The 144179-nt window shown below is 41.0% G+C and overlaps 3 protein-coding genes across 8 annotated transcripts; 1 reads left to right on the top strand and 2 right to left on the bottom strand.

The window, feature by feature from the left end:
- Window positions 1-59651: 59651 nt before the first annotated feature.
- Window positions 59652-96951, bottom strand: GPBP1 (GC-rich promoter binding protein 1). Of its 3 annotated transcripts, none has more exons than XM_068667881.1 (13): window positions 96856-96951; window positions 90919-91953; window positions 90020-90087; window positions 76917-77036; window positions 71518-71641; window positions 70834-71057; window positions 70042-70108; window positions 68376-68560; window positions 67436-67576; window positions 66780-66944; window positions 64047-64231; window positions 60901-61003; window positions 59652-60139 (listed from the first exon to the last, which is right to left on the bottom strand). In XM_068667881.1, the coding sequence occupies exons 4-13, from the start codon at window positions 76977-76979 to the stop codon at window positions 59981-59983; spliced, it is 1416 nt and encodes a 471-aa protein (XP_068523982.1). In that variant the 5' UTR covers window positions 76980-77036; window positions 90020-90087; window positions 90919-91953; window positions 96856-96951; the 3' UTR covers window positions 59652-59980. The 3 variants fall into 3 exon arrangements, with proteins under 3 accessions (XP_068523982.1, XP_068523981.1, XP_068523983.1); XM_068667880.1 differs by lacking the exon at window positions 96856-96951 and adding an exon at window positions 92361-92511; XM_068667882.1 differs by lacking the exon at window positions 96856-96951 and adding an exon at window positions 92139-92157.
- Window positions 96952-106232: 9281 nt separating this feature from the next.
- On the top strand, window positions 106233-127494 carry MIER3 (MIER family member 3). 4 transcript variants are annotated; one of them, XM_068667879.1, is made up of 13 exons: window positions 106233-106336; window positions 107150-107174; window positions 109440-109585; window positions 111489-111623; window positions 113315-113435; window positions 115498-115583; window positions 115802-115874; window positions 119480-119631; window positions 120174-120255; window positions 121842-121936; window positions 123044-123171; window positions 123352-123497; window positions 123583-127494. In XM_068667879.1, exons 3-13 carry the CDS (start codon window positions 109487-109489, stop codon window positions 124038-124040), a joined length of 1575 nt encoding a protein of 524 aa, XP_068523980.1. In that variant the 5' UTR covers window positions 106233-106336; window positions 107150-107174; window positions 109440-109486; the 3' UTR covers window positions 124041-127494. The 4 variants fall into 4 exon arrangements, with proteins under 4 accessions (XP_068523980.1, XP_068523977.1, XP_068523976.1 ...); XM_068667876.1 differs by lacking the exon at window positions 106233-106336 and adding an exon at window positions 106540-106665 and having other exon boundaries at window positions 121845-121936; XM_068667875.1 differs by lacking the exon at window positions 106233-106336 and adding an exon at window positions 106540-106665.
- Window positions 127495-131478: 3984 nt separating this feature from the next.
- Window positions 131479-137623, bottom strand: SETD9 (SET domain containing 9). Its single transcript, XM_068667883.1, has 6 exons — window positions 137465-137623; window positions 137049-137380; window positions 135397-135520; window positions 134363-134478; window positions 133022-133127; window positions 131479-132002 (listed from the first exon to the last, which is right to left on the bottom strand). Exons 1-6 carry the CDS (start codon window positions 137548-137550, stop codon window positions 131915-131917), a joined length of 852 nt encoding a protein of 283 aa, XP_068523984.1. The 5' UTR covers window positions 137551-137623; the 3' UTR covers window positions 131479-131914.
- Between the last annotated feature and the right edge of the window lie 6556 nt (window positions 137624-144179).

Below are 144179 nucleotides of genomic sequence, written 5' to 3'. Positions count from 1 at the left end.
AAAAATATATATATATATATTCCTTGTGTATTGCTCAGACATTTTGAAATGAGCTTAATAATTATTATTATTATTATTATTTTAAAAAACACTTTAGTAAAATAAACCAAAACTCTTTGGAGAAGACAGCTTGTAATTCAAACAGCCCCAAATGCTTGATCCATCAGCAATGTTGTTTGAAACTTGTATCTTTGCAGAGAAGTAACGTTCTCTAGTGAGCTAAAATTTGTAAAATTTGCACAGCAATAAACTTTTCTTTTAAATCTTTTTTATGGATACAAAGACTGTTCGAATTTTTACAATTCTAACATGTCTCAGTCTTAATCCTGGTATTCCAGCAACGGAGAGCCTTTTCCTTGTCATATGAGGAGCTTTTTCTGTATGGAGGGTGATACTCTCTGTCTAACATCAGTAAATAACTCTAAGGCATGGGCAGTATCAAGATCTGAGTGTGGTTCTGTGTGGGTCAGGCCAGCACAATGTGCAACCCAGAATGTGGTTAAATCCTGTCCTTTATCATTTCAAAACCCACTTTTGCATTGCCATCAAGACAATTGCAAAATCGATGCAATCTAAGGTTTGGCACTATTGTCTTCCACATGGGAGGATGGTCCAGAAGTGGCCACAACAGTGGGCTTCTCTGCCAAATCGACAGAGGCTGGCTAGCTGTCCTTGGGTTGAATTCAACCAAGTCTGAGTGCATTATTGATGAAATACATCTAATTTTACCATGACTTCAGGAAGTTTCCAACAGCAATTCTCTTTGTCTTTTCCCTTGTCCAGGAATTTCACACAAGGAAGGAATTTCAGTTTTTCACCATGTTATGATGTACAGCAGTAAGAGCAACCATGCTTCAATGAATGTTATACCTCAGCACCACTGACTGTGTAGTTTTGCTGACAAGCTACAGCTGTATACAAGCTGGTTGCCCAGTTCATCCAGAAACTATCTGATCAGAGATAAAAGAAATTGGTTATTTCCATATAAAACAGGTTCAGTTAATCTATCACTTTTAACCAAATACACTTCTTCCTTGAATATATACATATATACATACATCAAAAAGCAATTATCACATTTGCAGGATTTTCCAGGACACCAAGAACAAAACACAGAAGCACTACAGTAAGGACAGAAACTTGCTGACATGGGAAAGGCAAACCAAAGATTAAGTGAAGAAATTTAATATAAAAAAGTGTAATCCATATTCTACTCTTCTATCTGTTGATTTATTCTACTGTTTACAAATGCACTGATCTGTGCAAGACTTTGCCTCAAGAATTCAATATCTGTGAGACACAAGTAAAGTTTTATAAATATAAATTTGGTGTAAGGAAAACTGAATTTGATCTCCTCTTCAATCCATTCCTGATTATAGGGTGGGCCCCTGTGCTTTCTTTTCACTGTATCTTGGAGCATTTATCTGAGGGTTTGCACGCCAAACCCAATAGCTGATGATCTAAAGTTAGGAAGCAGAGCAACAAAATGCTTATAAGCCCTAAGTTAGTATGTATCTATACCATAATAAAGAAATCATGCCAGATATGATCTTATAGCACTATTGGCAGTGGGTGAACAAAGCAGGCAATTCCTAAGACAGAAAATTGTCAGGCTGAAGGAAGAGAGCATTTTTCCCGTGCCAGAATGGTGGCCACCCCAGCCATGATCTAGAGGTCAAGTTAGGAGGAAACATGGTCCCATGTGAGGAGCAACATCTCATGCATCCCCACCCTAGCACCCCAACCCCAGCAGCACAACATAGGTCTGCAGAGCTTCTCCTTTCCTTGATGTATAGAGTTGGCCACTCTGCATACATTGGGACAGCAAAATCTAACTTTTCCTGATTTGCTCTGTGTTTAAGAAAGGGGAAATAGAAATGAATTGGAGATTTCAAGTGTCCCCAGAGAGACTTAAGAGCAGTGATAGAGCACAACCACCACAAAATGGTGTGGTGATAGCTATGACAACAGGTAGAGCTTTATTCTTGCTCTCCATGCCAAAAACAAGTCAGACGTATTGAGCCAGACCATCTTTGATACAGCAATTTCATTTTTCCAATAACAATTATTGTTTGTATCCTGCCATTTTAAACAAAGTTTTAAAGGATCTCTGATTTTAATTTTCTTTGTAATATTTCATTTTCAGATGTATTGCCAAAACCACCAGCACAAAACCAAAATAATATAAATAATGAATGTATGTGTTCTATCTTGAATTAAGAGTATACTTTTTCCATCTGTATTTGGAAACAAGTTGTTTTATATGTTATATTTATCTGAGAAAATATGTAAAACCTCTTGTCATTGCTAAACTAAACTAAACTATAATAATAATAATAATAATAATAATAATAATAATAATAATAATAATAATAATAATAATAATAATAATAATTTATGCTTAACATAAAAATCCTTGCTTCTGGACTGAACAGGCAAACCTTAATTCTATCAAGCTGCTATCTCAAGCTATTCCATAAGTGACTATCTTGACTGAATTATAGCTTTTCAGTTACTTTCCATCATTTATTTCAACAAAGATATCTCTAAAAAGAAAATCTTGTTTTAATCCAAATATCAGTCTGGCTGAAAAAAACTCCATAGTTTCCTCCTACTTCACTAAAAAATAAAAAATAAAAAATAAAAAAATAAAAAAAACATATATCTATAAAAAAAAAAAAAAACAAAACGGAAGCAGCTGCCCAACACAATAAAGATTAATCAAAGCACAATATTTTTTATCATTATGGTTTTTATTACCACCTCACCAAAGTCCTTCAGAGATTTGGATTCTGAGATCAGGACAGAGTGCAACACATACATTGCACAATAGGTGCAATACTTTGCAAAAGTATTCTTTCTTTATCTAGAAAAAGAACTTTCTGGGTGGAAGGTATTATAGAAAAATTAGTAATTATAGAAAATCTTCACAATCTATATTTTCATAAATGCTTGAAGAATTGGCTTGTCAGTCCTCAGTAGGTATAAATCTAGAGGCCAAATTTGACTATCATTTGCATGAGAGAAGTCTGGATTCATTCTACCAGTCCCAACCAGCAGTCTTCAGGATGGCATCTGTGCTGGGGGCACAAGCCAAGCAAGTGCACCTCAGTGCTGCAGCAAGGGACCACCCATGGTGTGAAAGCCAATCACTGCTGAAGCTTCTTTGATTCATGGACTCACTGATAAAATAAAGTCATTTATATGACTTTTTATATAAATAAAATTTATATATAAGTCATATAAATAAATAAAGTCATTGCACATCACTGATTCTTTTATTTCCATCCTGTAAGCAGAACCAAAATCTGACCTTGTTTCTATTTTGTTTTAAAGTGCTTCACAGACCATGATACATCACAAGTATGTGATTTCTGTCACAGGTAGTCCTTCTGAAACCTGGCAGGTAAGTAGGAGCCCTGTGCCTTCCAACAGAAATCAACATGGCAGGAATCAAGGCCTAAATATGAAGAAGCTGGGTCATATAAATCAGTTTGTCAAATTTTCAGCATGGGAAGAGATACAAAATTCCAACATAACAAAATAGTGAGGGTATCAGTATGAGAAAGCTGTTATGTAGCTTCACTGTCTCTTTATTGGTGAGCTACTGCCAGTTGTTGAAGGAGGAGATGGGTTGGCCAATCTCCACAACATAGTAGCACTACTCTCCTCTGCTCCCCAGGAAGAGACATGTTCTCCAGCATCCTAAACTACCTCTTGGGATGCACAACACAGTCAGTTGCAGTCAGCAGTTATACAGTTTTATGATTGTAATAAATTACTATTTATTTTCATATGCCTTTGATTTGGGACTTTCAAGACAGTGCTCAGAGAAAACCACTTAACAGAGTCATTCAAACCTAACCAGAAATTATTGGAAACATTAATTTATTCTTGCAATATTATCTAAGCTAATTTTAAGAAGTTCAGAGTAGATTTGGACTAACCCAAAATGCTGGCCGCTTCTCCAAAACAAATAAGAGAACAAAGTACTGCTTTTGCTAGGCACTAGTTACAACTACATGGGAAGAGATCATGCAATCCAAATGTTACATTGCTCATTCATCCCATATCAGAATGGTCTTTTAGAATATCAAGAGGCCACAAAGCTTTTTGCAGTCTGGAAGAGTTGGGGGAGGATCTCAAATCTGAACATGAAAATGTTAATCCACCCTTGGGAGATATATCAAGCTTGGCCAAAGGGATCAAAGCAATATTGATGTTTTTTTATGTGATTCCAGGCTGGCAACTTGAATGCCAAGTTTCAATATGATATTGTTTCAAACAGCTGAGATGATAACATACAGATCTTTGCAAACCAACTGGTTTAGTAGAAAGTACTGTAAAAATTACAGTGTAAAAGTAGGTCCTACAGATCCAAAGCAGCTGTATCACATATGAAATAGGTAGTAAGGTATGAATGAGACAGCTTTGCTTTGGTGCATGAAGATGTAAGATGTGGATGTGTCTTTTATGCTGTCTCCTCACTTGTGCTAAAGAAAAGCCAAATACTCAGCTAGCATAAGTGCAACTTCACTGCTTAAGTAAGAACTGTATATGCTTCTGGCAGCTTCAGCTAAAATCTGCAAGCAAAGGGGAGATAAAGCAACCACTACAAATGCATGTAAAAGAACAGCAAAGCACCACATTCTCAAATAGACAAAGATGGCAACAACAAAAAATGTTCATGGCAACTAAGTGCAATTTAAATGTTAGGACCTCTACTTTCAGAAGATGAGGATTACAGGTTTCTGTAACACTGATAGAGCAGTAGCATCTACACTCTCCACACTGCTCCACACTGATAATTGTGTAGCACAGGCATCAGTATGGTACAACCATAAGATTCACATCAGACTCATCCTAATGAGATAAAGTTATTTTTTTGCTATGTAGCACTGCCTATGAAGTCAGACTGGGAAATCTGACACATGACTCAGGACTGGAGGACCTACTCCAGAAAGCTCGCAGAAGCTTTTAAGCTTCACCACTTCTTTGACGTCCAGGGAGAGCTGCTTGGCTGGTCAAACTGATCAACACAGAGTTGTGTTTACTGCTTTCCAGGGTGAGACAGTGGCATTTTTAGCAATGTCAGTGTTCCAGGTTCCTGTAGGGCAGAGGAGGTCCTTTCTGCAGCATCAGGCTGGCATCTGCAGACAAGGTAGCAGGCCACCATACAACATATACACATTACGCTTGGTCATTGCATCTCCATTTCTCATCACATTAATCTGAAGTGAACGTCTACAAAGCTATGGGTGAAGGTTTGAGCCCAGGCCACCAGGAAAATTCACCCACCCAATTCACATCACCTCTTTCCAAAAAAACCCAAAGCCCTGCCCCTAGAACAACATCAGCTAACACATGCACTGTAATAAGGGTACATTTCCAACCCCATGACAGGCAGGAGAGCTCTGGGATTGGAAGCCACACCCATAGCCCCTCATGTAGCCCACTGTGTGTCATCAACAGGGGCAACAAGACAGTCAAGAGAGGCAGCAGAGAAATAGGGTTGGATCTTGCTGCTCTACACTTCACAGGGAATCACTGGATAAATAGTAAACAGAAAAATCAGTGTTTTACTCTTCTGCAAGTGTTTTCAGACTCAAAGCTTTTGCAAGACTGATTTGAATTAAACTGATTGACCCATGTCCCCCTCATCAAATCCAGATGTCATAACAACGTCTTGTGTTTATTCCCAATGCTTCAGTATACCAAGTTCATGACCAGGATCTGCGAAGTCTAGCAAGAGGGCACAACTAACATAAGCACACAATTAGCTATCATAAATAAACTAATGCTAGCAGATCTCATCATCATGCATCTTCTACTGCATCTGAGAGGAAGCTATTGTGACATCTTTCAGTACTCAGCTAATAACCATAATCATGAACAGAAAGGGGGAAGAAACAATTGTTGAATGTCTCCATCTTTAGGTTTTCAGCCACACTCAGTAACAGCATGTATTGCATAAGTTCTGCTCTGAAAAGAAACTGAACTAATTTCATTCCCAAATCTTCACTTCAAGCCATTAAATTGCTGAGAGGTAGGAAGCAGAAGTACTATTCAAGTATGTTCATTGCATGGGCTTAGGCATCTTCCACCACCTAAAATCAGCAAAGAAAAACCTTTCTCATTACTGAAGCATAGCTAGTGCATCCCAATTTTGGTGGTAATAATGAATAGCAATTAGATGGTTACTGGTGTGTGGGGGAGTTACAACAAAATCATTCCAAATGATGCTTAGCAAAGCCTCGTACTGCTCATTGCTGCATCAATTTAAAATCTAATTAATGGCCCATATAATAATCAAATTAACTTGCTATGGATTGTCATTATGTCCTATCCTCAGGAAATGCCTTAAATAAACACTTGGAGCTGAAGGAAGTATTCATTGCTAACCCTGTTAGCTCATGAGTAATAATAACATGCCAAGTTATAAATCACGGTTGATTCAGAAACAGCAATAGCCTTGAGATTTGCTATATAGGGGGACCTAATAAAAAAGCATTTCCATGACTGATGGGAAAACAAGTAGATAGGAAATGTGAGCAGTGTAACTATCTTTCAACAACCAGCAAGCTCCTAAGGAAAAAGAGTTTTGATGTGAATTAGTGTGTTAGTGTCCTACGAATGAATGAAGCTCCCAGCAGCAGTTTATGGAGAGAGGTGGAATACTCTAATGAAAGTCTGGGGCACTGCAGTGGTAGCAGCATTACCACAGGTGAATGAAAGCAAAGGAACCAGCAGTTCCTCTGTGAAACAAAGAAAATGAATGTTCACATTTTAAGGGATACGGACTTGTTTCCAGAAAACTGCAAGTGCACATAAACAGACTTTGAGTAATAAGTGAAGTTTAGCTTTGAGAAGCGATTAGATATTAATAAAACCTACCCATTCAACTGACTTTCTGCATGTACACACATTAAGTCCTGATTACATTATTGTCTAAAAATCATTGCTAACAATTTTTATTTGGAATAGCGTTATGAAACCAAATGCCTGGCAGAAACTATTGAAAATGGTGAGGTCAGTAAAGACCTAATTCTGTAGTTCAAGTATACATTAAGTGTTTCTGAGTTGTTTCAATGACTTCCAAGTATTGATGAGAGAAGATAGAATAAACTTTGCTGTTCACATTTTTGTCTTACAGATGGCAAAATGAGGTCAAGGAGCTGAAATATGTTGCTGTCAGCTGCAAAGAAAACTTGGTAATAGAGCCTAGAAGACAACTCGAATTTCTCACCATCATCCCCTGCATTTATTCGTGCCACATTACTTCAATTTTCTTTCCCAACTGCTTAACAATTCCCATAGTATAGTAGTTTCAAAACTCCTCTCAGGTCTATGACTTGAGGCTCATGTAGCAAAACAAGGAAAAAATGTTTAACCACCACCAAACAGAGCCAACATGAACAAAACCCAACACTGATGCAAAATTTGTCTTTGTGATCAGGAACCATTAAAGGCTGGTGAAACTCAATCTGGAAACCCATATGTAGGAATAAAAAAGCAGTCCAAATTGGTGCAACACATAAAGAGAGAGGGGAAGCCAACATATTCTTTTTTTCAATAAATGATAAAAAATCTATGAGCATTCATTTCTCCTTGGACTGTGAAAACAATAGCAGGCAGACCTCAGACCTCAGTCACTGAAAAAAAATATATAAACAAATCTGAATTTGCTTTTCAAAGGCTGCTAAGCTTTTGCCAAACCAGTCAAATGTACATTGGTTTGTGAAAAACTATATATATATAACAATAATAACCTACTGTTATACTGCAGTGACTAAAATACAAACAAAAGAGGCCTGCTAGATGTGGCATGACATTAGGACAATGGCCACCACAAGCACCCTAGTGCAACTGCTACCAAGAGAAGTAAGAATGTGGTTTTCACTCAACTACACTAAAAGCACAGAAAGGCTAGGAAGTGGAGATGGAGTCGATTCCTAGCAAGAAAAGAGGAGCTGTAATCAAATTTCATTCACTTGCAGTCTGAAGGTTTATAAAGTAAGGTTTCCTCCAAAAACAGAATTGAGAGTAGACAAGCTAACCCAAGCAAGGCATGGTTCCTGAGCTTATTGATGTCAGTTGAGTTGGAAAACAACCCTTTTCTCCCTGAGGCCACTCTCCAGAACAAGGGCCCAGAAGCTCTCCTTTGTGCTGTTTTAATGTAGAAGTATCTCATGAAGCTTAATATGTGGTGGAACTGTACAGAAATGTAGTGGATACTACTGGCTCCTCCTTTTACCTCAGCATATACATAGTGTACAAAGATGATGAATTACCTTTCCAGTACTTCATTTTTGCATGTGAAGGAGGAATTTAGTTCCTGCAAAGATGCTGGTTGTCCTCGAGAGCAACATGGATTCAGCCATGCTCAAGACCACCACTGTGCAAACACGACTATCTGTTCCCAAGGCCAGCTGAGTGCAGGAAGCAGACAAGGTCCCCTGGTGGAAATACAAGCCATGATCCTCACAGAACATCTTGTGGTACTCTGCAAACCCAACTTTTACTCCATTTCCATCACCAGAGATGCAGAGGAGTACAGTGCAGAGGCACACAGCAGCCTTTCAACATGGCTTATTAGTTATGAAGCAGGGCTGGTGCCTCCATGCTTCATCAGCTCCAGAAAAACACTGTGCTTTCCTGGCATCCCCCATCCCATGGCACACACAGTGCTGCATGAATGCTCAGCATCGCTCAGGTCCAGCACCACAGAGCACTGCACAGAGACACTGAGCATGGCTCACATTTGACCTGCTGAGTTTATCCATTGCAGATGAGCTTGTCCAGGACTGTCCTGTTCTGGTGTTGGAGGGGCGGGAGGGACACAACAATGACAGCAGTACTTAAACTACTTTTCCTTTTTTTATTTTCTTGTAAAATGTCTCAACGAGCTTATTACAAGATCATCTCATCTCATCGTGAGAAAGGTTAAGCTAAAGTCAGCTAGAAAGCAGCTAGTGTAAGTGCTAACAAGGTTGCACCCAGTTTCTGAGGTTTTCAGTTTGAAGTCTCTGTGAAACACTGTGAAGCTCCTAAGGGGAAACATTCTGCATTCACAAGACATGAAATAAGGCTTTCTATGGGAGCTGTTTATAGAATTAGCTGTCACTTACTATAAAGCTCCCAGAACCTTTCCAGGGTTTGAAAATAGCCACAGAAGTAAAATACTGCACTGTATGTGTGGTAGGTTTGTTTGTTTTCTGTTCAGGGTGACAGCAGTCCTGGGGAGGAACACCTTGTGGGGCATGTCTGCTTTTTTGCTCCATGTGTCCATAAGGAACCACTGAGAAGGTGCACAGGCAAAGCAGAGATGTGTGAAAAAAAGCTGGGCCAGCCTCTTCTGCATCCACAGAGCTTACTGGTGTGTTTCCATGCAGAGGTCCAAGTGCCTGGGGAGGGGAAGGTCTTGGTACTGGCTGGGTAACTCCACCACCACTGGTTCCCAAAACTGAGGCAAGGAGAGGCAGTGGAAACATTGTAATCCCTCTTAGATCAGTGACCAGAGTGCATTTGCTGTAACAGCATGCTCTTTTTCCCATGTTTTCCCTGAAGGCATCAATGGATGTTGTTGTATTGTATTAACAATAACAGAGGAAAACATTGGCATAACAGAGGTACCTGACATAGCTTTGCCCCTGTGATACCATTAACTTGGAAAAGCAGCTCCTGAACACCAGCAATGTTTTAAAACCCATGCTGACATACCAAACTTAGTTCCAATTTTTTACAAATTGCAGCCACACATCACAGTTTGAATCAGACAATCCCATGCTGCATGCCTGAGGACAGCAGTGAAGAATGGGACTTCTCCCTCCAGCAGTACCAGCATTTATCTAGCAAATGTACCTCTAATACACAGTAAAGACTGCTCTGTAACATTCATGTCTTGGAAGTATTTCAACACATGTGATTAGAAGGCAGTGTATTGTTCTTGGGGCAATTTTAGCCCTACTAAAGTAAGGAAGAGTCGTCAGGGCTTTGCACCAGTTTAAATCCTGAACCTGGAAAAAAAAAAAAAAAAAAAAAAAAATGGAGCAATCACCAGAGCCAAGTCTCACTGCTGTGGGAATTTATTCCCCAAAATAATGATACTCTTTTGAAGCCAGAGCAGAGAGCTTGTAAATTCCAGAACAGCAACCACCCTACTACAAAAGACTTCCAGATTGCTGGTGCTCTGCACATAGACACACCAAGGGCTGCATACCTGCCCCTGGGGCTGTCTGAGGTGCCTGTCCATGGTAGCATGGGGTAAGTAAAGGACTCAGCAAGATCCTACATCCTTTCTCTCTCTCTCTCTTTTTTTTTTTTTTTAATTTCATTATGTTTTAAAAATAATCATATATAGGCATATAGGAGAAGCATTTATATTCAAGACAAAATAAAAAACTGCTGTGTTTATTCTATGCTTTCAAAGAAATGCACATAATATTTTTCTAGACATGAAAGTTTAACAATGCTTTTATTGAAGCCAGCTGACTGCTGAACATGTGATTGTTTATCGTGAATTAACAACACATGATAATTCGTTTCTCCAAAAGTTCATCACTTTGAACATGCAAATGAACTGGATGTTTTCTGTTCATTCAGTGAATTAAATGCTTTAAAAATTTTAAAACCTGGGTGATTTAAATCAAAACAAATGGTACCCATTTTAAGTTAGCTGGGTTCAATCCTACCTTCCCACATAAAAACAGGCTCCCTTTCCCTTGATCTGAAACAGAATTGTGGCTGATGACAGCAAATCTGAATATGAAAAATATGGATGTACTACTGACTCCAGGGGAAAGAGTCTCTAATAGTTTATCGGATTTCCTGTGGCAGCTCTTTGATCAGGAAAAAAAATAATTAAGTGATTTTAAAAAATCTGTCATCAAGTGAACGGTGCTGTTGTGATATATTGTATTAAAATACAAATTTAAAAGGACTTGATAAGAGGAAGAAATGAAAACAGAAATACAGGAAACTACTCTGCAGCTTTTTATCATGTGGGAGTTATGTAGTAAGCAAAAATGAATCTAAGCTGTGCTATCTGAACATAACTGCTATCTTTCTGAATGTCTGGGGGTGTTATATCTTTGGGGGTGGTCTGTATTCACCATCTTGTGCTAAAGCTGATTTTAGTGTTACATTTCCTTTCTCTTTTGTTTGACAGATGAACAGGCTGACTCCTCTCCAACAGAAGACAAAAGAAGGAAATGTACACACACTTTTTGGGTAGTTCAGGGTATAAAAGGGGTTTATTCCCTTCTTAACAGGGAGAAATTTCTGTCCTTCAGCAACCACCTTTTGTATTGTTCACTATATATGGCTTGGTTACTCTGAGAAACATACTGAAAATGTAAATGTCCAGATGTTTGGTGTTTATTTGTTGGTGTGTTGTTTTTTTTTCAATAGTAAATAATAGTAAGCCAGTCTATTTCCACATATTTTATTTCCATGCTATACATTCTCCCAGCTGCACTTTAATGTACAGAATCACCTTATGAAAAGTGGAGTTACAGGACCCACCCCAGAATAAGGGTTGACCCATAACATACTCCATGTCACAGCCACCTCATTCTACACTGAAAAACTGCAGTAGCCTAATATGGTCAGTGAAAGCATGAAGTTTTAGCCATACAACTAATAGGTAGACAAGCCCTGCTGTGGACACTGTAGTATCAGCAAAGGCCAGGAGCCCAAACTATTCCCTGCTGCCAAAGAGCTGTACCACCACAGCTGCATTAGGGTTAGACAAGTTGTAACTTCCTTACAATTGACATGTGTTATGCAAGACCAGGTCTGCTCTACAGATTTATGCTGGCAGTTACACCTAGAGGGGAAAAGAAAAGTTGCATCTCGTATTGAAATGACTGTACTGCCATGCAGATGATACAAAGCCACAAAAGGTCTTCCCATACAGGAAGTGTCTAACCACCTCCAGCAAAACACCACCATAGGCAATATAAACTATCTGTTGTCAGCGACATTAATCTCCTCTGAAATAAGGACCAAAGGCCAGATACCTTGAAGTTCCTCTTTCAGTCCACTGTCTTGCATGGAAGCTGAAGCTTTTCAGCTCAAGCCTAGGCACGTGGCTGACCTCCAACAATGGGTGATGGGAATCCTACCTTTGGATAAATTGTATTTCAGGAGAAAAAAAAAGATCTTTGCTCAAGAGTGTGCCCAGCAATGCACATGTGTCAAGAAGAGAATTTTAACTACTGTTATGGCCAAAAGAAAAAAAAAAAAAAAAAAAAAAACAGACAGAGATGGTATGTGTAACATGTGCCCTCCTTATAAACAGCACATCAGCAGTATATGTGCATTTACATAGCTTCAGCATATATGCATACTCGTTATCAGTACAATGTTTTCAGATCTCAGACATTAATTATAGGAAAGCCAACCCTATTTGATGATAAAAGAAGCTGTTCTTATTCCCACTGTGACACAGTGACAAAATTCCTAATGACTTCAAAAGGAAGCAAGAATAAGTTAAGCAAGCAGGTGACCTTTCCCCGACCCCCTTACAGTTTTAGCTTCTTAGATCTAATATTTATGCATGAAGACCAGCATCATGAAATAATAATACCTTCAGCTTCTGACTAACCATGAATTTGGAGCAGTGAGAAGTGGCATAGCACAAAACTCCTGTGTTGGAGGTCAGATTGGAGGCAAGCCTTCTGCTCCGATACTGGGCTGAAGCCTGCAGATGCACATGTGGGAGCCTGGCATCTGAAGAAACCAAATAAAATTATTCCTTCTGCAAGCCTGATTATCCAGTCTTAATAAAGAAACTGTGTTCCCCATGTATTTCAGGATCCTTTTGTTCCTTTAAGGTTTTTATGTCAGTGGCAGTGTGTTTTTTTGTTTGTTTTAGGATGATAAGTTTGGCTTAGATTATGGGAAAAAGAAATGATGAAAAATATCATAAGAATTTCTGTCAAGCTGTCCAGAGAAAATGCAATTTTTAATAGTTCTGTGCCTATTTTTTTTCACAGAGATGAGCCTAATGTCGGGGGAGGGGGCAGGGCAGAATAGGAAGGGAGCTCAGTAAAATTAAATCGAAGCCAAAGCAGTCAAAACTGCATGCTTTCCTTTCAACACCACTGAAGACAGTGGCTCTGGTCTTGCGGGAAGCCTAAGATCCTTAAAATGCCGTATAAATGCAACCTGAGAAGTGGTGCTAGCAGGTTTTTAGGATGTGTGATAAACACCACGAGCCCTGAGGCAGTTGCAGATGGCTTTGGAGCCAGGCAGTGGCAGCATTGGAAGCACTGCCTGGGGTGCGTGCACAAAGCACAGCCTTGCAGCAGGAGGTGAGTGCATCCCCCACCCACCCTCCTAAAGGCACCATGCTGTCCCCACCGTGCTGTCCCCACTGAAGTCTCTGTGGGAGCAGCTCCTCACTCAGCACAGAGAGTTTCTTTACGACTGGTGGAAAGAACACACTCGGGAAAAGCACAGCTCTTCGTTTACAGACACAGGAAGTCTTACCAGCAAAGGAAAGAGAACAAGACCCTGGGTGTCTGGGATTGGGTTGCAGAGACCTCCAGCTCTTTGTGTGCAAGAAAGCAAAGACAAGACGTGACCATCCCCAAATCACAAAGAGTAGGTATAGACTGAAGAACATGCACTTTGCAAGTACAGATTTCTAATGAGTTATATCCTGCAAGGGACCGCAGAGAGACAAAGGGAAAATACAATGTGCAGTGTGGTATCTCCTCCTCTGAGATCTCAAAGGATCAATACCTCTTATATGTACCGTATGCACCTATATGTAATCTGTTTCCTCTTTAGTTCACAAATATGTTGGTGGTACCTTCCACTACACTGCAATTACGTCTAGAGACCAGCCCAACTCCCTGGCAGTTAAACTCACATTTAAGAAGTAAAGAATACTACCCTAGAAGTAGTCCAAATGCAGGCATCCATTTTCTTATTATTATTATTTATTTTAGAAATCATAGTTTGAAAACTGCCTCAAGTATCACTTCTCTTGCATCTTTATGCCAGAGACAAGCTTAGTGAAACCCCACTGACATCAAACGAATTGCATCAGGAACAAACATAGCCCATTAAAATGCTACTATTCCCATTCTTCCTTTTTAAGAAGGAAAAGCCTGCCCTTAGGCTAAAATGTTTATATAGCAGAAGTTAGTCCCAGACTTCAAATAGCTGAATGGGGATCTGCTGCAAGAAAGGATTATAATGGAAACAGCCTCAGAGCTCTTAATGTTGCAGGCTGGAGAGGAAAGGCTTCAAAGCCATATGCCGAACTGCTGTGCTCAAAACTACTATTAAACAAAACCCAGTTCTGAAAATATGACATTCTGTACAACCACACTTAAGAAAACAATATTTTAACAAATGTTTCCCCTAACCACTGTATGGCCTATTGGGACACGATTTCCCAAAGAGCCACATAAATGGCACAGACCAACCTTTACTCTTGGATTTGATATTCACAGCTGCTGGCACAAGCCAGTTCCTAACCCGCTATTACTCCTCGTATCCTTCAGGACTTTTCCTCATATATTATTTGAGATATCACCCACACAAAGTTTGTAACCCCACTGAGTTTACTACTCTTGAGTAGGGGCAGGAAGAGAGATGCCATCAGACTGACCAGACTACCCCTGCCCCAGGTTACAACCATGCCTGAATTTTGCATCAGCTGCCGGCTGGAGCAGAGGAACATATACATCCCTGCAACAGCATCTTGTGCTGGGGCAGGGAAGACAGCTGAGGACAATATGCTTTTAAGCCACTTCAACAGCAGACGCCTACGTGCAGGCCACAGGGTGTTTTCTGAATGCTCTAAGGGGATTGCTTTTGATGGGCCACCAGTGGAAACAGGATGCATGACTTCCAAAACCATGCAAAAATTCTTTTCCGATCACATTGGATGCCTGGCTCTGACCCAGCACTTGTACCTTCTTGTACATCCATATGTTTGCCATAATCAACTCTCCCACGTCAGCTAGGAGCAGAATGTCACAGCATAAAAGTTAATGCTGATGGGACACTATCTCCTACTGCAGTTGCCTTGGGCGACAGGGGAAAAAGAAAAATATATGAGCTAGCAATGTGCTTCTGCCTCTAATACCTATGAGTCCAACCAGAAAGGATAAACAGCCAGAATTTTCCACTAAAATAAACAGTACTGACATTTAAATATCATTGTTAAAGTTAGAGATGACTAACTAAAAGAGCAGAAAGATATTGGCTGTAAGTTTGTCAGTAGTACATCTAAACAAAATGTGCTCTAAGCCTCCTGGTCAGTAAGGAGAAATAACACCCAGCTTGGGCAAAATGCTGCAAACTGTGAGCAAGAGCAGCAGGCCTTTTACAAATTAACTACAATTAATTGCTATTGATTGAATGCCATATTAAAAAGTTTATTTTTTTTCTTAATGTATTTACTGCCCAAACACCAAGTAGCTGATACATTTATTCAGGAAAACATCCCTCTGTTCACCTCAGGATGAATGCCAGGCAACAGAAAGTCAGGGGCGAGGTAGCAGAGCTTCACCCCTGGGCCCTAGAGATGCGACACACAGGGCATCTGCTCTCAGCACAACACAATCCTTGCACAACTGTGCAGGCAAAACTGCCAAACCACTGCTAGAAAGAGAAGTTATTTTAAAAGAAGGTTACTTTCCTGATTCATGTTTCCAAACAAAAGGTGGATCAAGCAGAACCACCTCAAAAACAGCAGCCCTTTTCATTATGATTTTGCTAAATCAACATCAAAGTGCTAAGCTCATTTCTGGTATGAGGGGCAAACTCCTCCACTACAAAGGCCAGCACCTAAGGAGGGCAGTGGTCCCTTTTCAGACATATTTGGGAAAGCTTCCTGCTGACTTCAGGGGCAAAGGGATCAATAAAGCTTTTAACCACAAAAGCCAGATCATTCACCTGAAAATCTCAGGCATGTTGGCTTGTGGACTGTCAGCTCTTATTCTCACTGTCAGCAATTTGGCTTACAGCCACCTTCAAAATTCTAGTTTGAATATTTCATGTAGACTAACAACAAAATATCTGATGGTGTGGGAGCACAATACAGGATTTTAATGAACCAAATATGACATCTGAGATGGCACAGTGGAAATGATAGAAACTGAGTCACTGAGCATATGGTGCGTCATATTCCAAACAACGAACACCTCAGGATGAATCAATTTCTCTCTAAATAATAACACAACCTCCTGATTACGGGATCAGAGCTGTGGGCAACTCATCACCTCTGAATTTTGTCTGTTATCTCCAGGCTTATTACACTGCTGAGCAGAGATGGTGCAATAAGTTCCCAAGAAACTATATTATATTAGGAATAACCACATGGTAAGAGCTAACTGCAAGTGAGCAGGCTGCTTGCCAGCTTGAAGTCCAGTGCTTTCAGCCTACTGGCTCTTCCTTGTCTTAATGGAAAATAATTTCTAAATATTTATTTTCACATTCCTTGTTGGAGCACACATAAGCCTGTCCTAGACCTTTGTTTCAAAATCTCAACTGCTTTATGGTCATGGCCACACTGTGGGGGTTTTGTGCTTCTTCAGGCTGATGCCTTCACTCTGCTTGTCCCACACAACTCCTGGACAGACAGGTTTAGACAGACTCTGTACAAATGGCCACAGTGGCAAGGAAGGGAGTCCTCACAAAACTTTCCAAAGTTTAACCATCACTGCCAAAAGCCTCTGTGGTGGACAGGCCATCCCACAGCCTGCAAGCTGTCCTGGGGAGCAAGTTACAGCTGGCTGGGTGTCTCAAAGAAGTGCCATTATTTCCTGACCCCATGGCACTGTGTTCCCACAGTCCTCTGCTCAGGATGGTTAAAACCCTACTCCGTCCCCAGCTAGGTCTTTCCATTTCTGACTTTCCATCCTTCTCCTCACTCCTTGCTCAACTTCTCAACTCACTCTTGAAGTCTCCTCCAGCATCTTCCCATTTGCCCTCCTGCCTTCCACTTGGCTTGCACGAGCATCCTGCAGCCCCTCTTTGCACCCTGCTTTCACATTGAACCAAATCCTTATGCTGCCACCATGATCCTCCTTCAGTCAAACCTTTCTGCCCATTGCCCCCTGGCTGGAAGAACCTCATCTGGGGTTCTTGAGCTTTCAGAGCTGACTCCAAAGCTTTATCCAAAGCATTACCATAACAACCCAGACCCAACTACCTGTCAATTAGTTTTGTGAAGACAAATTCTTTCATCAAAGATCTTTACAGATTGTCATCATTCTTGTTTCTTCATTACAGGGATGAGAGAAAGAAAATGAGAAATTCAGACTATGTTCAGCCCTATTTTTTGGTATCTCAGATAAAACTGAAACTTCGCCATCTCTTTTTATATTACTATTATTTTTTATAAAACCCAGCTTTCTGGTTCAAATTGTATGTATCTTTGCCTTTACCCTGACTTTTTTTTTTTTTAATGACGGGCTATAGGCCAGATCAGATATTCATACCTTTATGACACATGGTAAATAAAAAACACAGTTTCTTTTCCCACCAGATTTTTGCCAGAAATAAAGCATTACACAGATACTTTGTGGGGAAAACATACACAAACACACACACACACACACACACAAAGAAAAAAAAAAAAAAACACCAGTTTAGCTGAAGCTCCACTAATGTATGATGGTAATGCACAACTAATCCTGGTTTTCACTTTTTAAACAGTAGAAATGAAAAATATTGTGTAGGCTCATTTCTCAGGACTTATTTTGTAAATAATAACTTCACAGTTTTCAAACATTTCCTACAACGTACTTGACATGACCTCCTTATCATCACTACCAAAACTGTTATAAAATGATACACAGCAGCCATCATTACACAATTGTTGCAAAGCAGTATACAACAGACTCATTACAAATTAAATCTTGGAAACAAGTGAATGGTTTCTAATGGCTCTTTATTCATCAGAGGTTCCCTCATGTCTGAAAGAAGCATGTTTAATTCATGAATTCCCTATTTATCCCCAAAAAGGAGAAATACAAAGCCAGCCTTGACCAACTCAACAAAAATCTATCTTTTCAACCAAAAATCTCTAAATGGAAATATTTAATCTAGACAGAATTACAAAATCTCATGTACAACCTAGTTTTCTGGTATCTCTAGAAGTCTGGGTCCTCCATCTCTACCCAACATTTAATTTGCAATGCACTTGCATTGCCCTAACAAGTATTGTTTGCATGGCAAAAAAAGATCATAGACTTGAACCATTTTGGAGGAAAATGCTGCTCCAACAGGAGAAGATGCAGCCTATCATTAGCCAAAATTGCTCAATACTAGGAGGAAACACAAGGCCATTGGGAAAAAATAAATGAATAAATAATTAAATAAATAAATAAAATAAAAACATAGAACACTCAATAGATGTTTCACTCATTTAATTAAACCTTTACCAACACAAATTTGACCACGATTCTTGGATCAAAAGCATTGCACTCCTCTCCCTAGTAGATCACCTGTCCTCTGACTTCTCAAAGACAGGTAAGAAATATTAACCTGAAGAGAAAATCAAGACTTAGATACAAAATGCACATGCTCAGAACTTCTAAGACTTATAAAAAAAGAATAAAAATTAATTTTTTTTTTGCTTACAGTATTCTTTGCAACAGGAGAAACATTCTTTGGAAGAAAGAGGAGAAGTGTTTATGAAGCATAAACAATTAGTGTCTACTAGCATGGAGTTCAAGAAGAACTACATCAGCTAGAAAGAAAAGTATGTGTGGATTCTTATCATCTTAAGATTTTTCAGGCATCTTTTGAGGTCCTGCTCATCTAAACTGTGAGGTAAGCTTGCCTGCAGGGTACATGGAAAAGAAACGATGATACCAGCTTTAGAGAATTGCGTCCAGAAGACTTAGGATCCATTTCTGATATCTCTCCTGACATTCTTTATAGCCTTGGGCAAGTTACATAATTTTTCAGTGTAATTTCTGATGAAGCATATAAAGTGGATTAGATACGTGTTTCACACACCTATTTCAATAACATCAGTATCCACGGAGAGATAATTTCCTCATTTGTTTGGATGGCAACATCATTAATCTTTATTTATTGTCTACAAAACATAGTTTTCCATGGTCCTAAGCATTTGCAACTCCTCCTGATCCCAGCCCAGCACTTCCAAAACAAACCTTACACACAGTTAGAAAAGTCTGACATCACACAAAAGGTTCAAAAGCAATGTGAAAGGATAATTAGTTCTTCAGAAGTCACTTCAAAGCTTGTGTGTCATAGAAAGCCAGGACAACAAAGGGCTGGGTTTCACCAAATTATGCTAAGGATTAGAAGCAAAACAGAATTGGCATAGCCAGAAAGGAAGAACGCAAATCCTGCTTTCATGGCCCAATCCTGCTTTCATTGTGCTGTGTAGTACCGAGCTGCAGCAAAAGTTAGTGGGAACAGAGCAACACTAGGTCAAACTAAAAATCCATCTATTTTAGTAACTTACTTTGAGCAATGTTAGTGATATACGTCTAAAAAAACAGGACAAAGAGAGAGTGATCTCTCTTGCTCTGGTCTAGCCTGAGATCTCTAAGCATGAGGAGATCTCTCTCAGGGTTCCTAACTTCCTGAACCACTTTTGCAACCCTGAATTTCATTCATGAAAAACTGAACTGATTCTGAAAATCTTAGTGTCTTTTGGCAGTCTTTGCAGCATGCATTTCCTAGATACTGTTAATGGGGGTACAAAAATGAGAAGCAAAGACATGTAAGTATTGTAAGAGCTGACACAGCTGGAGAACAGACCTGAAGAGTAACTAAGGCTTCTGAAAAGGCATGCATTCAGGGTGAGTTCCTAAAAAAATCATTAGACATACTGACAATTTTTCTGAGCTTTTTATATAAAACACTAGTGGGTTTTATTTCTCCCAAAACAAAGTATTCTCTTTCTCTCTCGCTTCCTCAATTTCTCTTTTGTCTGATGCTTAAAAATCCTCTCATTTTCCAAAATAAGACTTTTTTCTTCCCAGCAGTAAGTGATAGATGGGGAAAATTGCATGTAATTAAATCTTATTGCAAAGATAAAGACCTTTTCTCTTTAAAGGAAAATATGAGGTATATCAACTGAATTCAGTAAGAAAAAAAAAAAAAAACAGCATTACAAAAATTATCCTTTTTTTCAAAAATCTCATGGAAAACTTGATATTTACAATACAATAGTGGAAGACAAAAAAAAAAGATAGCGAACAGTGAAAAGATATGAAAATGGCTATCAGACAGTGTTCTCCAACACTGCCTGTGTTCTCATATGAAGGTACCTTTTAATAAGCACTTTGTATTTTTGATTTGCATGCAGAAAGCTCAAAAATGTTTTATGATTGTATGGATCACTTTTGAATAGAGTACAAGAGTCATAAGTTTATTTCTAAAGACAGCATGTCTGGGTACACTGGGTTCCACCCTGAGCTCTTGTATGCTGATTAAATTACTACATAATAATGTACGATTTTCTTCTTATCTGCAATCAGCAGCCAAAATGTTGTCCTTGTTTATACTTGTGTTTATGTTAAGCTTACAGCTATGTCACTTCCAGCATCACTTTGTTATATGTATACTACTTGTCCTCTAAGTCCAGTATCTTCCATTCTCTAAATATACAGCCTTTCTGATTAGAAGAATAAGCATTTTTAAATTCCAAATCTGTATTTTTTAAAATATAAAAAATATAGGGAAAAACTATAAATACCTTTTTTTTTTCTTTCTCTGAGATTTATTTACAACAGTTTAATAACTACATGTTTGTGTTGTTATTTACACAAACTCAGCTGGCACTGAGGCACTGGAGGTTCTCCAGAGGCCAAAACAGGGAAGGCTGCAACTTCTGTTATTCTGGAATAATCCATGTGTTTGAGGACAGACACACCACGTGACACATTAAGATAATCAAAACACACCACGTGACTCATTAAGATAATCAAACTCTCTGGTTTTGTTCTAGTCCCTTATGAGAAAGCCGGTCAGTTCTCTGAAGGGTGATTTAGGGGAAGAACATGAGAGGATAAAACAGGCAATGTTACCTTCATCCCCTGGAAAATAGGTACATTCCGGTCTGGACACAGACCAGGATTTGCCTTCACCCAATTACTTCTTACAAAGAAAAACGCAGATTTGCTTCACATGGAGTCTGTACGTGGAGACTTTTATCAAAACTACCACATAGACAGCCTGAGAGTGAGCAACTGTTGAAAAATATCTGTGCCTATGAAATAAGATCTTTTGTTCAAAGCACACTATTTCAACTTCTCAAAAATCTGCCACAAACCTTCTTGACCCTTTGCTTCTCACAGATGATGAAATACTATACAATTTAAGTGAGCACGTACCGATAATCTGCTTTGGAAATATGTGCTCTTACCCTGGGAATTCTGAGAGACATCTAGTTCTTTTAGTTCCTAAAATATTTAGGATAGATCACAAATTTTATTTCCTGGTAGTCAGATGAAATACATCAGCCATCATTCTGATTTCTTGAAATAGAAAACAGATGAAATCTCCCAGGTTCAAAATTGTATATTAAATCAATTTATCTGAAAACTACATATCTTACTGTGCAAAAGCATAAAAGGGAAAATGTGGAACAGTCCTAATTATCATAAATCAAATGGGACTGTCTTTTTATCTTTGCTGTAGTCTAAATACTGAAGAGATAGATAATTACAGCTGTAGAGCACTCTACATTATCATATCTATAGATATTATGTAAATAGGAAAAAATGAATTTCAATTATTATTTTCCATATATTATAAGAGATATAATAGGAGGCAATGTAGAAATGTAAGATATAAAGATTACTGTACATGAAACGTACTCCTTTCCTCTACAGAAAGCACAAAATAATAGGTACAAGTTAGTGTGTGTTTTTCAGCGATACGCAAAGAGCAGAATCATTCATTCTTCAAGTCACGCTCAACTGAGCAACACACAGTATGTGTGTTGTATCAGGGAGAGCTATGGACCAACTATGTTTTAGGTGACATTCATTTCACCCAAATTTGGTCATCTAGAAAAGCAGGTGTTCTGTTAAACAGGGTTACCTAGGTTACCTCCATAGTTATTGAAGAGTGATATGGACCCCCAAAGTACAGTTCAGTCTGTGTATCTTAAGAGGAACAAATTAACATTTAGAATTGGTTTTATCTGTGCACTGGCAACAAAGGGAACCGAAGGTGATCTACATTTGCTAAAATCCTAACTTTCAGTTGATCCCTGTTCTTTGTGCCTTCATCTCTGTAAATCCCTTGCCACTTGGCTTCCCCCAGAATCATGGGACACATACATCCTTCTGGCACACCCTGAAGCCCACCAGGCATCAGTTTATGCTTTGTTGCTATTTTCATGCATGCTGTGCAGACAAGAATGCTACATAAAGATCTCCCAGCTCTAATATACACGTAGAATGACCTTCAGATTCTTTGGACCCTATGCAACCCCCACTCCTGCAACAATGGAGAGACTCCCATTGGCACCATCTAGTGCAGAATGAGCCCAGATAAGAAAGAAAGCCTGAAAGTTATCCGACCCCCTAACCAAGAGGAATATCTGGTTTACAAAATTAATCATTTCATTTTTAAACCTATTTTGTCAAGTTTGCTTAAAGGTATTAAGATTATAAGAACACTTTAGAGAAAACAAAAAAAAAATAATCACCTGAAAAAAATTACAATCCTTCTGAGTATAATTACATCACATTCCAGGGTCTGGAGACATATGTAGGAGTTGGGGATGGCTGAAAGGTTGAAAAACACCCCTAAGAGCATCCTTTTCTTTTGCAGAAAAGCACTATAGAATGAAACATTAATGTGAGCCACCAGTGGTTTAAAAACTAAGTTCTGCTTTTGAAAGTTCAAAATGAGAAAGTGATTATCCAGACATCATCTTTAAATGAGAACTTAATGTATCCCAAAACAGATGGTTCACAGTTAATGTTTCTTGCATCTAAAATAATTTATTCAGTATCACAAAACAACAACTTTCAACAGCTGCTGAAAACAAACACTAATTATAGCAGGGGCATATAACCATTCATTGTGCCCCAAAATCATTAATAAATCAACATGCACATTCAGAGATGACAGCAACAGTCACAATAAATGGTATCCTGTTTTGTGTATGTGTGTTTTTAAACTAAACAGACTTCACCATCTGTGGTTAATTATTCTGGGATCATTGCCATTATTTTATTCAAGATTTGTTATCTGGTTTTAATAAATTAATAAGGTGTTAGAAGAATCCTTATTCAAATGGAAAAAATGCATCACTACTGTTTATACAGTGATCCTGATATTCTATCAGCTTCCATTCTTCCTTTCAGAAGACATCAGACATGACTCTTAACGTGCCATGTGCTTAATTACCTTGCTAACATTTGTCTAGAAAAGCATTTATGCTACTGCAACTAAACCCTTACACTTCCTATTTCAGCTTCCTCTGACAGACTTCTCTGGTTGAAGTCCTATTTGAGAAGGAATCCAAGAAGACAGAAGTCACTTAAAATCTGGGAATCCTTCTTAGAACACATCTAGGATCAGAGACAAATAAGAGATGGGCTAAAGGAAGGGAAGCTCACCTTTAGTCATCTAAAAAGCCTTTGCAATTCCTGTAAAAATCTGTCAAACTAGGGTAATTTGCCTATCAGGGTCTTGCTGCATAAGCTTAAGCTGCTCACAGCTCCAGCTGGTGTCCCAGTTGCACACGCTCCAGATGCAGCTGAGATCCTCTGCAGCCTTCAGCATCATGTCTTTGCCTGGGCTGGTCCATGAATTGGGCTCTTGGCTTTAGCAGGGACAGCACAAGGCAGGCACTGAGAGCCACGTGGGAGTCACCAATGGTCTATGACCACCCTGTTGATCCTTGTGTGGCATGGAAGTAGGGTTTGTGCTGGCCAGTAGGAAGGGTAAGAGCCTCAACTGTAAACAGCAAAGAGACAGCAAAGAGAACTGACTGGGACAGGTACTCTGCTCTGCTTCACAAGAACTCTTCCCTGGCTTGCTTCCTATGCACCTCCAAATACCACATAAATAAAGCTATTCTTATCAATAATAATAATAATAACAGGTTAACAGAAAAAAAAAAAAAAAAAAAAAAAAAAAAGCATCACCTGCTCTGCTCTTCAGCTTCAGAAGTCAAGCTGCTCAAAACATCTTTCTGGCATTCCTTAAGTTACATGTTCTTAACCTTGCAACCCTAATATTTCCTAGTACTTAATTTTTACGTAGTTGTTTTTTTGTGTGAGTGCACATCAGAAAAATAGTCAATGCATGAATATTTAAGTAGTAATGGATCAGGTCAGGGGCACTCCCTGGAGAATTAATGATGGGGAAGGAGAGATGAGGCCCAAGGAGAAGCTGAGGACTATTATCAGAGCATTAATTACCTGAGAAATGTCATGGGATGACGTTGTCATTTGTCTAGCAGGGATGCCTGTGTACATTAACTCTGGGGGGTTGAAATCTGTAAAGCATGCATAGAGGAGAATGTGTTCTGCTCCTAAGCTTGGCAGTACAAGAATACAGGCACCTTCACTGCTACGCAAAAGCAGAAGGGATTAGACCTTCCTGTCTGAAAGTCAGCAGATTGCCTCCGAGCAAAACTGAGCATCCCCTGCACTGAACTGAAGCAGCAGTTTGAAAACATTGACTCTGGCTGATTTAATTTGGTATAATCCCCTGAATCTATTAAATTAATACCAGCTGTCAGACATTTTTCTCTGTGTTCTGTTCTCTGCTTGCACTTTTTATGCCTTAGTCTGAACATTGTACCGGTTTGGCTATTGCTTACATCAGATAATTTTGTCTTGTATCTTAAATTAGCCTGGGGCAAGAGATCTCAAAGCAGTATCTTCTCTGATGTCATGCACAGATTTGTATAATCCAATGGGGGAAATAAAAATAATTACTTTATTTTATTTTATTTTATTTTATTTTATTTTATTTTATTTTATTTTATTTTATTTTATTTTATTTTATTTTATTTTATTTTATTTTATTTTTTAGTTTGTGACAGAGAGAAATTAACTCAAATTCTTGGACTTTCTTAATGATTCTATTTTAATACTAATAAATGTAACATATGTGTTGGATCTAGAAGGAAATACAGTATTGTATACAATGCTCAAAATGATCCCATCTGGAGCAATGTGCCACAACAACACTTCTGAGAATACCAGGAGTAGAAAGTTATTTATACTCACACATATACACACACACTATTTTTCATACATTGCTTGCCGAGTAAACAGATGTTATGCTAACATTTTTAGATTTCAAGAAGATCTATACACAGTCATGATTTAGAATAACATTCAATTAAGCAAACATCAAGAAAATCTTAAAAGGAAAGGCTTGGGAGGGTAGGAGGAAAGGGTATGCAATCCCCAGTGACCTTTGTGATGTAAACTTTGGGGTGAAGCCTGGATGCTGCTGATGTCAACAGGAACTTTACCTTTTGCATTTTGTTGGGCTCCAGGTAGCATTGGAGAGAGGTGGAGGTGACACACATCACTGGAGGTACTTAGCCCTAACCTATGCTCATAAACATAAACATAAACATAACATAAACATAAAGCATGAACATAAAGCCCAAATTACTGGGGAAGAAAATAACAATAAAAATAATAATAATAATAATAAATAAAAAATAATAAAAAATAATAAATAAGTAAAAAGCACCACACATAGTTAAGCAGATCTATTCTGTGTTTAAAAACAATAATAATATCTCTTAAGTCTTGAATAAGTGAAAGTACAGCAATCTTTTCTCAATCCATGGCAGTGCTTATCTCAGAGACTGCCATGCAATGTTATGACACCTGTGTAGCTCTGAGACCAGGGCTTTCTGCAGCAGACACCAACTGTGCTTTGCTTGTGTACAGCTGCAAGGAAGGGTTGCAACCTTGCCTGGCTCCTGTCATCACAGAGAAGATAACACTGCTCAAAATTAAAACTTTACTTGAGCCCCCACACTCACAGCAGGCAGCATGCTGAGTCTCTGGACTGCTTTTGTTTTATCCAAGCAGCAGAAAGAGCATTCCCATAGCAAACTGTTGCTCTCTCCACATGTTAATCAGCAGCAAAAACAGAAAGGAAGCTCAGTGATGAGTTGTTTTCTGCTACTGAAGCACCAGGTAACACTGCCAGCCAAGTGCACACAGACATTCCTGTAAGCCTGCTCATATCAGATGAAAAGAACAAGGAGAAATTTTATCTTGGTTCCTTTAAGACCTATGCAAAATCTAAGTCATCTTAGAGGAAAGCGCAAAAACACGTCTTCTGTGTAATTTCATCATCTTCCAGAACTACTTATAGAGTTACACTGAAGGTAAATATTTACGTACTCCAAAGTCTGAGTAAGTTACTCAGATTACTCAAGGCTGAACATCTATAAATTAGCCAGATGCATGACCAAATACAAAATTATTACTGGACCAAATTAACGCATATTAGATTACTGAATGGGAGTCAGCATGTGTCCAAACAGACACTTGCACGTACAAAATAATGAGATATGTATCAATAATTCCAGTCAAAGAAGCTGGCAAGAAAGAGAAATGAAGACTTAAGAGGAAGCAATATGCACAGCGATGATGTGAAAACTTTGGGGATTAAGATGAGTGTGACTCTGTAACAAAAATTAAAAAATTGGCAACGTGAAGCTACATAAATCAGAATGCTACTAGTACCTCAAGGATAGATAGACAGGAACTAAAACTAATTGAAATCACAAGTATTCATTAAAGAAGATGTTAATACAGGAGACAATGAGAGGTTGGCAGCAAGGGTATAAAAAATAAAAACTATCTCAAATAAAGTGGAAGAAACACTGCAAAATTTCATGCATTTTTGATTAAAGCAGCCAGGCAAACTCCATCTCAAAATTTCTAAGGTTCTCCTCTAAGAAATCTCAGCTTTGGTAATAAACATTTTCCATAAACCTCTCTAATTAATGGAAGCACAATATGAGTGAATAATAAGAAATTAATATCCATATTCAAAGAACAGAGAGATAAAATGAACTAGACAAGATGATACATATTAGCCAAACCTCAGTGGCATTTAAGGTTTTAGAATGAATTAAAAAAGGCAGCCTAATGAAAGACAGAATGAAACAGAAACTGGAGAACACAATACAAGCATATCAAAGGCAAAGCCAGGCCAAATCTATTATCATTCCTTAGGAGAAAAGCTAGCTTCCTAAAAAGCAAGCAAAGGAAACAAACATTGATGAATACCAGCTAACATCTTGTGGAAGATTATTTGTTTAATCAGAGAAAGGACTGCTGTTAAGGCCTTCTTATTGCTGTTAAGAAGGCCTGCAAGAAGCTACAGGAGAGTTGACCACAAGCTGTGCTGTAAGGAGATGTGTCACTGCAGGGAGAGTTCCCTCACATTTGTCTTAGAGCAACCATGTTATTAAATATTCTCATTAATGATCTTGGGATATAGGAGTCCACTGAGTAAATCTATCTGTGCAGACCTGAGGAGCAGGAAGGGAAAAGCTGCAGAATGCTCTTCATGAAGCAGGAGGCCTCAGAATCTGATTAATGAAAGCACTGAGCCCTCCAGGTCAGTGCTTCCTTATCCCCACAGTGATAGGCACACCTTCCTCTTTTGTGAAGAAGGAAAATATCACAAAGAAGGATCCCATGCCCCTTGGCAAAAAGGATTAGGACACCAGTATTGTTGCTGGCTTTACAGAAACACAGATGCATGGGAAGACTCCACATTCTGGGTTAGAGCAGGACTGTGCCTTATACCTTGACCTTGAGCAACTCAGATGATGGAAGCAGTCAGAACAGAGCATCAAGTTCAGTAGTTTAAAGTATAAGGCAGTGTGCTCTTGTGCTGGAAGCCAAAGAGATGGAGTCAAGAGGAATGTGGGTACACTAGCTGAACATGGGAAGAGAGGCCTCCTGGGAGAGTGTCAGCACAGTTTTGTGAAGGAAGGCAAGTCTTCCCTTGCAAACCCGCTTGAGTTCTCTGGATGGATCAGTAAATGTGTGAATGAGGGTGTCTGGCTGATACATAGTCTGTCTGGATTTCTAGTGCTTTCAGCAAGGTTGTAAAACAAGCACTTCTAAGGAAACTTCGTGACCACAACATCAGAGGCAAATGCTCAGGTTATGCCAGAATGAGGTGACAAGCAGTGTTCAGTACAGGTCTGCCCTGGGACTTGGGCAGTTCAACCAATTCAAAGTGACCTGGAAAAAGCAATGCAGTGACAAAGTTTGCTGATACTTATTTATTCAGAGTAGTTGAAAAGGCCAATCCTCAACAATCTCAGGAGGACCTCATGAAACTGAATGACTGGATAATAAAACACAGATTAAATTCAGGGCAAACAAACATAAAGTCAGCCCCACAGAAAAAAAAAAAAAAACAATAATAATAAAAATAAAATCCTAATTTCAGATGTCAGTTGATGGTTTCCAGGCTGACCGTTACCATTCAAGAGCAAATTTTTGAGGTTATGATAAATTGTTACATAAATATATCAGCTTAGTGCTTGATAGCAGGATAGCAGACAAAAGAGCAACCTATTAAGATTTATTGGAAAAGGAACAGAGAATGAAACCAAGAGCATCATTATACCTCTGTACAAATCCAGGGTTTATCCACAAGTTGAATACTGTGTACAGTTACACTACTCTCATCTTCAAAAGGACATAATAGAATTGGGAAGGGTTCAAAGAACAGACAACAATGATGCTCAAAGTTATGGATTGTTTCCCACTAGGAAATAAAAAAGTCAAAATTCCTCAATCTGAAAAAGAGACAGCCAGAGAAGGGTACGGTATTGGTCTAAAAATTCATGAGTGCCAAGAAAAAGCAAGCAGGCACATATTATTCACTGCTTCTTCCAACTCAAAAATTAGAGATGTCAAATGAAACATAAGGTTATGGCCAGAGCAAAGGGAGTTGTTTCATCCTGCACTGTGATTGACTGTGAGAAAGCTTTGCAAGGTATGTTGCAGCTATCAGAAGTCTACTGTCTTCAAGGGGAAAATGGATACATTAATGAAAAAGAAATTTGCTGATGGTTATCAAGCACATAGAAATATCATTTGGAAGTCTCTGAGATGCAAACGGCTGAAAAGATAAAGCATTAAGTGTCAAGCATTAAGCATAAAGCATTAAGCATTAAAGCATCAGCTTGTCCTTATAGCCATTTCTGGACACATATTTAACTAGCAAGAGACACACTGTGGTCAAAAAGATATTTCTCCTGGCTAAATCTTATTGCCCAGGTATGCCAAACCACACACTTAGCCACAGCTGGAGACAAGGTCCTGCTATCATCCTGCTATCCTGCTATCATCCATTTCCATCTGTGAGCTACCTACACAATGTAGCTGTGAAAAGACAAATGCAGGTTTAAGATGCATTAGAACTATTTCCAGCAGTTACTGAAATACTTGTCATCATATACAGAAGAGAGAATTCTAAGTTTTAAATAAAGGCTTTTTCAAGGCTTCATGTAGAGGCATTTTATCTCCCAAGTGGTAGTGCAAAGCTTTTCAGTGTGTATAAAGCTCAAACACAGACTGGCTTCTAGGATGAAGAAGACAATGGAGAAAGTATCCTACACTAAAGGAATTCTGTTTCATATGGGAAGCACAGATAGAGATGGTATGTTGTTCCCTATGAGGATATGTTTTCTTTGAACACATTAGGAGAGCAGATACTGTGGAGGGAAAAGAGAAGTGTAGATAACAATCATCAGTTAATACAGACTGCAGAGAGAACAAAAATTCTAATCTGCTCATGAGTAGGATTATATGACGTAATTCCTATGACATTAGAAAACACCTATAAATCTTAACATCCTACAAGTCTTGCACTCCTAGGGTGCAGCTTACTCATCTAGCAGATTGGGTTTTCCTGTTTTTCCCTTTATTTACGCAGTGTTTACTGCAGCAAAGCTCTTCTCAACACCAATGTTCTCTGAGGCTAGAGCAATGCAAGCACGCAGCAGTGAGTGTCACTGTGGTGGTTTTATCCTGCTGGGAGGCTGAATTCCACCACAACCGCCCTCTCACTTCCCTTCTCAAAGGGGGAGAAAATCATAGAATCGTAGAATCATTATGGTTGGAAAAGATTTCCAAGATCATCTGGTCCAACCATCCCCCTACTACCAATGTTGCCACTAAACCATATTCCTCAGCACCATGTCCAACCTTTCCTTGAACACCCCCAAGCGATGGTGACTGCACCACCTCCCTGGGCAACCCGTTCCAGTGTCTGACTGCTCTTTCTGAGAAGAAATGTCTCCTAGTCTCCTAGTTCCTGCCGCAACTTGAGGCCATTCCCTCTTGTCCTATCACTAATTATCTGCTAGTAAAATAAGATGGAAAGGGCTTAACGGTTGAAATAAGGACAGGGAGATCACTCAACAGTTAGCGTCATGGGCAAAACAGACTCAGCATAGCGAGATTAATTTAATTTATTCCCTATGACTAGTGAGTAGAACAGTGAGAAACTAAAAGCAAATCAAAAACACCTACCCCCAACAACCCTTTCCTACCTCCTCCCCTCCAAGCAGCACAGGGGAACAGGGAATGAGGGCCACAGTCAGCCCCTGATGCTTCATCTCCGCTGCTCCCTCACGGTCCCTCTCTGCCCCTGCTCCCCATGGGGTCCCTCCCATGGATGCCGTCCTTCCCAAACTGAGCCTGCGGGGGCTGCCCACAGGCAGCAGCTCTTCAAGCACTGCTCCCACACGGCTCCGTCCTACGGGGTCCATCCATCCCCCAGGAACAAACTGCTCCAGCACGGGTCCCCCACGGCTGGGCAGCAGCTCCCCCCAGACCCCCTGCTCCTGCGTGGGCTCCTCTCCACGGGCTGCAGCTCCGGCCCGGGGCCTGCTCCTGCGGGGGCTCTCCATGGGCCGCAGCCTCCTCCAGGCCACATCCACCTGCTCCACCGGGGGCTCCTCCACCCATGGGGGGGCTGCAGTGTGGAGATCTGCTCCATGTGGGACCCATGGGCTGCAGGGGGACAGCCTGCTCCACCAGGGGCCTCTCCCTGCACAGCCCGCAGGGGAACTGCTGCTGCCTGCCTGGGGCACCTCCTGCCCTCCTGCTGCACTCACCTGGGGGCTGCACGGCTGCTTCTCAACCCTCTCTCCCAGCTGCTGTAGTTTAGCAGTTGTTTGTTTTTTTGTTTGTTTGTTTTTTCCCCTTTTCTTCATTCTTCCCTCCCTGAGGCCCAACCAGCGTCACTCCCTGGCTCATCTCTGGCCATCAGTGGGTCCCTTTTGGACCCATCTGTTGCTGGCTCTGATCTGACATGAGGCAGTTGCTGGGCTCTGCTTACAGAGGCCACACCAGGCATCTTGCTATCAAAAGGGAGAATTCAAAAGGAACACACTTGTGGAACGTACCCTCAGCTTGAATTAGGAGTCAACAGCATGTACATATCTGCCCTGAACAGAGGCAATTTAACTAGCAAAATTAATCTTCCTACACACACTTTTGTAAAAACCTCAGGCAACTGCCACCATATACCTTTCTAGGATTTATCAGTCAGGAGTAGCTGGGAAGTGCTGAGCAGCCCTACTAGGAGACCGGGCTAGGCAGCCTGCAAGGAGGGGAACAGACATGGCACCACTGAAGGCTGACTCGCTGCCTCCCAGTACAAGGTCCCCTACAAGGTCCCTACACTGTTTTGTTGCCTTGGGTCTGATGGCAAGAAACATAATACCACCAACCTGTCCACAATCAGACAGTTGCCTTGGGTAGCCAGTGTAGTTCACAAAATGCTCATGATTTCCTTCAGAAATAATATGGTGTTTTCCATTCTGTATGTTGTCCTGCAGATAAACCTTTGGTAGAAGCAGCATGGAGACCCCATGGGGCAGAGGCACACCATCTGGCAGACCACTCACAAAAGGCAGTGGCTGGGGGCTTGTTGTCCAGGAAGGGCACTGCAGTATCAATCACAGGTAGTATAATTTAGCCAACCAGGGTCTGCAGGGAGAGATAATGCCTCATTAAATCAAACAATGTAGCTAGGAAGAAGAGATGACAACGTTCTGGACATGCCAGTACTCCTTCAGGTTGTTTGGCACCTACCAGACTACATCTGGAGTGAAAATGTCTCTCTCAAGGCCTGTATTGAAATGTCATACTTTTCTAATTTCCTGATGACTTGCTTATGTTTTTGTACACAAAGCACAACAGCCAGTTGTCGTACCATCCTCACAGTGTCCATAAACTGGCTGAAGCCCAGAGGATTCAGCAGAGGTAGGTAGGCTCCTAGTAACGGGAGCACCAAGAAATATGTCTCTGCCTGCATGGCATCAGTTCTTTCAGACATAATCCTATCCCATGATCACAAGAATTTCTGGCTTTTTGGAGTGTTTAACATGTGGAAGTGCAGAAAGAAAATCACTGCAGTCCCTAACAGACAAAAACAAAAATATAAATACACCTTTGTAGTGTGGTTTATTCATTTGTTTGCTCTCAAAAAAGCAAAAAAGCCCTCTACTAAAACACTTACATACCTCATGTGTACACAAAAGCTAACCGTTCCCACGAGTTCTGGGTTCTCATCCAAAAATACAGACGCAGATATATACAAGCTGCGAACACGTTTCTCCTTCTAATTGAGACTCACTTCACTTTTAGCTACGTATCATGACTTCTTCCTAAGACACAACATACATATACAGAGACTCCCCCTGCACACCCTCCCCAGGTAAGTGGACCTGGAGCCCATACCTCAACACCTACTCCTACTCCTGAGGCACCTACATTAACACGAACACTGGTCAGTGCAGAAAACCTTTAGTCACTTCCCATTGAGACTCAGTTTACCACTTAAAGATTAAATTAAAAAAATATAAAATAAAATAAAAATAAAAATAAAAATAAAAATAAAAATAAAAATAAAAATAAAAATAAAAATAAAAATAAAAATAAAAATAAAAATAAAAAACACTTTTGACTGAAACAGAAATCCTTGATAATATAAAGATAACAGTATAGTTTTGTTGGTGGCAGTGGTGGTGTTTTTTGTTGGTGGTCTTTTTTTGTTTTGGTTTGTTTTTTTTGGTTCTGTTTTATGTGTGTATGTGTAAGCAAGACTTGTATATAAGTAATATTACTCACTGACTACAGCAATGTCTGTGCATCTATTCATGCCACTGTGTTACACAGTCTGATAAAGAAGCAACGTAGCCTGCCTGATCTGTAAGTGCTGTAGCTCTCATCTGAGCCATACACTGATGGTATCTTCTCTGATTTACAGCCCAGCACATTCAGTTCTTATTACATACAGTCTAGAAGCACTCTGCGTTTTCCTTTCTCTGCAGTCATCCAGTGAAACAAGAGCATTTTGTCTTACCATGTCTCCCACTGTCTCTCCAGGAAAATAAATAAATAAATAAATACATCTTTAAAATAACACAATGACAGAGTATCTCTTAAATGGAAGGCTACTGGGTAGGAGTCATTTGTTCTCATGCCTGTTATTCTGTTACCAAAAATTAAATAAATTTGCCACCTGTTACCTCAAAGACCTACAGAACATGTCACCGTAGTGCTCTGTCCTTGTTGGCAGTACCAGTGATCACCATGGAAGATTTTTTCAGACACAGCTTCAGAAAGACAAACAAATAAAAATAAAAATAATAATGAAAAAAAAAAACTCTTATAGAATTATTGGAGTTGTCAGAATGTGCACTGGGGACACAGTCATTAAGATGTTACAGAATTAATTTCAGTCTGGAAATTATCTGTGACTTAAATGGCTTTTATAGATTACCAATTCTAATGACTTCTTTCCTAATGGCACATTAAAAGCAGTTTTCCATCATTTTTAATTAATTGTTGAAAGCAAATAAACACCCAAACATCTGATATCATAGCCTCAATTCTGTAAACCAAAGTATGTGTTTAATTTTACTCACATGAGCAACTCTTTTAACTTCATAGATACAAAAACCCCAGGAAACCAACTGCATTTGTATGTGCTTGCAAAAATCAGAGCCAAGACTCATCACCAACCTTCTCTTCTCACAAAGAAAAATATGTCCTTTCTTTTTGTTCCAGAGTGCTTGTGGTGGAGACTAGATTCATCTCTTTGTTGTTAGGTCAGGATGGGGGAGATGGGGTTTGGAAGGAATGTGTGGAAAGAAGGCGAAAGAGTGAATTTAACATTTCACAACAATCTCCAACGAAAGCCTCCACGAGACATGCCAGCACTGCCAGATGGATTGGGTAAATATGAATTTCAACAGATTTTCTCAAAGATGTGGTCCTGGTTTGAAAAGTGACTCCGTAAATGTGATTGTTTATGGTTGTGGTTTATTGCTTCTCAGCAACTTCTGCCTAGATGTGCTCTGTTTAATAGAAAAACCGCAAAGCAAACAAAATCCCTTTCTTAACTAAAAATGACTTGCCAGGAGGCATTAGAATGACACAAGAAACAAATTTATCATATCCTGCCTGAGAAGTGTTTCTGAAGTTTTATTATTTTTCTTCCTTTCAGATACTTTAATTTTAGATTTAGTGTTACTTTAGGAGGTTAAGTACCCGCTGTGCACAATTACAGGCATGACTACTTATCAGCAAGGTGCTGTAATTTTTATGCGTATTATACACAAGTAGCTGTATGGCACTACCACAAGACTTATGTGAAACCAAGCAGGTAGAGTACACCATAGTCAAGCAGAAATCAATCGTTTTACATAACTAAGTCTGCTCAGGTTTTCCTGGGATTGGGCTTGTAGCCCAGCAGATGAAAGTATATAAACCAAAGTATTATCTGAGCCAGAATAAACCATAGCAAGTTTCTGAAAGCAAATATTTACTAGATACATCTAAAGATCTGACGTATCCTTACAACCTGCAAGCCTTTATTCTGTGTTCTTACCACTAATTAAATATGTCAAAACTAGGCCCTTTCAGGAGAACAAATATAAACACAGGCTTACAAAATAAGCCACAGACCTCTTTATTGCTTTAGACCTTATTAATGAAGGGTAACAATTTGGCAGCAAGGGAAGTTGTTTCTCAAAAATACCCAGCACAAAATGAACATCGGGCTGCACACAGTTACTGGCCTCTACTCAGCTGAAACTGGTCTAGTTACCAATTACTGCAGTACAGCAATGATGGCAACATTAAAGACCTCAGATAACCCTGCCTACAGCCTTCTGCCATCTGTCTCAGGCTGCAAGGGGTCTCACGTGTCCCTCTGACCTTTCCAGTTGTTGCTTTGCAGCCAAGCAGCTGTGTCAAGTCCTTTTTATCCACCACCTGCCCAAGACAAGAGGTTCCCATGCAGCATTTTCCATCTCTACTCCACATTTCCATCCTCTTTATCTCTTCTACAGACAGAAGAGATACACAGACCTTCACTGTGGGATGCTCATGGCAGCCAAGGCATGGCAAGGCACAGAAAAAAACAGCAAAACACAGAGGTCCCAGCAATTTCAGCACATAAATAATTACAGCCCCCAGACCTCCACATGAACACTTTAGGCTCACGCTCATGCACAAACAGCAGCAAAAGAGTAATATTAAGGCTGAAAAGCCAGTATGTGCGTGGTGAAGAACACCAGGATTAGAGCTGCATTTGCAATGTAGGTGGGAATTGAATGTTTTTTTTCTAACCAAAACAAGTCCGATGTTTTGGAACTGCTTCTCAGCTTGATTTCAGGTAACAGGCTGACATTCTGAAAATTACCACTGTGTTAATAATCATCTTTGATATTTTCAGAATGTTTTGTTCTGATTTTACCTTTTTCATTTCATGAATTCTTTCACACTGTAAAAATCTTTAGAGCAAAAAAATGTTATGCAGTAAACCCTAAATGTTAAGCAGTTTCTCCAAAGGAAAGGAATCAAGAGTTGGCAATTTTGGACAACTTTGAAGTTTTGTCTAAGTCTACCTGATTAGGTAATGCTATTAAACCAACCCTTTTCCTACAAATGTTTTTGCTTAAATTATTTCTGATTGTTCCTGGCTGGGGACATGTTCTTATGCTTTACGTATTGCCCACTATTCAAACTGCACTCAACATTACTATTACTCTCCCACTGAGATTTCCTGGGGCACACTTCACTGTAACCTGAGTGCAGCTGTGCATGGATGGATGTATTTACATGCTGCCCCTTCCCAATCTCCCCAGCAGAGAGGGCACTGGTAACCCAGACCCTTCTGCCCAATCTAGCCCAGGTGTGACACCTTCTTCTCCACCACACTCAACATGACCTTGTCACAGCTGTGTCTTTCCCTTTTGCACCATTAAATAGCCACTACTCCACTTCTCTTCTCATCCCAAGGGTAATTTTATTCCCCAGACTGAGCTAATTGATGCTCTCTGGGTTTGCCGTCCCCAGCCGCTCACAACTCTTCCAACCCAATAGCCCCTGCCTGAAACCCCCAGAAAGCGGTGGGCAAAACAATCCCCTTTAAAAATAAATAAATACACAAGTCAGCTCAAGGCAGACTCCCGGTACCCCTAATTACAAGCCCATGCAATTGAAGCCTGGCAATGTAATAACAAACTAAAAGGTCTTCTAATAAGAAGCACTAAGCAGCCTTAATAAATAATGTATTTTTTGCAGCCAAAGGAGATGGGTTTCCTACAACATGAACCTGGCCACACAGAGGTTGTTTTCCTGTGTTTTACCCTTTACTGCCTCTTTCCATTCCTTTAGTCTCTCCTGTCCCTTCCCACACTTAGGCAAATGCTGCATCTTATTAAAGAAGAGGCAGAAAAGGAAGTCATTGAGCCATTGCAAAAGTAAGGGCAGTTATTTGAGAAGCTGTGGCAGGTAAGTCAACAATTCTATTTATTATTGGATTTTACAGATGTAATTAACTTGTGCTTTACCCCAGCAATACAGAGATTTCCCTGTCACTTAAAACAAGGCCATAAAACAAATAAGAATTGTAGGGAGAGGTTAACGGTGGTATTGACTGGATAGATGCACTGTTTGATGTAATGGTTGTGGCAGGTCAAAGGCTTCATGTTCCAAATCCTACCTGGAAAATTCCAGCAGTTGGAAATCATATTGGGAACAGGACAAGCATCAGGTAGGACTGGACAGAGAGGCCATTTGCTCTCCACCAGCATTGATATATGCTGAATTGGCTTTGAACAAGGGAAAAGATATCAAAGGCAAAATAGATCAACCTCTTCTGGTGCATGATGCAGGCAAAAGAGTATTACTGTCTTCCCAGGGTGGCATAGTTTTTGTTTCAATGACAAACAAAAAGGAAGGGGAAGAACATAAATAAGATTATACATTTGCTACCAAGTCATCTAGTGCCTTGTCACTATGGTTAGGTGATTTTTAGTGTATGTTACTAATAGGAGCATGTCAGAAGTAGCAAGTGCTAGACCAAGGTGAATAAGAGCTGCTGCTCACATTGGAGGTTCCTGATTTCCCAGCTGATGCCACTGGAGCTACAGCAGTGTCTGAAGGGACTCTGAGGGTCCCCTCTGCTGAACACCAGAGGAGCAGAGACCGAGAGGGCTTCACTGACATTCTGCAGGCACAGGGTCTGGGCTGGAGAGGCAGAAAGCTGGTGAAGAGCTGTCAGACAGCAGCAGTCATGCAGCCTCGCTATTACAAGCAGCTCATGGAAGCAAAAGGCAGTGCTGGCAGCACACGAGTATCAGGAGGAATCTCTGCAACCTGGCAAGGGCTAAACCACACTCATTTGTCCTCCTCTGGGAATATAGCAGCACACACCTTTCAGCAGTCTGATCCAGCATTAGCTGTGAGGCAAGACTGCACCAGCAGCTTCAAAACTCACTGTTACGTTCATTAAAAGGTGTCCTTGGGGATGATAGACAAGAAAAATAACTATTCTGGGCTATTAGCTGTTATCTGATTTAATTAAAGAGCTGTGTGGTTGTATGCTGATAAATATGCAGACAATGCTGAGCACCCACAGAAGCTGCTCATTCCCACACCTCCTCCCCCTCCATCAGCAGGGTATTAGAAGTGTACTTGAACCAAACTGTTCACAGCTCCCAAGTGGAGAAGACCTACTTTGCTTCATGAACCAGGTCAATGATTGAGAAATAAAAGTGTGCCAAGGAAGAATGGGACATGAATAAATCCACCAAAATTAGAAAGAGTCTATTTTCTTTGAATTAGGCTTGAAAACAATTTTCAGTGTATAGTTGCGTAGTAAAGTTCATCTAGTAGTGGTGGAATGGTTATTGTTGTGAATGTAAGGGTTCATATACTGTATGATAAAAAGAAAATGTAACTAAGACTGCAGGATTATACCATTACAAAAAAAAAATAGTGTAGAATTGCAGCTTCTTTACATGCATCAAAACAATTTTTAGTGCACACTGACGTAAAAACAATGCAGATTTTTTGATAGGTAGTTTGTACTCTAAATAATTAAAATGCCTAACACATGACACACTGCTTTCCTTCAAACCAAGAGATCTGGGAACTGATACCAGTGGGACAAACACTTAGTAGTATTGTCATACAGCACTATCATGTGTCTCCTAAAGGATAAAGGATGGAACAGGTATGTAAGAGCTTCATACAGGGAAAAAGATGCCATTTATTGTGTTGTTCTGTAAGTATGTCCCTATCTGTGTAAGTAACTATTTAAACACTATATAGTAGTGATATACAGAAGCATTTGGAGAATGGACAAAAGGAGAGAAGCATGACTTTTACATCTAAACACATTGGGAACAGGGGAGGGAAGGGGTGGTGACTTGTTAACAGGAATTATTTCTCTGTCGTATGTTGATTTCAAAATGCCTAAATAAGTGGTAGCCCTGGGAACGGTTTGTTTTCAAGAACCTGAAGAAGATGTAACTTTGAAGTGATCGGTGGTACCTCCCAGCAAAATATAAGTGGATGCCAACCCAAGACCAGCCCTGTGGCACTCAGGAGGTTGGGCTGCTCCCCATGGATGAACTTTCCAGTGCCATGGTGGGCACTTTTAGGAAACATTGTTTTCAATGTTTCATTTTCACTGCTAACCCTGAGGACCTGCAGGACGATTTTCTCCTTTATGGAAGACCAGTCTCCAGGGTATCAAGGTTCAGGTTCCCTACCCAGAGAAGAACCTGTTGCCAGCACCAGCTCCTGAGAAGCTTCCACCATCCCACTCCCATCCCACCAAGCACAGCTCTGGGGTCAGTCCCAGGTGCTGGGAGGCTTAATCAGCAGCCAAAAGGGTTGAAACAAGCACTGGCACCCCAGAACAAGAGAATGAACTAGGCAACTGAGAAGGAAGAGAAATAAAATGAAAGGCTGAACAAAATTAACAAGCATGGAAGTTGTCCCAATCCATTTCCCTGGCCGAAGGCAAGCTCTCATACACATTTCCTCCCCCTTCTCAAACAACTGTTACAGTTAAGAAATTCCTCTTTGCTGTCTCCCACCTGTCCACCACATGCTTTTTACAATCATCCTATTTGCATGAGTTGCAAGGAGCTCTAACTGTTATAGAGGAAAGGCAGAGCGTATTAAAAGTTAAATTGTCTTTGTTCTGTTTAATATTTCTGCACTACTTCATTGCGTAATATTAAAAAGTCTGGGTTTGAACCCATTAGTTCAAAACATCAGAAAACAAACAGGCCACGAGCTTTGTCAGGATAAGATACACACTAAGGCCATTTCTTTTCCATCAGCCACGCAGTTTTCAAACAGCACGCAATTTGTATGCACTCAGCATGCTTCCTTTTGGATCAGCTGGTTTCAGATCACGTTGGTGATTTATGAGATGCTGCACTTACGGGTCATGCTAATGCGAATGCGTATGGAAGAATCTCAGCTGAAGATCTACACAAATATTTTTTTTTCCTAAAAAGAAGGGGAAAAAAAAAAGAAGTGCAACAGGGATTGCATCCAAGCAGATTGGTTCTGCCTGAAAACAAGGGTGACATTTTACAAGGCTAGGCAAGCAAACAGCTCACAGTCACTAGAAAATAAATGTCAACTTTGTTTTCAGGAATATATAATTATATGTGTATATATATATATATATATATATATATATACACATATATATATTATAAATAAATAAATAAATAAAAACTTTATTTCCACACTTTTTAAAGAGCTGAGGCAGCCCCGCTGAGAGGTCAGGAACATCTGAGCCAACTCAAGTGTGGTTGCAGGATGGAAGACCACAGAACCAGCAGGCATCCAGCCAGAAGTAAAGCCATTCCTCAGTAGCAATGACCTGGTAAATTGGCTCTGCCATTACTGTGAAACTTTGCAGCAGTTTGTTTCTTAAACCCAGGTTAGGAGATAAAGATGGGCAGTGAATGGATGAAAGAGAAGGGATTTTCTTCTTCCAGTCACTCTAGCTGGTCCAGGATGATTCTTGCTGCTGCTTGAAGCACCAGAAGTTACCAGTCAGAAGAATCAGAGTAAAACTAAGACTCCCCAGCAAGATTTGACACAGGTAACTGCAAATCTGATACGAAAAAGTAACAGCATACACCGACAGGTAATACACTTGCTGCCTCTCAGCAAAATATCACTTCTAAGAAAAAAATGTGAAGTAAAAAAACTAAATAGACAGTAAATTCTTGAAGGTGCTTGTGGTGTGTGTGCTTACTGGCATCAGATTGCAAATTCTTATGACCTTTGCTGTTTTCTGGTAAGAAAAAGTCTGAGGTAAAGCAACAGGTATCCCAATGGCACAAACTAGCATTGGATGTGCACCTCAGGACCTGATTGGGGAAACATTACATTATGAGTACTCAAACTGATGCAACAGAAAAAAGATCACTTTGTAACTGCAATTGAATTGATATTTGTAGTTGCATAAAATGAAACTCTCCTTCCCCAGTTCTAACAGCTGCAGAAATTCAGACTCACTGACCATGCTTTCAGAATGATGTAACATCAAACGTTTCAAATCCAAAACTAGAAAATTATTCTTTTATTGCTATATGAGAGTTGACCTTAGCTTTTTATGGTCCAGTTGTGCTTCCTAATTGAAAATTATAAGTCATTTCACGAGCCTTTTGGGGACGTTATTCTCTCACTCATGAATGACAAATGCATCACTTGCTAACAGCGTTCTACAGTGTGTATGTACATGAACATGTAAACTTTGAAAACTGTAATGTGGAAAGAAAAAAGCCCTAATTTGAGTGATTCAGTCTTCAGATTCTTGCTTGGCATACTGGAGATAGTAAACAAGGCTCAGAAAAACCCACCACCACCATCCCAGGAAGAAAATGCCCATGTGCCTGCCCCTGCTCCCACGTTTTCTGTCTCCTGAGCAAGTGACCACTCTATGGCCAGGACTTCTGGCTGTTTACATCCATCTCAGGACAGCTTTAGAGTCCAGATAGCTTTCAGTGTGTCTACTGAAAGAACCAAACTGAGGTCCATAACTAAACAAATACACACACGATCAGGCATGAGGGAGAAGGACTCATCAGCACGTGTAACTGGCTCACATGAGCTGACCTAATGTTGTGGTCCAAACCAGAATCATTTCAGGCTCCTGTATCCAGTTCCTTCTATTCTGTTTAACTCTATGTTTGTGTTGTAAATTATGGTCCTTTTCTACTGTAGATGTTTTTATTTCCAAGGAGGAAAGTCAAGAAACAAACTCGACCATCCAAAAGCACTATCCCCAGGATTATTCTCCTTTTATCCTGTTTTAGCTCTGGGTAGCATTGCTCCTTGGGCAGCAAAGGAGAATGGATGAAACCGTGGAGAGTGCTGCTCAGAAACTTCTGGACAACTGAGAACAGCTTTGCTGATGCTGCCTTGGATATCCCAACCCCTCCTTCACACCAGAGGAGGGAGTGAACTGGGAGCAAAAGGCACAGAGACTCACAGGAGTTACTACAGCTGAAACTGAGAATCCAGTTTTTGCAAACGTCGGTGTATCATTGCACTCTTTTACTCCTCATTCCCCAAAGCATCTCCATCCATGGACTCTCTACCTACTCTCCTGTTTCTCTTCACCCTGTATGACAGTTTTGCTATGTATTGATGCTGGTTTTCATATCAAACAAACAATCTTAATAACCTCAGACCTTGAAATAGTGGCAGGATGCCCAGACTATAAGACAGTGTCTCCTTTTAAAGTCCATTAATCCTAATCACAAGCACAATAAAGTTCACTGAGTACAGAAAAATGAAGCTGTTGCTATGAATCCAAGCTTCACTAGATCTCCCTGTAAGAATAATTTCAAGTTCAGACTAGATCTACAGGAGAGACAAGCCTCTCCCAAGCAGCCAGGCACAGAAGTGTGGGTACAAGAAGACTTGAAGCACAGTGATAGTTCCTCAGGGCATTGCTTCAGATTCCTAAATTTTGTACCTACAGAGGCAAAGGTTGTGTATTTGGTATATTTCCATTAGTTTGCCTAAGATCTTCCTGAACCATTTGGGTGAACTACAATACACTTTGCTTCAGTCCACCATCAGGTTTTCAGGTTGCTTTCCCATTGCTATCATGACTGTAGAAGACAGAGGACAAAGTTGGATTTCCATGGTTTCACCCACAACCAAGCAAGAAAAAACAGAAAGCACAGGGAAACATAGGGGAGACACAACCAACTTGCATGGCTGTGAACCAGACCAACATAGGTATATTGGCTCCCCAGTTTCATATTCTTTGAACCTTTAGGACTTACTTTGTCATCTTGCTGTCATTCTTTCATGTGGGTAAAAAACCTGGCAGGAGAAGAGAGAGACAACCACTCTCATTTTGCTGTGAGACTTGGTTGAGCTCTGTGGTTCCAGGTGAAACCTGAACAGAAGGAAGAGTCCCACATCACAGACTCTGTGCACTTCATACATTACTGCCAACTTTTATCCTAACCACTCTCAAAATAAGACTATTCAGACCTGGCAGAAGAGGTTGAAAACTCCTCCAGCTTCAGTGTGTGCTTGGAGAAAAGGGGTGGGGAAGGAGAGCAGCACCCCCTCCCACAACTCTGGCCCTGGATCCCTGTGTTGCTACAAACTGCTGTTGTCACCTAATTTAATATCGTTGCAGTTCAGCTGAGCACATGTTGGTAAACAAAGCTGCAATGGAAGGGCAGCATCCTGTTTACATTTCACTGCAGGATGATTCATTTATGGCTCTTCAGCAGTGCAGAGGCTGTAATCATGCAAAAGGTCAGCAGTTTCTGCTAGGGCTTTTGCATTTAGCCAGATACTGTTTAGGTTAAAAAAAATCCAGTGTTGATATAATCCTGCAGAGTAGTCTTCGTCTTTCCTGGAAATCAAGAGTTTGACGTAGATGGAATGTTAATTTAAGGTATGGAAAACTTTCTTTTGAAACCTGTGATTGTCTTTGAGCACAACAAATGTTCTCCTTCTGCAAAACTCTGATGGATGCCAGGAATACATCATCTTCCACATGTCCTCAGAAGACACAGCATTGCCAGACTTGCAAGGTGAAGGAAAAATAAATCATCACAAGATTTAATGGCCTCTGTTAAATGAGCCTGGGGGAGGCTCTGCCATTGTTTGGGTAAATAAGTGCAGATGAGAAAAGTAATCTAAACCATTTTCCCTTCTACCATAAGGTGGAAGTCCTGCAGGATCAGCCATTTAATTTCAGCATTAAGATACCAACCACGACATCTAGCACAAGAGGAGCTAATCTCTTTCTGATGAGGTACGAATTCTTCACAATTAGTGCTTGCCTGAAATCCCATCTTCCAAACTAAACACTGAGTTTTGCCTTTTACTTGCATTAATTACAGCTTCTTATGGTGTGATTTCTCTGCAAGTGAAGCCCTGAGTGACACCACACATGCAGGAGGAGCTTGTTCCATGTCTCCACAGGAGCATGCTTTATGAAATTGGTGCACGTGCTCCTAGATAAGCTATCAGTTTAGGAGCTGATGCCAACACCTAAATATAGCAAACCTTCCCAAGGTGTATCCTCTTCAAACACTAAACATAGCTCACGTATACCAGGATACACACGAGGAATAGCTTTTCCCAGCTGTTGGAAGTGCTGATTTTACAGTGCTGCATGATTTATATTACAATCAAATAAACATGCCCTCTGAAAAGGTTAGAGCTACTTACTGCTTTCCAAATACTCCCTCATATACGTACTTCCAAGCCAAAGATGTCCTTAAATCAGTAACTACTTCACATGCCCTCAAGGAACTGTAGTTATTACAGCACCAGCTCCTGATTAAGGACTTGTTTTTTGTTTTTTAAAGGGTTCATTAATTTGTATGCACATCTCATTGACTGTGATGGAAGGGAGCTGGCAGAGAGTTACACGGGGCACCAGTTCCCCTACGCAGATCTCATGGTATCAGACACATTTCCACTAGAAGAACTGCAGCCCACTTGTTTTCCATCTCTTCTAGACCACAATCTTAACCCTTAAAAACCCAGATCTCTCTTTTCTCACAGGCAAAATTAATACTAACAATTGCATGCAGTTCTACACAGATTGTAAAGATATTCCCGAAAAACTAAGTGATTCAGGAAATTCTGACCTCCAAAGAGTGCATGACAGGAGAGGAAGGCCAGCCTAGATCAGGAAATACCTTGCTGCCTGTTATCCACTCCATTGAACTACCACATGAAATAGATCCGTTTTATAGCATCATTTAAAGTAGCATTGTACAACTATTAACATTATATTAAGGGCTGCTGAATAAAACATGAAAATAGCTCAGTTCTGTGAGATGGTTTTTAACAAGTATAACGAATTAATCACAATTTTACTTGCCCTCTGAAGAGGGAGTTTATAAGCTTTGCAAGCCAGGAGGATACAATGGAGTCATCACAGGGCATTTGGCCAGAGTGATGGTTAAAAACAGGAGAAAGCCAGCTAAAACTGCAGCTCTGCCTATGACAGAGGCAATCAGAACAGGGCCGATAGGAATAATCAACATGTTACCGTACAGAGGCTGGCTTACCTGGCAACATTGCCCAGTACCACGAATGGAGTCACAAACCTGCAGCCAAGATGGAGCCCTGCCTGCAGAGAAGCCCGGGCACCAGCAGAAAAGCCTCTGTCTCCACCTCTGCCACCAGCTCCATCAGTTGTGGCTCAGGCTGCAGTTTCCAATGTTTGCCCACAAACCCATTTTGAAGGCCATATGGGACACCCTGAGGCTGATTAGTTTCAACGTAGCAATCTATGAAGAAAGGAAGAAATTGAAGTAGCTGTGTGGGGATGACAGGAAAATATATTTTTTCCATACCTTGACACAGCAAAAGACCAGAGCTAGTGTCTTTGTCCTCCAGGTTACTTTCACACTTCCTCCAGTTGTTTGCAGTTCCCAATGTTTTCAGGGCACACACTCGTGCTTTGGAACAAGCAGCACATCTTGCACACAAAATCCTTCATGTTCCTAAACCCAGGGAGACAAGACCTGAACAAATGTTTGCAAGCTCTTTGAGGGCACTAGCTGTACCTCTCTTTGAGGGCACTAGCTGTACTTCTCCACTCTTAGAGGTATTTTATACCACCAGGTCTTTAGGTACCACCACCACTCCAATGCGAAGATTAGGCCCACAACATAAACATTTCACTGTCTGCCAATTCCAGCTACTCACAAACTTTTTCCCAAACTGTGGTAATTTTGTTTTATTTGGGGGTTGGGCTTGGGGGAAAGAGGGTTGGTTTATTTTTGGATGTCCTTGTTCATCTTAGCAAAACCATCCCTGTGTCTACAGTCAAACTTTCAAGAACCTTAGAAGTAATCTAAAACATTCATCTTTTTTTTTCCACCATCTCAAGGTTATCACCTCCGCAGCTGGTATCACCCTTTGGGATGGGAGTAAGAATTTCCTTCCAAAAATCGTTTCTCAGTCCCCACCCCCCACAGGATGAGTTATCATACAGCTAACAACAGAGCACTATTGGATATCTAAACCCTGGAGAGAAGCTTCATCTGGAAAAGGACCACCTCTGAGGGGGACAAATGCCAGGCATTCAGGCCTTTTAAACATTTTTCCTACAAACTTTTCAGAGACAAAGAAAAGACTGTTCCTCTGCCTTTGTTTGCTTCCCCTGCTTTGTTCCGCAGCCCGGTGGTAAGCACGGAGGGGGGCTGGCAGCAGTGAACATGCAGCTCCCTGCTCTGGGTGTTTGTCCAGCACCTTGCAAGCACCAGTGGCTCAGCAGATACAAGCCAATATTAGGGCCAAACCATTCTCTGGCTCCACTTGTGGCAGAGCAACAGCCAAAAACAGACACCCCGTAACTGCCAGGGTGTCTTTTGCATATGCAGCAATAATTGGGGCACTCCAACTAAACTGCTGCAGTGAAGTCAACAGGAGTTTAAGCCTTTTGGAAAGATTTGGCTCCAGTCTTCTCTTCTCATCACAGATGGGATGCTGTTCTGTGCCACACTCAATGTACAACAGCACAGCACAGTGATGCAGGGCCATGCATGGCTCCATCACAGCCATGTAAATTGACTGCACCCACACCACAGTGACACACAGCCCCAAACTCATCTCCAGCTTCAGGTGCCTGGTACCACTGCAGAAGGAAGCCATGGATCATGGACCAGAAGATGGCACTCCTGGGAATGTGGGAGCCCAGGGACATATTAACTCAGCAGGCAAAAGTCATTGTGAAAAGTTCTAATCCATTGCTCACCTTTGGAGATCTCCCTCTTTGAGGACATTGAAAAGCTGTGCGGATGTGGTCCTGGGCATCCTGCTGTCCTGCTGGCCCTGCTACAGCAGGGGGCTTGAGCCAGATGGCCTCCAGTGGTCCCTGCCAACTTCATCCGTTCTGGGAGTCTGTGAAATCTGAAGGTCTGGGCCCAGTCAGTTCCTGTTGAAGACAATGGGATAACTTCAGTTCTGCTGTACTATAAAATTCAGAAAAATTAAAATGTGACCAGCTCTATCTACCCAATGTCACTGGTGAGGGGTGTAAAACCAGAATACAGTCAGAGATTTAAAACTCATAAAAAGTAAATCGTCATACTCAGATGAATACTGCCAGCTGGTGTCAGGTCCAAGAAAACCTTGTCTTTGTATGTAAATATGGTTTTAGTGAGAAAATATTTCCATTCATACTAGGTTCCTGAGAAGCAGGAAAGAAAAATGTTTTAGTCAAGCTGCCTGTGCATGGCTGAAGATCAAGTATTATTCTCATGCATGGGAACCATGCAGTTTATGTAACCTGCCTGTAGGAATACCAGAAAGACACAGGAAGACAAATTAAAATTGTTTAGGTCAATAGGAACACGAAAATGCTCAAAATCAATACGAAGCAAAGTGACTTATTTTCATTGCTCAATAAACAGGGAACAAAATGAGGCTTTAACACCTGCATGTAATGAGTTACAGCAAAACAAGCTAAAAAATGGTCTCATCTCCCCATCCTCCCACTCTTTTTTTTTTTTTTTTTTGTGTGTGTGTGTGTGTGTGTGTGTGATGGGTAGGAAAGAATACAATAATATCAACACAAACCTAAATATGACACAAATGTTTTTGCATTCCATTTAGTAAAAATCTAATGCATGAAGGCCAAGAGCTGCTGATTGCTACTTCTGCTCATGAACATAAACCCCCGTCCACTGTAACATCTATAAAGTCAACAAACAAACAGAATGAGTTCATTGAACTAAGCAGTCGCTTTAACCCCAGAATATATTAATCTGTATGTACAAATACTGCAAGAGGAGCTCTCCGTTTCTAAATTACACATTGTGGCTTTTACACGTATGGTAAATAACCTTTAGAAAGTCTGTTTCTGATTTCCCTGCGTAGTAAGCCAGCTCACTACTCAAACACAAATAGAAATCACATGCTTCAGGAAAAAGGAATTGGCTTTCTTGGGAAAAATCCTGAAAAGTGGAACTGCTTGTCATGCACTCAGTGCACGCACTGGGCAGCAGTGACTTCCAGCAGCAGCCTCATGCCCTACAATGCTTCCCAAGCTGGGGCAGAACATGGTGATGGGACAGACAGACCCTCCTCACTTTGCAAAGAATGGCTTGACATTTTCAGAAGTTTCTGTGTAACCTGATATCCTGGGAAAAAAAAAAAAAAAAAAAAAAAAAAAAAAAAAAAAAAAAGAAAAAAAGAAGATGATGACCATCACTAGAAGTATCTCCTGAAGAGAAGTTTGTAGAAAGATCTGTAGGTGTCACTTGTGGGCTATTAAACAGGTCCCACAACTGCCCCTAATCTGTTCTTCCAGGTCCTCGCTCAGACTTCTTCAGTCTTTTGCTTCACCAAGACACAGTTTTAACCACTAACAAGCATGCTCATCTCTGACTAGTTCTTATGTCTCGTCTGAGGTAGCCCCAGCATGGAGGAAGGATGGGTGTTTGTATCTGGATGTTCTGCCTACACGAGGTAGCACGTGCCACAGCTGGGCACTGCTCATGTTTCTTCACACCAGGTGCCTTCAGCAGAGGCTGAGGCTCTGCCAGCTCTTCAGCCTCCATAACTTCAGATACCCGTGTCTCAGTGACTGCAACGGCAGTTATAAAAATCTGAGCAATATGTTCTTTAACAGGGAATGCAGAAGCAAATGAAGCACCCCAAGGAAAATGAGACGGTTCAAGCAACTTAAGAACTGAAACAGGACCAGGTGTTGGAGTCTTCATAGAGCTTAAAAATATGTTCACATACACACATAAATGCACACAGTTGTGCATTGGTTTTAAGAGTTTTCCGTGGGGTTAAAAGCCAGCAAAACCACAGTGTATATTTTAGGTATTTTTTACATAGATTTCCATCTCCAATAGAAGGTTACAAAAGGTTTAACAAGAAAAAAAAAACCTCGTCTTCAGTAGAAGAAAGGTACGTTTCCTACTTCAAAACTCTCATCTGCAGAACATGCTGCATCCTACACCACATGTCACAGTGATAGTTATAGCATGATTGTTAAATTCTCCTGTGTTACACCTTGCTCTATTGTCCATTTTCTCTGGAAAAGAGAGAATTGGAAGCACGCCCAGCAGAAATGCCTTCACACAACCACCCTGGCAGCCTGACCCCTCACATTTTGTTCTGCTCTTCGTATTCTGCTTTTACCTGTAAAGTGAATGAGGCTATAAAATGTTCCTTTTGGAGGAAGGGAAAAATTATTTGGGCCTGTCTTAAAGTGTCTGAAAATAATTTTGTGGGAGCACTAGGACTTCCTTCAGGCACTGCTGCACAGCGATTCTGCCTGGTTACAACAGTGCATCATCCAAGCATGCATCATCCATCCAGTGTGGTACCCCTTGGGCAGCACCTCTGTAACAGCCAACGTGCAAAAGATGCAAGCTGCTCTGCCTCTGGCATAATCAGAAGAAATCCTTAGGTTCAAAACAGTGCATTATATCATTGCTGAAGCAAGGTGAGAACAGAAAAACCCAGGCTCTTCTTACAGGGGAAAGAAGCCATAGAATAAGTGATGGAGGATGAAGGCAGAGGGCTTGTTTTAAGTGACTATTCACAGGTGGGTTGTTGTGGGTTTTTTGTTTGTTTGTTTAGTGTTTAAAGAAGTGAACGTCAATGCTCTGATTTAAGTGGTGTATTTTAGATGAGCAACATGAAGGTTTTGCTTCAGACATCTGGCAAAAACTGTTGAGTCTCATCTATAACTCAAGTTAGAAGTGGGCAGATAGGGGAGTAACTCTTTCACCACAGTGGTAACAAGAATGGTACCTGGAGATTTATTTCTCCCCTCTTCCCAAGGAGCTGCAGACAGCAGCATGAAGATTTATTGCACTTGGACCCATCCCAGAACAAAACCCAGCCTCTCCTCTTTCAGTTGCAGGCTCCGCGAGTCCCCAGGTCTTACCATAAAATACCTTTGTACTGTGGAAGTGTACAACTTCCATTACACTTGTAGCCTTCAATTTTTATTTATGGTTGTGCTTACACAGCTTTCCAGCTCCACACGTCCCCACTCCCAACAGCAGGAGTGGCTCACAGCTGCAGACAAACATGAGCTGGGAATGTGAGGGCACTTAACCCAGGACAGAAACACCTGCAGCATCTCTTACCTAACTTGTGTGAAAACAGAAGTCCCATCCTCCTCCCCCCTCACCTCACGTCCTGGCCACAGGCTGGCATTTTAATGCATCTTACTCCTTAGTTCCCTTATGCCTGGGTAGTTAAAATAAACCACTTTGATTTAAAAGTCTAAAATGAAGTTGTGAAGTCTTGTTCTCAACAGTGCTAAGTATCTGTTACTCCTTGTGATTAGCGGGAACAGGGTCACTTTCTATCTTTGAAAACAGAGACAATTGTATGTCTAAATAAAGGTGCTTCATGCTAGCCACACAGATCTGAAAGTTTTGGCCAAAAGCCACAAAAGCTTGTTATAACTGTTGATGGCTCACTTCAACAAGCTTGCATTAGCATCAGAAGTGCTGTGTGAGAGAGATTAAAGGAAATAAAAAGTAAAAAAAAAAAAAAAAAAAAAATCCCTTAAGTGAGCTGCAAATTGCAGTTGTTGGCTGTAGAAAGCCATCTCATAATGACAAAATTTCTATCTGTAAATACACAAATAGGAGCATGTTTCACACTTCTTTGCTGTCCTCTAGTGTCAGCTTTTTGTGCAGAGCAGTTGGAATAAAAATCAAAATGAAAAACAGGTTTCTTTTTTATTTTTTATTTTTTTAAATGAAGAAATGCCTATTCTATTGTGAACTCTGTTAGAGACAACAAAACCTCTCTGAAAAGAGGCCAAGTTTGGATCAAAAAACACCAGCCTTCCCCCAGACTCGAGTGTGAAGTTTGGAACACTGCCGCCACGACACATGAATGTTACTGGCAATTTTTAAACAGTGGATGTACTGCAGGGGGGAATCATGGCAGAATAAAGAATACACGTTTTTTTTTTTTTTTAAATCATGTATGCGGAGAGTTTGTGTAGCTAGCAATATAACAGAACCCTGTTTCCCTCCTTGATTTACTACCATAAAAATCTCCTATGCATCCAGAGTGTTCTGCTTACAGCCAAACTCCATAATTAAACAAAAATAGAGCAGCTCTACGAACAGTACAGTTGTCTCTACCTAGTAAAGTGTTTAAAAAAAAAAAAAAAGTCTAGTTACACTAGTTTACAAAACAACATTAACCGAAATAGTAAGAGCTGCACAAAACCCGTGAGTGGGCGCGCCGCAAAGGTCGGAGCCAGCCGAAGATCTTCAGCACCCTCTCCTGGTGCCGGGAGGCCAGAGGCACCACGCCTGCTCCGTGCTCTGGGGACACCCGCAGGACCCGGCACCCAGACGCCAGAGCAGGCAGCGGCAGGGGAGTGTTGGGCACGGCACGTCCTGGTGTTGCTGCAGGTTTCCAAAAGAAATTTCAGCCATTGCAATATCGTTCTCATCAGTCTGAGCAGTGCTACTGCACTAGTTTGAAGCTGTGCGTCCAATCCAGGGAAATAACCTTAATATACCAGGCAATAAACACACGGACACAGGGAAGAACCGCTTTTACAGGAGAAGCAGGGATGGGAAAGCAGAGGGCATCAACGTGCAGTGGGGTCTGAGAGACAGGCAGAGATCAGAGCAGCCCGACTTGTCAAGGCTCCTCATTTTGCTTCATTTCCTTCTGGAAGGTTTGAGGAGAGATTGTCAGATAACATCTCTAGGACAGAAGATGATGTAATTTTGTTGACCTCCAGAGAAACAGCACAGAGGAAAGCATGAGGATGCCCTTTTCAAAGCTGAGTGCACAGATGACACAATCTGACATCACTGGCCAAAGGCAGATGCTATCCTCTCAAAGCCAAGTGAAAAGTGACACAGTGGATGGGAGTGTTGACATTGCAGGGGGCTTTAAAGCATGTTTAAAATAACCAGGGGATAAATGGAAGGAGAAAGAGAGGATCAAAACCAGGACAAGAACCTGTGCAGTGTAAGAGACCCAAGGTAAGTTAACAATTAGGAATAGAGACTGAGAAGTTAAATAGACAGAAGATGCTATTTAAAAGTAAGAAAATGGAAACCAGACCAATGGTTGGTAATGGTTGTTCTCTTGGCTAAGCAGTACCACATCTGCAGCATGTGGAGCCATTCACTTGTCTTCCCTTCACTCTGGTATTTCACATCCTTGGTGTCATTTGCTATGAGGTCTGGCCTACAAAACACTGAGCAACACCTTCCTCTTGGGGACCAGATACCCCAGGAACAAGCAGCAGCAGCTCACCTCTGCTCTCTTTGACCAACCCAGGCCCTTTTCTCTCTAAAGATCCTCCACAGCCATCACTCTGCAGAGCTAAGGTTCAGAAATGACACCATGCAGAGGTGCAGACCGAGCACCTGGTAGGAGAAGGTCACCAGCACAGCCCTCATTTGGCCAAGGACAGACTGACCTGACCCTAGGACTTTGCCAAAGTAAGCCAAAGATGAAATGAGTAGCCTGTCCCTGAGTGGTCAGGCATTCTTGCACAGACTAAAGTATCACCACGAGCACAACCATCAGCTCCACACCAATTGATACCTGATGTTGACAGCACTCAGCACATTGCTGCTGCTGGGCACTGCCAACTGTGGCAGCGCTTGCTCAAGTACCCTTCTTCGGTCCACTCCTGCTCCCCACGCAGCACTCCCTGTGTGCCCAGCAAGCCAAGGGCTCCTGACTACTGACCACCAGCTCACTGCTCAGCAAGAAATCAAAAACTATTTCACCACTTCCCCTACGTGTTTCTGCTTTGACCCTCTGAGAGCTTTAGTGTTGTTCAAGCCCCGTCAGACATGGACTCAGTTCCTGTCCTCCCCAGCTGGCAGGAGGCACACACAGCGTGGGTTTTCACTGCTCACGCCAAGTGGCTGTGCCACAAAAGCCTCCAGCTCCACCACCACTCCTCATCAGCTACTGACTCATTGCTTCTTTGCTTCTGCACCACAAAGTCTGCTGAAAATCCAAGTGTGAGACCATCCATGTACCTTTAGGAAGTTTAATAGCAGCAAAGCAGATGAAAACATTCCAGAGAAAAAATGCAGATTTAACCTAAACTGCTGCTGCCCAGTTTTGCCCAAGTGAATTAGGCCAAACTGTGCATATTCAGAAACCCAGCTCTATTTTTTAATTTGTTTTCAGTCTCAGTTTTCCTCTTTACACAACAGGAAACTAATTTATCTTCAGGATCAACCCTGTAAAGCAGAAAGAGAAAGGTATTCAGGGAAAATTAAGGTCAAGCACTTGCACAGTAAGAAATACAGAACCTGACCGAAGGCCAGACTTGAACACAAGACTGTGCAGCCTCCAAGCTCTTGCAAGCATGTTACTGGTTGGACTTAATAGCATGAGCACATACCACTCACCTGGTAGGACATCTGCCTTACTCAGCTTTTTGCTTTTACATACTTAACATATCGCCCAAGCCATGCACAAAACACAAAACTACTCCCCTCCTTGGAAGCGTGTCTCTGGTACCCTTCACCAACATTAATTTATTTTCATGCCCTTGAGGCTAGGCCACAGTATTATCCATTGTTATCAAGATTAATTCTAAAATATTCAGAAACTATTCAGAAGCAATCATTTAAATCAACACCCTTTTTGCCTTTTTTTTTTTTAAATACAACATTTGTAGAACTGGATTACAGCTGTCAATACAGAGTTGCTCCAAAAATGTCTCACAGTCAACAGTCAAATTGATTTGAGCAGAGCAGCTGCACACATCAATTCTCTTGCAAAGGCAAGGACAGAATCAATCCACATCTTCAGGAGAATTAAAGTGCACAGTACCTTTAATCCAAGAACTACCATCTTCACTCTCCTACAGGTTCATCTGTCTTGTTACAATAAAAAAAAAAGTGTTAAAATGTACATAGGTAATTTTAAAACTGACATGTCCTGATGGACAGCAACAAGATGTTCTCTTAACATAGAGCAAAAACATGTTTAAAAAAAAAAAAAAAAAAGGAAAAGAAAAAAAAAGAAATTAGAACCACACAAAGCCATTATTTGAGCCAACTGAGATTTTGATTTTCTTACAACACAACTTGAGATTATCACATAGAGCAAAAATTGGCTGTGATCTTCTAACACAAGATTAGCCATTAAAAGCAGCGAGGACACTTTAAGGGTACCACCAGAAAATAAGATTCTTGCTTGCAGCTACAAAATCTGGATGGAAACTTATTGCAGACCTTTTATTTCCCTAAGTGATCAGCTTGTGCCTGCTCTTGGTTGTCCCCGTTTATTCTTGCCAGACATTTCTTTTCCCTCTTTTGCCATCGAGCTCTTTCCAGCCCCAGCTGCCCTCAGCCTGACTGCTGGGCTCTGCCACCCTACAGCTGCGTCCCTGGTGACCTAGCCAGAGGGGAGCACTGCTCCCACAAGGCTGAGTATTTCACAGCTAAGTGAGTGAAAACAGACCCCTGCAGTAGGAGCACCAGGCAACCATAAACGCAGACAGTGTCACCAGTTCTGCCTGCAACAATGGGTTCATTTTTCATCATTTTCCTTGAACAAAAGACTGGAAATTATACTCATTTACAGCTTAACAGGAACACAGGTATATTTCCAAGTTGCAGTTTCAGAATAACTAATTCGTTAACCTCATCTAAGCAAACATTTTTCTTCTGTACAAAGATTACTTGTGCACATCCACCTTTTTTTCTTTTGATGGACAAAAAGGGGACAAAAAAATAAATTGAAACAAACAACAAAAAAAAAACACTCATGAGGACTCAGTAAAACAGAAAGAAAATGAAATTTCAACTCCTGTGCACCTTTCAGGTGCTTTTTTTCCACTTTTTTTTTTTTTTTTTGAGTGTGCTTTACATTCACACTCAAGCTTCTTTTTGGAATAGTTTCCAATGCAGACAGAAGTATTTCCCAGATATTTTGGTAATGAAGATTAGCATAAACAGCAGCTTGATTCAGTGGCTGCCTATAGTAAATGTCAATTCCTTGCAGTCCAGCTCATTTCAAACACTATCCATTCAAACAGTCCCTCTTTACCTAAGACAAAGTTACAGGATAATAAGCAAACCTTGTAAATGATGCTCTTCAGTGGAGACATAAGTATTGTATGTCCTGGGTGGGAAAGAAAACCAATGACATTAACACGTACAAACTATAATGATAGAAATTATTGTGAACAGTTCTAGTGTCCCTTTCTATTACGCTCAAACTGCATGCGTACATGCATATTTGTGCATATTTATGCCAGAGCATTCAATGCTAGGTCATTTTTCATCTGTACATAGGGCAAGACTATAACCCAGACATCTCCAGCTGTCTCCCCAAACACAGGATCCTAAATGAATGGCTAGCTGTAGACACTGAAGAACAGGAGAAAAAAGGTGGGAGGTGAACATTCATGCAGATGACACTTTTTAAAAAAAAAAAAAAAAATACGCTACTGTATAGCCACAGCTAGAGAAGCAATGCAGAGCCCTTCACACAAATAGCAGTTGAAGGGGTTCTCAGTCATGTGTTTGACTCTAAAAATTGCTCCAGTAGCATAGCATTTGGTGAAGGTGTAAATTAAGCTGGAGACAGTGATAGTGCAGACACTCATGCTCAGACAGGACACTCCACAGCTTGTGAAAGACAGCTCCGTTTCAGCAGCCTTGCAACACGAAGCAACATGAGATGGAAGGTGCAAAGATTAGGGTAGCATAGAGCTCACAGATACCAAGATGTGCATTAAACTTTAAGAACCAAAAGAAAGCCACTGTACCAAAGCTTCCACACCAGGATAAGCAGGATCAAAGATGCACATCATTCCTTGTTATTGGCTATGCTGAGTAACAGGCCTGAGGAAAAGCATACATGTACATCACCTCCCTTGACCCCAGCTGAAGCACACCAAAGCAATAAAGGAGGATACTGGCTGGCTTCAGAGCTGGTGTTCAGGAGGTGCCTTTTAGTACTGAAGCAAAAGGGTTCTCTGTAGACTCAGACTGTAACTCATGACAGCACATCAACAGCCCAGTAATCTAGTAAAATGCAATAGCTCAGGCAACCAGGGTGATCCAAGTCCATCTGTTAAGCATTTGGAACTTGTTCCATCAGTTCTCAAGTTTGCCTGCTTCCTGGAAGAGTGGACAGACTTCAGACTTCTTTACTTCCCGGGCTGAAGCTCTGCAGTCCTCGCTGACCACCAGCCAAACCATGTACCTCCCCGCACCTCCTAGGGTGCGCTCCAGCTCTTCCATGGAGCCAGGTTCCATCAGCCTGACATGGAGATGCTTCTCCAGACACCAGTGGTCACACTAGTTACTGAAAAATATTCCTCTCCACTTCAAAGCTGTATCCTTGACAGGATAAAAGAGTTGATGCCCTGCAGGATGTGGAAGGAATGCCATTACTCTGTAACAGCCATGTCATTGCCAGGGCAGTAAGTCGCTATGCACAAAGAGGATGTCCAAGGGAGAAGCACACAGAAACAAGCAAGCATGCTCTCAGGTGTCTTTGAAGTGATTTTAGAAACACAACACTACAGGCCCTGTGAGATCTCAAATCTCCACCAAGCAATGGAAACAGACATTGGTAAGCACTGAACTAAGTAGCAGAAAAATACAATAGCAGAACAATACTGGCAAACTGTTTGAAGGTAGATGTTAGGTGTTTTTTTCCAGTCTTTGAAGGTGTTGCCTGGATGGCAACACGCTGAGAGACAGACCCCCAAAGTTGCTTTCAAATCTTTAAGCACAAACTTCCTGATAGCCGAAAGCTGTCAATACCCACCAATGTTTCTCACAGACAGACTGTCTCACAAATTGCTGCCAACACCTGCCTAGCAAATACATTGCTAGCTACCTCTGGGGAAGGCCAAACAACAAGATCCAGGGAACAAAAACATGACTCAAGCTGCAGTACAGCTCACCAGTGACTATGCACAATAGCACGAGGAAACTGACCAGCTAGTCAGCACAGTTACCATGCCAGTGAGCCAACATTTCTTGGTGCACAACAGCCATAATCCTTAATGAGACCAAAAGTTCCGTGCTGCTGAGTAAACCACCTCAGTCACTGCCTAGCAGCAAACAGTCCAGGAAAAACAGACAGCCTACACTAAACCTCCTTCCAGTTTCTAGTAGCCAGCAGTTTAAAAGTAATTGCTGAAGAACAGAGGGCATTCTTTAAGGAATCACTAAAGTCCCCATCATAAATAAGAGTTTTTTTTTCCCCCAGAGGTAATTGCACAGGAGCACAAAATTTGATTTCCTTCATACCTGGTAACAATATCCAAAGACTGGGAAGACAAGCAGCAAAAATCTACCCAGACTCTTGAATGGGTCCGATAGCCATCTATGGACTACTGCATTGTAATCAATGCTCTGTTCAGGAGTGGCAGCTTCTTTTACCGCCTGAGAGACAGAAAGGATCTGCACAAATAGGTGAAGAAGGCCCCCAGTCATTGCAGATGAGGTAAAGGAGCCCCAGCACCCTACTACAAAAGGTACCCTTCAGAGCAGCAGACACAGCAAACATCCATCACTAACAGGTCAGCAGAAGTGATTCAGTCTTCTCTCCTTTTAAAGAGGGATGGAAAGGCAGTGTCAAAAGGAAATGGTTTTCTGTCAATAAAGACAGGACTAGGAAGAGAAACAGAAGCAATTACTGCAAATCCTACAGCACTGCCATGACTGCATGAAGTACTCAGTGATTACATCCATTGAAATCAAGCTCTCCAGGACCAATACTATCAAATTATCTCCAGCAGACAGTCTTTAATACTCAAAGCTTGAGAGAATATGCTAAAGGAATGGACAAACTTAGCCCCAACAACTTTTTAAGCTGTTAGGGCAGACATCCTTGCTGGTGTTGAGCTGCTCAGGCATAAGAAACAAGAATGTATCCTGGGAATGGCACATGGTTCGGGTGCAACAGAAGAGAAGGGCTAACTACTAAAATTGCCCTGGGAAAGGAACAAAGGCAAAGAAGGAGGTTACATTGTTAGACATTAGAGAAACAGATTTCATTCTGCTTTACATCCTCATGCACAAAAGGGAGGGATGCAATGTAAACAAGTGCCTTCATGCATGTCATGAAACTAATACGTGAAAAACAAACTTTCTTTAGTAGGGAAGTGTCACTCAAAACAAAGTGCTTTTTATTAAGGGGAAAAAAAGAGGACCTAGGTGTTACTCAGCATTGCTGTAAGTAAACATACCGTAAAGCAATCCAATTCCTCAGCAGAAACATAAAACTTCCCCACTACCACCTCTTACAGCAGAGGCACAAACTAAGTGACAGAGCAGATTAATAACTATTTAAGATAAGAGCTATGCAGACCTTTGATGCCAGCTTCTGAGCCAGCATGCAAGGTCAAAACAACTTCTTCCCCAAAGGGTTAATTATAGAGATGACACTTATCATTAAACTGAAGACAGAAACAAGCTCATGTACCGTTGAGATATCAAGGCTTACTTAGTAGTAAAATTAGTGTATTTATATGCAATTAAGTAGCTAGGATAGGTAGAAGATACTGTTGAACAGATGCAACAACCAAAAATGAAAAAATGGTATAAAGGTGTGAAATCTTTAAAAAAAAAAAAAAAAAAAGCAGAAGGGAAAGAGAAAGGAAGTGTTTAAGGCATACAAGTAGGAATGACTTCATTATTGACACAGCACTTTTCCCTTCAAAAAAACATTTATCCCCTGAAATACAGAAAAGAAACCACCATAGTTCTAAACATTGTGCCAAAATTACCTAAAACATTTGCATCTGTTCAAAGGAAAAAATCTTGAATAGAAACCTTTATTTAAGCTAAACCAAAAAAAAAAAAGCTATGTCTTTGGCCCAAAATTTTTAGATGCCACATTATAAAAAGTCCTTTCCTAAAAAAAGATTAAACATGGACAAAACCTCATCTTCACAACTACTTATGCTTTAGAGTTTAAAATTGTGAGCTACTTACTATAAAATAGTGCAATTCAAAAATATCTTGAAAGAGGAACATCTACATATAGGCTGTGTTATAAATGTCTGTGACACCACGGAGTGCAGTTGTGCTTATGGATTAATGCTATGTAGTTTGTACAACCTTGCAGAACACATTTAAAGCACTAAGATGATCCAAATAAAACTGTATATAATACACTATTAGCTTTAAAATGTGTAAGGAGTTTGACACAAAGCAAGCGAAACAGGTGCTTATTGCATAGTTACACTTCTCCATTGCTGTGAAAGCAGGATCTGGTGATGGAAGTATTTTTACCTCACTCTGAAACGCAGTGACCGCTGCCAGAGTACACTTAACATGAATGCAAGCAAAATTTACTAGTTTATAAAACAATACCCTTGATGCTATGCACTGAGACAATACTCTGTAAATCAGTTTATTTTCCATGTAGTGGACAAATCCAGTCAGTGTAATTATTTTTCCGCATGTGAATGGTAAATTCAAAGTGCTTATTTTCCCACAAGAGTGGGTTCATTGTGAGAATACTGGGCCTTGCAATACTCTATAAAGCTCTCAATTTAAAGGTTAGTTGTAAAAATTTGGAACTGTAACATCAAGGTTCTTTTCCATTAATAACAATGACTACGCTACAATGGCTAAAGAGCAATTATGTGTGGAAGAAGTAGAACAGCACAACAGCTCAATTAAGGAAAAGAGTTTTAGTGCATTTTGCTCATTTTAGCCAACATGCTACATTGCCCTTTTTGCATACAAAGTGGACTCAAGGATTTCCATTGTAAGAAATAAATGACCTGGCAAGCAAAACACAGTGTCAAGCTGCCCTTTTTTCCCCCTTTTATATGTGGACATTTTAAGACAGAAGCTTTGCAAGACATTACACAATTCTTTTTGTTTTTATTATTAAATGAGAAAGTCTGATTTGTTACATTGTCACATTGCTAGTCAGAAATGCTGCAGTGATGAAGAAAGTCAATGCTGGGGCAACCCAAGTCCTCATTCTACAACATTCGTTAACAAAGAAATATAGTAATGTTCAACACACCCAACACAACATTCCTTGCTTTCTTCAGAGAGAAGTCCCATCACTCTTCTTCTAATCGGGTATGTTACTACATAACTTAAATTTTTTTTTTTTTTTTTTGATAATACATCCCCATATTCTCATGAAATCAAAAGAAGCTTCTACAGATGGTACAGAAATCTTCACACATCGTCATCATCTGATGTATCAGTGCTGCTCGTCTCAGAATCATCATTCTCCAGAGCAGGTTTGAAAGTGCTGTTTTTCCAGGGGCTAAATTTAAAATCACAGATGAGGCCATTTTTCAAAATGCCATTTTTCCGGAGGCCATTTTTCTGTAACTGAAACAAGAAAACATGATGCATTTAGAGAGAAAAAGCTAAGCACAATAATCTGCTGCATTTCAGCGTTCTCTACATCTTTGTCTATGGACTACGTTAGATCCACAGCACTACCTGTTACGTACATGCACAAAGGAAAATTCACCTGAGAGCCTTCAGTTTTGGACCTGAACCCAAAAGCCTGCAATCAGACCAAGCTAAGCTTCTGTACTGTGCAAGAGTTTACCCTCTTCCCATCTACCTCCTCAGATATTTTGCCCCAGTGATCTCCCCCCCACACACACTGTCTCTTCTGTTATGCAGTCCCTTTTTCCAGTCTGCTATAAAAAAAAAAATCAAGTCTAGATTGCCCATTCAGACTATATTACTAGTAAATTTTGTGTTCCTCAATTTATAGCAAAGGCAGACAAGGAAGCCATAATAAAATATTGAAAGAAAATTCCCTTTCCTCAGGCTGAGCTGAGGAACTGGAAAGCTTGTACAATTCTGCAACCAGCAATGCTGAAACTACTCAGAAGCCCTCCCTTCCCCTTTCCTTGATATTTTCAGCATAGGCGCTCTCTAAAATAAGCACTGCTCCCCATATCTTTTTTAAGCCACTGTTCTTCTGAAAGGGCAAGGGAGGAAAAAAGATAGAGGAAAAAAAATGGCACTCAAATGGCACCGACCCTAACCATCAAAATTACTGGAGATCCTACTCAAAGGTAGGTATTTAGGGCATCCATCTATAAATTCATCACAGAATATTAACTTAGCATTACCTGTTCACTGATGACTTGGAATTCCCTCATCTCATCCTCTGTTAGTGGAGCACACGTTTCATCATTTTCTGCATCTTCCTGCCAGCCCATCTCCTTTAACAGCCTTTAAAATAACGGGGACAACATTAAAGAATTTCTGCACACACTCAGACATTTCAAGCTCTGCCTATACAGATATGTAAAGAAGTGTAATAAATACATTAGCTCATAAATCTTTTTTAAACAGCCTTTTAACCCACTTTCATGTAAGAGTTTAAGAAAAGATATATAAAGCACAGAAATTCAGAAGTCGTAAGGTCCTTCACAGCTGACCCTGTTCTGACACATTTGATTTTAAAAGCTGCCAAAACTAAACAGTAATACTTAAATCTACAGAACACATAAGCAAACGTTCACTTCATGGCTTGTACGTATTAAGTATTACATTTCCTGCCATCAAGTTTCACATACAAAACAGACCCCTCCACCTCTGCCAATCCAGTGAACGTACCAACACAAATGCCAAACTTTCTATTATCTTACTCCAGCATCTTTATTAATCTACTGACAGTGTTCCCAGATATGGAGGCTCTTAGGATAATCTGCCCAATATCTGGAGTAAAGCCTTATGGAACGCAGCCTAGAAAAACCCTCACTTTCTCCTAGTCTGTCTCAATTGGATGGCTGCTGTCCAGAACTGCAGCAATAAAGCAAGCAGAAGAGAAAATAATTTGGACCATATGCAAGTTCAGCTTTTGATGCATGGAGATTCTCTTGAAAGCTTATCTGGTGTTGTCACACCACAGCCTTTCCAGCCCATTAAGCCGCATTGTCAGGTTATTTATCTAAGAAGTCATTCAAGGTAAATGAGTACAACAAAGAGACCTTGGCTACGCAGTGGCATCTGTCATATTCCTAAGGTTCAAGCTGCAAGAAAGCAGAATGTAAGTCAACTTTATTTTTAAGGCAAGAAATCTATTTAAGATGGAAAAGTAAGAATATATTTCCTTTGCATAAGTACTTCGGTGGAACCGTAGCATGCCTCCTCAAAAATGGTGTGGAAAGGCAAAGATGGACACTGAGGAAATGGGCAGTTTTTTTCCTGTATAACAGAGCAACCATGACAATGCTAGCACAACAGTCCCTCCACAGGAAACAAAAGAAGAAATGTTTTTTCATCTCAAACCCACAGGATCTTCTGCATCAAGTCACAGGGACAGTGCACCTAGGAGAAGCTGCTTCGCTGTTCAGTAACAGAGGCACGATTCAGAATGCAATGGCCTCCTAGAGTTTCTACTTTTCTAACATATGCTAGTGTCAGAGATAGACAGGATACCCTGTCTCACCTGACAGCAGATGTTGATATTACAACACAGACAGACCACAACTAAGAGTGAGTTTTAGGATACGGGGAGGGAAAGAAACAGACACATTCCTCTGGTGATTTAGCTTGAGATATCCAAAACTGCAATAATTGAAGTGTTTTGGCTGGTGCCAGAAGTGTGACGGCAGTATCTGCACATGCCAGTGGTTTTAGATGTGAAGACACCGTGGTACCATGGTTATCTAATGAAGACACTGTGGTATTTAATGAAGATGGTATGTTTTCTTGCTGCAAAGTTTTTGCCAAAAGGATTAGCATCTTCCCCTGGCAAACCATTTGCTTGTTGACCTGAAATCTTAAGGAAGTAAAAGCTATTTCACAACAAAAATATAGAGGCTCCTGAAAGTATATGCTAGAACTGGTGCAGGAAACTGACAGAGATGAAGAACACTGAATATATTAAAAGTTAGTTAGCACAGAAGTAGTTAGATGAACTCAAGGTGATGAAGCCTACCTGATACTTCATTTGGCCAGATGTCAGCAAAAAAAGCCCTTCAGTGGAACCCTCCCTTCAAAAAATTCTAGGTCCCAATACAAAAGGTTGTATTGCAACATCATCTGAAGTTAGCAGGACCGCTGTGTCTTTACAGCAGCATTAGTTTCTAGGACTGTTATGAGGGTGAACTATACTAAAAAAAAATTACACTTCAAATTAGGAAAGTCACCAACAGGACGAGTATATAATCACTGCACAGTGGAAACTCCCCTAGTGGAAGGAAACCCAAGAAGTATTCTGTGCAACATGTGCCAATTCAGTTATTACGCATACACAAGCATCCTGTGAGTTAAGCTGGTCACTTCAAGTCCATTTTTCTACTAAACACCTACCAAAAGCACTGTATGTACACTAGAGGTCAAAGCCAAAGGACTAGCATGGTAGAGACACACAATGTCTCCAGGATACCACAGAGAGAAGCTTGCCCAGAAACCCTATGAAGGCCATTGTCATTTGAGTTGACAAGTGACAGATTTGACTCCAACCTTACAGTCAGAAATCAGGGTCAGCAGCTACCAGCAGTCCAAGATTTCTGTCTCCACAGTCAATAGGGGGTGTGTAGGGGGCAGGGGAAATGAAAGAACAGGCCAGACTGCATTTCACTTCCGACATGCATACCAAAGAGATCAAGAAAGTCTCCTCTACAGGTAGTACAAAAGAAGTTGTCTAGTCCAATGTATACATACCGTCTATCACTGGAAAAAGATGCTGGGTTTCTTCAGTTACCAGAAACAGTAATAATTTATCAGAACTCAAACAAGCTCACACCTCCAGATGGAGTTATGATTTCTCAGCAGCACCATTCTCATCTCTACCAGCTGCTACTGCAGTTACTTCTTATGAGATAACAGAATTATGTTTCGAACCTTTTTGAAGTTACTTTCTCCCTTTCCATTGAATTGTCTTGCAATATCACTATGTCACATGGTCAGTTATAAAAATAATCCATTTATTTAACAACAAGAAAAAACTCAGAGTTGTACATAAGATGCATCATTTAAAGTATTGTTAATACTCATAGCAATTACATGCATTGTTCCTCCTAGATATGCAAATCAGTTTGCTTTATTTGTTTATACGGAAATATATCTAACATTTAATAAAGCAAGTTAAAGATGCCAGTACATGACTCAAACAGAAATTCTACGTTAGTACACGTCAATAAGTTAAACTTTCTATGGTACTATTAAGTATTTTGTGTTCTCAGTTTTCAGATTCTGAATAAGCTGGTAAAAATATGACACGCTCACTTACCATGAATAAGCATTTTGTGTAATAAGTACATACCTATGCTCTGCCTCAAGCGAGCTTGAAAGAACATCTGCCTGAGGTAAAGTTGAAGATCGAGTGATCTGTTGAGATGTAATTGAAGCATTGCCATTCTCTTGAGGAATTTCATTTTCAAAGTTTCGGTTTATATCTCTCTCATGATGAGGACTGTTGCTGTTACACAAGTTAAAGGAGTCATCATCCTGTAAAAATAATTACATATTACAGAGTTTACATGTAAATTCCACTCACAAGTAAAATGCTGCAATTCACTGATTGTTTAATTTAATTTTAAATGGAGATGTCCTATACTACAGAGGGTAATTCTTCTTTTTTTCAAGGGTTTACAATACATTGATGTTACAGAAATCTGAAGTTATACCACTGATTGAGTAAAGTAGAAAGCAACTCCCATGCTCTGCCTGAAAGTTGTAGAAAAATTTTTTAAATTATCTTAAAAATTCAACCTTATATAAGCTGTCTTTTATATTTTTACAAAGAGTAAATTATCTGTTGAACTTACAAAGAAGGTTCCTTATTAAATACCCTGTGTCAGGCAAAGTTTGAAAATGTGAGAACTCTTATGCTTAATTGGTTTAAGGAGCAGGTCACAGGCACCTATCTCAACCAGCAAATTCACCTGCCACAAGTTCAGAAAAACTCCTTACATTCAGACAACCCATTCAGCTTACCCTACACACAGGCACACACCACAGAATTTCACAAGCTGTTGTTTCAGCAATTGTAACTTACTAGCAATGATATTAGAACTAGAGAGAGAGAGTTTATTTAGAAAGCAGACTTTGCAGATTCACTCAAATATTAAAAGCTCTTTTATCCTATAAACCTGAGATGTTTCTTTTTATTCCACTTTTTCAGCAGCTTGCAATTCTTACTCAGTAATTAGCCAGACAGACTCAGAAGTCTTAGCAACTATAGATATAAAGAAGACCATGATCATTATCTAGCTAGAACATTTTTTTTTTTTAAAACAAAAGCCCTAGATTTGGCACACAATAGTATTATCCATAGTAGAAGTCAACCACTCAATCGGCCAGTTCTGCACTTTCAAGAAATCATCCATCACCATTTTTCTGCTCCCATTCAGAGTTCTCAGCTTCCAGAAATTTTAGAATGTTCACCAAAAATTTCTTTAAAAAAACGTATCCCAGTAAATCTATGTTCATCTGTTAAATCATTAACCTGGAGAAGGTATCTCAGACTATCAGAGAAGAATCATAAAAATATAAAAGGATTTTACCATATTAGGGTAAAACAGTTTCCTCAAAGCCTGTCTCAGCTGCTGATCACAATTTGCCTCATTATTTCAGAGGTGAAATCTGTCACTGCAGACCCTCTAACTCTATCATGTTACAGAACACTGGTGTGCACTTATCTACCTAATAACTCACTTGCACAGTACATTGCCTACTGATGATCATTTAAATGAACGTTGAAAGTAGACAACTATTACAGTTACACGCCTTGTTAAACTTTAACTTCTTTTCATACCTGTTAGTTAGTGAAACAAGGTGCATGCTATCACTAATAAATATTCCAAGCTACATGTTACATACACCTGTCCGAAGATATTATGGCTTCCACTTCTAAACACCTTTTTTTCCTCCCAAAATACACTGATTCAGAAAATGATCTGTGTACAGTGGTACAATCATATGCATTTGACATAAGCTCCATGAAGACAAAGAACTCAAGACAATTTCGTGAACAGGAAGTCCCATCATGTTCATATATTTTGAGAATTCTAAGCTCATGGCAAATGTTTCCCAAGACCTTTCAACCTTAACATTTCTTAAACAACATTGCACTCAACACCCATCTCAGGGTGCTTAGCAACAGAATGCCTACGAAAAAGATGAAGACCTTTCCTAACTGATACATACTTAAATTGTACAATCCCATTACAGCAAGTTTTACTTTGCCTGAAATAGAAACAGGGTCAGAAGAGTCAGTCTTACTTTTACAATCAATGCACAGTTGCACTTTTTTTTTCGTATCTCTGAATCTGCGTAATACTTCAAGACTTTTTTTTTTTTAATACTTTTACTACTCAGACGTGTAATCACCTCATCCTGAGGTAACACATCACTTGAACTACATGAGGTAATTATGCTTATGGCTTACTGGTGGCAGGTAGCACAAACATTAATGTTCTCAGGTGCTAGCCAGGCACTACATACACAGACTGTGAATGAAAGAAACTTGACACATTAACAATATATACAGTGTAGCAAGTTCTCAGTTTCAGCAGAAACAGGTTCTTTATATACACATAAATCAAAGTATTGTTCCTACAGTAAGGCCAAGAATAGAGATGTTCTTGGCATCTAAGACTCCAATTTAAATTCTGAAAACAATTGGAGAAACAGAACCAAGTTTTTCCATTAATTGCTTTGCAACGTAACTAACAGCTGAGGTGCAAAATGCTGCCCTCCAGAAAGATTACGTTGATGTACAAGGATTCTTTATTCTTTTTATTGTTGCTAAAGACAAGGTATGCATGAGTTACTGATATGCAGCAACATATCCTTCAGAAAGAAAAACTACATGCACTGGAGAAACAGTAGTATTTGGAGCAACTTTTTAAAATTAATCAAAAGGTAATTCCTTTCCTACATTCAAACATCCAAGACCACATCTTAAAAGCTGACTACAGATAAATGTGATGTATTTTACGTTCAGTCTGAAATGTGTTACTGTGGGACCTACAGCAGGTATGAAGAAAATTACCTTCTCTTGCCGAGCATGATTCCCATCTTCATGTTCTTCTTCTACTCGATCTCGTTTCAATGCTTTCAAAAATTCACTCTTCTTATCAGTTCGCATTCTTGTCAATTTTGTTAAACGAGGCTGACCAACTTTGTCAACAGGGGATGAAGAATTTGACCGATTACACTAATACAAGGGGTTAGAAAAAAAAATAAGACTATCAGAAGCTCATTCATTTAGGAAAGTTTGAAAAAAAAAAGACAGAGTTCCTCAGGAACTTGTAGTTTGGGGTTGTGCGCATAACTCAATCAAAAGCAGAGGGAAAAATATTTGTATTTTAATATACACGATTCTTGCATCTAAACAAAGACATACAGATTTATAGAGTACTGCTAACAAACAAACCTTCTGAGGTTTATTAGCAGTTTTAAAAGTTTAAATTTATCAAGGTTATGTACCCTAGTGCACCATTTTTACTACATATCAAACCTACAAAGCAAATTGTGCAGGACTTAATGGCTGGTGAGGTAGCTTCTGTTTCCCCCTCTCATATAAGCTTCCAAAATATAAGCTTATTACATATAATTCTGCATAAAATTTATTTATTCTCTTCAGTTATCTAATCAAGCAAATTAAAAAATTGATCTATTAAATTAAGAATACAAACACTGCTTTACCTCTTTGACTGAATTTTGTGATACAGGAAATGCCTTGGCAGTTGATTTGAAAGGAATGAAATTGCCAATACCATATGCAGATTCATGAGGAAACGCATTTCCAACTTTATTTTCTTTTGCTTGGCTTTTCCACTGTGAAGGCTAAACAAAAACGTAAAGAATCATTAACAAAATTATTTCCATCAATCTTCAGAAAAACAACTAAGCAAAATGAAATCATAACTACAACCATTTAGAGCAAACACCTGTTTTCTTGTAGGATAGAGACTGTTTATGAGCAACTCATCCTCTCACAAATACTGTTTACGCTTTCTATATAATGAGTTAAATGCAAAAACAATTATCACTCTCTTATTTTGGTTCTTAATACATCAGATTAGAGTCTTCAGCAGCTGCATGTGATGTTTTTAATGCAGTAAATTCTAGAGTTAAGAACAGCTCTGTCAGATGCTCTCAGTAGCACAGAAAAAATCTCCCCAAAAAGATTAACTTAGGAAGTTGCATATGGAAAGGGACCAGAACAGTTCTAGTGGGTTGCAACATTATCTGTATCAACAGTTGGGATAAATTCTGAAGGTATTTTTATGCCACCTGTAGTTCTCTGCTTGGTACTTTTTTTTTTTTGTTGTTAAAAAATAAACACAAAAAGCATTGCTATTTCCTAAGTTCAAAACATCCTTTTAATTTGGACATTTCTCACTTTTCTCAAAAATGGTAATGCAATAAATTGAGATTCAATTACAGTTGGTTTTTGTTGTTGTAGTTGTTTTTTTAAGTGAAAAAGTGTTTCCACTTCTGAAGTATGTGGCAATTGAAGTGTTCAAGACCTGAAAGCATACTCTGGAAACAGAATTCCCAAGGGTGAAATCAGCACATTTTGAATCAGAGCACGTTTCATTTTCCCAGCATGTCATTCATGCCATGAGTATCCAAAACTCACCTTTGTGGGTGGAGTGGCAGGTTTAGGGATTAATCCTTTATAAACACTTGTGCCAGTTCCATTTTTTACTGGCTGTGAATGAAGACTTCCTACTACAGGAAATCCAGATATCTGCAGTTCTTTTGTATTGCCCTTTTTAATGACCAGCATTCTGGGAGATCTAGATTTAGGGTTCAAAGGATATTCTGGAGAAAAAAAAAAGAAAAAGCATGCATGTGTATAAAGTCTTAAGTTTCTATTTTGTAAGGTACTGTATAGCCATGTGGTCTAGAACAAACAGGCATAAGGCAGGAGATTAGTCTGGTGGTATTTCCACAAATACCATGCTGTACAAATCTGGCTAAACAGAAGTTCTTTTCCATTTTCTACAACCATCATTTGTAAAATAATTCCACTTGGCAATGCAGGAGCTTTATTTTCAGAAAAGATATTCTTCAAAGAAATTAGTTGTACGGTTCTTGTTTGGAAATCTAAAACCAAATACTATCACTTGATACTAGAATAGTCAGTTTGAAGAGAACTCTAGTCCAACTGCTCAGGTACTTGGGGCTAACCAAATGATAAAACACTACTGAGGGCATTGTCCTAATATCTCTTGAACACAGACAAGCATGGGGCATGACCACCTCCCTGTGAAGCCTGTACCAGTGTTTGACCACCCTCACAAGAAATAATTTTTTCCTAATGTCCAGTCTGAACCTCCTCTGCTGCAGCTTTGCACCATTTCTGCACATCCTGTCCTCAGTTCCCACAGAGCGCAGACCAGCAGGTCCCTCTCTGCTTCCTCTCCTCAGAAAAATGTAGGAAGCAACGAGTTTACCTCTGAAACTTTTCTTTCCTAAACTGGACAACCCAGGTATCCTCAGCCTATCATCACAAGACACGCCTTCCAGCCCTGTTCCCAGCTTCATTGCCCCCCTCTGGATGCTTTCAAGGATCTTAACATCCTCTGCATTGTGGAGCCCAGAGCTGCACACCATATTTAAGGTGAGGCCACACCAACACTGAACGTAACAGGAGAATCACCTCTTTTAACCAGCTGTCTGTACTGTATTCAGTGCACCTCAAAATGCAATTTACCATCTTGGCTGCATCTTCAGAAGATAATATGCCTTTCATATTTCCCTTCTAGGTTACCAAAGAATTACTTGCATATTAAACACTCAATTTATAGCCAAATATAATTTATAGCCACACTGATGTCTTTATAAACATGAGAGAAGAGATGACTACTATTCCAGACCATGGCAATGACCATTTTATCTCCATGGCATGGTTTCTCTCCAAGCTCTCTAACAGCTGTAATCAGTCAGAAGCATTCTTTCACCAAGTCTTCAGCTAGCAATCACATCACTAGTTTAGGTGATCCACCTGCAGTACATTTCCTCTTGGGAGATAAATTCTTGACATCTTTCTAAAAAGATGTATGGTTGTTGGGGAACAAGAACCCTAGTTGTTGCTACATCTAAAGATCAACAGATTGACATCCAAACAGAAGTGTTACCTCTCTTACAAAAAGATACGTTGTAATGACACTGAAATTTCTACAATTTTCCCCTATCTCTATCTGTATCCTTACATTCTAAAAGAGATACTTATGTTCCTAATAAAACAACTTAAGATCTGCGCTGTATTTTTTCTACTTAAAAAGATCAGAAATACTCACCCCACACACCTGCAGCTAATGATTTATTCTGATTTGGTTCCCTCTCATATTCAGGATTCAATGATGGCTGAAAGGAAATTTTATCATTAAAAAGTTTAGAAGTCTTGAATTACAGAACTAATGAAATAAGAAATCATAAGAAGAATGATAATAAGAAATCATAAGAACTAATGAAATAAGAAACATAACAATATCAGAAGTATAACCTCTGCTGTCCAAGATTTTTAAATGAAGACAGACTAGAAACCTCCCCCTGCAACCCTAGTATATCAATGCTCACTTGTTTCTCTTCTCCAACAAAACATCTTAAGCACCAGTTAATACCATTGCATGAACTGTGCACAGAAAGGAAAAAAAAAAAAAACAGTAATGAATGGATCTTGGAAGAGTAAGCTCACCCTTCCTCTTACATCCTAAAACTCTAGGTTTAAACCTGGGACCTCAGATGGCTGGTAGCAGAAAAACCACTTTGTTAGTACTTCAGATTTCCAGTAAGATAACTGTGTAGAATTTAATACATACACGTCACAGTAAACTGTGGTAAAATACTATAAACCTAACTGTAGTTGCACTTAATCATTTAAGTGACAGTAAATAAAAATACAATGTTAAAAGTGGAGATTAAAAGAGAAACAGGTTAGTGGAGAAATGAATAACACCACCCTTAAGGTGAGGGTGATCCCTTATATGGTGATCTGTAACTGGTGAAATCTCATGAAGTAGCCTGTAATGGACAAAATGGCACTTGCAGAAACAATGAAACCCTGTTTATTATAATTACAATTAACTTACAAAATCCTCAGCCTCAAACTGTTTAGGTACTTCTTTGTCTTCCTTCTTCCCAGTTTCATTAACATGTACATTGTTTTCATGCAGTCCTTGGCCTTTTCCACAGTGGAAAGCGCCGGTACGAGCGCGGGAACCTCCGCCATGGTATCCCCCACGATGGTTTATATTTTCTGTACCACTTCTGCCTTGTGAACGCCAACCATTCTTCTCTTTTCTTCCAAAATGCCCTTAGATTTTTAAATATTAATTAAATGTAAATTGCAAGCGATATTGAAGGAACATTTTAGTTTTGCAAAATTGTTAGAAGAGTTAAGCAAGCAGCTCTATTCTCTGGGATATAATAGCACAGTGAACATAAGTTTTCATTCACATAAGCAGCAGGGAAGAATCTCAAAGAACTGTGAGAATCAGCTCCCTTTCCTGATTGCTCGTAAGTCATTGGCTAGAGAATTAACACAATATTCTTACCCTTCTTAAGAGAGACATACACCTGGAATCACTACTCTAACCAGCCCTTACTCACCACATCCTCTCCCAGAAGATCTGACTTTCCATTACGTATATTTTACAACAGAACACAACATTTAGCAAAGAACAGCTATTATGATAAGATTATTTTCCTAGTCAGAGGGCTACAGTGCAGTGATATAGATGTATTTAAAATATTTCATGAAAGGTAAGTTATACCTCCATTAGGCCGTCCAATGTTAGGATCAAATCCATCTGAAGAGTTATGTCTTCTGCGATTTGCTTCATAACGATTCTCTGTCCATGAAAAATTTTCAGAATGTTTCTCAAAGTTCAGTGATGACTGTAAAAGAACACAAGTAGTAGACCTGAGATACCTGATTAATAACAAAACTGATTTATCAGAACTGTAACACGTAGTATGGCAGACAATACAGCAATTGTCAAGTATGCATATGTTCAGAGTTATGTCAACCACCTTCATGCCAGTAGAACTGGAAGCTCTATATTCCACTCCAAGGACACTGAAACGATGCTGAGGACCATGCTTGTGACACAGGGCAAAAAAAGCCAAGTTTTTATTTTGTTGTGGCAGCAGGATGAAGACAAGTGGTATGTGTTGCAGCACAGGAAAAATAAAAAGTTAAGAAAGGACAATAAATCATAGTTTAGAAGACTGGAAGGCAAACAACACAACTTTTAACCTGGAGCCTAAGGACCTAAGAATAGATTGAGCATCACCTTAGAAGAGGTTTGGAAGGCTAGAGCTAAAGAGATAAAGGACATGTGGAGGAGGGGAAAAATAAAAAGATAGGCTAAGCATAATCTGCAAGGCTACAAAAAAGGCAAGAGGTTCTCACCATGATAAGCAACTTCCCAAACTCCATAGATTTTATCTTTAAACAAAGATACCCCAAGTTTGTCATATGCTAAATGCCAAGTGAAACTTAGTTTTAGAGACCTGATCATCTCAAAGGTGAGGCTCAGATGATAATCTATTGAAAGGTTTGAAATCTGCACAGCCCAGAACCAAGTACCATTAACACTGACACTGCAAAATTTAGATTAATAGCAACTACAGCTCTTCAATTTGGGGTTTGATTCTGGCCAGTTTATCAGTCAGAATGTTTTTTGGCATTGATATGTGTTCAGGTAGATACTTTACATGTATTTATTTGTTGTGTTTGTTGCTATTAACCCACAAATTTTCCCAAGCTAATGCACCATATAGAGATGGTATGTAACTTTAACTATTAATTTTTCAAACCTTGAAAACATCATTCTAATGTAAGCATGAATGATGCATGCCTGAAAATGAAAGCCCCAAGTTTAATTACAATGGTTATTATCCATTAACATCTTAACAAGCTATATTAACATTTGATTCCAATTAGAAAGAGTACAAAAAGAAAAGGTAAGTCATGGTAAGAGACTTAACTACTTTGGAAAATACATTGAAGAAAATCAGTCTTCCACCACCACCCCCATCAATAGGCAAGCACACAAAAAACAATCCCTAGGTTCTTATGACAATCTTAATAATAATCATAATAATGCCTTCAGCAGTGCTCAAGGTGCTGTTCAAAATCCACTGCTTTTGTGTAATTCGAGTAAGCAAGAGATGCTTTTTATTTTAAACACATACGATCAAATTGTACAGAATTCAAACGACAAGGGATTTCCCTCTCAGAGACCTGGGAAAAGAACTATTCCCTTGAGAACTTGGAGAGGATGGAAAAAACAGAAAGCTATAAGAAACTGTCAAAAGATTTGAAATTTAAATATTTGAGGTATCATTATAAGAAACCTCAGTATCAATTCCTTACAAACAGGCTTTGATTAAGCCACTAAAAATTTAAGAACGCTTCAGATTTGCTGATTATAGTTGTAATTTTAGAAGACAGCTTTGTGTGTTCATTTACATATGACAACCTTCTAATACTGCCTTTGGAGATTCATTTTTTGAGTAACTTTGAAGAACAATCACACTTCCACAAAATGGAAGTTGTACTTGATGTATCTGAAGTTACTAAGTCATTTTCAAGGATCATGCAGTTTGTTCTTTCCCCACATGATGGAGGTATCAGTCTATCAAGCCTCTCATGGCAAAGATGACAGTAAGCTTTGTAATCAACAGGAAATCTATTGGCAATTTCTAGAAGTTGAGAAGTTATCTGACTTTATTCAGCCAGCCAAGAAACAAACCAAAACAGATTTCTGAAGTATAAGAATCCTTATTGCATAACATGAAGTGACAGTAACCTTGCAAAAAACTATTGACTTTAGCATTGTCTGCAATTGCTCCATATACATTTTACAGAAATCCTTTTAGAAATCGTATGTCCATATCCCAAAACGGCTTCACATCTGCCCAATTACAGTACTGCACTGATGCAAATATATTAATTCCTGACCTGAACTAAGGCTGCTCAGCAGCAGCTACCCAGCTAAGTGGACTTTGCTATGTAAGTAACAGGGAGATGATATAAAAGCTTGTTCTTAAATGGAAATCAGCAGCAACAGATGAGGTGGATTTCAGTCAAGGTATCATCTAGTCAGTCACGTTAAGAAAGCTCATTCCTGCTCCACCAGGTTTTTCTAATGCTATCCTTTACTTGTGTGAGGGAAAGCCTCAGTTATCCAGCATGGAGAAGAAATCAAACTCCTGAAGATACAGTTCTTCAAAGTGCCTCCTCAGTGAAACAAGTTCAGTTTCTCCTCAGTTTTAAATGCTGTTCATAGCACAGCCTTATCCCAGCTTCATCCTGAATGAAACATGAGACTCCTTCCCTCCTTCATCCTATCCTTCCTCTTCATCTCCATCCCTCTTATCTGTTCTTCCCTTCAACTGCCTCATTCAGGTGATGTGAAGCAGAAACGAACACTTATTCTAGAAACTGCAGTGTGAGGAGGGAAGGCTAGGCAGGGGGCCACAATATTTGAGATCTTTCTTGTAGAGGAATGACAGAACAAGCCTTATGATGTAAGTTAAGAATTATTACCCATCAGTAGGGCCAAAAAGACTGTTCCAAATGTTTAATACCCAAATGGGCCGTGTATCACAAAGCGCTCATCACTGAAGGAAGAGGTAATGGAAGCAAATAAGCTGCAATACAGACAACAAAGCACACGGACTATAATAGCTACAATGTTCTTGGAAGAGATAGAAGAAAGCTTATCTAAACTCCTTCAGGCAAAAACTCATGGAAGAAAACAGAATCCACAACAGATGCTTGCAATGAAACTTCCTACTATTCAGGAAGGAGGTGACAAAAAACAACCCACACCTCAAATACATTTGAATACTGCTGGAACTTACTTTTATCCTGCTGTACTGACATTTTAAGTATGCAGGCAAATCTCTTCCAGCAGATTCTTGGAATATGTGGAGCAAAATTGTTTTGTAATTGTGACACTATATTAAACTAAGCTCCGATTATTATTCCTGTTGAAAACATTAAATTGGAAAGAGCAGGTCACAAAAAAAAATGCGTATTTCAGAAATCAAGCATAATAAAATCAAACATCTCAAGAGCTGTCTGGAATCAGATAAGGCTGTCTCTTAACAGCAACTGACAGTTGCTGATAGACTATCCTAAACAAAGAAGCTAGCTAGTTCAGCATAAAAGAAAGATAAAAAGGTCATAAGATGAATCAGGACATCAAATGAGCTCAATAAAAAATGCACGCATACATTTGTGTGTAGATACATAAGTAAAACAATGTAGACTACTCATACTGACTGCTGACTGCGCATTGAACAATCGCACAAGCCTATTTCCAAATTTTATAAAGGCTAAGTATTTTCCATGGACATGAAAGACAGCAAGAAGCTTAAGTACATGGAAGCAACGTCACTCTCATAGTTGTAGATAAGGACATTGCATTCAAAAATACTAGAACAAAGAAGGTAAACAGGTAAATTGGGAAATGATATGCATTTGAAATGTTTAGTGCTGCCTCTACATTTCTACATTCACATAAAGAAAGAATAGGAGAATATGACAGAAAAAGAAACATTTATAAGATAATCAAGTTCAAGAATCCCTAGAAATCACAATGTGTTCAACTGTCACTAGTGGTATTCCCCAGGGGTCACTGTTGGGGTCCATCCTCTCTAATATCTATATTAAGGATATGGATGAGGGAACTGAGTGCACCCTCATTAAGTCTGCATATGACACCAAGTAGGGAGGAAGTGTCAATCTGCTGGAAGGTAGGAAGGCCCTGCAGAGGGACCAGGACAGGATGGGTAAATAGGCAGAGGCGAGTGGGATGAAGTTCAACATGGCTAAGTGCCGGGTCCTGCACTTTAGTCACAACAACCCCATTGCAGCGCTACAGGCTTGGGGCAGGGTGGCTGGAAAGCTGTGCAGAGGAAAGGACCTGGGGGTGCTGATTGATGCTCGCCTGAACATGAGCCGGCAGTGTGCCCAGGTGGCCAAGAAGGCCAACAGCATCCTGGCTTGTGTCAGGAGCAGTGCAGCCAGCAGGAGCAGGGAGGTGATCATCCCCCTGTACTCTGATCTGGTGAGGCCGCACCTCAAGCACTGTGTTCAGCTTTGGGCCCCTCACTACAAGAAGGACATCGAGGCCCTGGAGTGTGTCCAGAGAAGGGCAACAGAGCTGGTGAGGGGCCTGGAGCACAAGTCCTATGGGGAGTGGCTGAGGGCACCGGGGTTGTTTAGTCTGGAGAAGGGGAGGCTCGGGGAGACCTTATTGCTCTGTACAGCTACCTGAACGGAAGGTGTGGGGAGCTGGGGGTCAGCCTCTTCTCGCAGGTAACTAGTGATAGGACAAGAGGGAAAGGCCTCAGGTTGTGCTAGGGGAAAAGTTCATGTTGGAAATGAGGAGATATTTCTTCTCAGAAAGAGCAGTCTGGCACTGGAATGGGTTGCTCAGGGATGCGGAAGAGTAACTGCCCCTGGGATGTTTAAGGAAAGTTTGGACGTGGTACTTAGGGACGTGGTTTAGTGGGTGATATTGGTGTTAGGGGGATGGTTGGACCAGATGGTCTTGAAGGTCTTTTCCAACCCTAATGATTCTATGATTCTGTGCTACTTCTTGTTCTTAAGCATACTATTACATTTCATAAACTGAGTATTTGCAGTCTCAATTGAACAGCCACAGTGAGGATGCACAACTATTTGAAAGCACCACACATTACCACCACCAACCAAGGAGACATTTCAGAAAGTCTATTTCACAAGCACGTTTTTTCTATCACTTGGATGATGCAGTAAGAAAAAGCATTCTCTAAAACGTATAGGACACAAAGCAAAATCAGAAGCAAGAACACCATCAAGCACACACCTCAGTCTCAGTTCCTTATTTTAAACTACCTATGAAGAAGTTTTAATCCAACAGCAGCTCTGACAATGTGTCCAGGTGCTTCCTTCCTTCAACCCAGCTTTTAAAGCAGAAACCTCTACTGAAGATATAAGCCTGAGAATCGAGGTTCAACTATTTACATTGTGACAGCAAGACTTGGCAGGTGTCTTGTTATCACCCTTCCCACATTCAAAAACATATGTGTATTTTTACTGTGATTGAGGGTATGACATTTAGACTTCTCTAATAATGAAACTGACTGACCAGAAGAAAAGCAAAGAACATACCTTTGTTGACGATGGCGGAGTAGGAAAATTAAGCCAGGCTGGAGCAAAGTCATGCTGCGCCATTTAGGTCCAGTCTCTCCGAATCAATGAAACAAGGCTTCAGCACCTCATGGCAAGTCCCTGCAATTAGAAAAATAAGAAATGAGTACTTTTCAGATGTTTAACTTACAAAAGTATTACACTTGTGGTGTTGTCATCATTACTTCCCTTCTGTTTTCTGGTACTGTCTTCTCAAACAGATCTGGTTTGAAATCTAACCAGCCTTATCTCATTACAGCATCACATTTGTCCTTTTATTACCAGTGTCACACTAGTCAAGTATTTCACAAGGATCATGAAAATAAAAGTGTAACATTAATTCCTCCATTTCCTTTTACAGATGGAATGAAGCATCTTGTGTAAGGTCTGATCAGAAAGCTGAGAATTATGGAGTTGAAATATTTTCTGATACTGTTCAGAATTGACTGCAGGAACCATTTCATTAGCTTCCTAAAAATTGATTTTTCAAATTAGCCCCTCAAAGTTAACCTCAGAGGCCATATCAGGGTTCCTCATGAAAAGACTGGATGGTTAGAGCCAGCAAAACTCCCTAATTTTCTCCAGATTGAACGTAAACAGAGCCAAAGCATCCATAACACTGCCAAAATCCAGTAAAATTTTCTAGTTTGAAAATGGGCAAGAGAACGTAAAGGCTTAAGGCAAAGCCCAAGAGTACTTTTTCTGCCCCCTGTTCTCCTCACAGGCAGGCAAACATCTCTCAGTAAGCAAGAGAATGCAAGATAATACAAGCTATATTACCTAAAGTAGAACTATAGCACTAAAAGGAAAGAAATGGATGAAACACTGAATGGCCTATAAGGTTATGTGAATCATGCTCTGCAGCTAGATACTGCAAAACTCTCAGTGATTCAAATATATTTTAAGCAGGATAATACGCATTATTAGAAATTCAGCTGGCAAAAAAATTAACATCCAAATGCATGTCACAGGGAAGCAAACACAAGTATTCCACATCTCCGAACAAGAGAATGCAGATTTGTTAGTCAGTGAGCACAGATGGGGGTCTCTAATCTACAAATGCTGTAATTTGAGTAAGTTTTAGTAAGAGCTGTGGAATCTGAACTTCATAACTAACAATTATTGTTGCATTCTGGCCCGAATTGGGGTATTGCAAACTTCCAGTGAAAGAAGAGAACGTTCCAACAACTAAAACAAAGCTTAGCAGATTTCTAAGTGTTGATCTGCACTACTTCATTGAGTTGCTGCTACTTTTTTATTCCAGGAGTTCACACAAACGGTTTTGTAGCTACCTATGATACCAGAGTTAAGTTATAAGGTAAGATGCACCTAATCAGATGGAATCCAATGAAGACAACTTTAGAAGTACGTGTCATCCAACTAATTTGCTGTAAGTTAGTGTGCTGACACCATCTAATGTGCTTTTCTGAATTAACCTCAACAGAAATTCCAGAAAAAAAAAAATCTAAAGAATCCAATTATGACAGCCTAGAATATAACAAAGGAAGTTCTAGAGTCACAGAACCACAACAAAAATAGATTATCTTAAAAAAAAAAAAAAAAAAAAAAGGAACCAAGTTAGGAACTTTTGCTGATTAATCATGCTCAGTATTGATAAACAGAAAATGGTGTTTTACTATATGAGCCACCAAGAGATGCCAAATTAAGTAACAGCAAGTTAAATGTGAACTAAGAAAGAAAGAAAAAAAAAAAAAAAAGATTCCCCTCCCTCTCTCAGATACAGTTCCCCACTCCACGATGGAGAATCATGAAATCTTTAGAAAGGAGCGGAAAGGTATCAATACTGGAAAATCAACACAACAACAAAATCTTCAGACCAAAGCACTTAGAGTCTAAAAACCAGACAGATTCAGTACAAACCTGATAAGAACATATGAGAGGATCCATGAAGTATTACCATTGTGCTTTAATTCACTAGCATTCCCAGCTTTTAGCTTTTGCACATCAATCACACAGGCTTGAGTTGAGACTTGGTGTTCACCAACTACCCCAGGACTGGAAAATATTTTTAAACCACAATGGTAGTATTGGAAAACTGTGGGCAAAGCTGTTTCTTCCCACAAAAAAATGTTCTGGAAGCAGATTCAAATCTTACCAATGTTCTCAGTTAAAGCTCTAAACAGCCTTTTGTTAGTGCCATTAAGTCAGGTGAGCCAATCCCTTTCTCCCAGAGTACAGCAAAATGATAGAAAAACAATTTACTCACAATTTTCCAATAGGCACAAATACCCTATCCATAACCAAACTGGCAAAACAAACAGCAGATCAGGAAAGGATAGATATTAATATATTTCCTTTAAATCACATTGGAGAGTGCACAGCCTGCCCATCTTTGAGTTGCCAATCCCCATGTTTAACCACATGTCATCAAATTCTTACAGTTGCTACCTTTCTAATGTTGCCAACAAACTTGTCCTAGAATGCATTTTAATACCAAAAAAAAAAAAAAAACCATCATTACAACTGTGAGCTCTGTTTTGATGATCTGGCAGATACACAACAGTTCTACAATACTCGTCATTCTCAGGAATATACTTTTGTTAAACTGAAAAGATCACAAAGGGAGAATGGAAGACTACTCTGTTGGCAGGCAGGATTGGTACACTTTAACCATTTATGCTCCATTTGATTGCTGAACGTGAGTTTGATTTTTGATTGCTTTCAAATCAAGTTACACCAACAACCAAGACTACTACTTTCTTCTGCAACTTGTCCCAGTTTTGTGCTGCTCTTGGATTATTTTTGAAAGGTCAGAATTTCTACAAGATTTGTCCTAAGGTATTTTTTCTTTCCCCTTCTATTCAAGCCCATTACTTCTTCAGCTATCCAGTGTTCAGAGCCATTTCTCCGTTCTGTATCTTCCAAAGCAATTGGAGCCTCTATTCAGTTTGTACTACCTTCAAATTTAATAGCCATATGCTCTATTTCATTATTGCCAATATTAATAAAAATATTGAAGACATCTATTTAGGAAGTCACTTGATATATCCCTCCAGCTTAACATACAACAAGATCTGCCTCTGCAGAGACTGAACAGCCTCTAAGGCAAATAGGTAGCACGTATAATCAACTCATTTTAGAATAATACTTCTGCCTTTCAGAAATACATGACTGTCCCAGTTTCAAGTGAGAATTCACATTAAGAATCTGAAGAGAATGAAAATAAACAGTAGGCACTCATACAAGAATTAACAAGAACCTGCTCTAATTGCACCAACAGACCATGAAGAACTCATTTGTCTGCTAGCAAGCCTTCTCTTATTACATACACATGACAACAGATCAACCACTGTTCATTAACACAGATAAAATAGCTTTGTACTCAACATTAAGACAGCTATCAGAAGTAAGTGTATTGAAGTAAGCTCCATGGATCTGAACACAGCGATTCCACTGCCTTCAGAAGCTCTCTTGGTAACAGGATGATTAGGCCCAAAATTCATCACAATGATGAATTCATCGTTCTGTCATAGCACAAACTCAAAACACACCTGCCATTAATAGAAGTATCATAAATGCTAACTTTGCTTGTGTTGTCTGTCACTGATACAGAGCTGTGCAATTCTAAAAAGGCTAGAAAAAGACAATGACATACTGCTATCTTCTTACTATTACTATTCAAATGCATTTAGGTTTCTTTAATCAGACTGCTCACAATACGCAGTCGCATGTCAGCAACACTTTTGATGTCTGGTTCAAGTAGTGAATAGTGACTTCAGGAAAAAAGCCTTCCTTTGTCAGCCCATAAATTTAGATATAAGTCTTCATAAGATTTGTTTTGCTGCGTAGCAGCAGAAAAAAAGTTCTTCTATTTTGCTTCTTGTGGATCCATCTGGGAAAAGTCTGTTTTAGGTAACATGCAACAATTATTCCAGTATTCAATTGCATCAAATTTAATTCTATTGTGTTGTGTTTTGTTTTTTTTCAGAAGTCTGATCACCAAAGATAAGGCAGTGAATTCAAAGCAATAATGAGCAGCTAGTCCAAAGAAGGTAGAGTGAATACAGTGAAGAGATTTGTCGTAAAGCTAACACAGTCACCCACTTTGAGCCACGTTAGCAGATGAAATGAGAAAAGTGTATATCAAGTGCAATCAACAAATTCTCAAAAGTTGTAGTGGACTTGATTTTGTTTGTTTGTGGTTTGTTTTTGTTTATTTACAGTTGAGTTGATAGGGTCCTTTGTGACAACCTATTTTACTCCAGTTTTAAAGGAGCTAGAAAAACTCATTTTTTAATACAAACTGGTTTGTCCTATCTCAGGAGTATTCAGGAAAGCTTCGTATATTGCCTCTGTTTTAGAAAAGAAGTTGCAGATTGAGAAAAGGGAAGCTAAAAGCAGCTGCATGAACCAGAAGTCAAGACTTCTGTGAAAAGGCTAAAAAAAATCATCAACTCCCAAAATTCTGTATTAGAAAAAAATTAAAAGATGGAACTAAAAGAGATATCATTACATGAGTTTCTGCTTACTGCATTAAATGGAAGAATCAAATCTTAACCAGTATAGTCAGCCTTCTCTGCACTATCATTTTTTTATTTTTTAAATCATCACAGAACAAGATGCAAGTAGGACTTCTTTTGGAATACCATCACAGGAATTCAAAACTTTACTGAGTACAAATCACTTCAGTATTCATGGACAAGTCTCTAAGAAAACTTCTTGACTTGCCTTGCCTCACAAAATGAGGACCTAAAACTGGTCATAACACTGGGTATATATAACTGAACAGTAAATTCCACTGAGAAAAAAAAAGGCATTTTAACCCCAAACACCATGAGAATACAAGATATCAGTCACGATAAACTGAAGCTGGAAAAAAAGTTCTGAAGGTCAGAAAAACAGGGTTCTGGAACATCTTTAAGACTTCAGACAAATAGACAAATATTTGAACCTGCCATTTCCCATTATGTTTACAAGTCAGAAACTGCTGTATGTTAAACTGTTTAATTACACAATGTGTGTACACAAATATAACACTGTAATAATTAAGCCATTTTTTTCCTCCTTAGGTGGTAACCACATGAGACTACAGATACCCCAGAAACATCTTTCCTCTTTCCCCTCTGAAAATTCTACTTTGAATCAATGGTGTTTAAGAAAAAACAAACTTTCTAAATGTGAAAACCACAGTGGGACCAATGTATGAAAAGAATCTGCATGTTTTTTTCCTGCAATAAAACAGAAGTCATCGTGGTACAAAATGAAAAGACAGCCTGTATTCATGAACTTTCAGATTAATATACAAAGTTCTTCAAGTTTCTTTCTATATTACAATTTTCACATTATATACAACCTTTAATTTATTGTTACTGGGAAAAATTATGCAATGTCCAAAACATCTAACTTTTAAGTTTTGTCTGTAATGCTTGTTAGTTAAAAACCTCCAGGCAATCAGCACATAAAACATGGACACAAAAGGTCTCCCTGAGAACAGTGACAGGACCCAAGGGAACGGCATGGAGCTGGGACAGGGCAGGGTCAGGCTGGGGGTTAGGGAAAGGGTCTGCACCCAGAGGGTGGTCGGGCACTGGGACAGGCTGCCCAGGGCAGCGGTCACAGCACTGGAGTTCAAGAAGTGCTTGGACAACACTCTCAGACATCTGGTCTGATTTTTGGGTGGTCCTATGTAGGCCATGAGTTGGACTCAATTATCCTTGTGGGTCTTCTCCAACTCCGGATATTCTATGATTATATGAAAATACACAGACCAAGGAGATCAGAATGAACAAACTACCCAAAACAGTGCTACGGAATATATCTCAGGTTTAACATTGATTCTCATGTTCTAAGGAAGTTTGCATAGTTTCTTGCAGTTCTTAAAAAAAAATACGTATCTCCCCCCCAGGCTTACCAGGAAATGGAAAAAAAAAAAATACTGGATGCTCACTCATTCTCAAACCATTTGTCCTAAATTAGAGACTCCTGCTAAGAGAGCTATGCTGGTTAGAGATTTTGCCCTCCTTTACTCCTGAAGGATTTCACTAAATGGGCAGGCAGACTGGCAATACGTGGCAGTTGCTTCTAACTGTGAAGCATAAGAATACTATAGGCTAAGCATGGTGCTCAGCCCTGGCAAATATCTGTTAGTCCAGCTCCCATCTCTGCACAGCGCGTCAAAAAAGGGCATACAGTGCAGACACATAGCTGACTCATTACGAAGTAACTGTAGTCACTACAGGCATAATCAGGTGAATTTACAGATAACTTAGCTGCAGGGATAAGCCAGGAAGCACTTGTGCTAACAAAAGCCATGGAGCAAAAGGGTCAGGCATGCAATCAGACCTAGTAAAGGCTAAAAGCAATTAAAAGTAACAAAACTTTAAAGTAAAAATACAAGTCTCCGAAACAAACACTCTAGTATTTGATTCCACAATTTACGATCTAGTCTGACTTCCTCCATGTATTAGAAAACCATACAAAAACATACAGCACTTCACCTGCTAATACAGTTGAGAGAGAGTTATTTTCTTTACAATCACCTCCAATCTGGCATTAAAAGTATCAGGAAAACAAAGGAAAACGGAGTCTGGAGTAAATTAATGGTTATAGTTAGATAAAAATTAAAGTGATCACTCCCACTCTAAAGATGATCTTTTATCCAGAATTTCTTCTAGCTTCACTTCCATCATCAGCTCTTTGTAGCAACAGAAATATTTCCTCCGTCTGTCTACTTATAACACACCCCAAACAGCATCTCTGAAGGCTTTGGAAAAGTGACTCCTGTGAAAACTCCTCTCAGGCAATCTGTACTGGCTGCTTATGTGGACGTGAGAGCTTGCAAACAGTGAGGCATGAGGACTGAGGGAGAAATGATCCTCTGGGACACTGCAGGCATGAAGAGCAGGGGAAGCAGTTGTAATCGAAGCATTCTTCGACTGCTTCAACTTACAAAGATACACCATGCTTCTATCTTTTTTTCTATGAACAGGCCAAAACAGAAAAAATAAGCATGATTTTTAAAGTACAAAATCCTGAAAAGCCAGTAGAAAATAACATAGTATCTACTCACTTCGCTGCTACTAGTTTTTGAAGCTATTTTCATTTTTTTTTAATGGTTTAAGTAGCTCATAAGAGAGCAAGACAAACTACATAGTAGCTCATTTTAAATGTACGTAACCATAACAGCTTTGTGACTCACTGGAACAAAGCTTTAAAACATGTAATGCTACCTTTTGTTTTCCCAGGTCCACACCCCTTATGCACTAGAGGTGTTCTAGCAATGAAAAGCAACTCTTCAGTTTATCAGACACAGGTACAAATTTCAAGCACCATCCTGTAATGAAACAGTGCTAAACAACCTTTTGAGGCTGTCTTAACACCTGTCTCAGCAGTCTCCAGTCTTTTCAGTAGCATTAACAAAGATAAAGTTTTCCTCCTTGTTTGCATCCTCACAAATTTTACATGGAAGAACAAAGAGTTTGATGGCTTACTAGTTGTGAATCTGGGAAGTATCTTCTGAAAAAGATAAAACATCATTCAGAGTTCTGAAGGACTGATCGAGTTGTATTTCCTTAGAATATCAAAATATCAAAAGTCCTGCAACTTCAGTTTACACACATCAAAAACAGAACCATGTCCAGTTAGGTTTTGAATATATCCACAGACTGGGTCTACGCTACCTCTCTGTATAACCTGTTCCAGTGTTTGACCACCCTCAAAGCTTTTTCTTCTGTTCAGACTGAATTCCAAGAAGTGTTTTACTTCTCCTTCTTGCCTTTTTTTCTGTCATAGTACAGCTGAGATGAACCTGGCTCCCCTTTCTTCATCCGCTCCCATCAGTTGTTACACACATGGATAAGATCCCCCCCGGAGCCTCTCTCCTCCAGGCCGAACTGTCCCAGCTCTGTCAGCATCTCCCCATACGGAAGATGCTGCAGTCCATTCATCATCCTTGTGGCACTTTGCTAGATTCCCTCCAGTAAGCACATGTCCTTCTTGTACCAGGGAGCCAAAAAGTGGACACAGTGCTCCACGTGTGGCCTCACCAGCTAGCACAGTGTCAAGGGAAACGATCACCTCCCTTGACTTGCTGGCAGTGCTCCTCCTAAAACAGCCCTGCACGCTGTTGGCCTTTGCTGTTGCAAGGACCCACTGATGGGTCAGCTTGCTGTGCACCACTGTCCACAAATCCTTCTCTACAAAACTTACCAACTCCCCAGCACATACCAGCGTGCATGGTTACTCCTCCCCACATGCAGCACTTTGCATTTTCCATTTGCTGTACTTCACCAGGATCCTCTCTCTCTCTCTCTCTCTCTCTCTCTCCAATTCTCCAGCTTGCCCAAACACCTAGTGCAACAGCCACTCCTCCCAGTTTTATATCATCTGCCAATTTGCTGAGGATAAACTCTGCCTCATCACCCACATCATTAGTAATGTTAAGTATTACTGGCTCCCTGGATCCTCTTTCTGATGAGAGAAATTAACATTTGATCTCTTCCAGGATCTCTCATGATCACAATGACTTTTCAAAGATCACTGAAGGGCCTTGTAATGACATCTGCCAGCTCCCTCAGCACTTGCAGGTGCACCTATTCAGGCCCCAAGCATTTCAGTGAATCTTGTTAAAATGTTCCCTAACCCAATCCTCCTCTACTGAGGGCGGAGAAAAAAAGCACAGCAGAACTTTAAAATGACAAGGACATGAGATCAGAGACTGTCCCCACCCATGCCCCATAAGAGCATGTTGTTTAACTTGTCTAACCAGTACTTAGCAGGCAGAGGAAAGACAGTCCCACTGGTGCTGCGGAGGTCCAGCTTGAGGGAGGTCTTTCCAGTCAATACGTGAAACATTTGCACCCATAACAACACTGTCTCAACTACCAGAACCAATAAAACCAGCTTTGCTTTTTCATCATGTCCTAGCAGGAAGAGACAGATAAAACCAGTGGTGTCACTACAGTAAGAAAAAAGCTGTTCAGAATGACAGCAAAATTGCTCAAACCCCAGAACCTAGAAATTTGACTTACTGGAAGATTTTAATATGATAAATCCTTGGTGGTTAACAGCATAAATGCGGCCTACTGAAATAGAGCCATCTAAAACTTTATAGGAAAAGAATTTGTTACAATAATGCTAAAAACTAGGAAAAAAACTGACAGATGAAACCATCTCACCAGAAACTAGATGCAAGGAGAAAACAGTTAAGTATTCTCAGCTTCTATACTTCTCATGCTACAAGGATAGCAAAAATTACTTTACCTAAAACAGTTTCTATGACACAGCGTATTGCAGAGATTGCTAGAAGATTATAACAAAACGAAATTATAAACTCAAATAAGTAAAAATGGTTCAAGCTTGTGAGAGGAATAATAAAGCCAGTAACAACAACAACAAAAAATTCAGCCATGAATTCCCAAAGTTAGATTATAAAGAAAGAAACAAGTTCAAGTTTCTTGATGCTCCCTGAAGACCAGTTTAGAATTTCAGTCTGCTGATTTGCATAGAGAAATCCACAAATAGAATAAATCTTAAGTGTGTGTATGTATATACACATATGTAGTTTTCAGAAAAATTTAAAATTAACAGGTACACATAACTAAGTAGCACGTGCCCTATGATCTTTTACCTCCTGCCTCACAAATTATTATTACCTTAAGTAGAGCATACCACAAACCATGTGTGGGAACGTTAACTCCACCCTTCTGCTATAAATTTATTTTACAATCCACTCTTATCTTGTCATAGTAATTTTAATATATTTATAAATGGGGTAGAAGAAGGTTGTAAGCCACCAGCACTAAAGTGTACTACAGCGTCATTATGACAGTGTAAAAAAAAGTGTTATTCACTGCCTCAGGTTTGTTGCTGCTGCTGCTGCCTTGCTTCCTTGGTAATGATCTACACCAAGTATATTAAATCTTTCTTACTAAGTGAAGAAGGCAAAATCAAGTGTATATGAGTTTCACAGGGGCTTAATAAGCAAGTCTGCATGACATCTTAGAAGAGACTGATCATCAACAGGAGGAGGGGAGAAGGAGGCACACTATTTTCAGTGATGGAATTAAAATAATGTTTGTACTATCTGCTGTGGTTTAACCCAACCAGCAGCACAACTATTTGAACAAAACATTATTTATTTTCCCCCATTTTCTCTCCATGCAGATGTATAGACACAGACAAAACAGGGTAAGCAAGGTTTGCTGTGTTGGGAATAGGATGAAATCCTCTGTCACACTTAAACACCTCCAGAAGTCTTAGGACACACCAGGGTATTAGAATTGTATGGCGTCAAACTGTATCAGACAATTTTTTTCATCATGTAAGCTAACACATTCTCTTGTAAAAATACAGCCCCCTAAGACCTAACATGACAGTGACTTAGCAAAAACAAACAAAACAAGAAAAACGTATCTTCACGTCGACTTAGGGCTCAAGTTCCTTATGTGAGAATGACTCAAGTGAAGAGCGCTTACTGCTCTTGTTTGGCATAAGGACCTAGAATGTTAGTAGACAGCAACTAGCAGATGTTCTGAAAATCCCAACTACTGCTCTGTATTGTCTTCCTTCTCTACGTAGATATGGTTTATGAGTAACAGGGCTTAGGCCGCTCCTGTGAATGAAGTATTAGCATCCCAGGATTCAAAATATTTTTTAGGAGATATTTTAGAAAGAGACAAAGTTTAGAAGAAAGTTTAGAAGAAAAGGTTAGAAGAAAGGTTATAATGTCTTGATCACTACTTCTAATCAAAAAAAAAAAAAAAAAAAAGGCTTTTCCTTCTCAGACTGTACCGAAACCTAAATCTAAAAACAAACAAACAAAAAAAATTATTTTGAAGCATAGAATAACTGCTTATTTGAAGGTAGACTACAAGGTTCTTTCTGCTCGAAATCCTACACCTGCAGTATCATTTAGTGGAACTCTAGATAGACGTTGACCTTCTTGCCCTCTGCAAGGTTCAAAGTCCAAAAGCTGAAGTGTCACTGCAGTAATGTTGCCCTTCAGTATACACTTATGCCCTTAGTATACACTATAACAAAATCACTGGGAATGTTTTCACACTTTGGAGTCTTCATGAGCAATCTGAAGAAAAAGCTGTTATAAAAGATGGCAGTTTTGAAATATCCCTAGCATATAAAGCAGAAAAAAGAAATCTATGTATTTCAGCTCTTTTGCAGAGTATGCTTACCTCAAAAAAAAAAAAAAAAAAGTGATCAGGGAAGAGTTGGTAGCACAATAAACAGCATTGTCTTCAGTCACTGTGTAACACTTCTGCTCAAAAACAGTTACAAAAGCCAAAACAGAAAGTGTGCCAAGTCTCATTCAAGTTTGTCTTTAATCAGTTCTGCATGTAGCTCTCCTTGCAGAAGAAATTTTACTCCCAGCACTAAAAGAAATATAAGCAACTTCCCCAGAAGTCCTCGATGAAGTATCACTGTCAAACGGCATTATCCACACATTTTAAACAGAGGAAATGCACTAGAAGGGAGGCAAAAATGAACCTAAAGTACATTACCTTGTGACGTACTAAGAAAGCTAAGTATCTGCAAAATTTCCCTATATTATTTTACATGTTTAACTGACTTCAGCGTTGCTGCAAGTTTAAACTCTGCTTACACTGAAAAGCTTCCACTAGTAGGTTTTTGGGTTATTTTTTGTTTTCCCACACAGAGCAACCTACTCCATCCACAACCATTTTTTAACACAAACTACCCATTTTAGGATTCCACCAGAAGAAATTTAACCATGGAAGAACCATGCTGCTGACAGTTATTCCAGTACAAAAGCTATGTTTACATCAACGCTTAACGTATAAGCTCTCTGGGGCAAGGACCTTATCTTCATACTTGTCTGCAAACCACTTACCAGACTGTCAGCACTGTAGAAATAAAAGCCCAAAGAAGGTATACATGTGGACCAACACACTAGGCATTTTATTCTCAGTGTGCCTCACTCAGCTATCAATTCTGCTCAGGATACAAGGGCATAGCCATAAAGCACACACACACAAATCTACACCAAATACATGTGCACACAAATCAGACAGGCAACTGCACTTACCAAGTGCAAACATTTTGAAAAGGAAAAAAAAAAATCCTACCAGCAGCAAGAAAGATGTAAGAAAGAGCTAATTTAATAAAGCTGGAAGGAAAATTTTTTTTTAAAACATCCAGAAGAGGGAGTAGAGATAAAGATGTGATTCCAAGAGTAGGTGGGGGGATGCAGCTCCTCAATTTCAGTGAGAGCTCCCCAACAAGAGGTAAGTTTCTCACTGAAAGTAAACAGCTTGAAAAATAACATAAGCATCTCTTTTTATATTATTTATGAAAAAGTTCTTGTATTACTACATTTGTGGGCACGTAACAGACAAAATTTAATGAAATGGCCACTTATGCATGAATTCTTTCCATTCACCAAACGGTTTTCAAGCAAAATACAGACTGCTCGACCTAAAAGAATGAAGATAACTCTTTTGTGTTGCTCTGGTTCCTTTAGATGTGGTTCAGTTCATTCACTCAGTCCCCAGCCACACTAAGCAGAAAAGCCCCAAGCCACAGCCACAGAAGATTACAGAAAGACTCCTATTCAACATCTACAGTTTCCATGTTTTCGTAACAGCAAAACTGAAAATAGAAGTTAAAATAACAAAACAGCAAGGCCATTCACAGACAGCAAAATAATGAAGCTAGATCAACCTTTAGATAACTGACAACACACAGAGTAGAACTATTTCAGTGATCATGAGAAGTCCTGTAAAAAATACTTATTTAGATGACAGTCTTCCATTTGTAACTTTCAATAGAAAGTTACAGGGGAAAAAATGCACTGTAGCAATTCTGAGATACAGTTTCCCAAAGCTCAAAATTACTTTTTACTAGGCTTTTTCCCAAATATCTTGGCAATGCTGTTACATAGACCAGTTTTCCTTATCAGCTCCCTGTTACTAACATTTCAATATTGCAGAAGCTTTGAAAAAATTTTGAAAAGGTGGTGGCCATGGTAAATGTATCCCCCTTACCACACACTCTGTTTATAATCTGCCCAATAATGTTTTAATTATTTAAAGCTTTACGAGTAACCCAAGGGAGGGGAGAGGATTGCATATAGTAAAATTACCACTGACTTTTGAATTAAGTTGTTCTGTCCATCTTGATTTTCTTTGAGGCAGTAGCAATTCAGCTGAAAGTACACCTGCAAACAAAATATTGTAAACATATATTAATTTCCAGATTTAAGCTTTATCTGCATTGAGAAACATTTACCTACTACAAGGGAAGAAGGCAGCAATGCATCCAAAAATGACATGTAAAATCGGTTAGCTGGCCAACATATTTTGGATTTGAACTTTTCCCTAGCACATTTCTTATTTCAATATAGTTTCAAACCAGTCTCATTCCCACTATAGAACATGTAATTACTCTGAACACAACTTTAAAATATCGACGCATTAAAACACCAGTTTGCATAGGCAGTAGATTGATTTTTGGTAGTAAGTAACTGACTTCTTTACATGACAAAGAAAGTGGAAAGAAACAAAAGAGCAAGGCTACACTCTCAGAACCCTCATGCTGCAAACACACCTAACAAAAAATGGAAAGACAAACCATCCAGCAGTCTTGTTCAAGAAGCATAACAGCTCATTGTTGAGTTTACAACATTAAAGCAAGGGGTAAGTTACTTATGGATTCAGTCTACAGATATGTTGGGTGTTTTTTTCTTTTGGGGGGGGGGGGGGGGGGGGTGGGGGGTGGGGGAGGGAGGAAGAGGGTTGTTTTTTTTATGTCTCCCAGAAAAACCACACTCCTGCTTAGAAATTGCTCTTTGTAGAACTGCATGCATTCTTCAAATCATTGTAGATATACTATTTATTATTTAAAGCAACAAATTAGTTGTTTTTAATTTAACAAAAAAGTTAGATTCTGCAAGCTCATTTCAACACTAAAAAAAAAAAAACTAATTTAAACATTCTACTGACAAAATGTTCAGGTGTAAATTGACTTACAAACACACTTCGATACTTACCTAATCCAAGAGGACTGCACAAGGTGTTAGCACTGCGTGATTTGTATTTTTCCAGTTTGTCTTCCTTGAGATAATATCCCAAGTTCTTGTTGATACTACATTCGTAGCTGTTTGACATAGATTTGACCTCACAGGAATCAGCTACCCATCCTTCTTGCTTACAGATTCTGCAAGGCTATTTCCAAAATTTTCCAAGTCTCTGACTTAAAAGTCTTGTTTTTTCTCTGAAAGATTCTTCTCTTGTCTATTCCATGTACATATCGATATTGAAATCATCAGCTCCAGGTGAAATAAATACACTGTTTATGCCACCAACTGTAAAGCTGAAAATCCGAATTTCACATCTGAGCTGAGGAACATTTCCTAGCTTCAGGTAGCAGAGGCATTTGTAAACAACAGCTATCTGGATACCGCCATATTGCTTATTGGCAACAACATTTTCCAACAAAAATATTAAATAAAATATAAAAGAAAAAATGATAAACAAACTTCTGTTAGACTCTTCATTTAGAAAATATGTCTCAATGTAAAATGACAAAAGGCTACGTCAGAAAACCTGAAAAATAAAATAAGGGTAAAAATATATGCCATGAAACTTTTCAGTAACGTCTACACAGTGACTCAGGCTACATTTAACCTGGAGCCAGTCCACAAAACCAGTTACGCCTGTGACTCAGACAGAACGTTGCTTGGAAGAAAAAAGGTAACTAAAAACCTAAAAGCGCTTTATTTGACAGCTGAAGCATTCCAAACTCGACGAATTCTGCCGCGTATCCATGCCGCGAGGACAAAAGCGTCCGAGGGCGAGGTGCTGTGCACTTCTAGAAAGCTCACGACTTCGAATTTCCGATTCACTTTCCCAGCTGCCTACTGATGGCTTCAGAAGCCCGTGCAGGAGGAAGCACTTGGACAAATAATCCCTGAGCGGCGTCCGGCGTCTCTCCGCTTTCACGGGAAGGTCGCCTTCCACCCTTCTTCCCCCCTACCAGCAGAAGGGCTGCGAAGATCCCGGGCTCTCGCTGCGATCCGGGTTGCCTGTGGGGGGGAAAAAAGAGAATCAGAGCCGGCGTGAGGCGGAGAGCTGGAGCCGAGCGCTGTGAAGCGAGCACGCCTGCAGCCAGCCGGGGCAGCGCTGACAGCGAGGGGCTGCCGAGCCCTGCGGGATGAGGCCGGTCACAGACCGCCTGCTGTCCCTGAGGGGGGCAGGAGCCCAAACAGACCCGCTCCGCGGCGCCGTTGCAGGCCGTGAGGCGGCGTTGGCGCCTCCTCCTCACCCTCCTCATCCTCCTCCGGACCCCCCCTGCCCTCCGCCCCTGAGCCGCGGGGGCCCGGCCGCCACCGCGGGGGCGCGCACACCTCCCCCCCCCCCCGTGCACACTCACTCCCTCCCTCACTCCCTCACTCGCTCGCTCGCTCCCTCAGGCGCGTGCACGCGCACTCACACTCGGGCACGCACACACGCACACCGCCCGCCTCGCTCCCAAAATGGCGCCGCTCCCAGCCGCGACAGCGCCGCGCGCGCAGGGTCTCGCGAGAGCTCCGCCGCGCCCGGGAGGGGCGGGGAGGGGAGGGGCGGGGAGGGGAGGGGAGGGGCTTCCCGCCGGTGGGGGGGGGGGGGAGGGGGAAAGGGGGGGAGGAGGGGAAGGAAGGCCCCGCCCCGCCGCCCAGGGGGAGCCCCCCTGCCGTGACGTCACGGGAACGATCCCGAAGGTTCCGCGCGCGGGGCGGTGGGGGGAATCCCCGGCGCGCGGCGCGGCGCGACACGCCCCCTCCCTCAAGCCACGCCCCCTCCCTCAAGCCACGCCCCCTCCCTCAAGCCACGCCCCCTCCCTCAAGCCACGCCCCCTCCCTCAAGCCACGCCCCCTCCCTCAAGCCACGCCCCCTCCCTCAAGCCACCTCCCCCCCCCCCCCTCCCTATAAACCAGGGCCCCCTCCCCCCGACACGGATGGTCACTTACAGGAAAGGAAACATATAAAATGAAGCAAACGAAGCCATGTATATTTTGGCTTTTCCAGCATTTTTTTTCCTGTTTTTTATGTAAAAGTATAAATCAGGATCCCAGGTCCTATTTCATCACGCTAGTAGCATTTTTGGCTACTTGGTTGCTCAGACTACACGTGAAGTCTGGATTCCCAACGGCTCACCACTTATACGTGAAAAATGTTCATCATAACTTAAAACTGTTCGATTTTAACTGCATTTGCTGAGATAAAAATGACATAGGTCTTAGGGCCTCGTATAAAACATACGAATTTGCAAATGCTTGAACATACTGGGAGATAAAATAAATCTGATGCCATCAGTACACAAACGTAACACTATGCCATGCTAACAAGCAGCTTGCCTCAAGCAATAAAGCTTTAATATCAGACACTAAAAGTTAAAGCATTAAAGTGGCCTAATTTTAACACAAGCAGCTTCTGGAAGGAGGTAAGCTGAGCAGAACAATTTTGACATGGAGAACTGAATATAAGGTACTTTCATACGAACGTTTCTCTTTGGTTAGGCAAACTTGGAAAGGTAGGCCTAGATTTTTGCCACAGATTCTCACCCATGTTTTTAACAGGCCTTTCGCTGAGCCATGATAAAAGCAATGAGTAACTCGTGGAATCTGGACAACAACTAATATTTAAGAACAAAGCTAAGAATAACTGGTTTGGAATGACTGAGGTACTTCCTGTAATTTGGTGAAGACGGGGAAAAAATTAGAACTTTAATCCAAACTTATTCTTCAGTATGTACTTTAAGGTTCAGTTTAGTGTAGATCAGACTACATACTCTCAGATAAGTGAAGAGAGATATTGTACAGGTGAAGCCATATTTAGGGGTTGTCTATCAGTATATGAGAGCATTCAATAAATACAATGAAACAAAAATCTACTGGAAATGCTGAGGTATAAGAAATAAAAACAGAAACATTTTAACTCCCACAAAATACTAGATATCCCTACTTAAATTCAAACCTTAGAGCTCATTTTAACATGAAAAAATTATATGTAATTAATTTCAAATTAAATCTTCTGTTCATAAAATTTGATGGTGGGATGAAGTACTAAACCTAAAGTTTAAAATGTTTTTTGGCAGGCACTGGAAATATCTTTGACTTTAATTTGTTGTAGAATAGAATACAAGGTACATATATAAGTATATTATAAGTATATTATAACTCAAAAAGTTAATACTGTAAATATTAAGGGAAAAAAAAAAATTTAACTTCTTCCTATTACACATTTATTGACACTCCAAAATGTACAAAATACTTAACCTTGTACTAAAAACCCAGTGTGCCAAATACACAATCAATCTGAACTAAAGAATCAAGCCAAAGGATAAAATCAAAATATTCGCTTAGAAGCTTTAGAACCTTGTTAATACAGATTTGATCCAGAAAGCTTCCGATGCCTTAAGACCAATATTTAAAAAGAGAAAGAAAATGGCCACCTAATTTGAATAGTAAAAACCAAGTTCTAATGTATGTTTTTCTCAATAGAGGAGTATTTGTACAATTAGATTCCAAATACAGAAAGAATTCATCATGATGAACACAGATCATGAACAGTCCTTGTTTCCAAGTTTTAAATATCTTTCTGCTGCACGGTCGCAGTATAAAATATTTTAAGGAACATAACCCAAGAAAAGTAAGTATTATACAAGTACACAGCAACATCCAGATATTATCATTTGCAGTAACACAATGACCACTAGTATAAAGAATTTATGCTTCTCTGTTCATATTTATTATCTCTTCTAGGAAAGGAAAGATGACTTTTGTAATTGTTTCAGGATTTTGGGGGGCACACTTACACAAATAAGAGAGTGGGATTTAACTATATTAAATGAACTTTATTACTTGCATCATAACATGTATACCCTTTAATTATTTGATTTTTTTGATTTGATTTGATATCTCAGTGTCCAGTGCACTTCAGTGCACTTTGAAAATGCTAAAAGTGTCTGAAAATTAGAACACAGGGTCTTGCCAAATCCTTCTTTTCTCAATTATTTTAATATATATATATATATATATAAAAAAAAAAAAAAGATTGATTTTGATAATAGATTGAATGTTGTTAAGAACAACATTCAGTCTGTGCAGACTTCAGTAAAGCTTCAGTAAAGACTGAATTCATATTTTGAGGTAATACTGAGGTATCACCAATGACACAAAAGTAAAAAATTTGTTCTATATTATTGAAATCAATTGATCATTTCGTCTTTCTAAAGGTAATGACTGTTTCGACTTGGAAGAATCAGTATTTTTATGACACTAGTAAAAAGCCAGGATAAGAAGTTTTTTTGTTTTGTTTTTAACTAATTGAAAAGTAAAATCTTTATTAAGAATCAAGCTTTTAGAAAAATAGTCTCACCATCTGTGTTCTTCACCCATGTTGTAATCAAAAGCAGCCTAGCCATTAACTTTTTCCCTTTTACCAGTAAAAGCATTCATCTGTAACACTGTTTCAAAAACACTAGGAAATACTATACCAAGGGTTACATGAAACTGTTTTTTTGTTGTTGTTCTTGTTTTCTACATTAAGCAGCAATGTTTCCTTGTACATTGTCCTGTAATGAATTGAAGTTAAAAGAGTACGACTAGTTCTTTAAATATGTTCTGAGTGAATACTACTACATGGTATTTGTTTCTGTCTAAGGATAAAGTCATGCTATAAACCTTCTCTAAGATAATAAGGAAGTAAATCATAAACATACTCAAATTATACGCTGCTTCTCCCAGGAAACTGAAATGACAGCAAATTAATACCCACTGTTCTAAATCTCACAAAGAACTCAAAATAGTAACTATTAATTGCAAGGGGCAATTTAGATGAAAAGAGAAGGAATTATAAACAACATACAATAGTATATAACTAATTTTTCATAAGCTACTTATCTTTTCCCTACCCTTTTCTCTCCAAAATTAAATTCCTATGTTTTCCCTAAAACACACCTAGCTAACTTATGAATTTACAGCATGTTGATTTTGAAATAAAAAGACCACATGGCCAGTATGGTGACAAGATCTGGCACATATTTGAATTAAATCAGATCTCATATTTTCATGCAGATTCATTTCACTGCAAAATCTATTTGCTTTATCCTTTTTTTTTTTTTTTTTTTTCTAAAATCTGTTCTAAAATTGACAACTTAATGTATTATTTCCTTCCTTTTTTAATGACTAAATTCATTTAGGAAATTTTCACGTATGAGTAAAGTGAACAAAACAGGTTTGGAAGGTTTTTTTTTTTGCAAGTTTTGCCCACCATTAACATACAAATTTTCAATTTTTTTACAAGTATGTGTAGTTACTACTGATGTTTTCTTTAGGAGACTGGACCAACACACCTATTATTTCTATACACAGATAACCTGATGAAGAAATCACATGTACAAAAGTCTGTCACTGTCTTCTCAGCTATACTAACTGAGATTAATTTAATATTGATTTAATATTAGTTATAAAATTATAGTTATAATACTATAACTAATATTAAATCTCCTACGCTTTCCCCTCCCCCCCAAAAATAAACAAATAAATAAAAAAGACACAGCTGTACTGCTTTTGGATCTGTTTGCTTGAAACCTAGATATTTTCTTATATACCAAACACTGTGGGAGATAACTCACACTTCAAAGATCTTCAGTGTTTTTTAATGTGATCCCCAAAACAAATGACTGCCAAGGCCGGTACAGTAGGTTCTGCTTCTGCAATTCCTTAACTTTACTACCAAATAGCCTTAGAAAGAAATAAAAATAAATAAATAAATGTATCACATATGACCCACCTAAGACTCATCTACAAGTATTTTCAAGAGAGACCAAAAACATTTCCCTGACTAGTGGAAAATTTCTTCCATGCTTAAACCAGGTTGAAATGCCACAGGGTGTTCAAATATTCGAATGCTAAATGCAAAAGGTTAAAAAGAGTGAAATCTACCTTTTGTTTCAGCTGCTCTTCTTTTTCTGTTTTTCCTTTCATGGGCAAAAACAGGCAGCAGAAGTTTCTCCTATCTCTTGCATGGTTCTCTCACCTTAAATGATGAAAAACAAAAAAAAAAAAAAAAAAAAAAAAAAAACAAGGAGTTGATGGAGTAAAATGCTGAGAACAGAGTCAACCACAACTGAAATTTTTTCTAAGACTTCTCTTCCTGGAGATATCTAATGTTCTTTTCCACATTCCACTGGCCCTCTTTTATTCCTTCAGAACTGATAAGTAAGAGATATGGTTCCTTCTCACTGGACACCCACCCAACATAAGCGATACTCATACTCTTATACAGTGTCATTTTTGCATGTTGCTAGTAGATACTCTTGCTATTTGTAAATAAGTGGAAAATTAGTCAAAATGTGAAATCACTGAAATGCTAGCTTCAGTCTACAAAGATGATGCAATTGCTTGAAATCAGCATTGTCTTGTTTTGATTTTCACTTCTGCCAGAGATTCCACATTAGGCTTTGGCTGAGTTTTTCAACTTTTCTGTGCTTTAATTTCCACATCTGCATAATATAATTGCTTATCTATCTTTGTGAACTTTTTTAAAGATAGTGATGATACTTTTTTATAATCTTGCTAACTATTATTACTTGGCTTAGAGGAAATGGGCAAAACACCCTCAACACACAAATACTGGGCTTCCTGTTTAGGAAACATTTCTCCTCATTCCTTCCAAAACAACAATATCATATTGCACTATACTAACTTTGCCAGAATGGCTAGTAGCATTACTTTACTAATAAAAGCAAGTTTCCTGCAAATATTGTTTAAATTATGATGGCTATTATGTCAATGTTTAAAATATTCTGGGAGACACTGGAAAACACGATGTTTTTTTCCTTCCTGTAAATTGACACATCTGCTGATGCTATGGAAAATAAATTGGCAAGTTGCAATACTGTTCTTACCAGATGATTTTTGTCATGCTCTTAATCGTTTACAGTTTAATCACACACCTACCCTTTCATTAAAAAACTCCTACACTCTTCCTTGCCCAACAGCAAGGCATACAGAAGAAGCAGTCATGCTTTTCTACGTGCAGTTGGCTAACAGTTGTTTTCAGTTAGATTGCAAGAGAAGTTACATCCCAGCACACAGACATTTTGTGCTGACCAGAAAATCAGAAAGCTGCTTTCTCGAAGCATGTTGCCTTTCCTGGGGAAAGCTGGGCCATCAAGGGTGCATGGGCCTCATCCCCTGCACTCATACCCTGCTACGGACTTGCCACCCAGGAAGTGAGGAGCCACATCACAGATGCCTGGAAAAAGAACACTCCAGAGTCTAAAAAGAGGGAGAAATAAAAAATATAGGAGCTCTGTAGGCAGCATGTGAAGGGCAAACTGAACAAGATATTGGCTAGCTACAAACCCCATGGCTGAAACTGAATGACAATTAAAAAAATAAATAAATAAAAAATAGCACAAACTTTTCCAACAGAGAATAATCATGAATAAAGAGTTCACTGAAAGCTGCTGCTTCTGGTAGAAGAGAGATGAGAGAGTGAACTGACCAGGAGAGCCAGGCTGCACAAGTTCCTACTATAGCCACTACCCTTTTGTTTCCAACCTTTCATGATTATATACAAAAGAAATCATTTCAATTCAGTAAAGAAACCATAAAATGTTCTCTAAATAGAAATAGTAATTATGCACATATTACACCATCTCTTACATACACCATCTCTGTACATACATGGGCTGTATCTGTCAGTCTGGGTAAAACATATCCTTGCTGTAAATCTGCTGCCTGGTGGTGAACCTTACCAAAACAAACAAACAAACAAACAAACAAACAAAAATCTGCTTTGCCTATAACTAAAATTAAACTAAATATTATTACTACCATGAAAAACAAATATGTTAAAAGTGTTTCTCCATGTTCTTAAGGGAGGAATTAAACTTTCTTTTTTATAAAAATGGCAGAACACTTACTGGCTTGAGGAGGAGGTAAGGGAAACTATTTTCTTTGAAAATTTGGCATGGGAGTAAGTCAGCAATTCTTAATGAAAAAGTCTAACTTCCTTACATTATATGCAAGTCTATTTGGTACTATAAAACATTGTATTACTTGGACTTAGGAAAATTAAAGCATAGGGAGATAGACACATCTAGGGGATTTAAAAATTCCTTTGTGTATCTATTCTTTATTGCAAATATTATCCTCAAAACCATGTGTTGTGGTTTAACCCAGAAAGCAGCTCAATACCACACAGCCATTTGCTCACTTCACCCCCCTCCCCACCCCTCCTCAGCAGGATGGGAGAGAGAATCAGGAAGGGAAAAATGTAAAATGTGTGCCTTGAGATAAAGACAGTTTAATAGGACAGAAAAGGAAGGAGAAGTAATGATAATAGTTATGATAAAGGAATATATAAAGCAAGTGATGTACAATGCAGCTGCTCACCACTCACTGACAGATGTCCAACTAGTCCCTGAGCAGTGGCCTGCCAACTTCCTCCTTTTCCCCTGCAGCCAAGTCCCCCAGTTTCTTGTTCAGCACAGCACCACACGGTGTGGGACACCCCTTTGACCAGCCTGGGCCAGCTGTCCTGGCTGTGTCCCCTCCCAGCTCCTGGTGCACCCCAGCCTCTTGATGCAGGGCAGTGTGAGAAGCTAAAATGTCCTTTGCTTAGTGTAAGCAGTGCTCTGCAACAGCTAAAACATCAGGGTGCTATCAGAGTTATTCTCATCCTGGAACTAAAACACAGCCCCATACCAGCTACTAGGGGGAAAATTAACTCTATCCCAGCCAAATCCAGGACAATGTCCACCCTTTATTTCATACCATCTATGTCATGCTCGGGTGTCACACTCTCTCATACATCCCGATTAATAAACACCACCTCTTCTGTCTTTTACTATACATACACACACAGATATAATTCCCTTGGTCTGTGGGCCATTCCTCTAAAATTTAGTCCACAAAGTCCATTTAGTCCACACTTTCAGGCCTAATCTGTCATACCAGTCCTTCAGGGCTGGAGAGGTGGTGTGTGGTGTTGGATTGTTGCATGCTGAAGCCAGTGCTGGTTCCATCACCGCTGCGCTTGTCTGTTTCTATCACTGCTGCACTTTGCTTGGTTCCATCAAAGTTCATTCATCATTAATCTGCGTGATTCTTACTGCAATACTGTGGATGTGATATATAGCAAACACAACGATAACATACAGTATTGTACAGCAATTAGTGTCATACAATTTAAATCATGGGCTGTTCTCACCCAGCATCAAATCCCCTTGAGGTGCACATCTGACTTCATTATTCTTCTGCATTACTCACCAAGTGCACCCAAGCCCATGAGCAAAAGCAACCCCATAGATGGGTTTGCCTTTGCCTGAGGGAGGAATAACACAGATTGTCCTCCCAAACATGTTTTTATGTGCACTTCCAGGGAATTTATCCCCCTCTACCATACATACATTTTTTTATTGGGCAGGGACAGCTCAATTGGCAGATTCCCTAGTGTTGACTAACACTAGGCCTTTGCTAGCTAGCTAGCTTTGGTAGCTAGCAAAGCATGGCCTTTGCTAGAAGTGTATCCCAATGTTGGAATGTCCTAGCACCTATTGCTCTCGGTGTAGTCCTCAACAGCTCATTGCACTGTTCGATTTTCCCAGAAGTTGGTGCATGATAGTGGATGTGATACACCCACTCAATGCCATGTCCTTTGGCCCAGGTGTCTATGAGGTTGTTTTGGAAGTGAGTCTCATTCTCTGAATCAATTCTTTCAGGGGTGCCATGTCAGCATAAGACTTGATTTTCATAGCTGAGAATAGCATTCTGGGCAGTGGCATGGGGCACAGGATATGTTTCCAGCCACCCAGTGGTTGGTTCCACCATTGTAGCACATGGCACATGCCCTGGTTGGGTTTGTGGGGGTGAGAAACAATCAATCCACCAGGCCTCCCCATATGTGCATTTCAGCTGTCATCCTCAGTACCAGAGAGGCCTTAACTCTTTGGCTTGTTTAACTGCAGCACCATGTTTCACGTTTATGGATAACCTGTGCAATAGTGTTCACAGTCAGGTCCACCCCTCAATCACAAGCCCATCTAAATGTTGTGTCTGCGCCTTGATGGCCTGAGGTGACATGGGGCCAATGCCCTTAATAAATAATTCAGCCTTATGTTTCCAGTCCAGATCCACCTGAGCCACTTCAGTCTTAGCAGCCTGATCCATCTGCTGGTTGTTTTGATGTTCTTCAGTGGATGGACTCTTACATGCGTGAGCATCTACATTTCATACTTTTACAAGCAGGTTCTCTATCTGAGCTGCAATATCTTGCCACAGTGCATCAGCCCAGATGAGTTTGTCTCTGTGTTGCCAGCTGCTCTACTTCCATTGCTTTATCCAACCCCACAGGGCATTTACCAGCATGGCTAATTCCCTCAGGTACTGGATAGCTCTCTTCCTTGTGGTCCTCTTGCCTGGGTGACATATAAAATCTTCCTTGAAGGCATATCCTTCCTTCACACCTGACAGGAGTCTCCTCCAGAGACTGAGGGCTTGTGCCTGTTTTCCAATCACTTTGTCAATGCCCCCTTCATAAAGAAGGATCCCAGCTGCTTGGCTTCCCTGTCCTCTCATTCCATGCCACTGGACCTGCATCAGAGCAGCCAGGTGGCAATATGCTCACCTGGATGACAGCTGAAAACTTTTCATATATCTCACAGCTCTCTCAGGGACAGGGATTGGGTTGTGACTGCCACATTTACGAGATACGCCTCTTCCTTCATCTGTTCTTGTGATGGCCATGCTTCAGACTAGCCTGCCTTGTCCTCTTCTTCCTCCTTCCTCTTCATGGTAGGAGTTTCTTCCCTTACTAAATGACCTTTCACACCCATTGTTTCATCTTGCATGTAGGGGTGACTGATTCCATCATGGGTTGGTTCTCTGGCCCAGCTGCAGGGCCTGTCTCAGGGGCTGGAGTAGTCACATTGCTTGTCACAGGGCTTGGAGAGGCTGCAGGGCCTGTCTCAGGGGTTGTAGTAGCCACATTGTTTGTCACAGTTTGGCTGCAGGGCCTGTCTCCGGTGCTGGAGTAGCCACATTGTTTGCCACAGGGGTTGGAGTGGCTGCAGGGCCTGTCTCAGGGGTTGTAGTCATGTTGATTGTGACTTGGTAGGCATGGGCCAGGCCCCAGCATGTTGCAGTCATCTGTGTCTGTTTGGAATTGGCAGGGTGGTGGCATGCCTTTTTCATTTTACCAGTTTTTCAGGATTCTGCATTCATTCAGGGGTAAAGTTCCAAAGTACCAGAGGTGTCCACTGTCCTAGGTGCCTGCCCATATCTACCCTCCCACACTCAATGGGTGATGTTCTTGAATAGTTGTTTGACATTAAACAAAGCCTGAAACACGTTCAGGAGACATAACATTAGAAATACACTGGTTTGAACATCTGAAGGATATTCAAAATTCTCAAGGGTTATTGTGGCTAGCTTGGAGGAGAAGGGGAAGAGGAAATGAGAAAGGGAAGGTGAAGGAGCAGAGGCAAAGCAACCCCCCTTGCCCGGTGCCCAGCCAGACCCTGATTAGCACCCCCAACTCCACCCTGACCAACTCTCCCAGTTTATTGTTCAGCACGACACCACATGGTGTGGGACACCCCTTTGGCCAGCCTCGGCCAGCTGTCCTGGCTGTGTCCCCCCACAGATGCTGGTGCACCCCCAGCCTCCTCACCAGCAGGGCAGCACAAGGAGCTGAAACGTCCTGGGCTCTCTGTAAGCACTGCTCTGCAATGACCAAAACATCAGCATGTTATCAGAGTTATTCTCATCCTAAATCCAAAACACGGTCACATACCAGATATCAGGGGGAAAATTAAGTCTATCCTAGCCAAAACCAGGACACCATGGTATCTGAACACTGAGCAATGTGTCTAGCAGTCATAAGTGATGTCAGTATGCCTATATGGGGTTCCTTCCTTCTTTCTTTCTCTAAGCTCAAAAATACAGAGTTGCAGAAGATGGTGACTTGTATTTTCATAACATCCTCTCTGCTATTTTTCCAGTAAATTAAACAACACTAGCACATGGTCATCCGTATCATCAACCTATTAGTGTAATCCCTGCATACTTTGTGCACTGCTGACACCAACCTGCATCTTCAGGACCCTTCAGGAGTAGTGTCCAATGGTCCATCTGCAAAAAGTGGTCTGGGAAGGAAACAGAGGTTTTACTAGCAGAGATGTGGGCAGTTCTGTGCTTGTTTTGGTGGTTTTAATGTTTAGGAAGCATTCCTTAGCATATTTAACTTTCTAGCAGAGATAAAGCTTAAGAGTCTAAGATCAGCTACCTTTCCTGAACAAGTAGGCTTCATTTTTGTTGTTGTTGTTATGAGGAGTCCTGTTTTGCCTACAGAAAATGGCTACTTGAGGCCATTAATCTAGGACTTTCAGGAATGGATTTGCTGGAGTAGTGTGTACAGATGTGAAAAAATATCACAACATTCACAACACCCAAAAACAGTTCAAGATTTCAACCGTGGTTATGGCATTCACTGAACACCATACATCTGACGAATGTATCCATGCTAGTGGATATGTACACTCTTATACCTAAGAGTGCAGAGAGGAGAAGTTTCTGCAAAATAGCAGGCATTTACGGCATGCTTAGTTTTTTCATTCTGTAAGAGTAAAGAATAAACAATGCTGCAGATCCCAAGTGATTTTCTTCTAGAGCTTATGTACTTTTTATCTTACCACTCCTCATCTATAACTGTTTGGTTTAATTGATTTTTTTTGATACTTCTTTATTTTTAAAGAATAGATTCCTTTGTGTTAATTCATGTCAGTTCTTTCAGTTTTTCTTAGGCAGATTTCTTCCCCCATCCTCTTAATTCTACCTGAAGAGAAAAGATGCCTCAAAATACAGAACTCCATGCATTCTTGTGTGCCCAACAGGTATGGAAAACTGCATTGACGTAACTATTTGACTCACTGTACATATGCATATGCATATTTTGTTCAGTGATCTCTAATTTGGAGTCCCTGTAAAATGCAAGGAACAATCTCACACTGCCCTACTGCTCCAGGAAGCCAGGTGACTCCTTGTTCATCCTTGTTTCTGGACAAAAATGCTAACTGAGAAAGTGGTGGTACAATTTCATCCTTTTTCATTTCCACCTTCCTCAAACAAGCTCACACCAGAAATTTCACTCTCCTCACTCTTAACCTTGATTTGCTCCCAGTGAAAACCACTGAGAGACAAAACATGCTGTAACAACATAGAACATAATTACACTATAGGTGTTGGTAGCAAAATTCAGCCCCTGCTTGGATACGGAATCATTTGTCCCTTTTCAAATGTTCAGAATTCAGATATTCATCAGATTTTAATTTTTTTAGATGCTGGAATCTGCAAATATTTGTGAGTTTCTCCCTCTTTCTCTCTCTCTCTGTCTCTCTCTCTCTCTTTTTTTTTTTTTTTTTTTTTTTGTAATAGATGTAATTTCTGATTGCAAAACTTGATAAAATCTCAGGAAAAGACCAGAATATAAAAAGTTATTTTTTCTCTTAGATACACTTTAGAATAATGTAAGCATTGCATTTTTTCCCTGTTTTGTAGACTCCTGTCCACTACAGTTCTGTGAATTTTCCAGAATCCTTTCTGCCTTCTATGAGAGCTCTGTAAAACACCTAATGACTTGCTGTGGTAGAGCTATGAGTTCATAATAGTTTATCAAATTGTTCCGAATTATAATTTAAAAAATCTTCCCTTTGATCTACATCTAATAAAATATTTTAACTGGCAAATTAGCAGAAGATTTGGTACAGGACTTTGCTTTTGACTGTGATAACATGTTTAGGAAATTGTTGTCAATTTCTGTGTTTCTGCAAAGTGTTGGGATTTTTATTTTGTTAACATCATACCACCAGGTACATCAAAGGTAGATGTATTTCTACATCGTAAGACGCTGTGTAGTTTGGAGGTACAATAATAGTTTATATATTGGAATTAGAGTGAAATCAGCAGTGCAGCAAGCATTTGAAAATTTCCTCTGTTTATCAGAGCAACAGGTGCAGCGGAATAAAACAAGCAGTACAGAGCTTGACTGCTTAAGTACCTAATCTAGCTGGGGATCACTACACCATCTGCAAACAGAACTCAGCCACATTTTACTGGGTTTACATTGCAAGGTTTTGGAAGCAGGGGGGCTGCAGGGGTGGCCTCTGTGAGCAGAGCCCAGCAGCTGCCCCATGTCAGATCAGAGCCAGCTCCAGCCACTCAAAAAGGGACCCACTGATGGCCAGAGACCAGCCAGGGAGCAGCATTAGTTGGGCCTCTGGGAGGGAAGATTGAAGAAAGGGGGGGAAAAAAAAACAACTGCTGCACAACAGCAGCTGGGAGAGAGAAGAGTGATAACCAGCCCTGCAGAGACCAAGGTCATTGCAGCAGGAGGGCAGGAGGTGCTCCAGGCAGGCAGCAGCAGTTCCCCTGCGGGCTGTGCAGGGAGAGGCCCCTGGTGGAGCAGGCTGTCCCCCTGCAGCCCATGGGTCCCACATGGAGCAGATCTCCACGCTGCAGCCCCCCCATGGGTGGAGGAGCCCCCGGTGGAGCAGGTGGATGTGGCCTGGAGGAGGCTGCGGCCCATGGAGAGCCCCCGCAGGAGCAGGCCCCGGGCCGGAGCTGCAGCCCGTGGAGAGGAGCCCACGCAGGAGCAGGGGGTCTGGGGGGAGCTGCCACCCACCCGTGGGGGACTCGTGCTGGAGCAGGTTGCTCCTGGGGGATGGATGGACCCCGTAGGACGGAGCCGTGTGGGAGCAGGTCTCAAAGAGCTGCTGCCTGTGGGCAGCCCCCGCAGGCTCAGTTGGGGAAGGAGACATCCATGGGAGGGACCCCACGGGGAGCAGGGGCAGAGAGGGACCGGGAAGGAGCAGCGGAGACTGAGACGAAGCATCAGGGACCGACCAGAGCCCCCTGTTCTCCTGCATGGCTCGGGGCAAGGAGAGGGTGGATGAAGTAAGGTGTTTTTGGTATGTTTCTCGTTTCTCACTATTCTGTTCCGGTAGTCATAGGGAATAAATTACATTAACCTCCCTATGCTGAGTCTGTTTTGCCCATGACTGTAACTGTTGAGTGATCTCCCTGTCTTCACCTCAACCCTTGAGCCCTTTCCGTGGTATTTTCTCTCCCATTATCCTTTGAGGAGGAGGGGGAGAGTGAGAGCGTTTGTGGTGGAGTTCATCTGCCCAGCGGGGTGAAACCCCCACCAAACGGGATTGTTACTTCGCGCATACACCGCACCCGCTTTTAAGCAGCACAAACGCGCCGGGCAGCGAATCCCCCGTTCTCTGCTCACGCCACGCCGCACAGCCAGGAGCAGCACGGCGCCTGGCGTTGGCTTTCCTGCCCCGGGACTGCGGGCAGCTGCAGAAGCGCTGCCGGCGACAGCAGCGGGACCAAACGCGGGGTTAGGGCGCAGGTGAGTGACAAGCACCGCTCCGCGGCGGGCTGCCCTGGGGACGGGGGGGGGGGGCTCCAACCTTTTTGGGGACGGGGCTGCGGGGAGCGCCCCTCCCTCAGCCCCAGCTGCTCGGCGGCGGCCGGGGGCTGCCCCGCGGGCTGTGTGCAGGCGGCGGAGGCGGGGTCCCGCTGCCGGCTCCTCCGCCCCATCCCGGTGCCGCCGTCCCCTCGGCGCCCTCCCCGGCCGGCTCCGGCTGGGGCTCGGCGGCTGCCATTGGCTCAGCGGCCCCATCCGGGCACTCGGCGCAGCGCCGCCGCTCGGCCCCGATCGTCCCCAATATGGCGGAGGTGAGCGGGGAAAGCGGGCCGGGGCGCCGGGGTCCGCCCGCCTCCCCCCTGCCCCCCGCCGCCTCCGCGCCCCCCGCGCCCGCCCGGCCGGCGCCGTGAGGAGCGCTGCGGGGCGGCCCGGCGGGGCGGCGGGGCCGGAGGGGCGGCGGGGAGGCCGGGCGAGCCGCCGGGGCAGCGGGAGCCTGCGCGAGTAGGCCGCGCGGCGGGGGCCGGTGCGCAGCCCGCGGGACGGGGCCCGGCCCCGCGGCAGGGCTGGGGGCGGCGGGAGGCGGCGGCCGGTGCCGGGGGGCTCCCGGGGGGTCCCGGCTCCCCTATCACGGCCCGCACAGGCCTGGGGGGGGGAGGGAGGGAGCGGGAGCGGCGGGCCCGGTGCGGGGCCTGCGGCGGGGCGGGTGGGATGGGTGGGTGGGTGGGTGGTGGGTGGAGGGGAGGTGGGGGAGCCACCTGCGGCGGGAGCTCACCGCGCTGTCTGCTCTCCCCACAGGCATCGTTTGGGAGTTCGAGCCCAGGTTCGTCCTCGCCAGCTTCTGCTGCCCGGCACCCTGCCTGCCCGCCGTGCTCTCCCTCCGGGTCCTCCCCGCGGCTCTCCTCTCTTGCCTCGTAGCTTTCCTAGCGCAGCGCCTTCACGTAACTAATAGTCGCCTGCGTGAATTTCCAGAGGAAGGGATGCGCGCTGAGGGCTCGTCCCCCGGCTCCCGGCGCAGTTAGTGATCGGCTGCTGGGAGCCCCAGACCAACACAAAGTTTTACAGTGCTTTTAAGTCAGCATCTCAGGAAAGCCATGTAGTCAGGGTAGAGAGAGGGAGACCGTTCCTCTTCTTGCTGATAACTACAGGCCCGTGTGAATTTCTGACTTCTTGATATTACCAGAAAGCACTTAGAAGCATAATTATATGCAGTCATTAAGGCCTGAACCACTGTAAAGGTTCTTTGGAATACCTTCCCTTTACACCAGCAAGCATATGTAACATCATCAGGGCTACTCATGAATAAGTATGTTGGGGAGTGCCTTTGCTTCTGTCCTACTTCTATTCTGCATTAGCTACTTTTCTTCATTTTAACTGCTCTTACTGAATTTAGCAAGCTTGTGTTACTTGAGTATGGGTTGGATATTGAGTGTTCAGAGATGCCGAGGGGGGCTTTTTTTTGCCTAAAATATATGAGTTGTGTACACCTTCCAATTCAGTTATTCAAATATAAAATTAGTTATAGCAGTGATTTGAAACAACAGTCTTGAGCATATGGGCATATATGCCTGTGTATATATGTAGACATATGTATATATGCTAAATCAAGATGGTTCTCAGTTCTTGAAAAGCTATGGGATCAGGATGTAATAGCTAACAGTGGAAAAATTCAACACATAATGTAATTATCGTAATTGGGGTAGTAGTATCAGCTATGCTGGGAGATCCATGAGACCACAATATGAACAGCATGTGAATAAAAAGCATTTTTGGCTTGAATGTTTCCTTCTGGTATGGCAGTTTGAACTTGCACAGTATTGTCTTAAGCATGCTAAATGGACAAAGTTTACTTTAATTACCTGCATGTAAGGAACAAACACTTAGTGTAATTGCTGAAAATTAATTGGATGCTCTAAGACTTAGCAGTGTTAGTATATACAAGTGTCTCTTTGAAGGCTAGAAGCAGTGCAGTGAGGGATACTGCTTTATTTTTTATTTTTTTTTTTGAAGAAGAAGATTGAAAATTTGTAGATATTTTCTTGATGTTCAAAAGAAGTTCTTCTGAGGACATAGTTCCTAATAAACCTTTTCTTTGCTTCTCATCAGCCAAGAATTGCAGATAGCGCTAGTATGTAAAAACTAGAAGGGGAAATCAGAAGTGAAAGAAATATCCCAATCTGCTTACTTTTCCCATCTGAAAGCCATAAGCAAGTCCACATTAAAGTATAAAACAACCCTGTATTTCTGTAGTTTTCTTTGACTTTGCAGTGCAAAATTATTTACATCTGTAAGACTTGTCAAATATAATGATAAGGTTTCTTAGAGTTGACAAAATGCACATAAAATAATAACAGTACTTTTGGGTGACTTGCCTCCTCGAGTAATGAAAACCTCTCTGTCGGACTACCACAGAGCTGTCACAATGGCTGGGTAACTAAATGCTATCCATTAGAAGCATTTTGTTATTTCCCATATATTTTCCTCTATTTCTTGAGACTCTGCAGATTTTGTTCTTTCTTTCTAGATCAAGTGCTAAGACCTCAGCTAAACTAAGCTGAAGTGAGTCTCACTGTGTATTTTGCTGTTAGGAGAAAGTTGGTTCTTAAGGTAAAGGTAGCCATTTACCAGTGAAAAGCTAGACTAGTTACCATATAAATCATTGTAAATAGAATCAGAGACTATAAATCACAGCCTCTGGATTTGCAAGGTACAATTGGCTTGCCTGCAGCACCTGATTTCTTGTGATATACATGCTTTATACTTCAATGGTGTTTTCAAGGATGGTTTGAATAGTCTTTTATCCATCAGAATACTCATTTGGGATTGTACTTTCTGAAACTGTTTCGGTAGTTCAGATAGCTCTTCCAAGTTCTGCAAGAAAGAAAAGTATACCTATTACTTAGAAGTATGAAAAGGGATGGCCAGCACAAACAGATGAATTTGTCAGGTAGCTAGGTGTTTGTTCCAGTTATTCCATTTAACATTTTGACCCTATATGTGAAAGAATACGTGTAACTTTTTTTGTGTGTGTGTGTGACTTCATGTGTTGATGTAGAAAAAATAACTCAGATTAGGGTTTTTTTGATAGTTGGCTCTTTATCATCTGAGGATCATGACTTTGACCCTTCTGCTGAAATGCTGGTACATGATTATGACGATGAACGCACTCTTGAAGAAGAGGAAATGATGGAAGAAAGCAAAAATTTCAGCTCTGAAATTGAAGATTTAGAAAAGGTAAGAGTGACTAACCCTCTTCTAAATGTCCATATATGTTGTGCCCTTTTTACTGTAAAGAACGCTCAACCTGTTCTTTAGTTTGCATTGTATAATGCAGTTTCCTAAAAAATGCCTTTGCAGCTCGTTTAAAAAGAGGAAAAGAAAATCAGGTTTAGTTAGGAGACAGCACTGCGTTCTCGCAAAAAGGCTGAATTTGGCTTTTCAAAGGAATTAGTGATAGATTAAAGTCAGACTCTTCTTCATTTAAGAGTGCTTTCACTTTGGAGGAGAAACCACTGTAGCTGACTTTAAAAGTCCTATTATCAAATATCACTTCTTATTACTCAGATCAGTTTTAGAAGTTGGAAATAGGTAGAAATTATATATTGTGCGTGCGTTGAAGTGACGACTAGCTGTATTTCATTCTGTTGGTCATTTCTTGCTTTTCCAATCTGGAAACAAACATTTATGTTTTAGACGTGATGGATCGCATTCATTTGCTGTGTAAATGGTAGTTTTCTGTCTCAGTTTTATCAGTTTGGCAGTTGGTGGGTGTACAGAATGACCAACGTGCTCCTTGGCTTTTCGTATTGTGTATTTTACACTGTTTAATTACATGCTTTTCCTGTTTACGCCTCTTGTTCATCCATGTCAGTGCATCACCCATTTCAAATGTCTGTTGAATGCTGAACACCCACAAATTGACGCTATTTGAATTACCATTCAGTGACCCACTTACATTGCTCAACATAACTGCAGATTTTGGTTGAGTTTCAGGAAAGCGTAGTTTCTGGCATCAAATATGAAGCTGTATCTGTGTAGCTCATATAAAAAAAATTAAATACTGAATTGACAGTGAATTCAATGAACTCCTGGTTTTTTGTCCTTCTACATGTACAATTACATTTTTGCTGATTATGAACTTGTAGTTACAATAACAAAGGAGCTTGCCAAGTCTAGTGGTTAAAATGGAGTTATTACTCCACAAAATGATCTTATTGCCTCTATAATAGAAGGAAATAGAACTGAGAGCCACTCATCTTAAACACTTTATTACTTTAGGTCCCGATCCTGGAAAGACTTGGACATGTGTTTACGTTTACCCATTGTGAAAAGTCTTTGCAGGACTAACACCTTAGCTGACTAAAGAAAACAAGTAATTTAATCAGTGTATGAGTTCAACAAGAAATTTTTAAAGGTAATAAAACTTTTAAAGGTATAAATATTGGAAAATATTTCTTATTCTTTGATGGCTTGAATCAGGTAAATTAATCTCCATGGTTTGTTGTTTTATTAATTGTCTTAGGTTGCAAATACGGTATTTAGTAGAATCATTTGATCAAAAACTGTCGGAAAAAATTATAAATCCAACCTTTCTCTCGATTATTTTTTTGCATTCTAAATCGTTAGCTGTCTTTCTCAGCCGCTCAGCAGTCACTACCAAATATGTTGTGCGGAAAATGGATATGAGGAATAAAGAGTTGCTATTTTGGTTTACTTTTGTGGGGTTTTGAATTTACACATGCAGCTGTAACTATGTAGGACTAAAATCAAGTTTTTCTGCAGTTCTCTCTTCTAGGGGGGTTGTATTCCTAGTGTATCTTCTCTTGAAGAAATACAGGCAAATCATCAGATAAGGATCAATGTTTAACAGTCAATTACTGTTTAGTTTCATCTAGTAAAGATTTTCCTTGAATAGTATGATTGGACTTCACTATATGACAATAGAGGTGGTGATGAATTATTTCAATCCTGTGCCTGAAAATATTTAAAATCTTGATTCAAGTTTTCTGCTTTCAATTAAGTATTTCTTTGTTTGTTCTTACTTTTGTTTTTCAAAATACGTCCTATCCTTTTAGGCCTGAACTGTTCACAAGTATTTGGCAATATGTTAAAGTGTTTGTAAATCCTCTTGTATTAGGAAGGAAACATGCCATTGGAAGATTTACTGGCATTCTATGGCTATGAACCCACAATTCCAGTTATAGCAGGTTCCAGTGCGGATAGCTCTCCAAGTGAACTTGCAGATGAACTTCCAGATATGACTCTAGATAAAGTAAGTTGGAGAGCCATCTTTACCGGTATTACAATTTAAAAGCAGAAATCCAAATGACCTCAAATTATGTTTGACTACCTCTTGATGTTACACAATGTGTATCTTTGTCAATTTCAATATGCAATTGATAATTACTGTATTATTTTGAATTTATTAATTTTCAAGGACATTGAAGATCTGGTTCTAGTTACACTTATTGCACTTACAAATGCATGGCAGCTTCAATGGCAATTTATAACAAAAAATGAGAAATGAATAAGTTCAATTATTCTAAAACACATCCAAAGAACTGTAGGATTTTCTTTGTTTTTAAAGAGAAGTGGGATTTTTCCCCAAAGTTCTATGTTTTATTTTAATGTATGCAACATCCGGAAATAATAATTCTGGATTCCAGTGTATGTGTTATGTATCAAAATTTATGTGGATGACTTGAAAATGCTCTCCTGGATGTTTGGAATGTTCCTTTCAGATATGTATCATTTGGGAAGGTCTCAACTTCAGGGAGAGCGAGAGAGAGAGACTGTATTTACCTACAGTGACTATATGCGTTGCATTACTGATGTAAAAAACATGAGCTTATGTGATTTGCAGGCTAACGTTGAATTCTGAGATTTTAAGCTCATTTTTGGTTGTAAGGAGTATTCAGGCAGTAATTTGGATTATAAAATCTATAGGTAGTAAGTATATGCTTTTTTAAAATACTTTCTGAAAGTATGATGTAATGGTAAACTCCACAGAAAATAGAGTATAATGATGGCTCTGCACATCTGATTCTCATTAGGATTCACGATTGTGTTGAGGCTACAAATATGTAGTCAGCTTGTTGTCTAATACCATTCTTTCCCTCCCTAACCTCCATTCAGAGGGGTTCAGACATGTCTGCTAGTGGAGGAAGTGAGCTTTTTCTTTCTTTTTTTCTTTCTTTCCATCTTCTTCCTTTTCTCTTGTTTAACCTATGAAAAATTCATTTTTTGTGTGTATTTTGGTAAGATACCAGGTTGTTCCTGGCAATTTTTTTTTTCCCAGAGTTTAAAGGGTAGCAGGTTCTTAAAGTTTCAATGTGTCTGTGATGTAAAGAATGGAAATTGCCTCAGAACTTTAAAATTTTGTCATTAGTGTTTTTCACTGGAAGCAGTTAGACAAATGTCTGAGATTGATGGTTGCAGAGTTTTTTCTTGTACCTTTACTTTATTAAAGGACAAAAGAGAAATGAACCCCTGTGTCAACTCTGAAATAAAGTTATATTTGTTCTTGGATTTAGGAAGAGCAAAGTAGCTTTTTAATGAATGGAGTACAATCTACTAAAATGATTTCTTTCTGAATATGGGAGGACATTTCTTTACTGTGAGGGTGACAGAGCACTGTAACAGGTTGCTCAGAGAGGCTGTGGAGTTCCCTCTGGAGATATGGAAAACCTGCCTGGATGTGATCCTGTGCAGTGTGTGCTAGGTGATCCTGCTTGAGCAGGGGCTTGGACCAGATGATCCCCAGAGGTCCCTTCCAGCCTCAGCTGTCCTGTGATTCTGTGATACTTAGGGTAAAATAATTAATTTTAATTAAATTGTCAAAATGTGGTAAATCTGATTCCTTACTGGTCTATACTTAATAAGCATTTTGAGTTTTTTTTTTAGTTGTTGTTACTGTTTTTTTTATTTACTGTTTTTTATTTTGTTATTATTTTAATGATACAGGAGGAAATAGCTAAAGACCTCTTGTCGGGTGATGATGAAGAAACACAGTCCTCTGCTGATGACTTGACACCATCGGTTACTTCACATGAGGCTACAGACTTCTTTCCTCGGCCATTAAGATGTAGGAAAACTAATTTTGTAACAGTATTCTAAAAAGTCATGGCATTATATACAGCTTCCTAGCTTAAACTGTCACATTTGCAGACTGCTAACTTTACTGGGAGATAAGAAATAATGCTTTGGGGGGTGTTGGACATGAACGTTCTTTGGTTGTTATTACTAATTACCTGGAAGACCTATACTTGGTGCCATGCTCAAAGAAATAAAATAAAAGTGATTAGTTTTGCTACAAATACAGTAACTTTTTGTAATCACTATTTAGTGTGGTGTCAAGGAACACTTTTATGGTTTTCAGCATTTTAGTGAATGACATGAATATGTAGCATATTCTTTTAAGTTAGTGTTTTTCTACTAAAACTTTGCTGCCATTTTTAAGCTAGTGACTCCTCCATTCAGCCTGAGGATATGAACATGGCTGTGATTTCTTTGTGATTTTTTCTTTCATACATACAGCACTTTTCTATGGGACTTCGTAGGGTGAGCCAAAGGATTTTATCATGGTTTCAGTTTGGCAAGTGTCTTAAGCTATTTCTGGGAGGAGTTCAGCCTTCTAGAGGTGAAGGATGATAAAGGTGCTGCCTCAGTCACCTGCAGTTGTTCTTCACATGTCGCTAAGGTGTAGTCTAAGAAATTCATATTGAAAGAGATATTCTAAACCTTATATCCTTAAACCGTATTCTTATATATTCTTATATCCTAAAACCCTATCCTGAAACCTTAAAAATTGCAGTGCACTTTTTAAATTAAGGAAACACCAAATTCAGTGGCACTTAAACGTTGCTCATGAACTGGTAACAAATATGACACTGAAAATGAGGCAGCTTTATGGAAAAACCCTCATCTTACTTAGGATTAAGAAACAGTCATCTTTGCTTTCAGCTACCATGTTTTTCTATTAGAATGTTACTCTTTCTCTATTAGAACTTCTGGTTGGTCATTTTAAATCAAACATTTACTAATTATTGACACCATTTTACTGTGTCTGTCCTGTTGGCAGTCTTATCTTTTTTTTGTGTTCCCTTTTCATTTCTCTAATACTAAGGTAAAGTTAAGTTAAACATTGGATTAATTGGAAATAAATAATTGCATGTGATTATCCAGGCATAACGTTATTTCATAAATTCATGTTAGCTTCTTGTCTGCTTCTTCTAACAGCAAAAAGAGAGAGACTAGTGATTCTAATAATGACAGAAGAGGAGCCTCTCTCAATATATTTTTGGATTTTGTCTATGATGTTGAAAGTTCTAGTTAGGTGTGACAAAGTTAAAAATGCAACCCCATTTTTGAGCATACTGTAGTTTGAGAATAAAAAATAGCTTTAATCTTATTATAATGGTAGATTCCGTTCTACCAGGGATTATACATCTATAAAAATAGAATTACTTCAGAATACAGTAGCAGACTGTTCCAGATTCTAAAATATGTGTTATTCTGTGAAGTACTGTATTTGAATTACGTAGAGCGCTCTGCTGTCTGCCTTCCCAAGGAGAGAAAGAAAAAAAAAGAGTAAAAAAGAGTAATGAATGAGCTGTCTTTTGCTTATTCTGTTTTGCATATTGCTGCTGTATCTTCGCTTCATCTAGAAGCAGCCTTGTTTAAAATAATGTCTTGAATACCCATTAAAACTTCTGATTAAAGTCTTTGCTGGGTAAAAAAGACTTGCCTTTTACATTACTTTTTTTTTATTATTATTAACTGGGGCTAAGTTTTAGCCCTAGATTTTTATTTTTTTTTATTATTATTTTCTCATACCTTTTCAGTAAGTTACAAGCTTTCATTGAGAAAAATAACGAAGAAAAATGATTGCATTTCCTTTACCTGTTAGTAAATTGGTTGCAGTGAGGATGAATGTTTCAGTTCTGTAGCATACAATTGCCAGTGCTTTATGACTTAATACTATAGTTTGACCCTTTGTCAGAAGGGTAGATCAACAGAATCATGATCAGTGTCTTCCTGAATAAAAGCAGGCGTTCCTCTCAAAAGCAAAAGATAACGAATGTCTTGTAGTTATGTTTAAACTGAAAATGCTTCCTAGCTAAAACAAAACTTTCTTGTGTCTGAAGCAAACACTACGTGTGATGGAGATAAAGAATCAGATGGTGAAGATGTAGAGGCAGACAACGGTAATTCATCTGAAGATTTGAGAAAGGTAATTACTGTTTCTTAAGACAATCAAACAGAAAGTTAACATTTTTTAATAGTACAGTTTCTATGTTATGATTTTGAGTACATATTTAAAATAATACCTTAGTTCTGAAATTCCCTGTGCTGAATGCCAAGTAAATGGCATGTTTTAATGCTTCCATGTGAAAAATATTGATCATATTTTTCTCCTTTTTTTTTTTTTTTTTTTTTTTAAATCTTCAGGAAATAATGGTTGGTTCACAGTATCAGGCTGAAATTCCACCTTACCTTGGCAGGTACAGTGATGAAGAAAAGGGTAAGTTCTTCTGCCTATTTTACTTTTTATCTTATGCTTTTGTGTAGCAGTTGATGGAAAAATGTTAATTAATTTTTTTATTGTAAAGTCAATGACATAGTTAAAAGCTCAGAGACTTTAAAAATACTAAAAATGTGAAGTGATGCAACCATATAATTATTGCTCAGAAATGTGATTCTACGACTTCAAGAAGACATAGGAGTGTGGATTACAACGTTAATTCAGAAGTAGTTAGTGATTTTAGGAGGAAGCAAACACTGGGTCAAGAAGGAAATACTTTCCTCAGAGAATCATAACTGGCCCATGAGTTTGTAACCTAGTTTACAATGAAGATCTTCAAAACAGTATTTTTCTTTAGTTGCTTTTTTAATTTTTTTTTGTTGTTGTTGTTTGGCAAGCAAAACTGTGTGGGCTGTGAAATGGATATAGAAAGCATAATAAACTGTTTTCAATTTCCATGGCATGAGAAGGAGATACAGGTCCTGATACATTTTGTCTTTTACAAAACACATTCTAAGTCTGATATTATTCCATTGTAAATTTGGATTAAAAACTGCAGTTGTGCTTGAATATAAAAAATAATCTAAGAGTTTTATTTAGTATCTTTAAAGGTTTTCGCTATGCGAAAAGTGCAACACAGATAGCAGTGGAATAAAAAAAAGAGAAATTTTCTCATGGATAGAACAGCTGTGAAATTAAGGAGCAGTTTGGGAGATACCTTAATAAATGAAAGGCATTATGTGTTGTGTGTTTTTTTTTTCCTATAAGTTTTCAAAATTCTGTTAGGTACTTTCTTTCAAAACAACACATTTTGTGGGAATATTATTCTAATGAAGCATATGAAGTCGTTTCACCATTGCCAATGATATTTTGTAATAGAGAAGAAGGCTGTTAACTACAAAGTTGGAAGCATTAGTGAGTGAACATCTCTTGTGCTGTAAGAAACCTAGGGCAGCTTCCTGTTTTTGAAGATTCAAGCATGATGCTTACCAGTTGCAAGAAATGGAGGAATAAAACCAAGATTTACCTGGATAGCCCTTTTACTATTTATACTTGACTTTTTATCAGCCAAGAATTAGAGAATAACCAGAGGATGACCATGAGGGAGTTAACCTAACAACTTTCAGTGGAATGAGCTGATGCTAGAGAGCTGGTGAGAGTCATGTCTGCTGGCCTGGCCAGCAGTGTGGTAGCTCTCAGGATTGGAGAGCCCATGGAGCTCCTCTTGAGAATGTCAGGCATGGACTCCAGCAAGAAATGCTGGATTGTCTTGATTAATGAAAGGGGAAAAAAATAAAGGAGGTAGGACTTGAGGGTCAGTAGCACTCAGAGGTGTAAGGTGGAGGTACTCTGAAACACTGCACGTACTGGAATAAACAGGCTTCAGAGTTCTGGCATTACACTGCAGCAATTCCGGAATCGTTCCCCTCTACATAAAGGTGATCCTGTGATAGCCTCTTCTGTACTAGCTGAAGAGGTGGTGATGGCAGACAGGCTTATATTTCTGCCATGTAGTCCCAGCAGCTGGACCTGTCATAGATGGCAGCTCAGTTTTTCTATAAACCTTATGCTTATCACATATCCATTTGAAATCTTCCTATATCATGCCATAACAGCACTTTCTGAGAAGATGGAACTTTATTTCTCACCTTTACTTAGTACTGTTTCCTGCAGTTTTATGAGAGGTTAGAGAAGATTCTTTGCCTCCCTACTGTAACATCCATTATGCTTGTGTGTGAAAAATGCTGAATTTTGCATTACAAAGAGATTACATGAAACATTATATGCAATGTTAATCACATCTGTTGGTTAGAGTTAAATTCTAGATTAAACTATAGATCTTACAGTGTGTGCACAGACTGGCAAAGGTTCAAGCCAAATCTTCTTTAGGACTGATATGTTGTCTGTCAAGCTACTTAAGAGAGTACATACATGATTTCAATGTACTATGAAGGACTATCCACCCTTTATTGTTTGTAAAACATGCAATGTACAAGATTACAAAACTTGGTTGTTAATGAACACAAAAAGAAATAACAACATGAAGACCTAAATTCTATTCAGATTAGTAAGTTTTGGCAAGTTCTTGTTGAAAGTGATCAGTTAGCCAACTCCTCTTCTATTTTTTTCTCTTCCCAGATGTATAATATTTAAAATATTAAAGTAATTTTCTACAATGTTACTGTAAACTGTAAGTTATTTGCTGAAAACGGTTTGCAGTGGTTTGGCACAGATGGCTAGCTAAATTCCATAACACTGCTTTCTCACTCCCCCTCGTCAAAGGATAAGGGGGAGAAAATAGCATGGAAATGGCTCAAGGGTTGAGGTAAAGACAAGGAGATCACTAAGCAGTTATCATCATGGGCAAAACAGCCTCAGTAGAAGGAGATTGATATAATTTGTTGCCTATCACTAGCAGACTTAAAACAGTGAGAAACTAAAGGCAAACCAAAAACACCTTCCCCCCATTCACCCTCTCCTACCCTCCCCTCGAGCAATGCAGGGGAATGGGGAGTGGGGACTGTGGTCAGTTCCCGTGGGGTCCCTCCCATGGATGCCGTCCTTCCCCAACTGAGCCTGCAGGGGCTGCCCACAGGCAGCAGCTCTTCAAGCACTGCTCCCACACAGCTCCGTCCTACTGGGTCCATCCATCCCCCAGGAACAAACTGCTCCAGCACGAGTCCCCCACGGGTGGGTGGCAGCTCCCCCCAGACCCCCTGCTTCTGCGTGGGCTCCTCTCCACGGGCTGCAGCTCTGGCCTGGGGCCTGCTCCTGCGGGGGCTCTCCATGGGCCGCAGCCTCCTCCAGGCCACATCCACCTGCTCCACCGGGGGCTCCTCCACCCATGGGGGGGCTGCAGCGTGGAGATCTGCTCCATGTGGGACCCATGGGCTGCAGGGGGACAGCCTGCTCCACCAGGGGCCTCTCCCTGCACAGGGGAACTGCTGCTGCCTGCCTGCAGCACCTCCTGCCCTCCTGCTGCACCAATCTTGGTCTCTGCAGGGCTGGTTATCACTCTTCTCTCCCAGCTGCTGTTGCACAGCAATTGTTTTTTTTTTCCCCCTTTCTTCAATCTTCCCTCCCAGAGGCCCAACTAATGCTGCTCCCTGGCTCTGCTCTAGCCATCAGTGGATCCCTTTTGCATCTGGCTGGAGCTGGCTCTGATCTGACATGGGGCAGCTGCTGGGCTCTGCTCACAGAGGCCACCCCTGCAGCCCCCCACTACCAAATCTTTGCCATGTAAACCTGATACACTTCGGAATAAAACAGAGTGGTTTGCTAGTTTGTTCCTATGAAGATGATGTGTATATGTGCATAATTTGATTGAATCATCTAGCAGTCTACAAACCATTCCTATGAAAAGACTCTGAAGAGTTCAGTCCCTTATCTCACCCTCATGGAACCTGGATCTCTTCACCACACCATACAGCAGTTTGTCTTTTAACTGAGGCATTTGTGCAAAAAGTGAGCTGCAATATATAAGTGGCATGATGGTATTTGATTTGATTTCTCTTGTGTTCCTGTTCTCTGTCTTTGTAAAATAGCTTTTATGTTATAGTCCTTAAAATGTCACACCTGGTGTTAATGGATTTCTGTTTTAACAGCCTATGAAAACGAAGACCATTTACTTTGGAAGCCTGATGTGATCTCAGAAAATAAAGTTAAAGAATACCTTTTTGAAACCTCCTTAAGAACAGGAAATGAAAAAATGATTGGCAGAATTCCTGAAGGACTACATACACGGGACAATGAACAAGTATGTTTTATATCCTGTTCCATTTGTGACACATTGCTTTGTAATTACGGTGTTCTCTTTCTTTGCTTGTATTATAAAGACAGCAATACTCAATTTAATTGTTTCTTTTTTTTTTTTTTTAAGTTTAGAATATTATTAGGATCAGGATCTTATTTGTAATCTTAAGCATGTGGTTATTTAGGAAAATTACATGTACTTGAATGTTGGCAGTATTTTGATCTTCTAATTGTCACACTCTTGATAAATCCAGGTGTTTTTTAAATAACTGCATATTTTACATTTGCTTGTTTAAACCTTGCCTCAACTTTTTGAAAGTTTCGGTTTTGACTTTTTTTTTTAATATTTTTATCATGAATAAAGACAAATTCTTTTTTGGATATGAGGCATGCTCACTGAAAGGCAACTTTCATAAATTTAGATTGTATATTTACAAACTTTAACTCCTTTTATAAAGAAGAGGGTTCTTCTTTATAAAGTTTGCAAATATACAATCTTTGCATACATTTGCAAATATACGATCTAAATCTTCTTTTATTTTGTAGGCTCTGTATGAACTTCTCAAGAGTAGCCATAACATTAAAGAAGCGATTGAGAGATACTGTTCAAATGGAAAGGCGTCTCAGGGTAAGAAATAGTATATGATTTTTCAGAAATGCATTGGGAAAAAAAATCTTAAAGTTGCCTGTCAATCTGATTCTTACTCAAGGTTTTTCTAGACATTTCCCTATCCATCATGTCTTTAGCACGGATTAAGTATAATCTGTTGGAAATTTCTGCTAGAGAAGTTTGCAAATTTATGCAAGTTTACAGGATCAGCTCTTACACCTTTTCTTCCCTTCTTTCCTCCACTGCAGCTGTAAGAATGGCACAGACTGAGGGATGGGAAAGAAGCTGTGATTTTGCTCCTGTAAGGCAGTTCTCACCCTTGTTACAGTTTGAGTTCATGGTCAACAATCATAGAACGTCTTGGGTGGAATGGGACCTTAAAGATCGCCCAGTTCCATCCCCCCTGCCAGCAATGCCACCAGGTTGCCCAGGTTGTCCAACCTGGTCCTGACACCTCCAGCAACGGGGCACACACAACAATAATTTGATGGCATTTATACCAGAATGAGGAAAACATAGCTGGCTATGTAAATGAGCCCTACTCTTTTCTTCACTGCATCAGCGTTGCGTTATGTCAACCCTAATCTGAATCCACCATATTGTTCTGCAGGCCTTTGGTAGAATTTGGAAAACATTGAGTTAAGTGGAAAATGGACTTCTGCCTTGCTTGCCCCTAGTTTTATTACTCCCTTACATGAAAATTAGATTTTATTGTGAGCCGACAATGTATTCTTGCAGTCCTGTTCAGCTCTGGGTTCCACAGCACAAGAAGGGCATGGACGTATTAGAGAGAGTCCAGAGGAGGGCCACAAAGGTGACCAGAGAGCTGGAGCACTTCTCCTATGAAGACAGGCTGAGAGAGCTGGGGATGTTCAGCCTGGAGAAGAGAAGGCTCTGGGGAGACATCATATCAGCCTTCCAGTACCTAAAGGGGGCTTTCAGGAAAGCTGGGGAGGGACTCTTTGTCAGGGAGTGGAGTGATAGGACAAGAAGTAATGGCTTTAAACTAAAAGAGGGTAGGTTTGGGTGAGATAAAAGGAAAAAAAAAAATTACTGTGAGCGTGGTGAGGCCCTGGCACAGGTTGTCCAGAGAAGCTGTGGCTGCCCCATCCCTGCAAGTTCTCAAGGCCAGGCTGGACGGGAGTAGGGGGGTGGAACTGGGTGGTCTTTAAGGCCCATTCCAATCCAAACCTTTCTGTGATTTAGTAAAAACAGTTCTGGGGTCTTAACATACATACTGTATGTAACTTGATATTCAGTTGATATTGATCAGTGACCTATGCAAGAAGTGTGTCAGAAAATTAATTGAATACCTTCATGATGTTTTAAGTCTTTTTTATGACAAATTTCATATGAAATAATCAGTTTTTGAATATCCTTTGCTCTCAAGGATAAAAGATTTTAGAAATCAAACTCTTCTATGAGTCTTTATAAATAGGAGTGTCAGATTTGGGGTAGGATATTTGTACAGTAAAGAACTGGGTCTAAATAACCTATTGTTTTTAACAGTGTGTTTGCATATTCGTGCATTAGCAACACAATTATTTTATTGTCTGTAAAAGTTTCTTGAGCACAAATAATATGCTATTTTTGTTATCGGCTAGAAGAGATGACAGCATGGACAGAAGAAGAATGCAGAAGCTTTGAACACGCACTTCTGATTTATGGAAAAGACTTCCATCTCATACAGAAAAACAAGGTTAGTGTTTTACAATTAAATGGAAGAACTGGTATGATGCTGGAAATTTCTAAGAGCAATACATTTGTCCAAAGTCATGCAGAAATGTGAAATAAGAACCAAAGTACGGCAACCAGTTGGGCATTTTTGTGCTAAGTTTACCTCAGACGTCACTGAAAAAGCTAAATGAGTTGATGTACTGTCTCTGAAATTGACTTGCACTGACATCGCTTCTATTTATGCATTTATATTATGTTTTAGTTAAAATGCTGGTCTCTCCTAAAGTGTAAAACCCGCATACTGTGGCTGTGGGAAGGGAAAACACATCTTAACTTTCTTTTTATCACAAGAAAGGTGTAATTGTACAAACGCAGGCTTAGCTTTTTGTGTTTTCAGAAGGTACTATACTCATCTATCAGGTTTGTGTTTTCTGGCTAACTGAAGGAATTATAATCTTGATCTGGATTGCTTCTGATTAACTCCTTTGTGCTTGAAGAATAAGGATTGGATATTTTTTGATCAAAAATATATATCAATATGGACACTTCCAAACTTTCTGTGTACTTCCTTTATGTTTTGATACCATCTTGAGATTTTTTTTTTCTTTATGAGACTGATGTGTTTGTCAGATTTCAGGTTAATATACATCAAAATGAGTCTTTGGAGTCCTTAATGCCTTCTCAACAAGACAAAAATTTTGTTTTGTTTAAACATACTGTTGTGCATATGTGTTTTCAAACCTCAACAGTTCCTGATTTTCCCAAAAGAAATCAGTACCCATTGTCTTTTCTGGCTCACTACTCCCAGGTCATGATCTGATGAGTTTTTTCCTTCCAAGAGCCTGTCTCACAGTCTTACAATTTAAAAATTGTTACATGGTTTATGAACTGAAATGTTTTAGATATAGATACAGTTTCAATCTGTGAAAAAGAACATACAACAATGTAATACAGTAGAACCTGACATAACAGTTACATGAAACTTTGGATCTCTTTAGAGTCTGTAACTGAATTTGTTTATTCCAGATACTGGGGTAATAAATCTAACAATATTGCAGGGGTATGGGAACTGCAGAGATGACAAAATATCTGTGCATTAATCTTGTCAGTCCTTCTTGCCTTTTTTTAGGTGAGAACCAGAACAGTTGCTGAGTGTGTGGCTTTCTATTACATGTGGAAGAAGTCAGAACGTTACGATTATTTTGCTCAGCAAACAAGATTTGGAAAGAAGAGATATAACCATCATCCAGGAGTTACGTAAGTATAATGCTGGAATATGTATTCTATTGCAAATCCTAAATGTAGAAGATTTTTTTTTTTCTCCCATCCTTGCAGTGTAATGCTGCTGTGCCTATGGCAACTAAAATTAAATTTTGTCATAATTCTAGGCTTTGATTTCATGTTAAATAACCCATTGTGGTTGTAATATTCTTTTAGGGACTACATGGATCGTTTGGTAGATGAAGCAGAAGCCCTTGGTGGAGCAGTGCACGCTCCAGCCTTAACATCTAATAATCGAGCAGAAACCATTCCTGATCAACAGCTAAGCATTCTGAACTCCATCACTGCCAATGAGTTGACAGGTAAATCAAGAAAAACAAAACTCTTAACTGTTGTGACTACATAAACTACTATTTCATTTACATTTGTGTTCATCTGTTTTTCCAGCATTGACAAATAGCGTAGCTACAGTCTGCCATGCTCCAGATGTGAACTGCCTGGACGATGCCTTTCCTCCTATGGACAGCTTACCCCGAGCACCAGTTAATCATGTGCCTGTTGGAACAGAAGAGTTGCTTAACTTGCCAAGCAATGGTGAAAGTGATTGTTTTAATTTATTTGAGACTGGCTTTTATCATTCAGAGCTAAACCCAATGAACATGTGCAGTGAGGATACAGAAAGACCTGCAAAGAGATTGAAAATGGGAATTGCTGTCCCAGAATCCTTCATGAATGATGTCTCTGTAAATAACCTTGGTGTGGACTTTGAGAACCATACACACCATATTACCAGTGCCAAAATGGCTGTTTCAGTGGCTGACTTCAGTAGTCTATCTCCAAATGAGACAAACGGTTTTATCAACACCCACACTCTTCACCAACATACTGCTCTTCACTCAGAATGACTGTGGAAAACGAAACAAACAGTGGGTACTTTATGCAGTAGTAGTAAACTTGATGGGAGCTATCAGGTTTGCTTAGTCTTTCACTGGAAGTTTGAACATTATGACATCAGTGATGTCTTTGTATGTATAGAACTATTATCTTGATTTATCAAGAGTAATTTCTTTTTTCAGTCCATAAATGTGGAAATGTCATAGGATGTCTGGCAGAGTTTGGGACTAAGAGAACTCTGTGGTGCAGCTTTAAGCTCTGCTTCAATATTTTTTTTTTTTAAAGCCTGTAGACAGAGGCCACCATTTCAAAACCAGCACAGAAGTTCTGAACTGATTGGAGTGGCTTTTTAGTCTAAGTTACTTTTGCTGTCACAAATGCAGTGGAATAACAATGTTTACAGGTACCGATCCTGATCCCTGCGCAATGTAGCATTTTCTTTCTTATAAAGGCAGGGATGGGCTTCTTTAATTTAAACTGCACAAACATACAAGGATGTTTTTTAAATGGAACCTTCTCTCATGTGATACTAAACTAGAGCACTTCAGTTTACAAAACAGCAAGTTCATCTTGGTGGAAGCTAGCACAAGGGACTTAACACGAGTAAAGTATGAAGACCTACACTTGGATGCTGTTGCAAAATTATAGGCCATGGCTACCTTACAAGAAGTAATTATACTGCCAGAGGTGTCTGTGTGCTTTAAACTGACTGGCTTAAACAGATGCATTTTTGGCTGTTGTATTCTGATGAGGTTTGTCCACAACTTGAAGAGTAACATAATTGTGTAACTTAACTTTCCTAAGGCAGCTGTTGTTGCATAAACCTACAGTCTGCACAGTTTAGGATTTACCACTAAACAGTCTATGTTTTGGAAGACATCTTAAATTGTTTGGAGTACTGCAGTTCAAAGTGTTACAGTTTTGAGGGACTGTCTAGTTTATACAGAAGTAGTAGAACCTTGAAGTATGTATTTAAAAGCTTTTCTTTAGTGTGGATTGCATTTATTTGTTTTGTCAAAGTCATTGGCTGAAAAATGGCATTTTGCTAGCTTGGTCAAATAGGAAAGGACAAGTAAAAACATTTCCCACAAAAGTAACTATTTTACTTCAGAGAATTTTTATTCTGAACATTGGGTCCAGTTCAGCCATCCAGAACATTTGTCTTGCAAACGTTTGTTCTAATTCTTGTGGGAGAGTCAAAACAAACATAGTACTGGTGCGTAACGTGTTGTAGCATACAACTTGCAGGTTTTTTAATAGGAATCCAAACCATATTTCAGTAAGATTACTGCTTTCCCTCCGTACTTTTCTTTGCACTGTTCATATTTTAAACTTAATTGCCACTAACTTGTTTTCATTATTCAAGCGATTAGTTTTGCATTGTTGATATATGTAATAGTTGCTTCAAGGTCATTCTGAGTAATTAGAAAGTAATGACTAATATTTGAAAGGGAAGAGGGTATTTATTATGCATACTGTGAACTGCATTGTCATCCTGACTTTTGGATGCAGAGTATGGAGTTTATGGCATTGTAATGAAGATTGCTTTGAATTGTTTACACAATAGCACACTTACCACATTAAATGCAGATCAGTTTAGCACAGTGGACAAAAGCAGAGATAATTTGTAATCAGTTCTTAATTTATACATCCGGAACGTGTAATTTTGGTAAGTACACAGTAATTAACGGGTAGCCTTGGCCCTGTGTTGTACTCTGACATTTTTTAGCCAAGTTGTCAGCTTCTTGTTGCTGTGTTTTGTGCTGAACTTTGTATCTTGTTTCTTTTGTTTATGAATCAACACATTTTATGTAATTTTGTAAAATACTGGCCATATTCCTTCATTGTTATACATTCAATTTTATCTATGGGTTTACAGTGAGTGGCTGGTGTGTATAAAAATCATTATACAAAGATGACTGAATGCTTATACCAGTTGCACTTAAATGAACATGCCCATTCTCATTAGCTGATGCAGTAATATATTCAGTTTATCTATGCATTGCTGAGATCTTAATGTAGACAGAGACTTGTCTAAGGTTTGGGTTGTCAGCAAGTTGAATGGACACTTTAGTTATTTAATAAAGACTTTTGACCAAAATTCAGAAAATGATATGAGAGAAAAATGAATTCCGGCTAGTCTAGTAGATTTTTAAATGCTGATCTTATTTAGCCTGTTGGCTAGCTAGCTGGTATCGTTTACTTTTAATTCCTTGTTAAAATGAGGCAATAATTTGCAAGATTTTGTAAATATGTAAATTCTTCATATCTTTTTAGATATCTATTTCAATATTTTCTGACTACTTCTGTGTATAGGAACATTTTTGTGCATGCTTGATGTGACATTCATAAATTTGTACCACTATGACTTTATCCATGTAAAATAGCTATTTATTGAATTCTTCTTTTAAAAGCTGGACTTACTTATTTTTCTCTCAGTTTAAACATTTAAATGGAGAACTTGTTACTGTTTATTAAAAGAATTGCGTTTTGAAAGTCAGCATGAAGATAACTGAATTGCAAGCATATGAAGAAATTACCTTGCCTTGGTTCTTAGATGGTGAAGCACAATTCTTATAACAAACTGTGATGAATTCTTTATTCTTTGCCACACTTTTTCTTCATACAAACAAACCAAAAATCCATAATGGGCAATTGCAGTGTTGGTAAATGTATCCTTTTTATGTACAGGGAATCTGAAGAGGATAGCTGATTCATTTAGAAGTGTAACTGGTGCTGTGATTATAGCAATACTTTTACTTTTGTTAGTCATACATCATCTTCTCATGCTAGATTTTTAAATGTTTAGTTTTCCTCTTGTCATGGTCAAACTGCTGAATTTACTTGAAGGATGTACAATACTGTTTGAAGAATACTAAATTGTGTACAATTAGGTCAATGAATTGTACAATTGTTTCCTGTTTTTAATTTTTAAATTTGAGGGTCAAAAATGAATGAAAAAATCAGATCCAGTAGAACATAGTGATATTACATAACTTAACCAAAGTCTCTAGTGAATATTTTAACTTTGAATGTAAACTAATGGATGGACTGACCAACAGGGACATTATTTGCCCAGCATTACAAGCACATTGTCTACAGATAGGAAAACTAAATACAGTAATTTATAAAATAATGACCAGGTTACTATTTTTTCTTTTATTCCTATTTTTAATTGAAAAAAAAAAAAAGGAAAATACTATCAACTGTAAAATAAGTACATATGGTTATAGTCGTCTTAATAAAACAGAGATTCCAGTTATTCTCAGTTCAAAGTACCCTGTGCATAACAATAAATTTAGTGACAATCGGAACATGTTTTAGTATCAGATGTTCAAGAGGAAGTCGCTATTGCATTGGTTTTAATATTTGTACATAAACACTGATTTTTTTGAGCATTATTTTGTATTTGTTGTATTTTAATATCTGGTGTACAGTTCCAGAAATAAATGTCTGGAAACCCTTCTTTACTTGTAAAGCTCTTCATGCATCTGCACCATGTTTGTAACTTCATTTTCAGAATTATTTAGCACTAATTGGCCAGGTTTTAACATCCTGGGTAACACTGAAGTACACACTACCCCTCTACCTCATGTAATGTGAAGCATGACAAATGTAACACACAGATATACATGTAAATAATAAGCAGTGGTTTCCCTCAAAAATTGTGGCTTAAGTACAGCAAAATCTTGGAGAGGGCTTTAACATGGCTTCCTAGTAACAGCACAGCAGCATAACTCAGTGTTCAAACTACATAGTAAGCTGGGAGGGGGGGTATGTCTCTGTTCATTTCTAAAAGAAAACTTGCCCAAATCCATAAAGCCACAGCGTAAATCCACACATGAGGCTCAGTCACGGATGTGGACAGGAAAAAATCTCTACTCTGTTTAGTCTTAGTACTTAAATTGTACTATTTAAGATTTTTTTTTTTTTTACAATTTTCCTTTTCCCTCACAAAAATGATTACTCATCTTGAACCCTGAAAAGCACTGCATTGCTTCTGAGACCTCACATACCAATTCCATCAGAGACCAGAATTTGTGCTGTGGTTTCCTAGGTCCAGGGTGCTTGTTTCTAAAATGACTGACACCGTAAAGGTTCAGGTAAAGAAAAGATGATGATGATTAAATTAGCTAGGAGCACACTCTGATATAAATCTAACCAGCAAAAAGTAATTTGCCAAGTAATTTAATGAACTTACCTTCCCTTTCTCAAGAAGCTAAGATGAAGAGATATAAAAATACTTCTTACAGTACTGTAGTGGATAGGGGAAGAGCAATGGACACCATCTACCTGGACTTGTGCAAAGCATTTGACGCTGCCCGCTTTCACATCCTTGTCTCTAGAGTGGAGAGATGTGAATTTGATGGATGGACCATTCCTGGGTGGGTAAGGAATTGGCTGGATGGGAGCACTCAAAGAGTTGCAGTCAACAGCTCAATGTTCAGGTGGAGATCAGTAGCAAGCGGTGTTCCTCAGGGGTCAGTTCTGGGACTGGAGCTGTTTAACATCTTTGTTGGTGACACAGACAGTGGGATCGAGTGCACCCTCAGCAAGTTTGCCCATGACACCAAGCTGTGTGGTGCAGCTGACACTGGAGGGCAGGGATGCCATCCAGAGGGACCATCCAGAGAGGAGGGCGTGTGCGAACCTCATGGGGTTCAGCAAGGCCAAGTGCAAGGTCCTGCAGCTGGGCCAGGGCAATCCCAAGCACCAACACAGGCTGGGAGGAGAATGGAGGAGAGCAGCCCTGAGGAGAAGGACCTAGGGGTGTTGGTTGATGAGAAGCTCAACACGAGCTGGCAATGTGTGCTTGCAGCCTTGAAAGCCAACCGTGTCCTGGGCTGCATCAAAAGCAGCATGGCCAGCTGGTTGGAGGGAGGTGATTCTGCCCCTCTGCTCTGCTGTTGTGAGAATGTGTCCTGTGAGGAGAGGCTGAGGACACTTGTGTTGTCCAGCCTGGAGAAGAGAAGGCTCAGAGGTGGCCTCGCTGCTCTCTGCAATGTCCTAAGGAGAGGGAATGCAGAGGGAGGTGCTGGTCTCTGCTCCCTGGGAACTGATGACAGGACATGAGGGAACAGCACAGGGCTGCACCAGGGGAGGTTCAGACTGGACAAGAGGGTGACATTCAGACTGGACGTGAGGCTTTCTGTACCATGAGGGTGGTCAAACACTGGAACAGGCCTCCTAGTGAAGGGGCTGACACCCCAGGCCTGTCTGTTCAGGATGTGTTTGGACAATGCCCCCACCAACATTTAACTTTTGGTTAGCCCTGAAGTGGTCAGGCAGTTGGACCTGATGATCTTCAGAGATCCCTTCTAACTGAACTGTTCTGTTGTATTCTATTAATAAATTATTATTATTAACAAACAATAAATAGATTACATTGAGAAGTATGGGGGTGTTATCAGAGTGCACATTACATCTGAATTAGTGTCATAATGCATCTTGCTCTTTGTGTGTGACTGGTAGGACACACAGAGAATTGGAATGACTTTCACCTTCCTTTAACGATGAAATGGATCCTAAGACAAGGAACCAGTCAATTTACCTGAAGCCATTCCACAGGCTGTACCATTTCACTGAACTGCTATTTTAACCCTTCCATTTCCTCCTCTCCTGCTCCATCCCCATGTTGTGTTGCTCCTTGCTATCGAGTACCACCTGGCTGCACTTCTTCCCCCTGCTGGCTTTTGGTTTTCTAGATTGGACTCTCCTGTCTCAGAGGGGGAAACATTTCCTGGTCTGTAACTCGGCGAGACTGATTGAGAGGGCTTTAAAGTAGGATCAGCGTGGGAGGAGGACACCATCAGGAACACAGATTCAGCTGAGGGATGGCACAGCACCATCCGAGGGTGGCAAAGCTGAGGGGAGCACCTACATCGTTCCACACAGGATTACGGGGATGGATAGCAGAGCAGATGTTGTCCCGAGCATTTACTGCAGCACCAGTTTTGTACAATGCCTTCATTAACGTGTACCACCAGTCACCAACACAGGCTGTCAGGTTTCAGTGTCTGAGCAGGACGAAACCACTGCCACCTGTCTTGTTAGTTGACACGCAGCCTGCACCTCAGCACTGCACTGCTCCACTACCAGATACATTCAGGCCCAGGAGACAGACACTGCAGTAAATAAATGCTTTCTTAACAAAATAGCTGCAAAATAAGTTCCACAGTTGTCAGACAGGTGTTTATTTTCAAACCTGGTCATTTAAAAATCACCAACAAATGTGTAATGAGACAGCTGAAGTAATCTGTGCCCCTGCACAAACAGCACCTCAGCCTGGAGAGACGTGAACAGCACCTGCCTTTTCTGGCAGGCTCAGACTAGCGTTCCCTCCCCAACCATAAACCCTGACCCGTTCAGCCATGCAACACCGCGGGCACCCTGACAAACAGCCCCCTGTTCACAGACCAGGAGATGCCCAGTAACTTCCTCCAGAGAGCTGGGGGAAAAGGCCCAGGCCCAGGAGAGGAGGGATCTTCACAGGGATGGGGGATGAGTTGTTCTCTTCCACAGGCTGGAGAGTAGCCACTGCTCTAACCCGGTACCACGCAGGGTGACACGGTGAGGTCTGTCCCTAGGAGCTGTTCCCAGCAGCTTCATCAGCCTCGCATGACCCGTGCTGAGCCACACGCCGCTGTCCTGCAGCTCTGCTCTTTGCGTCTTACCAAAACGCCCAGCCTTTTCTGACTGAGGGCTTCTAGATGAATATGGAAGGCAAGCTTCAGGCTTGGAAGGAGAACAAGTAAAACACACTGAAAAGCTATGAATTCTGAAAAATTCTGCAGCTAAGCAAGGCACCTTGGCTGCCCCAACCACTACCAGATTTGACAGACATCACTTCCCAGCTCCTTGTTTCTCATGAGCTTATGCCAACCACAGATTCACTGGGAGGCTTGCTTGGACCTTTGCAGTAAGTACCAGGATGATTTGTCTTTCCAAGAAAGCTGTTTAGCCAGATCCGAAAACTGACAAGCTGTCTCCTGTTTACTTTGTGAAAGTAGTTTGCAGACAGCACCAAGAATTAACGTGGGAATGACTGGTTCTACTTATGCCAGTAACTCATCAAAAAAACACACAGCACACTCAGTTGGCAGCTACTTCCTACAGCTACTCCACAACTTGAAGTTCTCTGTTTGAGAACAGGAGCTATGTAAGCTCCTGCCACGTGCCAGGAAACTCACAGTACCACAGAAACTGGAGTTGGACAGTACCTTGATACATCAGGCTGGTTTTCCTCCCGCTTTAAAAGCCAGCAGCTGTGCTTTTTGTGACAGCGCACCCTGCAGGCACATCCTGAGTACATACTGACACTGCTCCTTCCGAAAGGCTTCTTAAAAGGTAAGATGCAGTCAACTGCCTACACTGAAATACTTTCTGTAAGGAAAGAGATACCAGCAGGAGTAGAACTGACTCCAAGAAAACCAGAATAAGAACTAGTAATCACCATAAACCTGAGAAACAGGTTTATTCATTCAACAGGTTATTTATTTACACAGTTTTACAAACTGTGTTCATTGTGAGCATGAGAAACGGTGGCAAAATACTGACACCCAGTTACAGAAAAGTGTGCAAACTAGAAGATTAAATGACACGTACAGAACTTAATTTTTTTATTTTATGAGCTGTATGGACAGCTGAAAAGCAATAAGCAATAATATCCATGATAGGAGGTAGCTGAAAACCTAGTGATGTAAACAGTTAAACCTTCACCGCTTCACCACGTGTGGAGTAATCTCAGGGAAATACAAGCCCACAGCTTTCTTTCTGAAGGCTGAAGTTACAGCTCTTCATTGTGTAAAAATGCTCATGGAGCTTGAAGTACACACACAAAAAGTATTGTAATGGCACAGATTTCTTCAGTCCTGAATCTGTTAATTCAATTGATGACAGTGTAGTAATTAGAAAAAAGTTCTTCTCCTTGCTTGATGTCTCTGAGAGTGACAAGCACTACACACCTCAGGGGGCTGTAAAAAAATGAAAAGCAAAGCGTGTAAGCAAACAACTAAGATGTCAGAAAGCCTATGAAAAGAACACTGAAATAAAGAGAGAGAGCAAACAGAATCAGAACTGGTATCATTACCAAAAAAGTGCAACCCATGTGGTATGCAAATACTGTTTCCATTCACACAGTGACTCAGAAATTAAATGGACTAATCACGACAGAGGAAAAGACACTAAGACACGTTAAGAAGCTACAGCCCTTTCTGAAACAGCCCCATCTTTCCTCACTGTGCTTTCACACTTCAAGCACAGCATCCAGGTTTTCTTGAACTTCAGTCTTACCTCTTCTTTAATTAGCATTTCTTTAGTTATCTGAAGTTTACAGGTGCATCTTTAACTTTGCCTCTATAAAGCCTAAGGTCAATCAGAAAAGCCACTTTTCCAACATGTACTGTAACTCTCCAACCAAGGTTCAGTTTTAGAATAGCTCCAGAAACAGATTCAAAGTCTGTATGGTTTTCCTTAAAATCCTTTTGCATCCTCTAGATTAAGAGAATTATTTATTTCCTGGGGTAGCAACTGGAACAAAAGCTCAAATCCTTTGGTGTATTACATTCAGGACGTACTTCAGGACATACAACTTACTTCTTCACATTTCCAGACAGCTCCATAGAAATGCTGACACTTTCTACAAATCTCCAGTGGGAAACCTAAAGCTTTCCAAATGTTTTAAGTTCTAAAAGAGGTGGAAATTTAGGAAATTCAGCATGCTTTAATTGTGTAACCAGAAATCATGAACCTTTATGCTCCATGCCTTCAGAGCTATGCTTTTCTCATTTGCAAATATGTGGGAAAGGAACAAAATCACTCAGCCCTGAAAGCCATTTAAAATGGACCTATTCAAATTGTCCTTACAGGTACACACTTCTATGTCACTCTTCTTCACATGCAGTAATATTCTCTCCAACCACGTTTGCCCTTTTCACAAATGTAGCAAGCTTTGTGTCACACAAATCCATGAGCTCTTTGACTCACTGCTAACCTCTGTATGTCATGGCTGTAGACAATGTTTGGCAGGTACTGTTTCAGCTCTACTGGAAAACAACTTGGCACATCAAATTCCTGGTAACACACGTTGGCTGCTTTTTCTAGAAATAAGAAAAAAAAAATCTTATGATGCTGAGAAATTCTCAGATAGGGGTTACAGGTGTGTAAAAAAAGTACTGCTCCAAAAGTAGCAGATGCTTCATCAAGCCTGAAAACAATGCCTCTGCTGAGAGCTACTACACTCCCCTGAAGTCCTACGGTGAATTTATACAAGAAGCTATAAACAACATAACCAGCTGTTGGAGGTTAATTTATCTTTATTACATTAAAAACTATGACCTGATTTTTAGCATTGATATGAAGAGGCACACCTTGCAGAGTACCAGGGACAGCTTACAGCATTGCTAGTATCTAGGACAACAGTTACTTGTACAGTTAAAAAAATAAATAAATAAATAAATATACATTTTGGTGTCAATTTCCATGTTGGCAAAATATGTCACAAAAACAGCCAGGGAGAAAACCGCCATCTGCCCAGCAGAAAGACTGAAATTTTCTTTGCAGGGGTTCTGGACCTGGAATTCGTGGTATGATGGGACAGAACTCTGTCTACATGCCAGTCAATACGTGGTTCATTACTCTTCCTTTCTGGATGCTACTTGGAAGCAGGATAGTATCGGTGTAATGCAGGCTATGAAAGCTACTTACAGGCTAGCCATGGTAGTCATTAAACTTTCTGTATCTCACAACCATCTGTATTAGTCACTTTTTCCCCCAAACTTTAAGACCAACACATACTGTGAGGCAAAAGAAATAAATCGTTCTCATTATGTCCCACAGTTACAATACTAGCCACTTCCTGTATTTTGTGCACTTTTATTTCTTAAGTCTAAAAAATTATTATAGTCCAAAGAAACAGCGACAGAAACTTTTGGTACATGCCACTTTGCATGGTTTTCTCAAGAAGTCTGCTGGAACTGTAGTGGGAATCTCAAATCTGTACTGCCTCAGTCCAGAACTCCTGTGCCAGGTATCTTTTCCCAGTGATTTGCACTCTGGGACGTGTGCCTTCTGTACCACATACCAGCAAGGAGACATCTGGGGGAGTCAGTGAGGAAAGCACAAGGATGTTCTCAGAGTTGCTGCGATGAAAGATTTTAACACTTGGTTTTTACAAAGAGCCTCAGAAACTCCTTGCTCCTTGTTTATCTTGCTTTAAACAGTTTTGCCCTTCATCCCTCATCCTCCATCAATATTTGATTCTCCTTGTCACTTGCAAAATAATTTATATCCAAACAGACAAACTCAACCTTTGAAAATTTACCTGGCAACTTACCATACGAGCAGTTGTTAACATACTGTCCCACTGCCAGTGGGTTTTGTGGAGCAGCCGTGAGCCAGCTCACATCACTCATCTGGAATGGGCCGAGCTGATCCCTCCTGCTGCAAGACCTGAAATGACCCATAGTGCTAACATGTATCACTGCTCCTTCACTTACCAAGTGGTACGCACTTCCATCTGCAGAAATAGCCAGGACAACATTTGGAAAGGGCTGGAAGGAACAATACCTTGATGACTGCTTAAAAAGTACATTTAAAACTACTATCAGGAAGTGGTTGTCTCTGACACCCCAAGAGAACCAGCATGAAAACACCATGTACAATTCCAGAAATCTGCATCAAACTTGATGATCACAGATGAGTTTTGTTCGCCTCTAAAGATGTGAAGCCTCATTACAACATCATCATAAATCTCATTCCCAGAATTCAGGCCTTGTATTAGTTGTCCCTTATTTTAGACACTTTCTGCTTGTTAGTCATTTTATTTTCAAACACAGAAACTGCTCCACCAAAGTTCCTACAAACTGTATTTTAAGGTAAGCTCCTTATGGAGTGGAATACAGTCCACTTCATGTCAGCTCTGTGCTTACTGCTAAGGGCTACAGCTCTCTTAAGTGCTGCCCATCTGCAGACCAGAGACAGAGCTGACAGATTCTCCCTTCTGCTATTTGCAATTCCATATGGAGGCATTTTTTTCCCCATTCACAAAGCAGATTTGATTAAAGAATTCTGAAGCATGTTAAAAATATGCTGTCCTGTTCCTACTAAAACTATTTTCTTTACAAGAAACAGTCCCTGTCCACAACTTTCATCAAAATGCTTCTCACTAGTGTTACAGACACAAGGACATAGTAGATCATGTCCAGCAGCTCTTACCCTTGTGCTGTTTTACAGCATGACATACACAGAAGTGGATGATATTTCAAATAAAAATCAGATTAGGGCAAGACAAGAGAACCCTGACAATATTAGCACTAGATTCTGAGATACCAGCTGAGTGCCATTCCCCTATTTCTTATGATTGCTTACCTGTACACTGCTCTTGATAGTCCTTTATCATTCCCATCAATAAGGACACCATCTATGCACCTAAAAATAAAAGGATTGCCAAGGGACTGGAAAAAGATCGGCTCGTGCTTTCTGTACACTGTACCTGTTGCAAGACAGATATGATTATTTCAGAAGAAAATAAGTTATTTGAGGATAGGCTTACGACATCATCCAGCCTCCTCTACACAGAACCTGAAGCAACAGAACGAATAGGCAAGATCTCTTCTCTCAGCTTGCGACCTTGACTCTTGTAAACATCTGCAAGCTTTTAGACACCTCTTTGAGAGATACAAAAAATCTATGTCAGCTGAGGTATTCCAAAGAGAAGCCATTGAAGGAAACTGTTAAAAAGAATAACCCATGTGAGAGGTAGATGAAACACTGAAACATCACAGCCAACTGGTCTGAGAGAGAAAAAGTGATCAGAAAGGAAAAAGTGATAATTGAACTTTTAGAGAGGAAAAGGTTATGTCTGCTCAGGAAAGCACATCTGAAGATACCCAGCTGCTCTGTTACTACTGTACCAGAAGTCTGAAAAACACACATACAAGCAAAAACATGAAATATCCCCCCCCATCCATCACCCTGATCAAAGGTTTTGCTTCGTACAAGAGGGAAAAATGCCATGACACCATGCCAAGGACAAGTCATTTTAGCACAACATTCCCCAGATCTATGCCCTGCACTTCAAGCATAGACAAGTGAGAGCAGACCAGCCTGTCATTTCTCCTGACATTGCAGTTGTGCATCCCTCACAGCCACTACATCTCCAGCAACCTCCTGCAGAAAACCCCCAGTGACACCTTGTGGGGTGATAGGCAAGGACGACCTCTGGCAGGCTGCATTCACTGCCAAACAGCGGGCAGGATGGCACTGACTGACCTGGTCTCTACACTGGTCCCTTCCCCAGCCAGCAGCCCTCTGGTTTCCCTGTCACCTATGGAAAAGACATTTCAACAGTTCATCCTCATTTTGCTGGATGAGCTGCTACATGAGACCCTCAATGAGTCTTTGTGTTTAATATGTGCCTGAAATCCTAAGTGAGCTGAAACAAATCCCAGCTCTTCAACAGAGCTGCCCTGGCTTTCCCATACCTATATAATTATGAATCTTTTATAAAATGTAAGTAAATATAGTTCTAAGAAATAAGGAACAGAGAAGGGCACGTCTCCGAACATGCTTTATGGAGAGGAGCTCCGTTAGATAAGGGGTTTAGTTCCCTTCTCCAATATGCATTTTTGTGCTTTGGAAGTGTGTGGATCCACTCGTCCATGCGGATAGCTCAAATCCCCATTCCTTCAGACACACGTCCGAAACAGAGACCCCACAGCACCACTCTGTGCTTCAAGCTGCTCCCACACCGCTGCGTTTACAGAGCCTGGCAGGCGAAAAGCGAGACCTCCACACTGAAAGATCGTTTGATCTGGGAGTAAAACTCCCTCCCCCGGTACCGCCGGGCCGATTTGGAGAGCGCCTGGGGTTGGTTTACACACACAAACACTCTCGGCCAGGGCAGCCTGTGAGGTGAGGACCAGACCCGGCATGAAGTAAACCCTGGGGGCAGTCACTGGGTACATGGCAGTTAGTGGCAGTTGGGTACATGGCAGTTAGCGGCAGTTAGTGGCAGTTACCGGGGTACATGGCCACCACCGCCCCTCGCCTGGCGCCGCCCCTGCTGAGGAAGACGCCGGTGCCGGCGGCGGGCAGGGAGCTGTGGCGGCGGGCGAGGCCGAAGCCCAGCGCCTGGAACAGGACCTCCTGGGGGCCGCGGGCAGCCTCCTCGCAGCGCCCCGGCTCCGGCTCCCCGTATTTTCTCCCGATCTCCGGACGCGCGGCCAGGACGGGCGCCTGCCTGCCCAGGTCGCTGGCGAACAGCGCCGCGAACGCCCTCAGCAGCGTTTCTAAAACGGCTTCATCGGGGATAATCTTGTCCTGGGAGCTCTCGGGGACGTACCGCAGGGTCCTGGAGAGGAAGAGGAGCGTTTGAGCAGGACGGCGGTGTGTTAACCCCCTACCCCCGCCCCGCCCCGCTCCGCCGCCGCCTCACCTGCGCTGGCGGCGGAGGTTGAGGGCGAGCCAGGGCACGAAGCGGTACCGGTAGGCGGCCCAGCGCCGCCGCAGCCCGCGCAGCATGGCGCCGCGCAGCCCCGCGACATGGCCGCCGCCGTGCGTCGCAGCCAATCGGCGCCCGAGCAGCGCGCCGCTATTTGCATACCGAGATGCTATTGGTGGTTACGGGGCCGGGGGAGGGGAGGGGGAAGGGATGGAGGGGGGAGGTGGCCGCGGCATGTCGGCGGGGTGTGTGGGGGGCGGTGTCGGCACCCGCCCGGGCAGCGTTCAGCGAGGCCGTGCTCGCGCTGCCCGTCCTTTGAAAGGGCAAAAGTCCGTGGGTGGTGTCTCCGAAGGCTTGGGATGTATAAATATAACCGCTTCTCCTTGCTCACGGCTTGGGGGTGAAGTAGGAGGTGCAAAGACGTGTGAAAGCCAAGCGGCGTGTGTGGAAAGCACAGCCCCGTGGGCTGCCCCGACAGCCTTCTGCTATGCACGAGTGTGGTCCCCAAGCTCTTTGGTGCCTCACAAAGCACACAGAATGTCCCCCAAAGCACTATAAAGTTACTCCCCTGTACCTGGGGGAGCTCCCAGCTGCTCACATCTCTCAGATTCTCTCTCGCAGCAGCTTACCTGTCCCGCTGGAGCGCTACCTCAGCCTCCCCTCTCCCCTTCGGTACCTCCTTTCATAAAACTTGCCCTGTGGGATGCTACTCCCGACCTCCCATTTTAGTCAAAGTCTGACAATGGAGTCAAAGGTTACTGGAAAGATGTGACAGAATATCACAGAATCGTAGAATATCTGAAGTTGGAAGGGACCCATAAGGATCATCAAGTCCAACTCCTGGCACCGCACAGGTCTACCCAAAAGTTCAGACCATGTGACTAAGTGCACAGTCCAATCGCTTTTTGAATTCAGACAGGCTCGGTGCAGTGACTACGTCCCTGGGGAGCCTGTTCCAGTGTGCAACCACCCTCTTGGTGAAGAACCCCTTCCCAATGTCCATGCTAAACTTCCCCTGCCTCAGCTTAACACCATTCCCAAGGGTCCTATCACTGGTGTTTACAGAGAACAGGTCACCTGCCTCTCCACTCCCCCTTGTGAGGAAGCTGTAGACTGCGATGAGGTCTACAGCCTCCTCTTCTCCAGGCTGAACAGGCCCAGTGCCCTCAGCCGCTCCTCAAATGTCTTTCCCTCTAGGCTCCAGCATCTCGTTGCCCAGTCTGTACGTATAGTAAGGGTTGTCCCATCCCAGGTGCAGGACCCGGCACTTGCTTTTGTTAAACTACATGCGGCTGGTGATTGCCCAGCTCTTCAATCTGTCCAGGTCTCTCTGCAAGGCCTTTCCACCCTCAACAGAGTCCACAACTCCTCCAAGTTTGGTGTTGTCAGCAAATTTGCTCAAAACACCTTCTAGTCCTACATCCAAATCATTTATATAAACATTGAAGAGGACTGGCCCTAAAATGGAGCCTTGAGGGACCCCACTAGTGACCATCCGCCAGCCTGATGTGGCCCCATTTACCACAACCCTTTGAGCCCTGCCCGTTAGCCAATTGCTCACCCATGGTATGATGTTTTTGTTAAGTTGTATGCTGGACATTTTGTCCTGTAGGATCCTATGGGAAACTGTGTCAAAAGCCTTGCTGAAATCTAAAGAGATCACATCAGCTGTTTTCTCTTGATCAACTAGACGGGTGATCTTGTCATAAAAGGAAGTAAAATTTGTTAGGCAGGACATACCCCTCATGAACCAATGTTGGCTGGGATGAATGATAGCACTGTCCCCCAGGGCTTCAATAACTTCAAGGATAATCTTCTCCATAATCTTACCAGGCACTGACATGAGACTGACAGGCATGTAGTTGCCAGGGTCCTCTTTCTAACCCTTCCTGAAAATTGGTACAACATTTGCCAGCTTCCAGTGTACTGGGACCTCTCCCGATTCCCAAGACCATTGAAAAATAATGGAGAGAGGTCCCGCAATGATGTCAGCCAACTCTCTAAGCACCCTGGGATGAATCCCATCCAGACCCATGGACTTGTGTGGATCCAGGTTTGAACAGCAAACCCCTCACACGTTCAGGGTTGGTTGGGAGTTTGTCATTCCCACTGTCATGGTCCTCCAGATCAGGGCACACGGGGTCCCAAAGGCCATCTTCAGCGTTGAAGACAGAGGCAAAGAAGGCATTAAACATCTCTGCTTTGCCCATGTGCTTGTCTGTGAGGTGACCTTCCTCATCAATAGCGGACCTATGTTTTCTCTGGTCCTCCATTTTCTATTGACAAACTAAACAAACAACCAAACAAGCAAACTTCTTATTGTCTCCCTCAGAGCTGGCCAGCTTCAACTCTAATTGGGCTTTGGGCACACGAATTTTCTCCCTGTAAATGTGAACGGTGTCCCTGTATTCCTTCCCCGTTGCCTGATGCTGCTTTTAGCAGCCATACACTTTCTTTTTATGCCTAAACTCCAGAAGAAGATCCCTGGTCAGCCAAGCCAGCCTTCTGCCCTGCCCGCTTGACTTCTGATATTCTGGAATTGCCTGATCCTGTGCTGTTAGGAGGCAGCGCTTAAAGACTGACCAGCACTGATGGACACCAATGTTTTCAAAAGCAGTTTCCCAGGGAACCTTGCTGACTAGTTCCTGAGCAGCCTGAAGTCTGCTCTCCCCATATTCAGGGCTGAAGATCTGGTGGCAATTGAACTCTTGTCAACAAAAACTTTAAACTCAACCACTTCATGATCACTATGACCAAGACGGTCGCCAATTGCTATGTCTTCCTCCCTCTGTTCTCCAGCAACAGATGGAGGAGGGCAGAAGCATTTGCTGATGTTCATACAGAATGTGTTGTGTTCCAGTTGTGACCACTGGCTCTCCTTCTGTCAGTGGGCACCACTGAAAAGGGCCGGGCTCTGTCCTCTTTGCGCCCTCCATTGAGATATTTGTAGACCTTGATGAGATCCCCTGAGCCTTCTGCTCTTCTGGCTGGACAGTGCCAGCTCTCTCAGCCTTTCCTCAGAGGAGATATGCTCCAGTTCTTGCATCCCCTTTGCGGCCTTTTCTTAGAATGACGTATGTTGGAAAAGACTCTGAGGATCGTCAAGTCCAAGCATTAACTTAACACTGCCAAGTCGCCCGCAAAACCTTGTCCCTAAGCACCACCTCGTACATGTTGCAAGTACTTCCAGGGATGGTGACTCCACCACTTTGCTGGGCAGCTCAGTGCAATGCCTAAGCAGCCCGTCTGTCAAGAAATTCTTCCTGATACTGAATGTAAACCTCCCCTGGAGAATCTTGAAGCTGTCGCCTCAAATCCTCTCACTTGTCACCTAAGGGTCACCCACCTTGCTACCACTCCCTTTCAGGTAGTTGCAGAGAGCGATGAGGTGTCCCCCTCAGCCTTCTTTTCAGCAGAGGAGACAACCCCAGTTCCTCAGCCTCTCCTCATTGGTCTTGTTTTCTAGGCCCTTCAGCAGCTTTGCTGCTCTTCTTGCAATGCATTTCAGCAACTCAGTGTTCTTCCTGTAGCGAGGAGCACCAAAGTGACCAGAGAACGCAAGGTGCGTTGTGTGTCACCAGTGCTGCAGACAAGGGGATGATCCCTTTCCTCCTCCTGCTGGCCAGACTGCTTCTGGTGCAGGCCAGGAGGCTGCTGGCTCTCTTGGCCAGCCGGACACACAGCTGTCTTGTGTCCATCGGGCAGTTGACCAGCACCCCCAGGTCCTTTTCTGCCAGACAGCTTTCCAGCCACTGTTCCCCAAGCCTGTTTAGCTGCAAGGGGTCGTTATGCTCCAAGTGTTGTACTCAGCATTTGGCCCTGTTGAATGCCATACAGCTGGACACAGCTCATCGATCTAGCCTATCGAGATCCCTCTGCGGGGCCTTCCTAGCCTCAGCCAGATCAACAGTCCCGCCCAAGCTGGTATCATTGGCAAACTCAGTGAGGGTGGTTTTACCTCACTAGGAAGAGGAGAGGAAGAAGAAAAGGAAAGAAACAACTGATGGGTTGAGATAAGGATAATTTATTTAAAGGAATAGTAATTGGAAAAGAAATTCTTGAGGGAAAATCGCTAACTCAATATTTGAAGGAAAGGGAAAAGCAGGGCCCACACAGGTGCTTGTGAGGGCCCTGCTGTTCATCGTCCACTGGTGTCAGGGAGCTGGATGCGCAGGGGCCGCAGCAGCAGCGAGCCGATGCGGAGGATGGGTCCGTTGGCGGGGCTGGTGAGGCGCTGCCCTGCAGCCTGCTGGGGGGCGGCGTTGATGGGCCCAGGAGCTGCGCCGGCCCCGTCTGCTCATGCGATCCCCTGCGGCCCCCTTCTCCCAGCTGCGGGGCCGTTGTTGGTGGGCCGTGGGCGCAGGTTGTAGCGGCGCTGAGGCGATCTGCTGCGGACCCTCTCCCTGGCGGCGTTCCTGCGGCCGTGAGCGGACGGCCTGCACACGTACTGCTGGTAGTCGTCGTCCGCTCGCACCGTGTGCAGGATGCGGTCGATGGGCTGCCTGCAGAGTGGGCACGCGGAGCTGTTGGCAGCCCACCGCCGGATGCAGCGGAAGCAGAAGGCGTGGAAGCAGGTGTAGGTGTAGGCGGTGTTTCTGGTGGTGCCCAGGCAGATGGGGCACCGTTCCCCTGCCGCTGCCTCGGATGGCCCCGCCTGCTGCATCTGGCCACTGCCGGCTGTTGCTGTAGAGCCGCTCTGCTCCAGGTCCTGCTCGGCACGGGATGGAGTGTCCTGCCTGTCAAGAGAGTCATGCTAGGAGGAGTGGGAAAGCACAGAGAGCCCAGGAGAGTGGAGGTTGCAGGGAGGTGAGGGCCTCCTGAAGGGCCTTCTTGTGGGCTGAAATTCTTCTTCCTCATCATCATCATCACCGGGTTCAGCCACGTGGGCCAGCCGTCACAAGGGCTGCTCTCGGCACCTGCCTTGGCTCCCTAATCTCAGCCCCCCAGTCACTCTCCCAGGCCAGCAGCACGGCTGGAGTTAGCAGATGGTACCTGAAGGAGGAGGTCCAAGAACGCAGAGGAGCTGTCTGGGCGCTGTCGATGGTGCCAAGGACCCTGGCACCTTCGCTGTGCCCGCAGCTCCGGGACAGGTGCTGTGGGGACCTGCAGTACCCCACCACACGAGAATGCACAAAGGTGCAACTCAGAATAGCCCGGGATGCTCCTGGAGCCTGCACGCCACGCGTCTGAACTCTTAGGAGTCCTGAACCAAATGCACCTCGCGGCAGAGCGGTGAGGTTGGAGCAGTCACAGATGCTGCTCTGTGACATCACGGAGGCCTCTGGGGCTGCCCCCAAACGCTGCCCAGTGAGGACAGCAGCCCCTCCAAAGGGGAAAGCCTGCTGCTTTGCTGGGCATTTGCCATCTTGTCACAGCCTAGGGGCGTTGTCTAACCTCCGACGTGTCGGGTCCTGTGGTGGCAGGCTGCGGAGCTCCATGCTCCAGCAATGCAGGCAGGGAACCCTGGTGATGTCCTGGGTGCAAACAGAGCGCACTGACTCGGCTCCTCTGAGGGCTGTCAATGGGACTCACCAGAAGGGCTCATCCCTTGTTGCTGGTGGGAAAGTCCCTGTGGGCAAGTTGTTGTGTTGCTCAGTCACCCCCACAGTAAAGAATCATAGAATATTCCAAGTTGGAAGGGACCCGCAAGGACCATCGAGTCCAACTCCTGGCTCCACATAGGTCTACCCAAAGATTCAGACCATGTGACTCTGTCCACAGTCCGAACACTTCTTAAACTGCGACAGGCTTGGTGCTGTGACTACGTCCCTGTGGGGTGCCTGCTCCAGTGTGTGACAACCCTCTTGGTGAAGAACCTCTTCCTGATGCCTAGCCTAAACCTCCCCTGTCACAGCTTGACACCATTCCCTCGGGTCCTATAAGAGAATAGATCGGGTCACTAAAGAGAATAGATCAGTGCGTGCGCCTGCACTCCTCCTCGTGAGGAAGCTGTAGGCCACAATGAGGTCTCCCCTCTTTTCCAGGCTGAACAGGCCAAGTGACCTCAGCTGCTCCTCATACATCTTCCCCTCTAGGCCCTTCACCATCTTTGTAGCCCTCCTCCAGACACTCTCCAGTAGTTTCATGTCCTTTTTGTACTGTGGTGCCCAGAACTGCACACAGTACTCCAAGTGAGGCTGCACCGGTGCAGAGCAGACAGGGACAACACATCCCTGGACTGACTGGCAATGCCGGGCCTGATGCACCCCAGGATACAGCTGACCCTCCTGGCTGCCATGCTGGCTCATATTCAGCTTGCTGCCAACCACAACCTCCAGATCCCTCTCTGTGGGGCTGCTGCCCTGTGTCTTGTTGCCCAGTCTGTACGTATAGGCAGGGTTGCCCCTTTGCAGGTGCAGGCCCCGGCACTTGCTCTTGTTAAACTACATGCGGCTGGTGATTGCCCAGCTCTCCAGTCTGTCCAGATCCCTCTGTGAGGCCTTTCCAACCTCAAGAGAGTCAACAGCTCCTCCAAGCTTAGTAGCATCAGCACATTTGCTCAAAACACCTTCTAGTTCTACATCCAAATCATTTCTAAAGATCTGGAGGAGAATTGTCCTTAAAATGGAGCCTTGGAAGACCCCCCTAGTGACTGGGTGCCAGCCTGATGTGGACCCATTTGCCACAACCCTTTGAGCCGTATTTGTCAGCCAATCGTTCACCTATCGTGTGATGTTTTTGTTTAGCTGTGTGCTGGACATTTTGTCCA

This window comes from Anas acuta, chromosome Z (assembly GCF_963932015.1).
Source record: "Anas acuta chromosome Z, bAnaAcu1.1, whole genome shotgun sequence".
NCBI lineage: Eukaryota > Metazoa > Chordata > Aves > Anseriformes > Anatidae > Anas > Anas acuta.
The sequence above is the reverse complement of the archived record's forward strand: the minus strand, read 5'-3'. Positions and strand labels throughout refer to the sequence as shown.

Bases quoted from the DNA above. Each gene is read 5' to 3' on its own strand.
- GPBP1 (XM_068667881.1), bottom strand. From the start codon at position 76,979: ATGGCGCAGCATGACTTTGCTCCAGCCTGGCTTAATTTTCCTACTCCG. The intron at 71,642-76,916 runs GTATGTTCTTTG...GTTCTTTTACAG, and splicing joins CTCCGCCATCGTCAACAAAG to TCATCACTGAACTTTGAGAA. The intron at 61,004-64,046 runs GTATGTACTTAT...GTTATTTTAAAG, and splicing joins TCGCTTGAGGCAGAGCATAG to GCTGTTAAAGGAGATGGGCT.
- MIER3 (XM_068667875.1), top strand. The intron at 109,586-111,488 runs GTAAGAGTGACT...CTCTTGTATTAG, and splicing joins AAATTGAAGATTTAGAAAAG to GAAGGAAACATGCCATTGGA. The intron at 111,624-113,314 runs GTAAGTTGGAGA...TTAATGATACAG, and splicing joins CAGATATGACTCTAGATAAA to GAGGAAATAGCTAAAGACCT.
- SETD9 (XM_068667883.1), bottom strand. From the start codon at position 137,550: ATGCTGCGCGGGCTGCGGCGGCGCTGGGCCGCCTACCGGTACCGCTTC. The intron at 137,381-137,464 runs GTGAGGCGGCGG...CTTCCTCTCCAG, and splicing joins AACCTCCGCCGCCAGCGCAG to GACCCTGCGGTACGTCCCCG. The intron at 133,128-134,362 runs GTAAGTTGCCAG...TCTTATTTCTAG, and splicing joins TGTTAACAACTGCTCGTATG to AAAAAGCAGCCAACGTGTGT.